General features: G+C 39.9%; 1 protein-coding gene across 1 annotated transcript; it reads right to left on the bottom strand.

Annotated features, from left to right (window-relative positions):
* Positions 1-885: 885 nt before the first annotated feature.
* On the bottom strand, positions 886-108,840 carry LOC113181967 (BMP-binding endothelial regulator protein). Its single transcript, XM_077796438.1, has 10 exons — positions 108,808-108,840; positions 101,085-101,184; positions 96,139-96,248; positions 93,266-93,406; positions 90,906-91,010; positions 87,118-87,163; positions 71,208-71,537; positions 64,586-64,922; positions 9,529-9,659; positions 886-1,115 (listed from the first exon to the last, which is right to left on the bottom strand). Exons 1-10 carry the CDS (start codon positions 108,838-108,840, stop codon positions 934-936), a joined length of 1,515 nt encoding a protein of 504 aa, XP_077652564.1. The 3' UTR covers positions 886-933.
* Between the last annotated feature and the right edge of the window lie 13,056 nt (positions 108,841-121,896).

The following is a 121,896-nucleotide window of genomic DNA, read 5'->3' as shown; positions in this document are numbered from 1 at the left end:
ATCCTTTAGAAATAGTTAAAGGCTTTCATTTTATACACAGAATAGTCACAAATGTTGATGGCCTACATCTACTCATTGAATTTGAGATTCAGAGAAATGGATGTTCTTCGCATGTTGCACAACAATTTCTCCAAATATCTCCTCATGCTCAAAAGAATTAACATGTCATCCAGATACCCCTTAATCTCTATGCATGACATATAAATGGTCACATCCATCACACACACATATATAATTAGAAGACTCAAGGAATATGCAAAGATGGCAAGAAATTACTTGAGTCTTTGGTTATGCCCTAGTGACAAATATTTATTTCCTGGCAACCAGCCAATTTTGGAAACAATATCAGACCATGACCCAATAAAGTCTAAAAGCCCATCCCTTGCTTTGCATGCACCATTAGGGCCTGTTACCAATCTCCTGCAATCTCCCTCCGGCACACAGTCCTTTCTTAGAAACATGAAATGCCCCCAGATAAATGTACTCTTCTCCAAAGAAACACATTTCTCACTCAATTATAAATCCTGACTCAAAGCTGAAATTAATGCAGGCAGGCAATCGATGGTTCTTAGAAAACATCCTTAAAAATGACAAATGTATGAGATGTTAAAGCCATCCAATAAGTCTTCATGCCGCCTTATTAAATTAAAAGCACCTGGTATATTTATACAATGTATCCAATGGCTTACAGATTAGGATCCTAGAAACAATACATGTCTTATAGCAAAAAATATACATATAATAATCCACCTATAGTTCATATAAATGATGAAATGTTTTTGAATATATCTATATATCTATATATATATATATACACATATATACTCTGTGTATTTGCAGAATCAGGCACACAAATACTGCAGTCCTTCATTGGCTCTACTACGTCAGTGTCAAGGACACCAGATTTCAAAGTCTTAAAGACTGGAACAGAGGTCACCGCTGAGGACAAAGAACTGGTTTGATGCACCTTCCCTTGTGGAGAACCAAGTTTGCTGGACAGTGGCAACCTGCCACACATGGCTTATTGCATGGACCAATCTCATTCCAGTTGTCACACGTTTTGAAACATCCGGGGCCACAGGTATCGTATACGGCACCATGCTTACACTGGGTGGCTGAAAAAGAGGAAACAAAAGTATAATTGAGAGAAATGGCCACGGTAACTCACCCATGCCTGAAACCATCCCTGCAGGTTGTCAATGCATACTCCTTTCCACCATCCAGGGTTAGGTTTACATATTAACAGGGGAACAGGAGCAGCTAATTGTCCTCAAACACTCTGGGAATCACTTGGACCTGTGAAAATGAACCCAAAGATCTACCTCCTGGGTCAATGAACTTCAAAATAAAAAATGATAATAGCAAAAGCTTTTAATTCCTAAGTACGACAAACTATGAATCTGTAAGGCTATACAAAATTTTATAGGGTTATTTAGTTATTGCAAATGCCATGAAAAATTAACCCCAAATAGTTTTTCCAGCTATTGAGCTGAGATTAATAAAAATGTTTTGTACGACTACATTGATATTCAAATCTATGGTATTACACAAGGGGGGAAAAGCCTACCAAAGATATTGAAAATGTGTGACACATTTTAATCAAAGTGATCATGTGTGGAATGAGTCAATTTCAGGCAAGCTTGAGCCAAAGTGGGATAATGCCAAATAGAGACAAATTGGATGTGTGACCGCAGCAAGGGCAGCAGCAGCTGGCTGACAGGGCTGGGGAATATAAAAATGTTGACAACGACAGAGACAAGTCATAGCAAATTTGCTATCTTTGTTAACTCAGAGCTGAAATAGTTTTAACAATATTCTGAGAGATTCTGAAAATTCATGAATAGATTTGTCAGAAAACAATAATGCAAACCTTTGGGAAGTTTTATAACATAGAGACTTTTCCACCTGAGTTAGTTCTATAGAGAATCCAAGGGCCTGCCCCTCATTCTCAACACTAGAAATTATGACACATGTAGGAACTTAGAGCAGGGACTCTCCATGAACACCAGTGGCAATCCAATCATCATTTGAAGTTGCTCCAAATAAAAGTAATACCAAGGATCAATTGTCATCAGCTTAAATGTCTCCATTGTTGTTTATGCAGTATGCAGAATAACGTCTGGCAAAGAATAATGAAACCATAAATAGAATTGATTTCCAAGCAAATGAGTCTTGGAAATTATATGTTTGGAGTTACCACAAAACATTGGTGCTTGAACATTTTTAATTAACAGCAAGTTAAAAAGACCCATAAAGTAAATTCTATGAAGGCTACTCAGATATCCATTAGACTACTTAAAACCAAATGAGAAAAGAGGCCTCCTGTCAAAAGAGTAATCAATGATCTCTCATGCATCTTTACTTATTATTAGAAAACTGAGCTGTACGTAACATAAAATTTTGAAAAACATTTGAATGGAACCAATTTGAAAATTGTTGACAGTATAGTTAATATTTTTCTCTCTGAAAAATATTAAACACATATTTATTTATCCGTACCACAATTGTTATCATTGTTATCTAAACTATCGACTCTCACTAAGCATTGGTTCTGAATGAAGCCTTTGTACAAAATGCTTTGTAAATAGAGATTAATGACATGGTCATCTGTCACAAACAGATACACAAACAGAGGGATGAGTTTTTAGTAGCTAATTACCAGTCAACTATATTGAAAGTTCAAATGTAGCCTTATTGATTCCTATGCCTAACTCATTCTCTCATTTTTTTGAGGTGTCTTTTTTCATGTCTCAAAAAGAAAACCAAAGAAAATTCTCTACCCATTTTCTCTGTTTTTTTTCTTCTTTATGCTAATCATTACCCAACAGTATCATGATTTCTTTTGTCTTCTGTATGAACTAGAATGTAAGCTTGCTCAGGGAGGAAATTTTGCTAGGTCTATCACTATATCTCTAGCACCTAGATAGCCTGAAGTACAAAGGCCAACAATAAATACTTGTTGAGTAAATGAATGAGTCATAAAATTGTCACAGCAGAGAGGGAATGAACACCTTCAATTTGTCCCTGTGGATCCACTCTCTGTCCTCTTTGTGCTCAGCACCCACACTGACCTCTGTGAATGACACTGTTTTCCCTACCACTATACACTGGTGAATTTAATGTGCTAAACTTGTTAAACTTGTTGTCCTATAAAAGTCCTCACATTCATGCTTCAGGCACTTCAAAGACTTATTCCTTTTTAGCATACACAAGGACAACTAATATTTCCAAAGTAGAAGTAGGTGCACCATGGAAGCCCCCACTGATTCCCATCATCATCTACCTCACACTCAACGAAGCACTTCCTCCACCCCAGAGCACCCACTCTCTTTTAGGGTTGGATTTAATTCAACTACAGGAACATCTATAATATACCCTCCTCCTGCCTCTTCTCCTTCTCCTGCCCCTCCCTGCTTGCCATTCAGATATTGTGTCATGTCTCCTCCAAGAACTTTGTCCTTCTGCTTGCACATTAATCTTTCCCCTTTTTGTTAAAAAAAAAAAAACAAACTATTCCTTCCTTTCTTCTTCCTTTCACCTCCAATCCTTATGGGAAAAAAAAATTTATAGTCATTTTGCCCTATTCTTCTGCAACTGATTAACAACATTGACAACATGTCTTCCTCACCCACCACTTTATTGAAGCAGTTCCCTCCAAAGTTTTTACCAATGACCACGTCTGCTGATACACTGACAGCTCTCATTCTCCAAAGATCTCTTTGCAAAATATTTGGTCTTTTTTCTCATTATTGTTTATGAAATTGAGTCCTCCTGGTTCTTCGCTGACTCCTTGAGAGCACCTTCTTTTTCTTAGCTTTTTCTGCCTGCCCTCAGACACTAAATGTTCAAATTACCTCCTTTTTCCCTCCTCCAGTTCAGTCTCTGACATCCCATCTGAAATCCCTGAAATCTATTATCATTAGCTCTAATTCTTTGCCCAATCAAACCATTTTTGTCTTAATTCGAATGTCACCTCCTTTGAGTAGCTTCCTGCCTCCCCTCCTTTGCATACCACAATACCTTTCACATTATAGTTATTCATTTATTTGTTCTAACCACTCAGATGCAATGCAGATATCTTTCTTAATCAATAATACTCATAAGAGTCCCCCGAGGATCTTTTAAAAGATATCTATGCCTCATCTCCACCCCTCAAGATTTTTGCTCTGAGTATGCATGGGGTCTAGGTGGTCATAGATTTAAAAGGTTCCAAGGGTCACTGTGATAAGCAGGCAGTTGAAGATAGTGAACCGCTAAGAGCTGGGTCCATATCTTCCATAACTCAAAGTTCTGGCACTGGACCAAGCATAGAAGAGCAGTGTAATGGAGACACATTGAATCATGAGTTTATCTTAATGGTGTCCAATCCATCACTCTGCTTCCCAGCATGGATTTCATTTGGCTGAACTCAAGTTCATTTTCCACTTTGCTGCTTCCTGAACCCCTTTCAGCTCACCTCACCCCAGATGCTTTTCTCCTGTTCAGATCTTGCTAGGATCCCTTCTATTGGGAAGACTTCTCAGCAGAATTTCTTCTTTCCCACTGAGTTTGTTCTTTCACCCTGACTCTCTGATGTCTTCTCTCTCTGACTCCTTGAATCTTCTGGCTCTACCACTTAACTTCTTCAATGACACCTTCTCTTTATAATATTGAGTACTGATACATCCTCACAGTCTACAGGTAGAAAATGAGCTGTAGAAAATGAAGAACTACTAGAGAAAAAGAAAAAGATCTTTCTCTTGGGCATTCTCCCTCCATATATAAACACCCATCTCCATTTCAATTTAAATTAGATCAATAGGCATCAAATGAGCATCTGCCAGATGCCGGGCATTCTCTTAAGCCTGGGTAAATCGAATGGGAAAAAGATGTATCTCTGACCTCCAGTTGAAGAAGGCTGGGCTTATAAATGAGTAGAAGAAACTAGCGTGGACAGTGGAAGGGTAAAGAGAGCGACATTAACCAACATTAAGAGATGGGTTGGGTTGGAGGAAGACTGCAGAGAACAGATCCCACTCAGGTCATGCAAGATGAGCAGAACCATGTCAGACAGTCAATGCAGAAGAGCTTCCCAGGCACAGAGAGCTGTAAGAATAAGGAGAAAGGACAAAGGACAGAGATGGCTGATTCAGGGAAGGAGGATCCCTGGATTGGTGGAAGGGAGGAAGCGCAGGATAAGAGGAGGGAGTGTTGGGAGATAAAGGCAGAGAAGTCAACAGTGTCCAGAGATCACAAATGACTCCACAAACCTTGGCAAAGGGAAGCCTTGGAAGGATTTAAGCTGAGGAGTGACACCATCATATTTGCCTTCAATTGGCACAATGTTTATATGAGTGAACAAAGTTAATACTAAGTTGAGACCCCATTGTGCCCTCAGTGAATTCACTTATTTCCCAAAGTCACATAACAGGCAAAAGATAAAATTTTTAAACACAAATGTGATTTGGTTCACACACATGACTTTTGAAAGTATTCACTTGGCTAAATTGTTTTTGTTTTTATTTTAAATCAGGAGCCTGCCAAAGTATTAGGGTTAGCAAGCATTTAATCTCCAGAGGACATTTCAACAGCTACATTAACACATAAAGACATTACATGCTGATCTTATCAGTATGTTAGATAAGCATAGCTCTGTGCCCTCTGGAATGAGCTGTCTCTATGTCCCCCTGCTGGGGGTGCTAAAGGTTACAGTATCCAACTTTATCCCCTTATTTTTACAGGAGGCATCCAGTCAGCCAAAAAAAAAAAAAAAAAAAAAAAAAGCTCAATGTATATAACTAGGGCAGAGTTGCTGCAGGGAAGAAGCTAGAATCATCTGGGGGTTGCAGAGATAAACAAAGAAGAAGAAACTGCTCATGAAGCCCAGACTATTCACCGTGCTGCAGAAAGACACAAAAACCTGCTTTCCTAGCACCTTTTCTATGTATAAAATGTATTACTGGGTGTGCAGTGATAATTAGCATCAGCTGTAGGCAATGGCAGAAATTCTGCTAAGGATAGTAATGTTAGACAAAAGGAGACAAGATCCTAACAAATTTACAGCTACAGAGGTACCAAGTAACACCTACCAGTGATAAGAAACAAGTGAACAAAAATTGAAAAGTTACTAAAGTTAATAAAGATCTAGGCAGCAAAAATTTAGATTAATTAGTTGGTGTAGGTATAAATACATAAATACATTTGTATTCATATTTTTCTACAAATATGAATACTGATGTATTTAATTATTTAAATATTTAATCATTCTTGCTTTTATGTTAGAATGATTAAATAATTTTAATGATTAAATGTTGAAGTTATGATGGAAATTGACCTGGGTTTGATTTCCAGCTTTCTTGATCTATTCAAAGCCATGATTTATTTATCAGTAAAATTGGAGTAATATAATGGTAACATATAGGTTATCATGGGCATGGAATTAAGATAAAATATCATATAACATGCTAGTAAACTCCTTGGGGGAGAGGGCGTACTTAGAAAATAATAAAGAGCAATATAAATCATTATTATTAAACTTTCATATACCCTCACTATAGTCCTTCACATTGCATTTTATTTGGTGATTCCAAGGCTAAATTAGAGTTCCCTTAGTCCTTCTTGACACAGTTAGTGGGTATATGCCATGTCAGAAGTGATGATGGTGTTAAAATCCAGGCTAGCCTTTAAAATGTCACTTTTTAATTCAGAGTTTCTTGCCTGGTTGGCAAGTTACTTGTTCAACTTTCGAGCTTTTTACTCTAGAAAATTTTTCTTGTCTGTCATAAGTAGCATTAAGTGCTTTCATGAGTCAGAGAACCTGGGACCTTAAAACAAGTAAACAGTATTCTTAGAGTCTTCAATATTCTAGATGGTTCTGAAACAAATCTACTGAGAGAGTCTCTGTAAATTTATTTTCCCAGGTATCCATCATCAATCTGTGGGATTCCATAATATGCATACATATGTGTGTGCACGTATGTGTGTGTGTGTGTAAAGTGTTGTCCTCCAACTGCACATTGATGGAGTTATACTTTACCCATATGGCTCCATTAAATTTGAGAGGTAAATGGAACCTTTGAGGGGCCATATTCCTTTTCCATTAAAAAAGCAATTTTAGCTCCAGAGAGTTAGTCCCTGAAATGAGGATGTTGACGTGAAATGTGTAGTCCTCAAATTCACCGTGTGCACTGAAATGATGCTAAGTGTAGCCCTGGGCCAGGAGGAGAAGGTTCATATATCCTGTATCTAACCCCAGTACCACCACAGCTAATAAAATAAATAGAATTCTGCTGAGCTCTACATTACATCAGGATGGATGGGTGGGTGCTTGACTCCATTTATCTTAGTCATCTTGTGGTAGATTCAAGGGAAAGAGGATTCAAAATAAAGGCAGCTAGGAGAATTCAAGATGGCAGGAAAGACCAATTCCTCACAAACATCCTCTTCACATACTGCACCCAGTGCTGATGCCAAAGGTCAGAGGTCAGCCATTTGCTTTGCCTTCCAGCAGCCTCAGCCATACCTTCATGTGAATTATTTTTTATCAAAGCAATAGTCCTCAGAGAGGAGCAGCACTAATAGAGAGAAACTTTTGCTGTGGAAGGTAAACTCTGATGTAAATTGAGCTTGGGTTGGCAGAAGTGACGGCAAAGCTGAAAGGGATGTCAGAGGGAGACCACAAGCTTTGGTACTTTTCAGAAGTCATGAACTAGTGGCAGCACCAAGGGGCAGCTGAGGAAATGTCAGGAACCACCACGCATCCATCCTCCTCCTCCTCCAAGTTAACACACAAGTGGACTCAGTGCTTTGAACTCTGACTGCAGGGCAGAAGCACCTGTGAAGTTTTAAAGTTCATAACATCAAATGAAGAGGCTATTTGGGTATGCAGCCCAGGCATTGGCTTCTGGTGTGTTTTTTTAAGTCCTCAGAGTGACTCCAATTCCAGCTAAGCTGAGACTTACTGGCCTAAGTGAATATGATGTCTAAGCACTGTAAACACAGCTCTGAGGTGATTCTTCTTTTAACCAGATAACCACCCCTACCTTCCACCAACGAGGAGATTCTGGAGCATGCAGAGGCATGAGTTGCCATCTTTTCTAAGATCTCGGTTAAGGCTATTAGGATTACTTGGTCATAGCACCTTCAAACAGAATTAGCAGCAGCTGCCAGTGACAGAGCATCTTCTGTGACTTGGACACTCATCAAGATGCTTCAAGTATCCATCACTAGTGCTTGACTTTTGACACAGTAGAATTATGGAAAATTTCAAAATATGTCTAGACTATCTCCCCTTCTGTCCTAGCTGGGCATTGCCACCATCTTAATTCAAGCTTCCGTCAGTTTTTTGTTGTTGTTGTTGTTGTTGTTGTTTTGTTTTAAACCAGGACTACTGCAACAGCCTCCTGCCTGGTCACCTGCTCTTAAGCTTGCCCCCCTCTATTATCTACACAGTAGCCAGGGTCATCTTTGAACAACACAAAAAGAGTTGCTAAAAATTCATCAGTGGCTTCCAATACTCTTAGAATAAAAGCTAGGCTGTTTTCCAAAACCTATAAAGCCCTGCACAATTCGGCTCCTGCTCCCAGCCCACCTCAATCTGTGCCCCTCTTTCCCTTGCCCACCAGGCTCCAGCCACACTGGCTTCCTTCCGGTTTGAGAAAGTGCTATTTTGTCTCTCTTCTTGCTGTCAAACATGGTTCTCTTGCATGGAAAGTTTGCCCTGACTCCCTTAGAGCCACTCTGAAACATCCCTGTACTGGGAAGTCTCCCCTCTTCATCTGACTCACCTTCTATCCCTCTCCACTTATTTTCTATAACACTATCCTGTTTGCTTTTCTCATTATACTCACTATAATTTGTAAATATTTACTTCAGTGTTATTGTTTTTGTCTGGTTCTGCCACAAGACAGCCAGCATCTCAATGACAGGGACTTCAACACTATTGTCATCAAAATACCCAGGGTGTCTAGCACAATGCCCAGTACTTACCAGTTTGCAACAAATATGTCTTGGATGAACAAAGGCATCCATTTTACACATATGAAATAAGCTAATTAAGTTGCCTGAGGACAAAGAGCTAATAACAACTATTATAGAAAACTGTCTCTTGGAGAGAAAGGAACATTCTTCTAGGGTGTGTATAACAATCTCTTTAAAAAAAATCATCATGTTTATCCTTAAGACCTTAAATAACTGCAAATTGTCCCAAATCTCCTTTGCATCACGCATAACCTAAGCTACAGTGATGACTACCCATGTGCTAAGTACGTCCAGCTGGTAGCTTGAGGTTGAGAGGATGTTGCAACAGTGGAAATCCTTAAATTGTTAAAATGTGCTTGTCACAAAGCATTTCTCTTAAGTGCTGGCTATCCTACCCAGTGGGAACCCCCTGCGTTTTATCAAGTAGCAATCCAGTTGGGCCACCAATGGGATTTCCTTTTGGCCAAGGGAGGATCTAGCCATTCATGTCAACATCTGCAAGAATTCTACATTGCCATCTTGGGCAGTGTAGTCAACTTCTGAAGAGTGGATCCCCCAGGGCTTTCTTACCTGCACAGTTCTGCTGAGGCTCCCAGTGGACTTTGATGCCTTCTCTCTGGCAGGCCCGCATATATGCCAGGAATGACTCACAGTAACAGTTTTTGTGCACTGGACATTCACACATGTCTGTCACACAGGACCTAGAGAAACAATGGAGAGAAAAGAATATTCAAAAATATCAACTCATCAAAAAACTGAAATGTGATTTGCAGAAAGGGTTGGAGAGATGGACAGGAAGACTTGATTGGCCATTAAAGGTTGTTACTTCTGCGTTGAATACCTAAAATATTTATTAAAAATTCTGAATGCTGCCTTAGTGCTGAGGACCTCTGAGTAATGTGATATTAAGTTTTCTTTCTTCTGGAGCAGGACTGATCTAACTTTCTGCAATGACATAAATGTTCTATGACCTCTACTGTCCAAAGAAGTGGTCACAATCCATATTTGGCTGTTCAGCACATTGTATTTGGCTAGTGCAACTGAGGAGTTTGATTTCTAATGTGATTTAATTTTAATTAACTTAGCCACATACACTTAGTGACTGCTCCATTGGAAAGGCATCTCTCAGCATAGAGTTACCATTCAATATGCTGTCCTTTTGTGTGGAACATGTGTGCCTACTTGAGTGTAGAAAGTGGTCAGCTAGCTCTGTATAGTAGTTGGCACAGCACCTGCTCCAAACAAGAATCAAACTGCAGAAACAGTATGCAAGGATCAATCATCCCAAGTGCACTTGCAAAATTATCACATCCTGACACTCAGAGCATAGACCTGGGAAGCAGGAACTAACAGAGACAAAACAGGAACAGTGCTTATTCCATTGCACTGACTGGAGAAACAGCATTTGGGGAAATAATGTTTGTCAAACCCAGTTCTTTCCTTGAAGATTTTACATATTTTAAAGACATGAAAGATGTGTTTCGTCCCAGAACTTAAAATTCTAAGATATTATTTTTTCACTTTTCAAGTTGATGATTTTTTTTACACAAAGCTAAGCCCAGAGTTTGTGACAAACTGGAAAAGTAGAGAGATCCATACTCTCTCTGCTGGCAGAAGGGTAAAATCTGTTGGCTCTTAGGTTGAACACATTGTTATGCCAAGCATTTTATACAGATTGCCTCCTTTACTCCATACAGCAGTAGGGGATGAGGCAGATATTGTTACTGTCTCACTTAACAGATAGGGAAACTGAAGGCCAGAGATGTTCAGAATCCTGCCCAAGGTCACGTGGCTAATGGCAGATCCAGTTTTGCAAAATCAGGAATAGAACTCAATTTTTTTTCTGGTCTTAAAACCCATATTTATAATAATTGCATTAAAGGAACTTTCTGGAGAACATTTTGACAATATTTATGAATAATCCAAAGAAAGTTTCTTATGATATGATGGAGATATTTTATACCTAAGAAAACAGTAAAGCATGTGGACAAAGACTTCAAATACAGAAATTTTCATTACTATGCAATTTAAGCTAAAAAGGAAAAAAGAAATAACTTAAATGCTCACAGTTGGGGCCCAGTTAGATAATTTAGGTGACTTGTATGATCAGATAACGCTATAGCTATCACAAAGATGTTTTGGAAATATTTGCCTAAAATATGAGGAAAACTTCAAGAGGAATTAATAGGGGGAAAAGCAGGACAACAAAAATTCAGCATTGTGTAATCACGGACAGAAAACAAAAATAACTGAAAACAGATAGGATCATGATGATCAACTCTGGGTGGTGGAATTGTAGCTCTATTTTCTATTTTCTATGAACAGCACATGTTGCTCTTCTTAAAAGATAAATAACACAATTTATTTTTAAGACAACAAAAAGGAACAAATAGAATATATTAATATATAAATCAAAATTTAGGAACTATAATGGGAAAATAAAGTTAAAGAGTGGGTGAAAATTATAAACATCTGTTTATAAGTTGCAGTTATTAAATAATGTCCAATTCATGGCCTCCTGATATACACTTCAATTCGTTTCACTCTGTGCTGTCCTCACACTTCATTCTTCTTTGGTGCTGTGAACTTGATATCCAGACATATGAAACAGATGATGGAATAATTATACATGCTTTTGCTGGTTACAAAGGAATTCATTAACAGAAAAATAAAAGCATCTTGAAAAGCACTTCAGATTTCAGGAAGGAAAAATATTGTTATTCAACTATTCAGTTTGTGTTTATCACACAATAATTCAGTATAAAGAAAATGTAATTTATGAAACATTGTAGCTAAATTTTTATGTGTTTGGGGAAGTATATTGTCCCTTAATCAGTATGCACCACTGTTATCAGTTTATATTCATTTTATAGAACAAGTAGCAAAAACTTCACTACGTTTAGTAATTAAAATTTGTAGCTTTGGTGTCTCTGCTTTCACAACATTGCTCTGTCCTGATTATGTTCGGCCAGCTGTGGAACTGGTCAGAGAAACAGCTCTCATTGCACCAGTGGGAAAGCACAGACCACATTACAGTCAAGACTGAGTTTTCCAGGAAGCTCTAGACCTAAAGGGCACCTGCCTACTCCTCGAATTTCCACCATAAAGGCATTGACAAAATTACAAAGAGGTCAGGCCTATGCAATTCCTTTAAAGCGTACTTTTCATCACAGGAGCTTTTATTGAGTGCATCTAGAAATGATTTCCTGATTTACCTGCCCTACTCCTGGCACCTTTCCTGGCAGCTGAGAGGTGCAGGAGGACTCCTCCTCTACATGGTCCACACAGCTGCTCAGTGCAGCCAGACGGCAAGAGGAGGCCAAGAGCAATTGCAGGTCCCAGTGAGATGGTGCCCTGCAGGCCTGCACTTTGTCACACATTGGCTATTGCCCTTCTCTATTGCTGTGTGTGTGTGGGTGTGTGTGTGTGTGTGGTGTTTCAAGGACCCCTAGAAGACATGTTTTAACCCTTTCCTCCACAGAACAGTAACAGTATCAGAACCAGGGTCAGTTCCCTCCCTGAAATCCAATAGATGACAATCCCTCTCCAGGGGAAACTTTGCCACTCATTTTCCCCCTTCAATCTACTACCACTGCTTCCTGCAACGTCCCCTGGCCACACACAGCTATTTAAGTTAAATTAATTCATTACAATTGAATAAAATTACAGATTCAGTTCCTCAGTCACACTAGCCTCACACCAAATGTTCACTGGCCACTGTGTTGGACAGTGTTGATTTAGAACATTTCTGTCATCACAGAAGACTCTCAGAGGTGCTGTTGGGTGTTCAGCTCCATCAGATTCAGGAAACCACTCCTGAACTCCAACAGGGATTCAGAGGTGTCCTGAGATCAGGATCAAGTTCACTCCTGCCTTCTGAACGGCCACCTAAGAGAACGTTCAAATGTCCCTAGCATCAAATCCAAGGTCCCTAGCAATCTAGACTTCAATAGACTTTTCTAACTCCATCCTTTTTTCCTCCATCCATTCATTCACCAAGTCTTAGGAAGTGTCTCAGCAACCCTCCAGCTTCCTTACACCTTGCTGGTCTTGCCTGAAATGTGCTTCTTTTACTTTTCCATGGGAAAATCTGAAGACTGTCCTTTCAGACTCAGTCCAAATTCCTCAGAGGAGCTCACCCACTGGCCCACAGAAGTATAGCCACTCTCCTATTGGGTCTCACGTCCCCCACACCCTGCACAGACCCTTTGTCCGCAATCACCTCTTTCTCTGTTGGCAGTGGGGACTGTGTCTGGCTCATCCAACCCAGAGTGCCTCAAACATGAACTCCAGGAAATATCTGGTGAATCATAAGAGTGGGTGAGCATGGCCTGATAATCTTTGGCAGCTCACAGGATTGGGGAGCTGCACATGGATATCTGAAGAGTATGAATTCTATCTCTGTCCCCACTCTCTGGCCACTGCCTAACATGGCCATGGCTGTGGGGGCTGCTGACCACAGAAACCCCTGAAATAAGCTTCTCCTGCAAGCATCTGTTCTACTGTCATTTCCCTTTTGAACTTTTTATACACTCTCCTATCTCCCAGTTTTGTTTTGTTTTTATGACTGCTAGAGAAAGGGATTTGATGAGAGAATTCTGCTTTAATGACACATTTCTAGAAAAGTACATGTTCAATATTGTACAAAATACCTATAGCTCTTCATGTTATTAAAAAAGGCAAGTCTCCAATACTGCTAAAATCAAAACATCAAACATGTTTCTGCTTCCTAGCAACAGCAAAGCCAAGTGGTTTTCCCTCTGCTCTCTCTGGCACAAGGGCCACTTCTGTCAAAAAGAAGCAAGTGCCTCTGCTTCCTAGACACAGCTTTGAAAGACAGCTGTGTTCACCATTGAGAACTCTCCACTCTGCTTCTGGGAGAACTGTAGGGCAAGCAAGGAGTGACAACAACCAGTCCCATGTGGGAGCCAGAAATCCAGAGCTCTGGCTTTCCCCTCTGCTGCCAGAAAGGGTCTTTGGCTGACTACACTGGCCAATCTGGAGGCCAGCTTCCCTGAGAACAACAATAGGATCAGGGCAGAACTGAGCAGCAGGAGGAAGAGAACTAGAAAAACCACCTTGTGGTCATACAGCTTTCCCATTCCACATATGCAAGAAGTTCACGGAAGCAAGTAAAGGCATCTCAGGTCTGTTGATGTCTGAGCAAATAAGGGAAAGGGCAGGCAGAAGAGATGGGCAACAGTCCAGGCTAAGCAGGTCAGCTCTTATGAGACTAAAGCTTCGCTTCTACTTTAACCCTTGAAATTCTGTCCTGACTCCCCTAATCTGAATTGTAGAGAAACTACTGGAGGCAGTAGACAAGGTCAGAAGGCCTATCCATGTCACATTATACCAACAACAACAACAAATCTCACCCAGGTAGCAACTACTTTGCACTCCTCAAGACTACACAGACATCTTCGTACATTCGCTTTTATGCCTCCATTGCAATAAATAAATAAATAAATAAATAATAACACTCTAATATGAAAAACAGGGCATCAGATTCAATAATGTGAACCCTGAGGTTGTTTTATTGAGCTGTTGATGAACAGGCAGGAGCAAGCCCTTAGAGCCAGCTTCTGCTGCTCTCTCCAGGTCCTTCCTATAATTTGGCACCATTGTGGTATTTGTCCATTGTGACTCAAATATTGGTGAGAATATTCTGGGTTCTATGGCTGCCTGGGGTTGCTAGGAAAGCACAGCAAGTTCAGGCTCCTCTATTCACTTGTTCATTTCATAAATTGATCTGAGGGACAGGGAAGGAGACTACTGGGATGGATGTCCACCTGTTCATCTGGCTACAGCAAGGAACTTATCCTCCACCCAGTCTCACCAAATTATTTTCTCTACCAAACCTAGACTTTTAGCTACTCCTAAGTGAAAAGAAGGGATTCTGGGAGAACTGTTTGCTCCAGGAAGTGAGAAAGGCACAGGAACTAATAGAGGTAGGCTCCACTGAGAAAGAGAGATTGTGCGGGTATTAAAAACCAAACTCCAAAGGACCAAGGCACTATCGGGACAGGAAGCCATCCAATGGAACACTGAGGACTAAGTACTCCATGGGGCAGCAGGGTGGCCAGACGGCTTCACAACAGGAGACACATGGGCTGGGTCGTAAGGCTCTGTGGAATTCTGCATGGTTAGAGAAAAAGGAAAAGGAAAGGCCAAAGGAAGGAGCCTGAGTAAAAACGCAGAGTTTCAAAATCACCAGATCTTAGATTTGATAGCCATGTGGTCAACATCTCAATATCAAAAAAAAACAAAAACAAAGCAAAGAAAACCTGACAGCTAGCAATGCAGTCTCTTCCCGAATACCTGGGAGGACAGGGGCATGTTTCTTTGTAGAGTAGCTTGATTCAAATCATCATCATCTCAATCTTCACTCTCAGGTCCGCTGGAGCCAGGAAGCATCAACCAATCACTGTGCTGCTGCCCTTGATGACCCTGCCCCTCGCGCGGTTATATCCCTGAGCACCCCTGTTCAACTTTGTACTGTCCCCTTCCTTCCCTGTAACCTGCTCCATTCACACCTTGACAAAGATGAAAATCCAACAAATAAATTAATAAGAAAAAATTTACCAAATTATTTAGATACATTTTATAGTGAACCCTCCAATTGCCTGCACTCTTACATACATTTCACTTCCTTATATGCATTGCCTGGTCATGCATAGTCAAACAATGTTACCAAATTTAGACTCCAGATACTATAAAATATTGACTTTTTAAATCTGCATAATACTCCTCAGGTGATGAATGGCATTACCTATACAGCAGAACCCTGGCAAGACATAGGAGTTTCAAAATTGGCCATTAGCATCTGACCTGCTTCTGAAGCTATGAATTATTTTTAGGTAACTAGGATACCCATGCCCAGAGTTAAGTTTTCTTGCATTTCAGAACATTTTTTTTGCAGAATTCTATTCCTCCATGCCTGAGGCTACATCTTAAAGGGCTAAAACCAGACACTATCCAGATTGAATATCTCTCATCCAAAATGCCTGGGATCAGAAGTGTTTTGGAGTGTAATTTTTTAAATATTTTTCAGATTTTGGAATATACATAATGAAATATTCTTGGGTATGTGACTCAAGTATAAACATGAAATTAATTTTTTCATATATGCCTTTTCCATATAGCTTGAAGGTAATTTTATAAAATATCTTTAGTGCTCCTGTGTTTTAACTGCAATCTGTCATGTGAGGTCAGATGTGAATTTTTTCATTTGTGGCATCATGTTGGCACACAAAATGTTTAGAATTTTTGAGCATTTAAAATTTTAGATTTTTTCAGATTAGGGATGTTCAACCTGTATGGCCAGTGATGCCGTCAGAAATAACCTTATTGAGAAGATAAAGTGCCTTTGGTTGGGTATGAAACACCGGCTCCACAGAGGAAAAACGGACTATGGTTGACAGACATTTGCCAAATTGTCGCTCTTCTTGAGATAACTGCTAATTATTTCAGTTTGGGCTGGATCTTGGCAGAGCCAGGCAGATCTTGAAAGACCATCTCACAAGGCAGCCAGAGAAGGAAGCCTGGTCATTACTCCCCTCTAGTGGCCAAGAGGTAGAGCGCCAAGTAACAGGAATCCTAAATCAGAAGACTCCTCACTTTTTTGGAGGCTGGATGATAAAAGAGAACATAAAAATGGCTGTTTGGCAGAAAAATCAATCACTTTTATCTTAAATTCATGTTTAATTCATCACTGTCACCCTCACTGTAAAGCAGTGGTAAGGCTAATGAACTAACCCCCTTGTGCTCCTGGTGCCTGCCAAGGGTCACCGTCTCTGAGGCTTGACTTCTGCAAAGGGTAGAGTGAGGGGCAGCATGAGAAGGAGAAGCTTAAACTCTCCATCTATTTTGGGGAAGTCTTATTTTACCTAGACACTGCATTGAGCTTTGTATATTTTAGTTTGTGAAAAGAATCTCAAATACAAAGAGTAACAAAACTCTTCACCCAGCAGAAGAGAGGCATTCTCTACCATGAGCAAGAGGAAAGCCCAACTGCTTTTTCTGTTCCCATACATTCACTCAACAGAGAACACTTCTGGCCTTGACATGTGTGGGGATTTCCCCCCAGCTCTCCAGGGGACACCAGCTAGATGTCCTCTAATCCACTTCAGTTCTGACACTATCTACCTAGAAGTAGACTCAAACCCACAGGTTTAGGGCTCAGTCCCAAGCACTTTCCCCCACTCCTGATGCCAATCATAAACCCTGAGTTGTTTTACCTGTACTCCTAACTGTGGCCATAAATCAGGTTTTCTAACACACCCTTCTTGGGTTCAATTAATTCGCTAGAGTAGCTTACAGAAATCAGGGGAGCACTTCACTTAGGGTCACCAGTCCATTATAAGGGATATGAGGAAGGATTAGATGGACAGCTAGGTGGAAGAGATACATAGAGCAAGATACTAGGGGAAGGGAGCCAGGCTCTATGCCCTCTCCAACAGTCCATCTTCCAGGAACCTCTACAAATTCAACCTGAAAGCTCTCAGAATTCTGTCCTTTCTGAGGTTTTTGGAGGGTCCATTAATTTAGACATGACAGATCACATCATTGGCAACTGGTGATCAACTCAACTCTCAGTTTCCCTCCTCCTCCCCTGGGGTCTTTGCAGTGAAGGACTGAGCCAGGCAACAGAAAAAAAGGTATCTTAGGCACAATAGTTAAGGGAGCATGACTCCTGAGTCCCTCTCACTGCAGGGCTGGCACTTGTGAACAAGCATCTCCTTAAACTTGGGGGCAGTAGCTGCCCATCTCTGGTTCTGGGTGACCATCTATTAGAAAGGACCATCTATCAGAAGAGTGTGCCAGGTAAGAAAGAAATTACCACCTCTGGGTTAAAGTCCAGCTGTGTAACCTTGAGAACATTATTTCACACTCTTTATCCTCCTTTCCTTGGCTAATCTTTCCCGTAGCTTTCTCAGAAAATGTAAATGAAGTCATATTGTGTCCCCCTAACACTACCAATCCCTAAAGAGAGAAATACATCCACAGTCAAAAATGGAAATGAAGGCTAGGGACCAGGTAAGGCAGAAACTTTCGAGAAAGAAAGAGACTCCCCACTTTTACCCCAGCTCAAGTTCAGGGTGGGAGGGGTGTGCAGTGGGACTTTGTCTTCTTTTTTCTCTCATTCTATGCTGTCATACTTACTCCCTCAATTCTCTGGGCCTCCAAGCACCAGTGGTTGTCTGTGAAATCTTGCCTTTGTGGCACAGCAGAGCCAACACAAGTCTGGCCCTGTTGGTGGAGGCTGCCTCCACGGACGGTGGAATAGGAGTGTGCAGTCACAAGCGGCTGTGGGGACATCTGTGAGACCGAAGGCATCCAGCATCTGAAGACACATCCCAGCCACACGCAGCCCTGCTACCAGCCTCTGCTTCAAAGGGCTGGTCCTTCCACGGGCCTTTTTCACATTAGGCACTGGCTGGCTGCCAAGTCCCACAAACGGGCAAAAGCACAAATCCTCCACTGCGTGCATTAATAAAAGGGCGGCAGCGGTGGCTGCCTGGGGGGAGGATGCGGTGGTGAACTTTTTCGGATGCCGGGGGCCTTTCATCAAGCATCCGCCGTGCTTTTTGACTCCAAAATAAACCAGGGTTCACATCCAGTTGCCGCACAAGGAAGTGCCTTTTCACAGCCTGTGTTCTGTGCAGACTGGGCTGCACAGGGTAACTCAGTCTGCTGGACCCATGCCAGGAGCTCTGCATCCTGAGAGACCCCACCCCACCCCGACTGTGGAAGCTGGCATGCCGCCGCTCTCAAATGCCACCAGACGCTCCCCAAAGCCAAATCATAAACACCACAGCTCCATGGCCTCCATGCCAGCTGTCCCACCCTGCTAGGATGGGAGCAACCTCTGATAATCACCAGAGAGGTTGAATGTGAGGCCTGTTTTGCATAAGCAACTTGGGAGAATAGTGCCTTTGAATCCCTAGAACACACACCCAAAGACATCAAGCAACTTTTTGTTAACATCACACTGTTAACAAGTAGCAAGATCAGCACTCAAAATTTGGTGGGGGTCTCTCCTCTACAAAACATTTCCACCTGGAATGTTCTTCCATTCCATTCTCATGGTTAAACCCTACTTCTTCAATATGAAGCTCAAGAGCTTTCTCAGGGGAGGCTTCTAAGATCCCCAACTAGTTGGAGTGGTTTTAAAACCTTCTTCTGGAGTGCTTACACAGCTCTTATGGCAGCCTGCAACTGTGTCCTTATGTGATTGATGGCTCCGAAGTGCTCAGGGCCCCAGGGCTCTGGGCCAGCTGTTTGGTTCACCAGTTTTCCCAGCCCTGGTGACGTGCCTGGTCTAGAATCGATACTTAACACATGTTTTTTGAATGCATTAATTTTAGAGCAGTTAAAGTGACTACTAAAATAAAAGCAAGAATCTAATGGTTAAAAAGCCTGAGAAAAGTCAAGGAGAATTGAGCAGCCCAAGGCTTCAACCACTACTAAGAGACCAGGGGAAGGAGGTCTAAAAACTGGTTTATACAACCAGGTGGTCAGCGGTGGCCTTTGCAGGAATCATTTCATAGAGGTTGGGGGTCACAAAAATCATCAGTGTGTTAAGGGTGGGAAAAAAGCAAGACATTGAGTAAAAACCATTTGTCAGTAGGTTGGCCATGAAGAGCAGAGAAATGAGGGGATAATTCAAAGATTTTGTGAAAGAAAACTTGAATGTGTTTTGCACCAAAAGAAAAACATCCAACAGAAGAAGTAGATTTTGAAGCTAACAAGATGATTAGGTAATTGGTAATGTCATATAGAAACCAGAAGAGGGTGGGGCGAAGGATGTAGGCAAAGATTGTCCTTCTAGTCACCTATAGTGGCCAGGGTCAAATTCCTGAGAAAAGGAAAACATCAAAATTCCTATGCTTATATAAGACATAGCAGAGGAAAGGGTAAAAAAAAATCAAGGTCAACTTCCAGATCAGCAGTTGGGGAAGGAAGAGCAAGGTCCCAATGAGAATAACTAGCAAAGAAGCAGACAGGAATGAATGAAATTTGCAAATGGTGTTTCCAGGTAAGGAAAGATTCCAGACAAGAAGCAAGACTAATGAATGCCTCTAGAGTCTAAGAATCCTCTCCACACTCCCCATCTCCTTCTCTTGCTCTTGGAAACTCAGGGCAGATGAAATGAAACAAAACTGAGCCAGAGTGTTAATCAGGAGAAATTTAGTGCTGGAGAAATTTTTTCTTAGCACCTATGGAGAAAATGATAATACAACAGATTCTATAGCCCCTAATTTTGTAATCTAAAAGTAGTAATGATATATATATTTTTTTCTCTAAAGCAGAGGACCTGAAATTTAGAAAATAGTTTTTGGGGAGAGCTATGGGTCACCTTTATAGATGTCTTATTTCTGAATATTTGAATGTTCCCACTATAGAGTGAAAGCCTTCGCTGCAATGATCATGGCAACACACCTTGGTTTAGTATGCACAGTGGGCTGGATGACTCTAAAACAGTCACAGAATTATAGAATCATAGTCTGAAAAGACCTTAGAGAACATCTATTCCTTGCAGGAATTCCTTTTATAACACTCCTGACAGATGGTCATACATCTGCATCGAGTCTGTGATAGGAGCTCAGTAGCTTTTTAGGAATCTCATTCCTGTGATAGACAATTCCAGCGTCTATCTCTCAGGAAGTTGTCTTATATATTAAATGAAAATGAGTTCTGTAACTTCCACCCATTTGTTCAGATTCTGCCTTCTGTTATATTGTGGAATCATCTTATTCTATTTCAGCTCCCATATGACATCCTCTTCATATATATTACATAAAATGAAAAGTGTTCTACTTAGAATTTAAACTTTTGGGGCACTTCCAGAAATGTTCCCATTATGTCATTTTTTACTTCCTGTGCTTTAATTTCCTTTATATCAAGCAGTTAAAGGATGTTCCAACTAAGCATAAACCTTCGTTTCCTTTTATTTATTCTTTCAACAAATCTTACTGAGCAAAGCATTGTGCTTGCCTCCAAGGAAGAGGCAACAATGAATAAGACAGGGTTCCTACTCCAAGTTCCACAACATGCTAACATAAATTATGACAGAAGGAGGAAAATGGCGAGTGTTATAAAAGGCAGTATTACCAAGGGAATTCAAGGAAATCTAGAGATTTTCTGGCAAGGGGTCAGGGAGGGAGGAAAAAGTTAGAAAAGATTTCAAGGACAAAGGTTCATTTCAAGTTTCATCTCAAAACAAAGAATAAGTTTTGCCCAGGCAAGGAGAAAGGAAAAACTCATACATTAGGTAAACATTTGAGGTGCTACATGTTGCTTCTGGGGATCTGCAATCATCAGGAAGGGAAAGATAAGTCCTGGAAAATCAACTGGAAAGGCGGGCTGTGTTCATATCATGGACTCCCTTGTAGGCTGAGCTAGGAAGCACAGACATTCTGTGGGAGATCAGGAGGAGCCACTGAGTATGTGAGCAAAACACACCTCAGGAAAGCCATGTGTTACATGGGTCAAAAAAGATGGAGCTGGGGGAGTAGATCAAGATTAAGCAGTTAATGACCAGATTACAAGATGGAAAAGATGCAACAGGAACCTAGATTTGGGAACACCAGCCGAAATCAAGAAGATACATAAAACACACAGGATAAGAGAAAGCATCTGTAGAGTTTACAAAAGGATCTCACATTGGGGTAAAAAGAAAGGATCAAATATGCCTCTGGAGATTTGAACATTGGTTTAAAGTCAACTAATAAATGGGAGGAATGCAGGAGGAGGAGCTGATAGGTAGGGAGGAGAGGAGCACAGAGGGCGAGTTGAATTTAAACACGAGATACTGCTAGTGGGACAGCCAGACAGGGTGAGGTGGTCGATCCTAGGCAACTAGTTCTTGAGGTTCAGGTGAGGAAAAAGTACCCCTGACTTGTATCACATGCCTATTTCTGTTGCACAAATAGTGTGGCTAATTTTTATTCTGTTTATTTTATTCATTCATTTATTCATTCATTCATTCGTACTGGAGATTTCACCCAAGGGCACTTAACCTCCTCAACCCCTTTTTTTTAAAAAAAATATATTTTATTTAGAAACAAGGTCTGGCTAAGTTGCTTAGAGTCTTGCTAAGTTGCTTAGAGTCTCGCTAAGTTGCTGAGACCGGCTTTGAACTCAAAATCCTCCTTCCTCAGCCTCCCGAGCTGCTGGGATTACAGTCATGCACCATCACTCCTGGCCAATGTGGCTGTTTTTGAACACAAATGTGACATCACTGACAACTGAACACAGAGTCACAAAGAGATTCTAACAATTGGCTTTACACAGCCAGTCAAGCCAATTCCAGCACAACACTACACCCAGGTAAAAAGGTTTAGCAGACATTTTGCAGAGGGGGGATGAGGTTGAGCCAAGAATGTTCTTTCCTTATCGTCCTGTAAACAAAATGTGGTTATTTGCAAGACAAAGTTAACACCACAACTACAGACATCCCTACATGCGATGAGTATCCCTAATGATGTGCTCCGAACTTCAGCCAAAAGCCACAAAGAAGTTCTCTCATTGTCTCTTATAAACATTCATAAAAACCATAAAAACAAATGCTGACAGCAACCAATGAGTTTATGCTGGTTTTATTTTTCTTAATGTCCTGGAATGATTCCTCCTTTAAGATTTATTATTGTTTTGCCTACCATAAAATGGTAACTAAGTGTTTTGCTAAATCAATTTAATGCTTGCTTTGTTTCACTGCTACCTTTGCAAGTACCTCTGGGCTGTCTTCTGTTTTATAATGGCTCATAATGATGCGGCTCAGTCAATCATAGGATGCAATTTGGTCTTTTCAAAAGAAAAAAAAAAACTTGAAGTTGCTTTCTATCTTTCCAGGTATATAAAATTCCAGCAACATCACTAGATAATGCTGGGGCAGTTAATGATGCTGTGAGGATGATAAGGGGTATTACGTGGGACAAGATTTAGAAAGTAAGAATAATGAATGGACCATACAATGTTAATAGTTGAAAGTCATGCACTGGGGAAGAAGATAGGAGGAAACAGAGAGAAAAAAAAATCATCAACAGTGAAAAGTTATAATTTCTCACCTGTGTATTTCCAACTATAGCATGGATATCATCATATGCCTTCCCAAGGACATAACAGTCCGTTAAATATTTTGGGGCATCTATTTATTATAATACTTCGAAGAACAATACCAACAACAACAACAACAAAAACCTCTTCAATCCCTACATAGCAGCCAAATGTACTTTTAAATGTATTATACATCATAACACTCCTCTAATCAAAGGTTTCCTGAAATATCTTATCACATTTAAAATACAATCTAACTAAGCTCTAATCATGTTCCTCAAGCTCCCGGATGATCTAAGCTCTTCCTACTTTATAAATTTCATCTCTATTTAGCAGACTCAGTCCACTACCTTTAAGCCAGGCTGGTCTTTCTGCTCTTCCTTAAACACGCCAAGCTCACTGCTACCTCTGCCTGGAACAATCTTCCAGAATACTGGGGAACGAGTGGCTCTCCTCTCAAACCAATACCTCCTCCTCACGTGTTTCATCCTTGAGTGCAAGTATGTTTCTCAAGTAATCCTTTGTCCCTACTCCATCATTCTCTCCCAAATCAGAAATTTACCTATTTAGTTGATTGATAGTTTAATTTTGGTCCCACTCTCCAACTTGAATGTGACCATTATGAAAAGCATTGTATCATTTCTTGCTGAATTTCCAGCACAAGCACATACAAAATGTTCAGTCAGCAAGTGTAGAATGGGGAATTCTCCCACTTCCACTTACTGGACACTTTTAAATGATCCCTGTTTTTCCTACCATCCTGTCCTTCATTATATCTAAATAAATCATCCTGACACATGATGGCATATTAAGCAATGCAATAGAGGGAATAATTCAAATACATGGTTTGGGGTTCTGCACAGGCAGGCAGGCCATTTTAAAGAAACACAACTAAGAGAGAATGTGCTATTTCTCCCTATTATGCTGGGACCAATTATAGAACCCCAGGAAGACCAGCAGTAGGGCACAGAAAATCTAGGGATGAGTTCCCTCCAATCTTTCATTCCTCCAACTAGCATTGACTGAGCACCTACTACAAGGATGCACCGTGCTGGGAACTCCCAGTGGTATAAAGATGAGAATTCAAAATCTCCACCTTCAAAGACTTAAAATAGAGAAACAGATGGAAAAAAATTTTCAATATGATTTTAATATGTTTTTCAAGATAAACAATATTATAATAGAGACATGAAAACAATACTGAGACAGTGGAGGGGGGATATCAACCAAGTTGGGGATGTGGACAGTGTATCCGAGAAAACTTCAATGAAGAGAGGACCAATAATCATCTTGCATCAGTTTGAAAGGCAAACAGGGAAAGGAAGGAATACAAGGGAGAATAGCATGCAGAAAGCCAGTAAACCCTGCAACAACAACACCCATTTAGGGAATTATAATTCATTTATGTGGCATGAGTGGCTGTATGTATATGGGTAGAGCCCATGGTTTTACCAACATAACAAAAAGAGCAAAGACAGGAGAACTATACATAGATATAAGGGCAAAAAATGCTATATAAATTTTATATAAAACATAATCAAGGGGCTGGGATGTAGCTCAGTTGGTAAAGTACTTGCCTCATATGCACAAAGCCCTGGGCTCAATCCCCAGCACCACAAAAAATAAAATAAAATAAAACAGAATGTAATAGTATAAAATAATGTATTAAACTAAGTAGTATTCATTTAAGGAGTGTAAGGTATATCTAAAGATATAATTTATCACATTAATAGACGAAACTATTATATGTTTATGTTGACAGGTGCAATACATTACATGCTACATTCAACATTAATTTTTATTTAACATTTCCTAAACATGGTGAAACCAAAACAAAGAATGTTTATTTAACATTATAAAGAGTCTGTCTCCATTCAGGGGCCAGAATTATTCTTAATGATGAAACAGTAGAGGCATGTCAGCAAATTCAAAACCAAAGAAAACTTCTTCTTGCTGCAATCAGTATTCTTAAAGTTACAACAAAACAAATAATAGGCTTAGATTTTAGGAAGCAAAGGACAGAATTTTACTTCTTACAAATGATATGTATTTAATTGAGAAACCTCAAAACTAAAAACGGTTGTAAAAACCGTTTTCCCAAGTACCAACAATAATTTCCTAGGAGACACCCTGTACAAAAAGACCCACAACACCAGCCAGTCAGTGTAACAAGAAATAGACTATAAATACAGAACTTGTAAAACAGTAAGCCAAAAGATGTACTCATGTGAATGGAAAGGTAGTTCCTGAGCTAATACAATAGTCTTTTTATTTTTGTATTTTTTTAAAAAAGGTTATATTGTGCAAGTATCAACAATGTGATAAGAATCAGAATAACAATGGAAGAAAATAATTTTAAAATATCACTTTGTACAGTACAGTTTGGGAAGAGGAGATGGAGCCCACACTAGTCCATCATGGAAAAGGATGTAACTCTTGGGGGCAAGCAGACGGAAGCAAAATAGCTGATAGTCTACACCAAGGCAATGATGATTGCTAATCAACCAAGGAAATGGACTTTAGATGTGTGGGAGCTTATGTCCACAAGATTCAGAAAGTGTTGAACATTACAGTTAAAAATTTGACAAATATTTACTGAGTACTTTCTTGAGTACTTTCTATGTGCCAGCACCAAATTAGACCGGGGGTACTATGGATAATTAAAAGAGAAGATTCATTAATTCAGTATCTTCCTAGGAAAAAGTAATGATTAAAAGATTTAGTTTCAACCCATGAGAAGTGGATTTAAGAACAAATAAACTAAAAATTCTAACATGGATCCTAATTAGTAGGGAATTATGAAAAATATCCTTTCAAGTGAAATACTAGGCCAGAGGAGACTCTGAATATATTTAATTACTGGATAAGAACAACATAGAATGGCAGGGAAAGGGAGCGATAGCAAACCTGTCCACAGATGTGGTTCAGAGCTGGACCCATGATCCAGGAGACGACAGAGTGACTTTGAGATGTGAAAGAGGTCCCAGCCCTCTCCTCCACTGTCTCTCAGCCCTAATTATACCTTATAATCACCCCAGAACTTTAGAGAACACTGATGCACATGCCACAACCTGCAGAGATTCTGATTTACATGGTCTAGGAATGGCTACAGCATCCAAAAATAACTCCCAGGTGACCAGAAAGTGCAGTACTGTCCTAGAACTCATCCCAGGCACTTATCCTTACCATAAGAAGCTCCTGGTTCATAGTCCAGATATTTCCTCCATTAGAGCAGAGCTAATAAGACCCTAATCTTAATGTCCACAGACTAAACACCAAGCCTCATATTCTCCACAAGAATCCTCGTAGTCAGCAAACTCACTTCTTCAGAACCAAAAACTAAGAGACTTTTAGGATCTTCTTAAGTCTAAATCTTCTTTTCTAACCTTAAAAGTGCTGAAAGCACATTACAATCAAATAATTTTCTTCCTACCTCTCTCATATAAATAAAATTTTGGGGTCAAAATGTAAGCTTACATTTAAAGATTATTACTTGATTTTAGAATTAAAATTGGGTCGGTATCAAGCTCTCATGATTTTTTAGTTCTATGCAACATTCTATTAAAATAATAAATGATATTAAATACCATCATATGAAAACTGATCTGAGAATTTCTATAATCTCTAAGAGTAATATTTTCTCACTACCCATTGCACAAGAATCAGGTAAAGGCGAGGTAAAAAGTTATTTCGGACCTTTCAAGAAAATCATTCCTGTATAAATATTTTAAACTCAGGAGGAAAATAAATTATTTGGTCATTGTTAAAGACATTTAGAAAAAAATAACTATAATATTTCCTCTCAAAGTCTTTTAATCACAATTGTCCTTCAACTCAAGAACACAGTAAAACCAAAATTCTCCAGAGAAATCTCAAAGGAGCAAAGGGCAGACAACAGAGCTCCAAGAGGTGTCATGTTAGCAATGGTTTCTCTCCAATAAAAGCAACCTCCATTTCTCTGGCTTTGCTCTGTGTGCAGGCAAACCCACTAACAGCTCAAAGTTCAACTGGCATCTGACCTCGGGACACCTAGTCTACTCAAAACTGACAGTCATGGCCTCACCTGGGCTTCCCCCAAACCAACTGCCTCACATCCTGTGTTTCACCTACCTCAAAGGATTTGACTGTGCACATAAGTTTGGAGAGCACCATTCTAATACTGGGTTACTGAAAATAAAAGCAGAAAAACCATTACCCACAGCTAGAAGGAAATGCCAACCATTGACTCTGTTCCAGATCTACTTAAGTAGAATCTCTAGGCAGTAAGGTTTGGGGCCCCAAGATTTGCATTTTGCCAAATTCTGAAGGGAATTTTTGTAAATAGCGAGGTTTAAGAGGCAATATTCTAAAACAGGTTTCTCTGCCCCACCCTATCCCACCTCCAAAGCACTGGCCTCAAAGAGTAAAAAGACCCAAAACCAAGGCATAAACAAATCCACCAGAGTTTCAAGGGAACTTCTATTTCATCATTATTTCACTTTATTTAAAAATTATTTCTGCATTTTATAATGGACAATGTACTGATACTAAAGTATATAATTACATGCATGTGTATAATATAAATGTATAATAAATACATATGTCCAAACAACTTCTACATAGATGAGCAAGCATTATTTAATTACATTTAGAGACTACTTACTAACTCCAGTGACTCACTCTGAAACCCAATAGTATGTTGAAATCGGCCTTGGGAGATGTCATAATCAATATGTTTCTAATAGTAGTTAAAGTTTTAAAAAATCATAATTTTCTTATTCACAAATTAAAATTAAAATCATATTCAAAATTACCACCATCATAGTATGACTCTTAGTCACTTACTTTCTGCCATGTTCATCCATTGACCATTTATCCATCCATCCATCTACCCATCTACCCACCTTCCATCATTCCCTGAAAATTATGTGATAATTATGAAATTGTATTCCAGGATCTGGTAATAAAACAGTGACCTAAGTAGACATGGTCCTGCCCTATGACACTCCTAAACCGTCAACAATCAATCAATTCATCACCAAGATGAGGTGAAGGTTGTGACTGGGAGAATAGATGGAGTTGGAAGGACTAGCAGTGGGAGAAATTTGTTCTAGAAGCTGGGGTAGACTCTGAAAAAGTGGAAAAAATGGCCCTAGACCATGGAGTGACTAAATGGAAGAGAAACCTGTAGCTTTAAGACAAGGAATAGCACATCTCCATCGCTCAGCTGTGCCATAGCCAGCACCATCTTGATCACCTGAGGATGAATGTCGGGTCTTCACTGCTTGGAATTTTCACAATAAAATGACATCTTGAAATCTTCCTAAATTGTTTACAGACTGAATGTTATAATTTGGATCTGGAGTGCCCCCCCCACCCCCACTTGCCTTGCACGTTGAAGGCTTGGTCGTTGACACCACAATGTTCAGAGGTGGGGTTTTCAGGAAATTATTGAATCATGAGACTCAAACTTCATCAGTGGATTAATCCATTCAATGATTCATAATTGAATGGACTACAGGAAGTAGTGGAAACTGTGGGAAGTGGGGCCTACTTGGAGGAAGTAGGTCACTATGGCATGCACTATACTGGAAGAGTTTAACTTATCTCTGATTCCTTACCCTCCACCTTCTCTCCCTCTTTCTCAATTTCACAATGGCTCTGACTCTAGCTCTCACTCTCTGCTTCCCAATCACCATAAAATGATCACCTTTCCTCTGCCATGCACTTCTGTCATGATATTCTGCCTTGCCTTACTACCAAAGCAATGTAGCCAGCCAACCATAGATAGAAATCTCTGAAATCGTGAGCCAAAAATCAATCTTTCCTGTTTTAAATTGTTTTTCTCAGGTATTTGGTCAAAGTGATGAACTTCTGACTAACACAGAAAAATTGATCCTGAGAAGTGGGGTCATTGCTATGACTATACCTGACTATGTAGTTCAGAAGCCTTTGGAGCTGGTTTTCAGGAGGGATTTGAAAAAGTGTGGAAAGGCACAATTGTGAAGCCTTAGAAACGTTGTAAGCAGAGCTTCATGGGCAATTCTGATGGGAGCACAGAAGATCAGAATGTTAGAAGAATGTGGCCAGGAAAATCCAGGCTCATGAAAATTCAGAAGGAAGGGAGAACTCTGTTGGGAATTTGGCTAGAGGCCATTCATGTGGCATTCTGGCAAGAACTTGTCTACATGTATTTGAGACTTGATATAAAGCTAAATTGATATAAATCTGGTAGAAGAAATTTCAAGACAGCACAACATTCAGACTGTGGCATGGGTATTCCTCATAACTTTTAGCCATATTTATGGTGAGAATAAGGAGGAAATAGAAGAGTGGAAAGGTTTGGGAAACTTGCAATTTGGCCAGAAAAGAAGCCCTTGAAAACTCAGAACTGTGGAAGATATGGTTGCTCGGGAGATTAGCCCCATTAAAAAGAAGTCACACTCTTTACACTGGGACAATTGAAAAAGTGCCTGAAGGGCATCTTAGGAATTAGTCACCCAGAGCTCAGCCCTCCCGAGTTCAAGAGTGAAAATTATAAACTCATTTGAAAGACTCACTTTGAGAAGAGAGAGATTCTGGGCACCCTGCTCTCAGAAGGCCACCAAGAAATCTTTTCCCCCAAGATTCATATCACTATTCTCAGCTGCCAAGACACTCAGAATCTACTGACGTCATGATCTAACAGGGGCCTAGATACTGCTCCCCACCCCAGGCAGCAGACTTTGGCATTGTCCACCTGGTGCTAGCTTTGCAGGCATGAAGAATGTAAGAGTTATGGGATCATGGAAGTTTCCACCTAGATTTCAAAGTAAGGGCTGGAAGGCCAGGCAGCATGTGGCAGGGTCAGAATCCCTGCAGGCAGCCCCTAGGAAGGCCACATGTGAAGCTGTGAAAGTGAATGGAGAAAGTGCAATGGAGACCCAGGAAGGCAGAGATGTCAGAAATGTGGAACACTTCCTGAGGAAAACCACAGACAGGTAGCAGAAGCCTTAGAAAGAGGCCATGTTGGCTGCAACTGGGAAGGCCACAGGGGAGGGGCTGCCCAAGCCTTTTGGAGCTCACATTCTGCCACCACATGCCCCAGAGACTGGAAATGGAGATACAGGATTTAATCATAGGTCTTGCTTTGGTCACATACCTCCTTTCTATGACCCTATTTCTTCCTTTTAGAACATGAGTAGGATTTCTCTGTGCCATTGTATGTTGAAAATATGTAACTTGCTTTTTTATCTTCATAGGGCATCAGAGCTAAAAGTGGCCTTGAGTCTTAGAGGGTATTTGGGACTTGGACTTTTGAGCACTGCTACAACCGTAAAAACTATGGGACCTCTTGGAGATGGATGGAATGCATTTTTTATTTTGAGATGGTCATGAGCCTTTGGGGTCCAAGGTGGAATATTATTGTTTGGACCTGGAATTCCCCAAAAGTTCAAATGTTGAAGACTTGGTTCTCAATGCAGCAATGCTCACAATAGAGCTTTCAGGAAATGATTTGATCATGAGAATTCTAATCTCACCAGTGGATTAACCCATTGATAGATTCATAATTAAACGAACTATTGAGAGAAAGGTGGTAGAAACTTTAGGAGGTGGGGTTTACTGGAGGAACTAGGTTTCCCTTGAAGTATGTCCTGAAAGGATATATCTTTTCCCCAACTGCTTTATCCTCCACCCCTCTGCTTCCCACCCACAATTATGTGGGCAGCTTTCCTCCACCATGCCTTTCCACCATCATGCTCTGCCTAGCCTCAAACCCAAAACAATGAAACCAACTGACTGTGGACTGAAGCCTCTTAAACCATGAGTCAAAATAAACCTTACCTCCTTTAAGTTGTTTTTATCAGGTATTTTTGTCACAGTAACAAAAAGCTGACTAATAAACAGCGTGGTTTATACTTTCAATCTCTCTTTTTTTCAGTTTTTTTTAATCAAAAGTTGGGGTTCTAATCTACTTTCCCAGGCATGTCTCCACTAAAGATGTCTGCAGAGGATTAAAAAAACAAATATTTCATGATATGTGTATCTCTAAAATCTCCATATTATCAATGCTGTAATAAAATTATTAATTTGTTTATATTTTCATAATATATTGTATTATTAATTTTTCCCATATTTTCATAGAAGATTTAGATGATTTCATAAAAGAGGCAGCTATAGTCCTCAAAGAGTTTACTATGTCACTCACTCACTCACTCACTCACTCACTCCTGAATGTGTGCTCATTGTCTTGATGTGCTCATCTACTACCAGAAGGACAGTGAGAGGACAGCGAGCAGGCAGACCAGCCCCAGTCCTCAGAGAGCTAAGGACCGGCCAGAGAAGAGCCATATAGTTAAGCACATAGCACATTAAGGGGTATGTGAAGAGCTACAAGGAATGGGGTAAAATGAACTGCCCATGAGTCCCAACCCTGAACTAAGAGCCCTAGGAAGGAGAACCAAACATGCTGTGGGAAGTCAAGAATGGAGTCTCTGAAGCTGGCCCTTGGAGGAGAAAATATCCCCCATTCTTTCAAAATGCAGTTGTCTCAGTGACAGATGGTTTGACTAGCATGTGTGAGCATATGTGAGGGGCTGGCATATGTGGCACCACATAAAAATAAATAAAATAAAGTCATTTTTGTCCATCTACAACAGCAAAAAATAAATAAACAAAAATAAAAATAAATGCAATTATCAGTGTTCTGTTATCTCTTTCCAGCTCTGTATTTTCCTTTCTATGGGAAGCCATTTAACTTACCATAGTATTTTGTAGGCAACCAACAGCAGTAACAGTTTTTTTCTGAAGATGGTAAAAGTCCTTGCCCTGACTTTCTTTGGGCCTGCACAATGCTTCAGATTTAAGGCACTATGCTGAGCTCGTTGTAGGTATTCAACAAACACGTGTATTACTTGATTGAAAACTAAAAGGAGGATGAAACATTTTTTCCCAAGACCTGTGTAAAACACACTGAACGGCAATCAGTCTTTAATGCAGAGTGCATTGAGTCAGTCAGTGATAAGGCTGGATTTGTATTGCAGACTTACACAAAAGGTCCACCTCTGAAAGCTGACTCTATAATTCTTTTTTGTTTAATATTCATAACCAAACTCTTAGGAATCAAGGAGAAGGGGACTAAGAATGCAAACAAAGAATAAACCTCGAGAGTGTAAGACTAAAAATCAAGTCACTTTTCAAGTATAAATAAACCTAGAAGAAAATGAAAGGAATTCAGTTTGAAATTATAAACATGGAAGAACTTTTAAACAACAAAAAATAAGAAAACCAAAATATTGAAACTAAAATATGAACTTCTAGCTGGCACGCAATTCAAACTTTGGTTCATGATGAAATATTTCAAACCGAAAAGAACAAAGATTAATATAACACACACTTATATACCCACCACTCAAATTTACAAATGTTAACATCTGGCTACATTTATTTTATGTTTTTAAAATAAATTCAATATAAGAGGTATAGTAGAAATCTCTTTTGTATCTTTCCATTTCTATTCCCATTATCCTTCTTTCCTCCCTCCACAGAGGCAAATGACTATCCTTTTTTGTAATAATTTTATTTTATTAACATAATAAAATTGATATTAAATAATTATTATATATCAGATAATTTACATCATAAAGTATGTAAATATAACTTACCTAAACAGAGACTACATGGAAGTATTATCTACAAATAAGTAATTCTTAACATAAAATTACATATTAAGTTATATAGGTTTATTACATATAACTGAATGTATGGATTGTATGTGATATTCTTTTATTTTTTTATTTTACCTAAATGATCCCTCTGTATATATCCTTGAACTTGATTTTTCTATGAAATATTGCATTGTCAAAATTTATGCTTGGTAATGCAGTTTAGCTGGTTATTCACTTTAACCAATGAATTTATATTTTTAAGATAGTCTCTAATTATGAACAATCATGAATTTTGAATTTAAGAGCTACTGTTCAAAATATTCTAGATATACATTTTTGCTTATGTTTTCTTGCTATCATTTTTAAGAATTTTAAAAGTCTAATGGCACTATATGTTACATCAATTGTTGGGATGTGTTGGGACTTTTTGGAGTCAAATCATAGTGAATGTTGATTTGCTTTAATAAATGTGTACTTTTTCTCTTGAAAATGCTTTTGCATATGTCTTTTAACACACATGATTCCAGTTATTCAAATTTTTAACATTCTTACCAATTTTTCAGCTTGAGCTGTTCATTGCTGACAGTACAGTAAAATATATACTTATAATGAGAAATTGTTAAATTCTCCATATCACATTGTGTATCGTTTGATACACAATGTGAAATCAATAGTATTCGGTATGGACATGTGCATGACTGATTTTTTTAGCAATATTGTTTCTAATATCACTTTTTACCTGTAATTTCATTTTGTTTATATATTATTGCTATAACAGTTTTCACTGCCTATTAGGACACATTCTTTCCATATCTTTACTTTCAGTTTTTCTGTGTCATTCTGTTAGGCATTCCTCTTTCAAACCACATTAACCATCTATAACTACTTTTTCAGAAATTCAGTTTCTAATTGGCAGCTTTTAACATATTAATAATTTTTCTGAGCAATGACCTATTAAATTTTCCTCTTCTATCTTTTTGTGTTTTCTGTGTATAATGGGTTTTCTTCTTTTTTGTTCTTCTTCCTGCCTTCTATTTCTTTTTGGAAAATAAAATGTGTCTATTATTTGACCTAGTAATCTTGTTAACAGTTGTTTGCCCTACAGAAATAAGAGATCAAGAAGCCTATGTACATGTAGATGTTCCATGAAGGAGTATCTATAATGTTGAACTAGAAACATGTCAACAACAGAGAAAAGGATTAAATATTTTATAATTACTAGAAATATTCTGCAGCTTATGTAACATAATGAGAAAATGCTTAACAATGTTCTTTAGGATAAAAAGCAGAAAACAAAATTCCACATACACCGCATATACCATGATTTCATCCACTTAAAAGTACGTTGGTATTTGGCTAGAAGATGTTCTGCCCATCTGGTTCCGTTGCTCATCATTGCCCTCCTCTGCCATGGGTGCTCTGTTTACCCTGGCATATGCAATTTGAGCATTTGACTCAGCCTGGGTCAATTATCCCTCACTGCCTTTCACTCTCAGAATTCCTAACCACTGATGCATGTACTCATCAAAAAAGTCTTCCTGAATTAACTGCTTTAATTCTCAGCATTCTCCAAGGAAACAGAACCAGTGTCATACATGCATATATGCTATTGTATGCACATGTGTGTGCGTGTTTGTTTGTGAAAGAGAGAGGGGTAAGGAGGCAAGGGGATTGGTTTCAAAGAATTTTCTCACAGGAATATGGAAACTGGCAATTCCAAAATCTGTAAGGTAGACCAGTGGTCTGGAGACCCAAGGAAGAGGTGATGTTGTAGTTCAAGAGGACAGCCTGCTGGCAGTACTCCTTCTTGTTCAAGGGAGGTCAGTCTTTCCTATTAAGACCTTCAACTAATCGAATGAGACCCACCCACCTTACAGAGGATAATCTGCTTTACTTAAAGTCTACTAATTTAAATGTTAATCTCATCTAAAATATATCTGCACGGACACACCTAGAATAATATTTGACCAAATACTTGAGAAGTGTTTCCTAGAAATTGAAAGAGAACATTAACCATCACACTTTGTTCACGCCATTCATTCATCCCCCCATCCAGGCAAAAAAAACTTTCACTGAATGCCAAATATATGCCAAACATTTCTGTCTTCCCACTCCCCCAAGATAATATTCCTTCCTCAAAGCAGAAAATCCCAGATCCACTGACCACCCTCCCACCTCCAGGAATTGGCTTTTGGAAAAGATCTTCTCCTTTAAGCAGGGAAGACCCTTATAAAAACAGAAGAAGAAAAATGCAAATATGAATAGAGAGTATGTAGAGAGGACAATTTCTTTTATATTACCTTCTGTGACTTTAGATTTTATTTTGTTTTGTTTTAATAAAGTGGAATAAATGAATTCAAGGCTTTGTTAAGAAAATGGAAATTGGAAAATGCATCACAAAGAAATGTATGCGAGGTAGGATTTTAGTTCTCAGGGATTTTCAGAGGTTTATGTTTAAGTCTTTAACACAAGAAATAAAAGTTCTGGAAAATGCTTCCTCATCCCCTCAGGAGGCCTGCACTTATTGCATTAGCAGAGTGTCTTTCTCACTGGCCTTACAGGCACCTCTTTGCTGCCAAATTGGCAGAACCCCTTCTATCCCAACCTTCTGTTTCTGGGTGAAAAATGATTTTTGAAGCAAGTTTGGCTTATGCTAAGCAAAGACTTTTCAGAAACAGCTTCCAAGGTATTCGATAGCAGATGAAAAAATGAAAAAAATATAATAGTAAACAAAGCAATAATAACACTTTTAAAAATCTTACTGCTAGTTATCATATAGGTTCTGGGATTGGGAGAATAATTGCATTATTATCCCTCTATAGAGAACTGTATATCGGAGTGATTATCAGGATAATAGCTTATCCCTGTTTCCTAATACATCTGACTTTTTGACCTAGAAGGAGCCTGAGACAAGAAATGGCTCCTTGATATGTCCTTCTGGAGAGCTGAGTTCAGTGCTTCTAACTCTAAACCCTTGAGACATCCTCATGCAACTGTGAACTTAGTACTTCTGATTCTGGTGGTCTTGTAAAAATGGCTGTGACCAATGGAAAGAGCACAGCTTTATATTTGGAATTATCTAAGATTCTGAGGTAACTTCCCATTGATGAATGTGGCCATCTGACCTTTGATATAACTGAAGTTCTGACATTGAACTCTAATATCAAGTTTGCTCCCAAACTTAAAGGTAGATGAGAGTCTGCTTGAAAAGGCATGGATTTGCATTGATTTTTAAAGAATCTTTCCAACATTCAATAATCGTTATCTATATACCAATAAGAATTCCCATTAAGAAAAAAATCATGACTTACATACCAATGTACTTTTGAAAATTTATTGATACATGATTGCTGGAACAAGATAACCTTGGGCTGGGGATGTGGCTCAAGTGGTAGCGCGCTCGCCTGGCATGCGTGCGGCCTGGGTTCGATCCTCAGCACCACATACAAACAAAGATGTTGTGTCTGCTGATAACTAAAAAATAAATATTAAAATTCTCTCTCTCTCTCTCTCTCTCTCTCTCTCTCTCTCTCTCAAAAAAATTCCCTTTTTTTTTAAAAAAAAGATAACCTTTATTGCTATTGTTTGTTGTTTATTATTGTTTAGATTTGATGAGAATCGTGAAAACAGATAAGCAGTTCAAAGAACGTGATGATAGTTGTTTGGAAAAATAAAAATAAGAAACCATTTAATTAAAAAACTTAATTTCTAGAGTCTCAAAATTCTCTCTTAATTTCCACCAAGTTTGCTATAACCAAAATAGTCAAATAATGGCAGGTATTGGCAAGAAGGTAGATAAATCAGAACATGCATATACTTCTGAGGACAAGATAACAGCCCCTTTGGGAAACATTTTGGAAGTTTTTTTGAATAATTAAACATTATAGTAAGCATTCAATCCAGCAAATCCAGTTCTTTGTATAAACCCTAAAGAACTTAAAACAAAGTATTCAAACAAATGTGTATATAGCTCTTCATATGCAAATATTGTATATGACTATTTACAATAGCCAAAAGTGGAGACAACTCATATGTCCATCATCTAATAATACATAAACAGGATAGGGTATAACTATGCAATGGAATATTATTTGACTAGTAAAAGAACTGAAATACTGATGCATGCTACAATATGGATGAACCTTGAAAACATCATGAGAGATGAAAGAAGCCATTCACAATAGACGACATATTATATGATTTCATTGATGTAAAATGTCTAGAATAGAGAACTCTATATAAGACAGAAAGTAGATTAGTGGTTGCTTATGGAGGGGTTCGAGTGTGATAACGGAGATGGGTAGCTGAAGCACATAGGGTGTCTTTTCAAGACAATAAATATGGTCTAAAATGAGTGGTGGCATTGGCTGCATGCATTTATAAATGTAATAAAAGATACTGAATTGTAATTTTAAATGGTGAATTACATGGGTGTGAATTATATCTCAATGATACTGTATTTTTTAAAAAAGGAAATAAACAATGCTGTGGCTATTATCTAAAAAGATTAATCACTTCTCTCCTACAACTATCATTCCATCTCTAAACACTTGCACTAGCTTAACTGCATTCTTGCTTCATTTTTCTGTTTCATTTTGGCACATATTTATGGTTCTTGGCTAGAATGTAAGCCTAAGAAAGACAGCACACATATCTCCTCCTTCTTGGTAACTCATGAAGCCCTGGTATAAGGTAATTTGAAAAGTAAACATTTTTGTGTTACTGAATTATTCATTTGTTCAAAATTAAGAATTATTTTATAACTTAGTAGTTGCTACTTGGATAATGTTTTGTTTTTGTTTTGTTTTGGTACTATAGATTGAACTCAGGGGCACTTGAGCACTGAGTAACATCCCCAACCTATTTGTATTTTATTTAGAGGCAGGGTCTCACTGAGTTGCTTAGCACCTCACTTGTGCCAAGGCTGGCTTTGAACTTGTGATCCTCCTGTCTCAGCCTCCTGAGCTGCTTGGATTACAGACATGCACTTCCATGCCTGGCTTGGATAATATCTTTAAAGGTAGTGAATGACCACCTTTCCCACTTAACATACTTCCTTAACTCCCTCACTGTGTATTGGATGATGATTTTAATTGTGACAATGGTCTATGAAACCTGGCCTGGACTTACCTCTCCAGCTTCATCTTACCCACCTGTCCGCTGCCCTCTCCTTTCATCTCCTGAAATGCATCCTATATTTTTCTACCACACGACCTTTGCAATGGAGTTCTGCTCTGCCATACCCTGGTTCGTGCCCACTTTTCTTTGGATGGTAGCTTAGGTTTCCCTTTCTGAGGATGCCTTCCTTGTGACCCAGGACCACATCAGGCTTATATTGTAGCAGCTCAAAACTCCTCCCAGTTTTCCTTATGATACTTTGCACCTGTCACAGTATGCAAAGATACTTACTCAGGTGATTCCCCGTAATGACTTTCTTCCCTATAAACAGGAAAATCAGTAAGAATACACAGCCTTCCCCTTTTATTTCCATATGCATCTCCAAAGCTTCGAAAGTTCTTGGGAATGAAGAGGTGCACAGAAAATACTTTTGAATGAATTAATGATTGGATTCTTAAGAATCAATAAAATCAAAGTGCTGAAGAACCTCAGTGCTATATGTGAGACTTTATAAATTAATAATACTTGTTTCAAATCTGGTTTGAAGAACAGAAATAGAAAGGGATAATGAGCATCCATAAATGACAAACTGGGGACATGGTTAGGGTCAAAGTAGAGTATTGTAGGCCCTTGGAGGGCTTAATTTGCTGCAGCACAATCTGGAAGTTAAGTCTCAGAGCCTTGGACTTGGTGGGAATGGAGGTGAGCTCCCAGAGATCCTGGAAAAAAGTGCAGATGTTGCTGCTTGTGGTAGAGATTACAAGAGGAAGAGGATGAAACACACCACATGAAGACAGCTGCCTAAAAATGGAAACCCAGGCTGGTTATACAGGAATCCTCTCCCCATAGATTAAAAACAGAAAGGCAATAAAAATGCCAATCGCGTCAATAAATGCTGTCAGTAAGAGAAGACGACACCCATACACATTCACAAAACAGCTGCACTTACAAAACCAGTATAAAAAGAATCTGAGGGGAAAAGGAGACATAATCCAGACTGCTATTCCAGCAGCAGGGGGCCTGGGCAAGAAGAAGGAAGCCACAGAGGAAATCAGGCTCCTCACCAAGCATGGGCCACTCAGGAAGACCCCTTATGATACCCATGACACAGCCTTCCTTGATAACTAGAGGACACTTATTGTTAGAAGCCCATGAAATAACCCCCACAAAGCTCTTAGGATGCTACCTGGCACATGGTGAAGTACTTAATAGATGTTAATTCTTAAAAAACAATTATTATTAAGTCCAAGGTTTTATATTTTATTATACAACTTATTCCAAAACCGCACAGACAACATTTGCTCCCATGTACTGAAAGCATTCTAAATGGTTTTTAAAAAAATGTAGGCTGACCAAAATAAATTCCAGATGGATTCAAGATTTAAAATAAAATAAATGAAACTATAAAAGTTCTTGAAAAGATTGATGTGTATTTTTATAAAATCCAGGGGCATATAAATCCCAAATAAGCATAAATGCAAAAAAAAAAAACCACAAAGAAAAAATAGATATATATGATTACCAAAATAAATAACACTTGCATATGATAATAAATGCTGTAATCAGAAAAACAAAGGAAAAAGGAAAAAAAGCAGCATATTGTAAAAGGCTAATATCTTCAATACTAAAATAAGTTTCTTAAATCAGCAAGAAAATGATGAAAGAACGAGAAATTGATTTTTTACCTTTTATTTTTTAAAAGAAGTTCTTTTTCTTTACTCTTAGGATTTTTAAAGTTTCATTGTTTGTTTTGATGAAAAAAAACTATGTTAACAATAACCGTTTGCTCACATATTACTGGTTAAAAATATAAAAATGGCAATTGGTTTGGCCTTTCTGGAGGTGTGTGTGTGTGTGTGTGTATTAAAATGTGCATGTAATTTGACCTAGAAACTCCATTTCTAAAAGTTTAGCTGCCAAATATGCCTGTTGTAATGATAGATAGATCATCATAAAGCATTAGACATATTCAACATTAGTGGGATGCTAAAATTAACTGTCACATCTATGTTTATATTAAGAGTTAATATTTGTAAATCACTTGGACACATAATAAGCCTTATATAAGTATTAGTGAAATAAAAACTAATGAAATACTGTATATGACATTAAAAATAATACTATAGAAGAATATTTACTAATACGTAAGAATTGAATAATATATTATTATACTGTATAAATAGCTCAAGCAGTATATACACTCTGATCAGATTATTATAAGATTAATGTATGTGTATAGATATGGACATGTATACCTCAGAATAATAAAAAATAGTGTCTAGGTGAGGTGTTTTTACTTTCTTTCATTGTCTATTATTTCCTAGATTTTCCCTGAAGCATTGAGAACATACACATAACACATTTTGGGTAATACTGAACTGGCATTTCAACTTGTTAAAAGGAAAAATTGTATAAATCTTATGAACTCCTCCAAAAGTTTAAAATGTGAAACTCATTTAAAAGTTTCTATAAATTCTATAAAACAATAGCTATGTCCATGTGCTAGTAACTATTCAGATGATACAAGTGTTTTGTTTTAGGTTCATTTCAGAATTGACAGTAATTCCCACAGACCATAATTTTTCTATGAATTCTTTTCTCCTCGGGGGTCCAAAAAGGTTCTTAGACTGTGAGATTCACCCAGATTACTAAGGAATTAGTTATCATCTTGTCATTCCAATGGGGATCCAAACCAAAGTCTTAAATCTAGATTTACTCCACCTTGTTATCCTCAAGTGAGATTTACTTTCCACAGACCACCCAACTGCCTTCAAATGACTGAAACATTCAGGCCATGGCCAATCAACAAAGACTTTACGACCCAACTGGATCAACAGCCAAATCCATTTGATTCATCAGGCAGACAAACCATACTCATGGAAAGACAGCAGGGAGGGGGACAGAAATTAAATGTTAACAATGACAGTTGATGCAAGGCAAAGGATAAGTAAAATGCTGGGTACAGCTCATGGGGACAAAACCCCAGTGAATAATCTAGAACCAAAAATTATACTACTGAGTCTCTGATTTCCCATTTGAAATTCTATGAATTCTATGAAACAGCAGGAAATTCCGTGAAGGCTTAAGAAAAAGTAATAAAAAGCTGTCTCTCTTCAATAATTTTTCCAACAAGTTGTTAACAGGACCATGTCCTTGAAAAGTAATTTAAGCATCAATCTTTCTTATGGAAATCCCAGCATTCGCTTGTGCTGCTTTGCTTTCAAAGCCAGTTCAGCTAGTAGACCTAAAAAGAAAACTACTGAACCAGGAGGACATTCTCTCTTGGAAATATTTAAAAAGCAAAAACATTTTTTTTATCTTTCCACAGAATTCGTAAAATTCTCTCCTATTCCTTAACCTGGAGGTCTACAAAAAAAAAATCTCACCCCACTAAGGTGGACATCAATTATTCCAGACCTCATTTTTCACACTTTTATCTGACTATTTAATGTGGGTGCATTTCTCTCTCAAATTATAAGTTTTGAAATTTAAAAAAAAGAATATGTTCTGGATTAAGAAGAATCATTTTGGGGTTTGGGGCCAGCACCTTTGGCTCCCATAGGAACCTCCCCAGATGCAGCTCATCTTGGATCTCCTTGCGACACCACTAAACCTTTTCACCAGAAATCCATTTGTACAGATTCTTCCAAACATCAAGGAACACACAATATATAAAGCCTGAAAGCACATACAACAGGGATGAGGAAAGTGACAAATACACTGCTCGTGTGATTCCAGACCAGCAGGCCAGCTGCTGTTCTCATCACTGCCTCCTTTCTGGAACCCTCCAGAGGCTCTGCAATCTGGCACCAACCCTCAATGCTAAACTAATCAAACAAGCAGGAAGCAAATGCTAACCTGTGCATCGACTTTCCTTCTCTCCTTCCCACCCCACACCTTCACTTCTGACAAATTCAGGCACTGAGCAGGTGAGAAGAGCAGGGCAGGTTCAAGGACAGACCGTGGAGAAGTCATTGGAACAGGATGGCTTGGCATGGATAGTTAGAGGTATTATATCTTTGTGCTTATAAAGCCAGGTGTCCTTTGCCTATGAGAAGAGGAAAGATGATAAAAATGCACATGCAGCACAGAGCCAACCAAGGCATGGCCAACAAAGTCCACTGCACCCAAGAGCCAATGGAAACCCTGACACATGGTTCAAATTCAGGTCGCCACTTCAAAATCTCATCAGGAGCATGATTTCATTTGAAAATGTTTTTGGAGCAGCCAAGGATTTTCCTTGGATGGCATTCCCCCTCCCCCACACCACACAGAGACTGTCAGCAAGATTCTACATAATGTTAAAAATCAGAAGCATAAGAAGGGAAGGAAATTTTGCAAGGGTGAAAAAGAAACTAGAGTGAGCAGAGAAGAAACTAACCCATTGGTACTGGTGAAACCCAATCAAGTTAAATTTTCAAAGAAACCTTTTCAAGGGCTAACATGCTTAGGATCGATTAGATTAAAGAAAATGAATTTCTAAAATGAGGTTGGCAGCAGGCATCTGGGTATTATTCTTAAAAAAAAAAAATACCGACAGAAATAGTCTGAAAAATAAATATCCCCCTTTTCCCCATTCTCCTAATCAAGATTTCTGTAAAAGTTTCTAGAGATACTCCCAAGGGAAATTTAGGAACAAGAAGTACCTACACATACTCTATATTTCACTCAACATATCATGACACTTCCCAGCTTAAGCCATTTTCCTAAAGGTACATATTAATGATGAAGCCAGAACTTGGGTCCAAATGGCTTGACAATTTTCCCTCCCTTTTAGACATTACACCAAACCTGAACACACTGGGAAAACAAATGTGTACAACCTCACAATGCTGAACACCAAAACTCATACATCACACAGCTTTTACCAGCTCAGGTCTGACATGACATGAAATGCAAAGGAGTCCCACTGGAGAAATAATCCTGCAACACAGAGATCTGCCCCAGGTTTATTGTTTAAGACCAGAACACAGAAGAGAGGAGAAAAACACCTGGGCCCAACTTAGTTTCATATTTCTAGTTTACTTCCGAAAAAAAAACCTAAATCTAAGTCCAAATTACATAACACTCCAAATGGCTTACTTAGCCATTTGCCTTTGTTCCAATTTAGTCTCTGGAGAATGTCAACTAGAGCTATGCTCCAAGGTTTGGCAGGAATTATAAAGTGGGGAGAATTAGCATTCTAATGTCCAGAGGATACAGTGACAAATTAGTTTGCAAATGCTGTTCAGTTAATAAGGTGATTCAAATTGGTTTCTCCCAATTGAGATTAAGATGCTTGCCTGTTAAGCTGCCACACCTCCTGCTCATGTATGCTAAAAAATCCCAAAGAATTCTATAAAGGAAAGATCTATGCTAATCACATTAACCTGTCTTGTATCAAACCAACTACTGAGAGTCTCCAATGCAAGGAAGCTCAGGCTAAGAGATAGGAAATATAAGTAGGATGTAAGCCTCCACTTTGTAGTACTTTTACCCTCGAGTTGAGGAAATAGGAAATAAACAAAAGAAGGGGGAATAAGCAAAAGAAAGGACAAAGAGCAACACAAGACCTATCAGATTAAGGAACACACAAACAATTACACATGCAGGTTAACAAGCAAATCAATGCAGTGGTTAGTCCGTACATTATTTCTTCTGTGGTTGGGATCTAGAATGCACCCCAAAGGTCTATGTGTTAATTGTTTGGTCCTCAGCTTGATATTATTGGGAAGCAGTAAAACTTTTAGAGGCACAGCCTACTGGGAGGTGTTAGGCCATTGGGGGCATTCCCTCAAAGGGAATTGTGAGACACCAGTCTCTGGTTTTTCTCTTCCCAGCTGCCAGGAGATAAGCAGTTTCCTCTGCCATGTGCTCCCACATAGTAACAGAAAGTTGGTCAACACAAGTTAAGAAAAAGCATGTGTCATGAAATCTGAAATGGAAATGACAAGATGGGTAGGATTTGGAGAGGTAAGAGAGAAGATTCCAGACAAAAGGCCTAAGGAACAATAGAACCTGGTACACTCATTGTCTGTCAGTCTGACTAGATCAGATGTTTGAGAAATAAAGTTTATTTGAAGAGGCAGGCATGGTAGAGATTAAAGTAAAGCTAAGAGATCAAAGTAAAGACTTTAAATTTGTCCTACAACTAAGGGTGGCCACTTAAGGTTTGGTGAGAGAACCAAAGAGTTTAACCAAGCAGAGAGGATTGGGGGAGAAGACAATGCTACTACAGTGTGAATGTGTTCCCTGAAGCTCATGTGCTGCAAGTTTAACACCTCAATGCAACCATTCTGGGAGCTCATAAAAGATGATGGTGTCATGAGGCCTCTGCCTTCATGAACACAATGATGTCCTTACCGTGGGAGTGAGTTAGTTATCCCAACAGTGGACTTGTATATAAAAGCAAACATATCTTGCTCCCTTAGCCTTCAGTACATCTTCCTTCTCTTCTGCCTTCCACCATGGGATGACACAACAAGTAGACACTTGCCAGATGCTGGTACCATGCTTTTAGACTTCTCTGCCTCCCAAACCATGAGTCAAAGAAACTTCCATTATTTATGAATTACTCAGCCTCAGCTATAGCAACAGAAAGACAAATTTAGGAAAAGAAGATATGTTAGGAGTCTATGGCTAGATTACAGGCTCAAGGAGTTGGTGGGAGATGGGGCTTGAGCCTTTCAAAGTATCCCAGGGAGTGAGGAAGGCAGAGAGAGGAGAGCAATACTGGCTGAGCCCTACATCCATGTTCCTCCATACTTTACCTCCATGGTCTCTTTGGGGTCTGTCAACCTCTCAGGGAACAACACTTATCAATCCCACTTTGCAGAAAATAAAAGTTCAGGGAAGTTACCCAGTCTTATATCCAGTCAATGTTAGGTATGCATAATTTCTTAGACCAATAGACTTTTTAATTGGTTGAAGAGGATAAAAGGCAAGATGGAGTCAGTTATGCCTATAAAGTTCCAAGCAGAAAAGGCTGAAGATCTTTCCTAGCAACAACATAAACCCAACAGGAATACATAGGAATATAGGATCAGCTTTCTAAGGTAGTTTTCCCTGTGAGAGTCTGGAGTTTTCCCCATAAGAATGACAGACAAGACCCCACTCTTGCATGAAATGAGCCCTGCCTGGCACCTAGTCTGTGGCACTTGTGCTCAGGCTACTTGGTAAGTGTTTTGCCAAGAACGGGAAGGACCATATGGAAGAGAGACTGTGAGGGCTGGGACACCAAAGGCCCAAATACCAACCCAGTTCTCATTAAGCACACATACTTTGGGAAAACAGGACTGCAATCTGGTTTTCTATTCCCCTAATTAAAGGTCAGCAATGATAATTAGCTCAATGCTCCTCCAGCTTAGGAACAATGGTGATGAAACAGTGTCTTCCATGCATATGAGAAATAGATAACCTACTCACTTCAAGGAAAAATAGACATTTAGAAAGGAAATCGCCACCTCTCTTAACTGGGAACATGAATTCCACGTGCTTCTGCACTTTAATTTTCTGACTCATAGTCTGTACATTTAGAAGGGGCTAGCTAGCTTCATCCTCAATGAGGAGTCTACCCATCAAAAGTTATTTCATTTGCCACTGGGAAAAATAACTAGGCTAGTGAGTCAAAGATCAAACTATTCTCGTGCTTGGTGAGCCCATACATCTCTGATTGGCCTTCCATTGCAAACTTCATTTCCAAGCAAAAATTTGATTCCCTTTGACAGGTCCTCAGATGCTTTTAGTTTTCTTCCAACATCATCTAGAGGGGAGGAAGAACAAAGCCCAAATTGAACCTGTCTTCTCAGACCTTTTCTTCAGAAAATCCAGCGCAGGACAAGCAGGCATGCATTATTCTAGTGGCATGCTCACAGACTGCTGCCAGCCTCTGCCGATGTACGAGAATGTGTCTGGAATTCCCGCAACATGATGGCCCTGACAGCTTCCATTGTACACAACATGTCTCAAATTGTAACTCATCTGTGAGATGAGACTCTCAGAGGACTGGCAGTTAGGAGAAACATGATTCTACCTAACTTGCTCACAAAGAGCTATGAACACCAGGCAACTGGTGTGCTCCTTTGCCTCCTCCTTCCTCCCACTGTAGGCTGGGTACCCGCCACCCTCACACAGTCCAAACGTGGCCAATTGACGCTGCATGAGAGATGTAATAACTCCTAATGAAGATAAGATCTTTGAACAAAAGAAAGCAAATAAAGGCTGCGTGTGTGTAGTAAGGGACATCTCTGGGAATCCACAGATCTTGAGAGTGTGCCTGTGTCAACCCTTCCCATTCCACGTCTAAACTAAAATGTGTTTCTAGACACCCCATACAGGTCTGTCAGGTTGGTGGCATCTCACATCCTTTCTTGCACCCAGTGAGTAGGTGAGGGGAAGACAAGTTCATCCCAGGAGGTCAGGGAATTGAGAATACGCAGGAGCAAAATGTGTCTGAGCTCATTTGGTGGCCTCCTTGATCACCACTGTTCACTGGAATTTCAACCCTAGAGGCATCTAGGTGTTCGGTTGTGTTAAATCATATTTCTATTTCTCAAAGATAGTTCTGGAAATTTCTACAGAAAGGAAAAGTGTCCCAAGCTTAGGAGTTGGCAATTCAGTTGTCCTAAAAGAAAAGAAACATTTGCATAAAAATTTTTAAAAGAAAGATTAAAAAGAAATTGCTTGACAAGTCCCAAGATTGAAATACCCCATAATTATCAGCATGCAGCCAAAGCTGAGACTCAGTTCAGCACAACTCCCTCACTATGTCTTTGTTGAACAGTCCCTCTGGCATAGACTGGGGCGTGTTTGGAGGGCGGGCAAGGGACATAAACATGAATGACAAATGGCTTCTCCCCTCAAGCGCTTCTCTCTCTTGAGGGAAGCTGTCGTGTAGAGGAATAATGGCAGTATACTCAAGGCCAAGTGGAATTAGTGCATAAAACAGAACAACCAGAGTGCGAGAGAGAGAAGGAGTGGGGGAGGGAGAACCCATTCATTTTAGCTGAGAAAAAAAAAAATGGTCCTTAGACTCGGCTGGAACAGGGAGATGCAGGGAAGGGAAGTCCCAGCAAATGACACACAACATAAACAAAGGCACATTCATTGGAAAGCATCTAGGAAATTCAGAGGTTTCTAGACAGAACAGAGAAGAATGTAGACCCCAAATGGGCAAATTGGAGAATATAAGCCATGGCCAGGGCCACGAGGCCGGGGAGGTCATGAATGCTCCTGAATGTGAATTTGCAGTTGCTGACTGCTGCTGAGCATGCGCAGCATGAACTGAGCCTTATGACTGCCCCCCACCATCACCACCACAGATTCAAGGTGAGCTTGGAGCCCTGGGGCGAGCTTGCCCTCCAGAAGGCCCCTTGGTTCTCCACATTCATATTTATTGAGAGAGTCAGTATTACAATTCATTCTCTTGAAGGTCCCCAAGAGGTCTCCCTTTCCAGCAGTCCTGCAGACCTGTAAATGTGTTCCCTGTTGCCACACTGGCATTTGGATTGGAACTACTTTTTTAATGTCTTCCTTTTCTTTGAAGAGAAACTGTGTTTTAAAAATTCAGTGTGTTTCTGAAACTTTTTCCCCTAACAGAATTCAAAGGTGTTCCCCTTACTCCTCTGCCTGAAGCAGGAGGAATAAAAGAAATGGCTGAACTTCAAGTTCATATGGTGATGAAACAGTGTCTTCCATGCATATGAGAACCATTCATTTTAAATATGCAGGAAAATAATCTTATGTTAGACTTAACTAGAAAGGAACCCAGACTAGGATTGAGAGGCACTGACTAAAGACATAAGAGTAACATATTCCTGTCTTTGTAAAATATGTAGCTTTAAAACATATGGTTACTGAAAACATGTGGGGCAGGGAGCAAAGATGCCAGGACCTCATAGATCCCTGGGCTGGCTCTTTACTAGTTGGACATTAATTGAATATAAGGGCACAGTTCACACTCTCTTCATCCATATTTATTTCATCCTATTTCAAATATCTCCCCCTGGCCATGTTGCTCTTGTATCTCTCATAGTAAAATCCGGCACCCTTACCACCATCTACAAAGCCTATATCTTCTCCTCACTACCCTCCTCCATCCTTCTGGACCAGACATGGTAGACTTTTGTCATTCCTCAAACTCTCCAAGTTTTTTTGCACTCTGCTTAAAAAGCATTTTTTTTTCTGTATTTGAGCCCATAAAATTCCTTCACTCCCTTCAGGTACCAGCTTGAATATTCCCTTCATGGATAGATCTTCCTGGCCACATTGTGTGAAACAGCTCCCTGACCCCAGTGTCATTCTAGGTGAAATCAGCTCATATAGGGTGTGTGTGTTTTCTTGCTGTCATTCATCCACACCACCCTACCAGGCCAGAGGAACACAAACTTTGTCTTGTGATCACTACTGTGTCCCCTGAGCCTAACAGAACACCTGGTACATATTAGCAGGAGTTGTAGTTAATTCAGAGCACAACTAGTAGAAGACAGGAAGGAGTGGAGAGGTCCATTCTCCCTTCTTCAGGCAAAAGTGCACCTAGAATTACCTTGAGAAGACCCCCATCCCCTGCTCTGTGTATGAGTGGTCATGATGAGCCTTGACTGGTCTAAACCAGTGGTTCTCAAAGAATGGTCCTCAGAACCACAGTATTGGCATCACCTGAGAACTTGTGAGAAATTCTCAGAACCCACCTGACACCTGCTGAATCAGAAACTCTGCATGTAGAACCAGCAATCCGGGCCTTCGCAGACCCTCCAGAGGAGTTTGATGCCCACTACAGTTTGAGAACCACATGTCTCCACAAAGAAACTCATTGTACCTCCCAACCATGGTGACTGATTTAAAGATGGCCACAAAACCCAGTCAGAACCAATGAGGAGATGAGACCCAATGGGGTCTGGGGAAGAGGACACTGGCCCCAGCCTGCATAATTTGTCTGAAGCTGTAATCATGCAGAACTGGCAGGAAGACTGAGAGCCTGGGTAGCACGAGAGCCAACCCAGAATAAACAGATGCAAGAACTGGAGGAGGTACCAACTCAGGGGACCCACTGAAACAAGGAATCAGAGCTTGTGATGTGAAATCCACTCTGGCTTTTTTTTGGGTATGTGAGTTTTATAACTTAATCCACTTTAATCTGGGTTATCATCATAAGCAACCAAAACAGAGACTTAATCAATACAAAGTAAGCAGAAGTACATGTAACAGTTAAACTTGAGAAATAAAGGATGCTATCAAATTACAAAGGAAAATGTTTGTGCCGCATGAATATATGGATTTCTGTTGCATCCTGTCCCAGGTGTGATTCTCTATCTGAGGAGCCATGAGCCTGGGACTGGTGAGGCAAAGACCTTTTACCCATTGCTGTGGGTGATGCTAAGACCAAGAATATGGAACAAAATGGGTGGTCAGATGACTGGTCATAGTTATGAAGAACTGAAGGATAGAAATCAGGAATCAGAGGGTGGGATGAATGGGTCCAAGAGGAGAGTGAAGGCCAGTACCTGAGAGGGCTGGTGCCTGGGGCTGCCCTTCACTGGCATGTCATGGCTCAATATCTGTGAAGAGCTTTGCAAAGCTCAAGCATGAAGCAAATACAAGCAACCTAATAACTTTTAAATATGAGCAATTTCACTGATTAGTGCATAATTCCCTTGCCTTGCCCAATTTCTGCATTGTCAATCATTTATTTTAAAAATTCTATTAAGAGACATGCCATCCAATGTAAGTAATGAAGAAATGTGAGTGGCAAATGGGTGACCAGCCCATGAAGGGATGAAAATATGTCTGCACAAGTGTGGTGGTATACCTTTGGCACCATGCAAGCATGCCCATCTGGTGTACATTAGAGTCAAATTCCAACTGTCTCACAGAACAGTTACCTGGACTCTTTTTCCCTGTTTGGAAAAAAAAATAGTGATGATTCTATTAAAATATAAAAATCCAAAGCTGTCAATGTGCTATCAAGACTTAAATGGGAGGTTTTGGACTAAACTATTCAACAGTACAGATGAAGCCAGAATGGAAATGGAGACGACCCAACCAGCACCACTCAAACATTAATGCATACACAAATCACCCAGGAACCTTGTCAAAACTGCAGATTCTGATTCAAAGATCTAGGTTGCGGACTGAGATTTTGCATGTCTAGCAAACTCCCACTGCTGATCCAACAGTGGCATTTTGTATCTAAATATCATGCTGGTGTAGTGACAAATGTGCATTAGAGAATGGATGCTGGGTGTGTGACTGTGGCTGGGCATGTATCTCTATGCATGAGGTATGAATAGCAACTGTGTCCTCATCATCCCAGATGCATTCTGAAAAAGAACATAGACCTGACTCCAAGAATACCATAGCAAGTAAAAACAAAACAAAAAACTGGAACAGTTGTTGGAACCTGAGGTCATTGCCCCAGATGGAACAGTCTCAATACAGTAGCCCCCTGGATCTACAGTGTTCCTTTACATGGTTTTAGTTCCCCTTATTCCAAGGTGGTACAAAAAGATGAAATGGAAAATTCCAGAAATAAAAATTCACGAGAAGTTCTTAACTGCACAGTTTCTGAGTAGTGTGACGAAATCCCATGCTGTCCACTCCATCCCACCCAAGACCACATCCACAGTGCACATACTGCTCACCCTTAGTCACTTACTAGCCATCTTGGTTATCAGACTGCTGCATTATTACAGTGATTGTGTACAAGCAACAGCCCCAAAATGCAAGAGAAGTGATGCAAAGGAGTCATCTGGGCATAAAACTTGGAAGGTCAGAAAAAGCTCATTCCATGTGCTATGGTACAGGACACACAGGAAAAAAAAAACATAAGAGTATACAGGATTCAGAAAGATCTGTGGTTTCAGTCATCTTCTGGGGATCTTGGAAGGTATTCCCTGCAGATAAGTAAGACTACTGTATTTTTGAGTCCCTTTGAGAGCAAAGAGAAAACTCAACTTTGAAGCTCCATAAGAGGGACTTATCTTGGGACTCAATGTGATTTGAGCCATAGCATGAATTAGTCATTGGCCAGGAGAGTCTACACAATGGATTGCATTAGAGAAGCTTAGGAAGCACGAGCTCTATCGGACAGTCACCACACACGTAGCACAGGTAGACTGCATCAGCATTTCAGAGGCTCATTAACATGGCACAACATACCCTGCTAAAGGCCCCTCCCTCCTGTCCCTTAAACTGGTTCACTCCAATCTAACCTTTTGATTTCAGCTCAAACATCATTTCCTCATAGGGGAGCTTTCCTGATCAATCTGCCTCTGCCTCACTCCACACTGTACATACTGGGTCTGATTTCCTTTAAAATGATCTTATATACCAAACTTTTCCTTTATGGCACATGCATACTACAGTGTATACACTTTTATTTGTGGGGATTGATTTGGGGGTTAATGTCTTCCTCACGCACTAGATTATTAACTTCACGAACACAGGAACCATGTCTATTTCGCTCACCACTAACACACAGCACAGCACCTGGAATTGAACAGGGCTCAAAACATAATTATTGAGGAGTAGAAGAAAGAGGGGGTGTAGGGGAGGGAGCAGGTTTTCTTATCCCAGTCTCCACTGACCCTGAGACAGAGAACCCCTTATTGTTATGTACCCAGGTATGGTCACTCTTCCAGGAAAATGAGTCTCAGCTTTCTTCAGAATCTTAAAATAGATGGTGGGCTCCCTAAAGTTAAGAATCACTAAGTCTGGGCTGGGGTGGTAGCTCAGTGGTAGAGCGCTCGCCTGGCATGTGTGAGGCCCTGGGTTCGATCCTCAACACCACATAAAAATAAATAAACAAAATAAAGGTATTGTGTACAACTTAAAACTAAATATTTTTTTAAAAAAAGAATCATTGTCACAGTATCACATCAATTGTAAACATTGTACTTAATATGTGAAATTTAAAAGTTACTTTCTTTCTGTAGAAATTTCTAAAGCATAAGAAATTTAAAAATTTTTAAGCAGTCTTTAAGGTGAAAAAACAGGACACAATTTTAAAATATACAGCATTAGAATTACAGATCCCAGTTCCATGGTAAGCTTTATCTTCCAGAGCTATGTCAGTCATTAGTGTGTATTACCTCTAGAATTAATAATGTGGAACAGAAAAAAAAAATGTGCAATTTGAGAAAGGCCATCATTTTCAAATCCATATTGTCTATTTGTCTTTAAAAGACCAATAGGATGAAATGAAATTTGTTTAATTTACATACATTTATTTAAAATTCAACCAACATAAACCACAGCACATTATTTGTAATGTCTGAACAGCAACTTTGGTTGGGAAAAACCTTCTAGAAAATACTTCACAAAATAAATAGTAGTATGTGAAATATTTGCAAAGTCTAAGCATTTTAGCTCAGTTTAGAAATTGGGAAAGCTAGCGTCAGAGATTGGTTCAAGAGGAACTATTATCAGATTATGGTGATACTGGTCAAAATCATAATCTCTGGGTCACCAAACATTTGGTTTCAATCCTGGCTTTGCTTCTTTTTTGCCTGGCTATTGGACAACATTATTAACACCTTTGAGCTGAGTTTCCTGATTCACATGAAGAAATCAATTTGTGTAGTACAGCACTTACCTGTCCCCTGGCACAGAGTGAACACTGGAAAACATGCACTCTTTCTTATTCCCTCATCTGTGACAGTTTGTCCATTCTTATTAACACCATAGAGTCTTATTAGACTTCCTCCAAATGCAGGCACTTAATACTCATTCAACTAATAATTGCTATTACTTCCTACTTCCAAGGGCAGTGGACCCACAGGCCTCCCTTTTGAGTTAACATCTGATCTCTTTTCTCCTGGAGTAAAATACCAACCTCAGACTTCCCACAGTCCAAGTTTTCTATCCAGGTCAATAAATCCTCACAGTGGCTACAAAACTTCAGGTCAGTATCTGCTTAATATCTTTCCTCCCTGGCTTTGATCACAAAGACAAAATGAAGACTCTAATTTCCTGGTTTCCTTTTCATATGGAAAAGCTTTCAGGGTTTCTAAAAGGTCTTCTGGCCCATGTGCATCTCAAGTGCATCCTACCTTCGTACTCACACATGGGCCATTTGCTAGGGAGGCAATGAAGAAACCAGCTCGTCCCCTCTCTTTAAACTCCTAATACTAGGTAAGATGGTAAAGATCATAAAGAACAGCTCTTTCATGTTAAAAGAATTATTAATTCCAGTATTGTCACCAGATTTCCCGATTTCCTTGCAAAGTATTTATTTCTCTACTCTTGGTGCCCATTGACCAAACTCTTTAAAAGCCTGACGCCCATAAAAAGGAAACAGAGTTTTACAGACACATCCTGTTGGCTGTTTTGGGTGCACAGGTCTGGGCTCCTAGCTTTGGGCCTCTCCCTCCTGCATATGGGGGAGGAGAGGGTCCCGACAGCTGAGCCTCTGTACAGGAATGCTGGGTTTCAACTCCGTCCATTAACAAAGCTGCATTGTATCCAGTGTTTTCCCCCCTTCTCTTGCAAGGTCCTGGGTAATTCATCTAAATGTAGCCCTTACTGTGGGAAGTATCTCCGTGACCAGGAAAACTGACTCTGGATTCTAATTCTCACTCACAAATGATCCAGCTAAGCAAGTCACTAGGAAGTACTAAGATTCCTTTTCTTTCTTTCTTTCTTTCTTTCTTTCTTTCTTTCTTTCTTTCTTTCTTTCTTTCCTTTCTTTCCTTTCTTTCCTTTCTTTCCTTTCTTTCTTTTTTCTTTCTTTCTAGACATAAAGAGGTTGACTCTGTGCCCTATAATTTAAACTACACACCAAGAAATTACCACTTTGGTCTAGGTAGACATATCCTTTGTTCCCCTCACTCATGAACTCACTCTAGATTCCACTTGGAGACAGATGATACAGGGACCAAAGAAAACTATGCCCCATCAGTCAAATAAACATCTTTGCAAAAACAAAGATTCAGAGAATTAAGTCCCTACAGGAACCTGGGTAGATTTTTCTAGTAATCCGTCCACCTGAGGCAATGGTTCTCAGGATAGGATGCGCACCACTGCCCAGGATTAGTTAGAAATGCGAATTTTCCAGGCTCATTTAGGCCCACTGAATCAGCTCTGTAGGTGATTCTGATTCTTGTGAAAGTTTGAGAACACATGGAATATGCAATAGATAATTTAAAAACTATTAAGAAATAGATGATAAATCAATACTCTTGAGCTTTACTGAACCACAGCTCAGTATGACCTGCTCTCAGGTAAGGGTGAAAGTTATGCCCCATTGTGTCTGATAAACTTGGGGGTGTAAATCCATAATGACTTAGCTTCTGCCTCTGATTTACTGTCCACAAACCTTGACATCAGTGGCACACCCCACAGAATTTCTTTTCTTTGGCTGTTGATTAATCATGCCACCTCCTCCAGGAAGCCATCCCCGTCACAGTACGGGTTGTCAGAGCACCCAGCACATCCTCCATCAGAAACCATCCCTCCCTGTCCACACTCCAGGTCCCTCATCTTTCTTATTCACTTGCCTGACTTGCTAGCTCCTGAAGCCTCAGGACTCCTTTATCTGATTCACTGCCCTGTCTCCAGCACCTTGAACAGCGCCTGTTGTAATGGTATAATCAATCAATCACAACAACAGAAGAGCCTATGCACATTCTTTTTCACAAGAGGTAATATATACCTACTGTAACTTATTACTGATTGATTGATTGCCTGTTAGACATGAATAATTGACCATTAACCTAGAAAAGAGGTCTGTGGATCCAATAATATAATTTTCTCAGCACTTTCTTTCCCAATAAAATTGCCAACCTCCAAGTCTATTTTTTTTCTTTTTTAAAGATATGCACACTTATGAATACTTGGTATTTAGCAGCACCACAGCCCATCTGTGTGTGCGAGTGATGTGGACAGTTCAGCATCTACATCCCTGCTGCTCCTCTGACTTACCAAATCAGAGGGGAGATGAGACTGAATCTTAGAGTTCCATGTAAACTGAGAACTGTGTTGGAGCATCCAGGAATGCAAACACCTCCCCTCAGCCCTGACTTTGGCATATGCCCCACAGAGACTAACTTTGGTCAACTTGACTGGGAAATGAAGAGAGTCCTGGTGGCCTTCAAACCCAGTCCAGATCTGAGCCCTGTCCTGGATCCCTGACATGGTCCCAGATAGCACAGGGTCCAGCATGCTTACTTTGAGAAGCATATGATGCTGCCAGAATACCAGCTGGTTTCACAAGACGCTGTGTCTGACCATGTGGTTTCACTGAGTCACGATGCTGGACTCATAACACATCAAAGTCCCAACCAATCTGTATGTGGCTTGATGGAAACCAGCCCACACAGGGCTGCCACTGAGGACACCCATCCCCAGGTGCTCCTGATTCTGAGGAGTCTGGCACCCCACTGGGCATCTTGACTTTCCAAAGGGCAAGCTGAAACCACAGGCTCAGATGTGTCTTCCTGACCATGTGGCCAGTGGCAATAGACTCCTTGTCACTGTGTCTGGGATATACAAGAGAAACCTCATCTAGTCTCATGAGAAGCTCTTGGGTAAAGATATTATCTCCACTTCACAATGAAAAAAATAATGGAAGCAGAGAGAGATTAGATCCCTTGCTCATGATCACTGTCACTTATTCCTTAACTGGTTCCAGGAAAGATTTAAGTTAGCTTGCAAAACTACATGCAGAATAAAATACAATGAAATCTAGTGAATGAAGAAAACAGGAAAGAGAAAAATGAAACCAGGCTTGAGATTAATTTTAAAATAAAACCCATGCCTTAAACTTGTATACACTTGATGAAATGGTTCACAAACTTGGCCCTGAGTTGTCTGATAACCACTGTGAACAGGAAAGGAGGACAGTCCAAGGACTAAAATTCCTAAGAACTTTTCTCCTAATAACCTTGGGTCTTCTTTGAGAAACTTTTAATAATAATTTTACAAACAACATTAGATAACATGACTTTCTCTGTCTAAACAAGAGAATAAAATAGGACAGAGAAAGCTATAACAAGAAGACTTAAGCCAATACAAAAAATCTAATACCAAATTGAGCTCAGAGCTTCTTCTTCATCAAGTGTCCACCAGGAAAGACTTGCCTACCTGCAGGTAATATTGCCTACCCCAATATTACCCTTGAGTTACTATGTAAAGGTTAAATGAAGCTCATGTCATTAATTTAAAAGAAAAAAAAAGGAAAAAGAAAACTGGCATCAAAAAGTTAAAATATGTCCAACATTCTTTTCCTATACCCTGTGTCCCAATAAAAACCAAATCAAGACACATGACTTTCTCATCTAGACTTCCACTCTGTAGAACACAGAGAGGACAAATATATTATTTTTTAAGTTCAAATTCATCTTTCAGAATTAATTATCCCTTTTGCACCTTCCCATCCAGCTCAAATAATTTATGAAAAGCACACTGTGGAAATTTTAATTAATTCCAAAGTGGTGTCTGGTTTTGTTTTGTTTTGTTTTAGGAAAAAGTATCAATTTCTACACAAGATAGGAAGAAGCTCTTCCAGATGGTCTAGAAATGACCATGTAAAATAAAAGAAAAACACTTCTTCAAGTGCTAGCACCAGATGGCACAGGTCACTCTGCAGGCAAGTTCCACACAAAGCAGGTTTATAATGCAGTGCAGTGAAATGATACTACTAATAAAACTAGCTTGACTGAGCATAGTCCTGTGCCAGGTCTGAATGAGTCCCTCACAGGGAGCACCTGTTGCAGTCCTCACCCCAAACCATCTGGCCACATGGGAGACGCTCCACCATTCCCCCCTGACACACAGGGCATCCGTCCTGGATGTCACATGTGAACTCACCTGCCCAACAGTAATGACATGTAAGTGGGGAAGCTCAGAAGATGACCTGGCCCACAGCCTGGTTGCAGAGCCTCCTTGACACCCCACCATACTCACTGGGTACCGTAGTGCATCTCACTTTCTAAAAGCACCAGCCATGGCAGCCTCCTTCCTGGACTTCAAACAGGCCTTGTCCTTTCCAGCATGGGGCCTACTTCCCACGCCCTCCATGGGCCTCCTCACCACCTCCTCTCATGGTTGGTGGGCCCCACTCACAGGAGAGTTCCCCAAAAAGGCTCTTCCTGTTTACCTAACTCAAAGTGGACAGACCCCGGTGACACCTATTATATTATTCTATTTCCTCCATTACACTTCCTGCCATTGGAAATGGCCTCATTTCTCATTATAGCTATGAGTTCTCTGAGGGAAGAGCTTTGTCTCCCTTGTTTAGTCCCCACTCACCACCCTCTCACCACAGTACCTGACACATAGCTGGTGCTTCATGGAAAGTTGTAGAAAGAAGCAATTTAATTAATATAGTTCTCGGAAGCTCATGACAGAAGCAGGACGTGTGAAAACCTGGGTGGACAATAACAAGATACAGAAGCAGCCATATGTGACAGCCCTGCCACATTCTCTAACAGAACCAGACCAGGTGTTTCTGTCAGGCTAGCTGCTCGGGCTCCTCAGGGGGCCTGGAATGAGTCCTTTCACCTCTTGGTGTCTTGATTAGAGCCACAGTGAAATGCGGAAATCATTACTCATGTCAGGCTCATTCTCTCAGAAGCAAAGGGCTTTACACCCATAAATAATGAAACAATAATGAAGTTACACACATACTGCCTCCTGCTTACTAAGAAGTAATCAAGGAGCTCCCTAAGCAGCCAAGAGAGATGCTACAAAATAATTAGTGTTTTACCTGCTACAATGACACTCATTCAAATCTCTGTTCAAAAGCCTCATCTAATTGCATCTCGGAAGGTAATTTTCTGAGGAGAAACGCCACAGGATTCTAGAATGTTTATGCTTAAAATAAACTCAAGCTAAAATTATACAATCAAATTGAAATCACATTTGACCTTGAGCTAGGAAGGTTATATGTGAAAAAATTAACCTTTCCCAAAGTCTTTGCCTTTGAGTACTGAGAGGTGATCCTTAGGCCCTTGGAATGTTTCACTTGACAGTGACTTTTTTTTTTTTTTTTTGGCCTGAACACTGTGATCACCAGCGTTTATCAGTGGGATTTAGGATGGAAGCTTTGGGCCATGCAATAACAGTTCCAACCTTCAAAGAAATTGGAGTCCAAAGGCATTACCCACTAGGCCTCTCATAAGGGCTGGAGACCATAGGTCAGCCACAAGGGCAGCATGTGACCAAGTCCTAACAGGAACTCGACTTGGGCTAGCTTCCTGGTTGGAAATACCCAGTGAAAATGGCCACACACTGTGGCTGAGAGGAGTTAACACCAGTCCAGGATGCCATGGGGAAAGAACAGAAAAGCTCTACATTTGGGTACTTCCAGGACCGTCTATCCTATGTGTCCCTTTATATTTTAATCTGAATCCTTTCCTATGTTAAATTGTCCCCATGAGTGTGATGCCTTTTGGTTTGTTCTAGGGACATTATTGCCCCTGAGGATGGTTAGATGGGGGTGGCCTTGTGTGGACTGGGCTCTCTCTGTCTCTAGCTGCCAGTTGATTCAATCTCTCCCCCTAGTTTAGCCTATCTTTTAAGACAGGGTGCAGTTTTCTTCATTTCTTCTTCTTTTAGGAATAGTATTTGTCTCTTCAATATGAAAAATTAAACATGACAAGATTGTCGATTTGGGTAAAATGACTTTCTAAGCATCTTCACATTTTTCTGAGTATTCACACGTTTTTTTCTACTTTGTCTCTAAGGAAACTGAACTAACCAGGATGGCCCCTTGGAGCTAAACTCCAGGCAGCTGATAAACAAGTTAAGACCTTTCTCTTGGTCAGTTTGGTGGATCCAACAGGGAAAACTCTACCCTGTGGCTGAGGCAGAGTTGAATGAAAGGTTGAAAGGAAACTATCTCAAGGCTTTGGGTCCGACCTGGCAAAACTAAATAAATAAATAAATTCAATGACAAGGAAGATGATGTGACTTCTCTGTGGGAATGCTGAGTAACACCAGAAAAAGAAGACCAGCTGGACTTGGCAAGATCACCTCTTCAGAGGAATAGCTGTTGTGCTGCCATGAGAGAAAGTTAATTTGAGGTATTAAGATTACCTGAGTAAAGCCAGGCAAAAATATCTCTGGGTCAAAATGATGATGATATCAAGGCCAAACACCAGCGGAGGATAGAACTGGAGCCAGAAAGTCCAAGTGGCTTACAAGTAAATTGTGACAGGCAGAGGCAGACACGGAGACTCAGAAGTACCACCTGGCCTGCCATGGGCTGACAGTATCGATTCATCCAGTGAGAAGTGTTTAGTTTTTGTAGCATTAAAGATGGCCCAGAGGCCCTGCTGACTCTGACCAGTCAACTCCCTGAAAAGACAGAGACCTGTGTACATTCCAATTATAAGTGCATAATTGAGCATGAAGTTGAAGACCTAAGGTCAGCCCAGAATGGGGACCAGCAAAAACCACAAGAAGAATCCTAGAGGATGCAGCTATGAGGCTGGCTGGGAAGAGCAGCTCTTCCAGGGGTAGTGTTGCATGAACTGTGAAGAGTAGAAAAAGAAAAGACATCCTCCATTTCTCAGGGAAACTAAAATCAATGCTGGAGAAAGGCAGTAACAATACAACAAAGGATATGTGCTAAGTAATGACAAACATGATCAGAGAAAGTAAGAAACTAAAGAAAGAGCATTCACAGAGGCCTGGAATAAAATTGGAATTGTATCTTCAGCTTAGATCAATGCAGAAAACAAGGACCATCAGGAAGACAGGAGAATGACCAACCCAGATGCAGAAACATATATTGTGTATTTAGATAGTCAAAGGAGTAGCTTAAGGTATAAGTTGAGAGTGAGAGAGAGAATTGAAAGAGAAAACGCTGGGCTGGGGTTGTGGCTTAGCAGTAGATTACTCTCCTAGGTACCTGTGAGGTCCTGGGTTCAATCCTAAGCATCACATAAAAATAAATAAATAAATAAAATAAAGGTATTATGTCCAGCTACAACTAAAAAATAAATATTAAAAAAAAAGAAAGAGAAAGCACTAACTAGTACAGAGGATATTTTGAACTTTAAAACTGAACTTCTAAGAGCTGAAGTCTGGTAGGTGGAACAACTGAGGTGTCTACTGCCACCTGGTGTCAGCATACCTTCATTACAGATTCAGGGTGACAACTCCTCTTAAAAGCTGAGTCAGCCAAAGGAAAAATAAAAAGTAAGACCCATAATGTCACATTTTAGAATAAACACTTCATTTGATTTAGAACTCTAGTTCTAGTGGAGGTTGGTCTCAACGAGGTAATTAAAAGAGTAAACAAATATGTTCCAACCATGTCCTTCTTTGAAGTCAACTGACTCGATTTTAATTAGAGAACAGCAGTAAGTTTTGATTCTCTCACACAGGCACAGAGAGTCTGCACTCCTTGCCTGGATCTTCTCCTCTTGCTTTACAATAAATGATTAGCTTCCTTCATAGGGAACACAAAGTGGGTTATTCAGGAAGGCTGTGATCTTCCCCTGGAAGAAAGCCACTGGCAGTCCCAGGATCCCAGTATATCCAACACCGTTGTGCTGTCCCTGTTCCAATGTTCTCCTCTGCTACCTCCTGTCTCCTACCTCCCTGTACCTCAGCAGGAAAGGACACATCTGTGAATCCTCTGGCGTCACTTCAATTCCTTACAGCTGTAAAAACCACTGCATGGAAAGAAAAGAACATTTCCTAGACTGGGAATCCCCAGACACTTTCCCAAACCCAACAAGTGAACAGAACTGTTGCTCTGGTGAATTACAACCCATTAAGGAGAGTGCGGGAGGACAGCAGGGCGGAGAGGCCGGCAGTCTGAACGTCTGGGCTTCACCACACTCCGCTTTCACTGTCCTGACTTTTCTGCAATGTGGTCCTGCCCTGACTTAAGAGTCCTGCTTTACTGGCAGGGTATACTCAGTTGGAACTGTGTCATCTGAGATGTGCATCTGAGTTAGGCGGAAAGCCCAAAGCTGGTGCTTTGCAAACACAAGGAATAGAAGGCCCTCCAGGTCCCAGCCTTGGCCCACACAGCACCAGCCACCTCCCAGTCTCTGTGCCTTGGGCCTAAGGCAGAAGCAGGCAGATGGGTTTGATATTGGCTCCTGAGGATCTCAATCCCTTTTGGACTCCTCAGTTGGCAACTAGGACACAAAGGAGAAGCAGTATGAGACTCAGGGAGGGAAAGGAAAATGAGAAATGAGAAAAGAGACAGGAACACCATCAACACTTTCTCCTCAGAGGAGCATGCAAGTAAATCATATATCATCCAAATGACTTCACATTAATATAGCCATAGTATACTACTCCTGTAGCCAGCAGGAATTTCCCATAGCACACCAATAAAGAAGAATGAAAACAAAATTGCTAAAGGGGATTATTTAATTGAAGGAAAAGATGACTAGCAAAGCTGAGACTTAAAACATGCTACCAACAAAGTCAGCATTTTTATGTGATTCATTACTAAATTATTTTGCGCCCCCACAGAATCAATGGGTTAATTAAAGGAAATTATTCTGATTACAAATAACTTGGTCATGTCATGTTTTTATACCAAATTAGTCAAGAGGGGTCAAACCGATATGCAAATTTTAAAAATCAGCAAATCTTAAAAAGTTCCTGAAAAAAAAAAAAAAAAGCTATTGACTCACCTGTAACCATTTCTTATTCACTGACAAATGGTAGTTTTTCAAGTATTTAGACAATGGCCAGTTTTCTATTTAAAAATGTTGAATTGTATAAAAGACCAAAATAAGAGTTACAAACTCCAGACATTTCAAAAGTGAACTCTAACTCAGAGGAATCTGAATTATGATTTTGATTCTATAAAAAAAAAGTGTGATATTTGTAATAGAATTTGCCTAGTGGAATGTGTCATCTTATTAAGGAAACCCCAAATCGGTAATATTTGTACACAGAAATACCCTCCTTACTGCCTCCCTTCTCTCTGTTGCAAACATAAGCTCTTGAAAAGTTGTATGAATATGTGTAACTACTTTATTCTTTGTCCTTAAAGAAAAATATAGACATTTCTTTGAAGGATGGGGGTGGATAAAAGGAATCAAATTCCAAGATTACCTATGTATATGTCTGTTCATAATATCAAGATAATATTCTTTAGTCCTGTAAAGACTGAGAAAAAATATATCTCAGCCATGGTACTGAGTATATTTTCACATTCCTTTTAGAAATTTCATCAATGAGCAAAAATGTACATGTCTGTGATGTCATGTTTTTTCTTTGGATCAGAGTCATACAGAGCATCAGGGTCACACAGATCAGTTGTCCATGATGAAAGTGGGAGAGGTCAACAAGCAGAAATGTAAGTGGCTGTGGGGAAGGGTTTGAATTTGTCCTTGGAAGACAGGAGTGCAGGACAATGGCACCCAAGCACCAACAGCCCACTGTCCATGGACTCTAGCCATCAAAGAAACAGTCCTACCATGTAGTCACTGTCACACAGATGCTATAGATAAAAGATCTGGAACTCAGCTGAGCCTCAGGGGCACACAAATTGAAAGCAGCAGACTCGGAATTGGGTCCAGTCTGGTTTAACCAGGGGCTCCTTCTCAATTCATTGCCTCATAAAAAGTCACCCTAGAATCCCAGATATTTGATCCTCCTGGAGTTCCCTTGAGAAGAGAATCACCTTTCTATACAGCACCCTGTTTGTTTTCTTCTCCTGCTGTATAAGTGTCTGGAAGAAAGGAGAAAATTCCAGGGTCTGCCCATCATGAGCCACCTCACTTCAAAATGCTTGAGAAAGCATTGTTTTATTGGAGACTGAGATCAGCAGCAGGGTATATGGGAGACAGAACTGCCCTGCAGTCTAGTTCTCCCTTCCTGAGTGCCTCTGTCCTTCCCAGGAAAGGGTGGCAGGCTTTCGGGGACACTCTGCTGCTACACAGTGCCACCGATGAGCACAGCACAAGCCCACATCCCAACCTCTGAGCCTACATGTACTAAATTCCAAGAGCTTGCTCAGGAGCTTCGCAAACTGAGCATCAAGCCCCTAACTCGTATGAGCAATTTCCACTGTGTATCTGTAGTTTCTGTGGCACCTTTAAAGGGCAGAAGTGATGGCCATCTTCTCTGCTCATGCATGTCAAAGTTATCGCTTCTCACAACTTTTGCCAAGACATTCACCATATTCTTGCTGTAGTCCAAGGATCATAGCACTAATTAAATCACCAAATGCCAAAGCAATAGAAATTTGGAAAAAGGGACTAATCTCTGCAGGCCTGCACTCCAACTTTTGTTTCATGACAATCTTCTGAAATGGGATAAAAACCCAATGGTAGATAACGGAAGCTCTGGGAGAAGCAAAACCTTTCCATTCTATTTTAAACAGAGAAGAATCCAATCCAAATCTTTGAGTGTAATGGAAGAGCTTCCAGAAGAGGCTTTCTTCTTGTTTGTTATTTAAGCACTACCGGACACAGCAGTGAGGTATTAGGGAGCGCTCAATATGTATGGTCTCTTTGCTGAGCACGTGTTGGCCATCCCACTCAATCTGAGTGGCAACCCTTCAAGGCAGCTTCCTTTGTTATCCCCACTTCACAGATAGGCTAACTGAGGTTTGTAGAGCTCGGGTAATTTTCAAGGTTGTACAACCTGTCTGAGTTTCAAGCTCTGGGAAACCACATAACTCTAATTGCTGTACTCTACAGCTTCCTATCAGATCTTCAAGGGAAGATGTTTAATTCTAAATGAAGCCGGGTTTCTCCAAGCAGTTAACTCACTTAGTCTCCCATTCAGATCCTTCGATTTCAGTAGAAAAGGGATGTGGCCCATGTAGAGAGGGAATGCAAGGAGGAGAAAGAAGGGAACCCGGAGAACTCAAATTATAGCAGGAAAATGTCTTGAAAGAGCTAAATGTATGACTTGGAGCCAAATGGTTTGGCAGATGCAGCCATGTTCGTGGATGTGTGATGACAGGGATAGTCTTTTTTCCACCCCACTTTAAGCTGCCTTTATAGAGCTTTATCTTTTATGTCCAAAGATCAAATTAAAAAATATCACATTTAATGAGAGCTAGGGGAAATAAACTGGTGGCAATTAAAGAGTAAAAATAACCTCTCTGTGGTTGCAGACCACAGGAGTTTCCTAATTTTAAGAGGCACAGGCAAATCACTTAAACAAGGCCTTTTGGGCTGTGTTCGGCTCATGTTTCCTGCCCCACCCATCGTGGTTACAGTTATAGGCAGCCATAGCCCTTGAACCTGTGGAATTGTGCAGTAAATGGAAGTACAACCAGGCCAAACTCAGCAACTCACGAACGCAATCTTGTGGCACGGAAGTCAAATTCAAGATGTCTTTGTAGCCAGTTGCATTGTGTAGGAGGTAGCTAAACAGAGTCAAAAGAGGTCATGGAACTGACTATTGGTGAGAGCCCTTCCTTCCTCCAACCTCAAGCTCCTTATTTTCCCTGTGCACATTTGGTCTGGACGAGGCCATGAGACTGACCTGAACTCTTTCTCAGACCTAGAATAACAGAGTTCATGCACACCCCCAAAGCTGGCCAGAGTGATTTGATATCCCATCTGAGGAAATCATCTCTGCCCTATATCACTGTGGTTTAGGCCAGAACTTGGGAAACCCTCCATAATCTTAGGGTCAAGCTAACACCCTGGAAAAGCCCTGGGGTGTCATCAGCTTTTCTGTAAACCTGTAGACACACAAAACTACAGAGTGGCCTAGAAGTTCACCCTAGAATACTTCCTAGAATTTCCCAAATGGAACATCATGTGAAGCTGACTCAAGACAAGATCGGCTACTGAACAGAAAGAATTGGAGAGGCCTTGTTTTGCATAGCAGGAGATTTGACAAACTCTATTCCAAGATCAAGTCTATCCTAGATCCGTAACCCCACCCCATTCCCAGAACATTGTACTTACCTATAGAAAGTAGCATAGTCCACTGTTGAGTGGCAGGTCTGAAACTCCCAAGATTTGAGCTTCTGGCATTCCCGATGGGCTCGGAGCTTTACTTTCACCGTCCCTTGACACAGCTCAGGAACTGGTTTCCTCTGGGGTCTGTTGCAGAACTCGTTGGACTCCACCCTCCAAGATTCAGCAAAGTCATCCACATCAAATTTGAAGTTTCCATCTCCACCAATTAAGTCATCACGTTTGTGTCCATTGTAGTTGCCACACAGGCCACACAATTTGCCCTTGAGATGAGGGGCAGCCATGACCTCTACAAAACTGTCTCCATCCCAGGATATTTCCAAACCTAGAGGAGAAGGAGGGGAGAAGGGAGTTCAACCACTCCTGAATCTCCCAATAATTTCCATGTGTCCATAGCTTTACTTGGTACATACAGCCATCGTCTTCTAACAAGGAACACTTTAAGTCTATCAAATTCTTGGTTATATTTTGATCTGACCACATTAAATATTGTATGAATTACATAAATCACTTATTTGTTGGGATTGAGATTTTTAAATTTAATGAAGTTTGCTCTTAAAATATCCATGTACCCCTGGTTTGACCACCCTACTCTGAGGTTTATATTTTTGTCTTCTCCTAAAGTAATTATATTACTCTAAATTGTGCTTCCTGTATCCAATGACTATAGTGTGGAAACAGAAAGAAACAAAGACTATAATTCTTTATGTTATTTTTGTTTCTTTATCCAAAAATTCCCCCATGTAAGTATTTACTCCAAATATCACAGGAAAATTTCCAAGTTGTTTATTATAATCAGGATATTAAAGCAATAAATAGATAGCTTCTGAATACATCCTCCTCAAGGGATGATACTTAGATTAGTGCAAACATGTGCTCCTTCATTATTTTATGTTTATTCCTGAGACATGAGCTGCTGACCCATGTTTCCTGGGGTTTGTTGGGAAATCTTTACACCATTCATCTCTCTGCGGCCTCCAATGCAAGAACTCTAATGAGTTTCAACATTTGAGGCAGCACTAGAGGTTACCAGGCCATGGACAAAAGTTCCTCTTGTGCATCCATCATCAGGCCAGTACTTCCTTGTTCATCAAGAAAACTGTCTTCACTCCAGGAGGCAGATGACCAAAGACCCTTCTGGGTTTGCTGAACTAATTATCTAAAATGTTGGAGGGTTTGTCTAAAAACATGCATACTGGCCCAATAGTTCCCAGAGCCACTCTAGCCAAAGATTACCCTGAATGGGGGCATTTTCTATCTCATGTAGGACAGCCAGCTTATGTCACACAGCAGAGCTAAGTTTAAATAAGAAGAAACACTCTCAACTCCATTCTGATGTTTTGAGTGGAGACACTGGTCTTTGTGAAAAACCTTTTAAGGTTCAACCCAAAGTAAATGACTATTTTTCCTAGTTTTCCTTCCTTTTGTGTGTGTTGTCAACTTTTCTTAACTGTTCTCATGATGATCCCCTGGCAGTGCCTGAGCCCTCCTGTGGATGACAGCACTATTTACCAGGGAATGCCCGAGAGTCACTCATGGCATGGGCTCTTGGGAACATCTACAACAGGTCAATGTGCATTTCTACACTGAGACTTCCCCTTAGTCACTGTCACTGTCTCCCAAGAGTGGCAACTACAAAGGAAATGTCTTTTTTACAGAAAACTCTCTGCTGATTTTTTAAAATTTTACCCTCTTGGGTTCCTGACAAAACTAGTCTTTTATTTTGCCTGTTATGAGCCTCTGGAAAGAGAAAATTGTCTTTTCTCCTCAAAGGCTTTGTCTTTTATTCTAAAAGATCAAGATTAAGCTGATGAGCAAATGTTCAGAAGTTGGGGGATGAGGTGGTGAGGGGACAGGAGAAAGAGGGGAAGAGAGGGAAAAGGAGGGTGAAGAAAGAGAGACTGAGAATGGCTCTAGTTGGTATGTGAAATTGGCATATGGCAAAAATATTAGAGTAACGGAAGTGAGCTCAGGAAGAAACACTCAGAGGTAAGACTCTTCAGCTAAGTCTGAACACAGTCTGAGAAGAGAAATGGTGGCCCAAAAAGCTTTCCAGTGAGAAGCCCACACAACCATCACAGGACAGTTACTTCAGGGAGAATTATTGGTAAAATAAACTAGTGGTCTAAAGCTGGGCTTCTTGAGCAATAAACAGAACGGCCCATAAGGAAATCACTGTGTGGGTAAGTGGAAGGAACAGAAGCATTCTTACTCCAAGGTGAATGACAGAGAAGATTTCTTGGTTAGAAGAAAGAGGCTGGATTCAGAAGAGCAATTAAATAGATCTGGAAAAAGGAGGAAAAAGGCGGCCACAGGGTGTGTTTTCCTGGGAGTAGCATAATGAAGAGAAGACACTAAGGGGGCCAGGTAAGGAGAGAAGGGACACACTGCTAAGACATCCACACCCTGGGCTGACCTCCCAACATGGATCTCTGTGAGAAAGTGGTGTCAATTCTGACAACCACAACTTTCGCATAAAACAATTTCTCTTTCTTTACACTCCATTAACTAACACATTATCTGGCACACAGTACATACTTAATAAGTGAATAAATTACCCTTGTAATGGTGATGCATTGAATCTGCAAAACCAAAGAAATTGTAAGTTTCATGCTAGTTAAGACACTAAAATAACCATTTTGAAAGAAGGCAAACAAACTATAAAATGATTTGTAATACACTCTCCAAGGTATAGAAGAAACTTGACCTCCCAAGCTTGTAGCCGGGCAGCTACTCAGCAAGAGACATGAGGGGAGAAAATCAATTCCAAACAAAGTCTAACTTCTAGAGCATGATTCCAAAGACTTTTCCATGTTGCAAAATTTTCCAAACTACAAATCTCTTTCCTAGACAGCAGGCAAATACTATTCTTCCAAGTGCCACAAATAGTTGAGAATTTTACACCCAAAGGAACTCCAATATCATTACTGACAATGATATAGTAAGTTTGAGATTTTGGGCAACTGAGTTCATTGGAATTCAACTCACAGTGAACAAATCAATCACTGTGTTCTTTCTTCACAGTGGACTGGTGGTCCACACATGCTTGGAAAGTTGTAGACCCACTGCGTTTTAGGTAAACACTCCTCAAAACCCATGACAACTCATTCATAAAAACATGGCTTCCAAAGTAAGAGAATAATTTGTTATTCACTCTCTTTTTCAATCTTCTTGTTGTTATTATTTTAAGAAGATTTTTACAGAACAATGCTAGGCTTCACACTGGGGAGAAATGACTTATTTGACATGGGATGACTTTGACTATCTCTGTATCACTTACATATGTGTCCACGTGAGTCCTTTTGCCCTCTGAGAGTAAAATCCACACAAAGTTGATTGCAGTCATGAAAGGCAAAAATACTAATAAGTTGTAATTGAAGGAATGTATTTTAACTAAGGATCTTATGAGAGGAAACCATCATGGAAGTGTTTGCGGGGCTGTGGGTAGTCCTTTCTGCAGCTGGGTTGAGTTGGCCAATTCTCTGCATGGGAAATTGGGTAGAAATAACTGGCAGAGTCAGAAGACTAAAGCTGAAGCACATGTCCCATCTGGGGATGTGAGCAGCAGCTACATTCCTTCCACTTTAGGAATGACCTTCCTATTTCCCCTTCTCTGAGTAACTGCTTTACCAACTGACTCCTCACCCTCAAGAAGAGTAGACAAGGCCACAAGCTGGGTTTGTTGTTTGTGCGGTTATTCTTTCCTTTGGGGGATGTTTATTTGCTTTGATTTGCTTATTGATGCTTTTGCTGCTGTCCACTCCAAGGGGAGAAGAGATGCAAAATCTATAGACATTTCACAGTAGTGTGTGAAAATGGATGTTTTGGGGTTTTTTTCCCGCTCAGATTTTATACCAATGGGATAGGAATAGAATACATTCTTTCACTTCAAAAACTATAGAGAAATACCAAGAATAAAATAAAAAGCTGCTTTCCAGTGTGTTAAAGATTTCAGGCGGAGCTGATATACCTCTTCTAGGTAGAGATGATGTAGTACAGAGTTGGCAGAAAGGAAATACATTTTTAAATTATTTGCTAAGTGTCGAGAGTTGGGGCAGGGTGTGTGGTGGAGGTGGATAATGCTTAACCCACCAAGCCTTGTCACAGCCCACTTGTTAGCCTAATTCCACCCAATCTCCATGGCCACCTGTGCTACTCTGATGGATGTAGCATCATGAAGTGCTGAGTCCATAAATCAGAGAGGCAAAAGACAGGCCTCTCCATCTCCCTTCCCCCAGCTGCAGGCCTGATTTAAGCTCCTATTTTGAAGACAGTACCCTTTGATCACATGATTTTATGAAATAAAACAAAAATCTGGTGGAATAATACCCTAAGGAAATACTGTGATATTTTAAATAGATGATCAATAGTTGATAAAAAGGAAATGTCCCTAAGGGGTAGTTGAAACTAAGATAGTCAGACCTGGGTGCACACACTACAGTCTAGAAATCAAGTTGTGCCATTGAAAGGATAAGTTTAGTGCCCAGAGGAATGCAGCTCTTTCCTAGGAAACAGGCTCGTGCAATTTGTGCGCTACAGAAAATCGTTCATCTGGAGTGTTAGGCATGCCATAAAAATGACTTACATCGTGGAAACATAGATGGAAAAATAAATTGTAAGACTGAGTTCAAGGCCTAGAATAGTTGAATTTACTAATTGAATTATGGTATTTATGGCCTATTATTATTTTCTTAGCAGTCTCATCCTTTTGCTCATTTTTATGACATGGAATCCTTACCAAGAGTACACTTATTCCATCACATTTTGCCAGCTGAGCATGGAACAGATTTGAACCTCCTAGGCTGTTAGTCATCTTCAAGTACCCAGGATTTCTTTGATAACTGGGCTGTGGCTGACTAATAATTCCCATATCAGTAGACTTCACTGTGTTTGGGCTGACTTGAAAATGAAAGACAAGGTGTTTCTAATTAGTGCTATGTAATAATGGGTCATCTTGTACATGCTTTATAGGGAGCCGAAAAGTGTTTGTCTCCTTTAAAGAAATTAACTGGGGCCTATATTTGCAGAGCAGCATGTCTTTTGGATACAAGAACAGGTGTATGGATTTTTCTGAGCAAGACTAATGTCTTTAAAGTTGAATCAGTAGACCTCTTCACATCTGCAAAGTAAAGAATGGGAATTTTTCCATTTTACTGAATGCTCCAATACATAAATACTTAGAGTTGTCTCACTGAAATTATGATATATTCACTAACTCAAAGCTCCATGGACTTTTCTTGGCTTCTTGCCTTTGTTCAGCTAAGCTGGCATGCCATAGGTTCAAATCAATTTGTCAAAATATATTCTGGCCTTAACTGAAACAATTATCAGGGTCCTATAGGTATGGCAGACATAGTTTCTATGGACCCTCAAAAATGCCTATTCTATCAAATGGTTCCCTTTCGAATCTACATTGTCCAAAAATACTAGAACTCACTCAGTTGATGCCTTTACACTGTTAAATGCTCTCTAATGCAAAAGCAAAAGTTCGCTGATTTCCTTGAAGTTTCATGCTTAAAGAAATAAGAGTGCACAGGAGAATACGCAACCCAACATCCAACTAACTAACAACATGTGTTAACCAAAGGTGGAAACCATACACAATGTCATGAAATGTGCAAATAAGCTGAATTCATTCTCTAGGGCTGAAAATCAGGAACCTAATTCCTCTTCTAAAATGTTTTTCTTAGGTAGCACCTGACAAAGACTTGAGCCTCAGAGATCACTAGCAGCCATGAACAGTGGCCTAGTGGGAACAGATCTGCTCATGGAGTAGAAATGCAATCCAGTGGGCATAAGGCAACAGAGGATGCTAAGAGAGGACCTCAATCACCAGCTTCATGTGCCCAAGCCCCAACTGAGGGTGAACTTTCGAAGCAAGCCTCCTAAGTATTCTCTAACAGAAGACAATGGTTTGGGCCATCAATTCATTGAGTAGCCTTCCCTAGGGGATGGGACTGCTGTTCATATGGGGTTCTAGTCACCCCCCACTCCCATCTGCACACTTACACGTAGCAGCCTCTTTTTCCTTAACATAGGATGACCCAGCGGGATGAAGGCACCCGGCATCCTGTGTATATAGCAAAAGTATGCAAGAATCAGCTCTTCTGATGTGGACATTTTATGTTTCTTTTAAACATCACTGACACTAAGCTGTTTGCTTTTGAGGATTCCCGCCCTACTTCTTGGACAGAGGCTAACAAGGAAACCTTCTTTCTCACAGATGTGAAACTGTTATGCATAACCCGCTGAGCTAGGAGAGACGCTGACAATTCCAAGCCCAACATTAACAGCCTAAAATAGCCACAACACTTGAGAGAGGTTATTTGATGAGTACAACGGCTATTTTTAGAATGAGGATGGAAAGGGTTCTGGATGTCAGAAAATTGCAAGACTGGCGTTCAATTGCAAGGATCCACGTGGTACAAACATCCTGGGTCATTCTGTGGCATCTTGGGGATGTGCCTTTTCCCTGGGCAGGGAGGAGGCAGGTGAGGTCAGAACACTTTTCTGCCTCTGGGTTCCCCTCCTGCAGGAGGAGCGCTCTAACCAGGGTCTGCTGCCGCTGGCGATGGTAAGGTAAGTAAGAAGGAGGCCACAGAAGCCCCACCTGCTCTGGTGGTCACTTTCAAGAGGTAGCCGTCCAGGTCGATGTGGAAGTGCGGTGCGTGGCAAGGGAGCGCGATGCGCGAGCCGTTCCAGCGCACGGTGAGGTGCTGCTGAAGGCTGATGGTGCTCTCACCCAGCACCAGCTCCACCGACTTGGTCCAGGAGAAGGAGCGGGTCCTGCGGGCATCGTTCTTCACCAGCACCTGAAAGGGCGAGGCAGGGGAGGAGCAGTCTTTTGTCAAAACGTACTGACAGGTCCCCTGAAAGTTAAATGTCCGTCCGTCAAAAGTGTTGTAGTGGGGATCTCCGAATACCGTGCAAACACCAGGCTCTGCGGATGAGTGAAAGATAAAAGCAGGGTCACAACCAAGCGAAGGATTCAGAGAAATCAGGGGTTCCTGCAATAAACATGAAAGGGGCATCTGCCGGGTAAAGGAGGCCATAACAGAGATGTGCTAAGGGAAATCAACTTTAAAAAAAAAAATGGGTTGTTATAAAAAGTTTGACTCATTTTTTACTTCTGGTGCTTTTATATTTAAAAGTTATTTATAACATCTCTGAAATTTTAAGGCATCTCCATTTGTAACCTCCATGTGCTTCTTTAGATAAGGGAAACTAAACTCAGGCCATTAAGAGCTAGCCTTACTTCATAACTGACATAAACAAGGGCAAATTAAGTGCATAACTAAAAATGGCAACTAGCAAATGACACTACTAAAACATTAGTATTAGTTCCACTTAACCAACTGGAAAAATTCAGAAGCATGATATACTAAATGTTACCCATAGTTCTAAAGATAATTACGATATTCAACTCTCACATATTTGCTAAGAAAAAAAAAAAACAGAATTGCCAAATAGATGAATGTCTACAAGTGTCATGAAACAAGTTACTGATCAATATTTGCAGATTTGTTTGGTAAGTTTTCTAGAAATACAAGATTCTTATATTTTTACCAAATAAAAAAATCTAAAGTTGGAAAAAATATAAATCAGAGAGCCCATCATTTAGTACATTTAAGAAATTCCAATGAATTCATCACCCTGAAATATCTTTAATTCAAATATTTATGAGACCAAGGTAAAGTTTTATACTTTGGAGCATCTCAAAAGTTATATAACAGAAAATTAAATATTGTTCCTTTTTTAAAACAAAACTTGGCATTGGTTTGTTCTCTGTGTAAAGATATTTTATCTGTTTCCAAAGAGGCATGAACAACCAGGAAATGAGGAATTTATTTAGAGAAATTAGTCCAAATGATGAAAGAACTATAATAAAAAGAGCAATTTCCAGTCAACATCCAAATAATAATCATGTCAAGAATAAAACACCAGGTCAAGAACTTGAGAATGTCCTACAAACAACTGCCCTAAATATCTCCAGGAAGGACTGAGCCCAGACAGACCACGGATATGCCGACTGGTCTGATAGGACCAATGGGATCCAATGCAAACATTTGCTTTTAATTTTAAGGTGTTTGGAGAGTAATGTTTTATGTTATGGTACATTATGTCATTTCAGATGTCAATTTCATGTGACTCCACACAAATCATATATATTTGACATTTGCTAAGTTAATTATTCTAATTGGTGTTCCTTGTCAATATTTGACGTTGATTCACGAGAGAGAGAGAGAGTGTGTTTAGGGTATGTAGGAGAGTTTCAGTGAACAAATACGCTGATGAATATATAAAAGGCACTACCCAGAGGGGAACTGTAGAAGTGGGTGGGTTCAGCAGTCATATTTGAATTCATCCTCCATTTCTGATCCTTTCTTATTTTTCTCTTGGCCATTTTTTCCTGCAGCCCCAATTTTACTCTGCTTATTGCTTCACATCATATGAGCCCCCCCACCTTCCTAATTCCATATATCCTCTACTAGTATCTCCCATCTAACCTCTGCCTGGTGCATTTTCCAGTCATTCTCAGTGGGATTACTCCTGGAATTCTCCTAACACATATCTCCCTTGCATTCTGATAAAAAAAAAAAAAAAAAACTCTCCCTGTCATCAAAATGTTAACTTTTGGGATTGGGCAAGGCGGTTCTTTGAAGTGCCTCAAGTGATATCAGGAGAATGATGGTTCCAGTTTAATGCGGCTATGAGCCACAAAAGGAATGTGTCTTAACCTGATTACCAAATTCAAGAGAAGGTTTTTTTTCAGGTTCTTAACTCTACCTATTCAGCAAGGAAGTCCAGAACCAATCAAGGCTTCTGAGCTTGGAACAGATGGACCTCAGCTTGCAAAAGCCAAAGCACAACGTGCTGAAGGAGCTAAAATTGCACTCCCAAGGGTGTTCTCTCTGCTCTGTGCAGAAAGGAAATGCCCACAGCTGCTGTCCATGTCCTGCTGTGATGGCCTACACAAGGATGTTCCTACAAGGAACAACCAAGTACCACTTCTCTTGATATCCTAACTGCAACTACATCAAAATTATCATTAATGAAAACATTTGCCAAGCTAACATGTACCAAGAATTCACTACATACCCTAGCATTCTTCTACATACCTATAATGATGGATACATCATCAGAAACTATATTTAGATTGTCTCCTAACATTCAATATATGGCTAAGCACTTTGTAGTACATCATAAAATGAACTATAAAAAAGTTTGTGAATTATGTTCATGACTGAGGAAATGCTTATAGCATAAAGTGGAAAATAGGAAACAAAAGTCTATGCTAATATGTTCTATGATTTTTTTTCTTTTTCTTTTTGAGATAGGGGTCTTGCTACGTTGCACAGAGTGGCCTTGAATTCTCAATCCTCCTGCCTCAGTCACCCAGCTAGCTGGGATTACAGACTTATGGCACAGCACCCAGTTCTTTTGAGGATAATAACTATCTTCAAATAAATATATCCACACACCAAAATTACAAACAGTGGCTATTTCTTGATAGCAGAATTATGATTGACATTTGCTTTTTTTTTTTCTTTCTTCTGTGGTTTTTCTGGTTTTATTTTGTTTTATTTCTGGTTTTATTTAGGTAGTCAAACTCTAGACTCTACTAATTTATTTACTCATGTAGATAAGACCAATTGCATAACAAAACAAATCCTCAAAGAAGCAAAAGAAACTGTCCCAAGTTGCCCTGGGGAAGCCCGGAGCATGCTCCTAGCTGAGAAAGAGGCAATGGGGTAGGTCCAGAGAGACCCTGGGTAAGGGAAATCATGTGTGAATTTGACCCTTAAGAGAGAGATTTTTCAAGAGTCCCTCCTTGTGGAAGAGAAGGATTTGGAAATCTGAGTGATTTCTGCATGTAACAGCAACACAGAAGAGGCCAGCAAAATTTCATGACTGTGGGGATGCTTGAGAATTATGTGTTGCATTTGGGGACATTTGTATCACGAGCTAAAATAATTTTGAAACTTTGGCCCCTTTCCCTGGCACCTCAAGCTCTCCATGCCAGATCCTGCTGGAGCAGCACACACGTGTGCTGGAGAACGTCTGAAAGTGAGAATCTCAGGATTACAGAAATCTGCCTCACTGAAAAGGAAAAGGGCCAGAGAATACTTAGGGAATAAAAATGAACAGTGAATTCTCAGATTTTTTTTTCCAGCAGACCCAGTGAAAAGAGCTGCAGTCCAATGTGTCCAGATGTCCAGTCACACTCTACTGGAAATTTTGGCCAATAGTTAGGGAGAGAGAGAAAGAAGCAGCTTAAACAGACTATCCTCAAACTTGCCTTATTTGAATGAGCCTAAGTCAGAGGAAGGGGAGAAAAACACCAGTGTCTCCTTGTGTCTCCTGAAGGCAAATCATGAGCTCTCATTTTTGTTTTGGTTTGTTTCCCACATATTGGTTTGGTTTGTCTATATACAAACACATAGGTATAGGGGAAATGAAGATCAGAAATGTAGAAACCCAAATATTAAAAGTGCATTTATTTTTCTCCTAGGTAATGGAATGATGTTGGGACATCTTTTCCTCTTTTATGTTTATGTATATTTAGATTATTATTTACATTTACATTCCATTGTTTACAATGACGATGTATCCTTTTGGAATAAGAATATTCACTTTAAAAAGTTAAAACTCATGGATGAAGCTGTATCACTTTGATGTTCTATACTTTAATAAGACTGCTGCCTCCAGAATATAGTTCCAATGCTTTTCTCTCAACTGTATCAGGTACATTTGTCTCTTCCATGGATGTGTGTCTTCCAATGAAATGCCTTTCCTCTGAGAGCAGTGATTGTTCTCAAATCATCCATCAAAAAAATTAGGGAGAAATTATAAAACCCTTTGTTATAAAGACTAAGAGAAACTGAGCAGACTGTAGCCACCCCTCCCCCAACACACACACACACAAAAGAGAAACAGAAAAGCCTGAGGAAGGGGAAAAAAATAGCATTCATTTTTCAGCCACCAGAAAATAATCACCATTTACAATTTTGTGTGTGTGTGTGTGTGTTAACATATTTAAGTAAATCCTGTACATAATATTTTATTTCCTATTTTTCACTTAACATGTCATTAGATTTCCAGTCATTAAATGTGTTTTGCTTTGGAAACACAGATGGGAACTTCCACCCTCAGTCCATTACTCCTGCAAAGAGGACTGTGTCCTCAGCCCCTGGTATCATGCCACTACATACATCAGTCCACCTCCAGAGTGTTCTTCTAACCATGAGGAAGCCTATGAAATAAACAAGACTTTAAACTTTCCTCAGCACACACTGCAGAAAGACAGGGAACTGGGCCCCAGAAGACTAGGTCACTGTGCTGGGCAGGACTCCTAGAAACCCCAGAAGGACAAGAGTCATTGCGATGCCAAGTCTGGGTTAGAAAGCAAGGAAGTCTGGGACCAGGGACACTGCCTGTGACATGGACCTTTCTTCTCCTTGCTGAGCTTTCCCCTGAATGGTGATGGAAAAAGTAGAAAGAGGCTGGACCTGAAGTTCTCCATGCAGGAGCTCTGGCCCTTCTTTGGGGTGTCACCAACAGCTGTTGGCCCACAAGGTGCTGAAGTTCCAACAGATGCTCCATTAGGTGGCACCTGGATGCCGATAAGACTTATATTCTTAGATTCGTAAATCTAGAACTTCATTTAAATTTTTGCAGGGAGGGTACTGGGGATTGGACTCAGAGGCATTTGACCACTGAGTCACATTCCCAGCTCTACTTTGTATTTTACTTAGAGACAGAGTCTGACTGATTTGCTAAGCACCTCTCTTTGGCTGAGGCTGACTTTGAACTCACCATCCTCCTGTCTTAGCCTCCTGAGCTGCTGGGATTATAGGTGTGCACCACCGGCCAACCGCCCCCCACCCCCGCAGCTTCATCTAATTTTACTGTGTGTTTGGGGGCTGGGGACAGGGAAAGGAATGGTAGTTCTCTTTCCACCCATCCATAATCTGCCAGAAATAGTAACTGGTCTGCATATGAAATGCTGATTCTTCAAAAAGTCACATAGGTATTTCATTTAGTATATAAATTTGTTTTCACATATTTCCATAACCCCATATACTCACCAACTCTAAACAAAAGAGCAAACAAAGGAAACAATCCCTAACCTCAAAGGTCTAAATTAAAATAAATCCAGATTCAAAGCCTGAAGTGCCAGCACCTCCCCCAGTGGAGCCCAGTGCTTCCTACCTCTCACCTCAGCCCAGTGGGCCTGTGCCCTCCCAGCACTTCCTCACAGTTCACACAAACACAAGTCCTTCGGCCCTCAGCTCCAACACCAGATCCCCCATAGCCACATCCCTGATGCCTCAGTCAAGGTCATCGCCTTCCTCTAAATTCCCAAAGCAAAACTGATCGATAGCTGAGATATTCTGGGATGGTTAATTTCTAATAGTGTATTTGAAGTTATACTATGTTTTTTTTCATTTGGGAGTCCAAAATAAAGTCACCAAACCCAGCATCTGCCTATGATAGATCACTTTCCACTCTTGCTTATATTTATAATGTATTCCTAACTCCTCAGTCAGACCTTGAACTCCTTCCATGTAAATTTTGTATATACTTCCACATAGGAGGATATATATTTGTTTATATATAAAATAAAAATGCCTGTGGTACTACATATCAGGTCTCAATAAATGTCTGTTGAATTAATGCATTAATTCATAATTAATTTTAGTGAAAAAATAAATCGCCTACACTGAATTTATTAAAATACACACACGTAAGGTGACCAACAGAAATTTGCTTAATCAATTAATTGAATACTTTATGAATGCTTTCAGAACAAAGAGATTATTAGAAAAACATATGAAAATTGGGAAATATTATGCAAAGCTACATCTGGTGCCGAGAGAGTGTACTAAGAAATTCAAATCCATGAATTCAAATACATGGGCAGCAATATCATTCCCCTCTCTGTAAATGTGACTTTTTTTTCCTGATGAACAGAGAAAACCTACCTCACTAAAATGTATTGTAAGAATCAAAAAGCAGGAAGATAAATTATTTCTAATTTGTAAAATGGCAAGTGTGATAGGCAGAGTAATGGTTCCCCAAAGATATCCACATCCTAATGCCCAGAACCGATGGATGTATAATGTAAATGGCAAGACAAAATGAAGTCTAAAGATGGAATCAAGGCTGCCCATTAGCTGACCTTTATCAGGGAGCTTATCCTGGATGATCTGAGAGGGATGAAAGCAATCACAAGGATCCATAGAGAAAGAGGAAGGCAGGAACATAAGTGTCACAGTGATACAGTATAAAACCTATTCCACGCTAGCTTTGATGATGGAGGATGGGGCCAGGAGCCAAAGAAAATGGGAAGCCTATACAAATTGGAAAAAGAAGGAACACAGTCCTGCCAAACGCCTTGTTTTAACTTTTTGAGACTCTTTCTGACTTCTGACCTCTAGAACATGTAAGATAATAACTGTGTGTTGTTTCAGCCATCAAGTTTGTGTTAATTTTTTACAGAAGCCACTGGGGACCTTAGCAATAGCTATGGCATCTAGTGTAAAGCAATGGGTCTATGCCAGGTACCATGCCGGGGCGCTTTCTGCATTTTCAGTACCTCCTTTCATCCTCTCTATATCTCTGCACACTATATATTATTACCTTAATTTCTCAGTCATGAGTTTAGGAAGGGTGCTTTATGGCCCATTATCACTCAGCCAACCCAGTCTCTCTGGCCCAAGACTGGTACCTTCCCCACTGTGACTTGATGCTTCCACACAATCTATGCCCCAGCATCCTCTGCAGTTGTTGTTGTTAACAAGTTGGAAGTCCCAGAGCTCTTTGAGAATCTGAAGAAATGTTTAGACATTCATTCCACCAAATGCACATGAGTGTATCCCCTCAAGTGAAGAGATTTATAGACACTCTGTCCCAAGGCTGATCTGTGACCCCTGAGGAGTCCATGATTTTCAAATTAAGAATATGTATCTAGCAGTTAATTATAAACTATTATACAGTGCTCCTATCTCTTCTTTCCAACTATAAACCCTAAGGTCAGGGCGAGTTTCAGCCTTTTATCCGTGAGCTCCAAGAGCACCTTCTAGAATGCTAAAATCTCAGCAAGTATTAATATAAACTTGTTATGGAAGATGTATTTTTCCACCCTCATCATCCAAGTTCTGACCTTAAATTCTCCTTTTATCCCCAGTACTGGGGATAGAACCCAGGGGAGCTTCATCACTGAACTACGTCCCCAGTCCCCTTTTCATTTTTTGAGACTGGCTAGCTTCAAATTTGTGATCCTTCGGCCTCAGCCTCCTGAGTTACTGGGGATTGCAGGTATATGCCACCATGCTTAGCTTAAAATTTCTTTCTCTTTGCACCAGAACTTTGTATTTATCAATTAAGAAAGCTGTGTAACTGAGCTAGAGTTGGATTTCACATCTCTAAATTAAACTGGCTTACAGAATTAAATCCCCCCTTGAGCACTGCCAACATTGAGTTTATTGTTTTAAAGATAGTCTTTTGTTTGAATCCTGGTCTTGCCATGTACTGACTGTTAAATCATGTACCGACTCCCTGCATACCTCAGTTTGTTCATGGATAACATGTATTCAAGGACAATCACCTTGCAGGTAGAAGCCCATTATTAGTTTTATTATGAAAAATATATTTTAAGTGTTATGCAAATCCAGCAAATAGATATCTATGGCTGGGTAAGGTAAGGTTGAATAAGACTATAATAGACACATTGAAGATGTAATGTGAGTTGAACTAGTCTATAAAGATATATTAAGTATCAATTAGGAGCTAAAATGAAGTTAGCCTTCTAAACCAAAAGAAGAATGTAAGTCACAGACATAGAAAGGAAGAGAGTTTGTACAAGAGCAAGAGGAGACCAGTCTGACCAGAGTTGGGAGTTGTAGACCTTTAGTGTATGTCAGGTACTCATGCTGTCTAAATAAGTTGGCCTGAGATTTATGGCCAGCCTGAGAAGTTTAAATATATTCCAAAGAACCACCATTTCTTAACGTGTTTCCTATGAAACATCAATCCTGCCTGTTGCACTGCCAAAATAAGTATAAATTTTAAAAGCTCTGCAGCTCAAATTAGTTTGGGAGGCACTTTCTACTCCATCACCCTCCTAAAAGTTTATCATGCCCACTGGCATGGAAAGGGCCCTGAGGATTCTGCAGCAAGGACCCATATTTAAGTTTACTTGACCCAGCATTTCCCTAATGTATTTAATCATAGGACCTTGTTTTGAAAATATTACTCAAAACTATCCCTCAGCTCTAGTGTTTTATAAAACAAACGTTGGGAAAACTGCAACAGAAAAGGAAGATGGAGGAGGCTCTTGTGAAAGCCAAGTTTGGGTTCTGACAGTGGGATGCGAAAAGAGCTGAAGGAGAATAGACGGCAATAGGATGAGGGTCTGGCTGTCGTGGGAATGAGAAAGAAATTATTTATTAGGAAAACAACAGAAAGAGACAATCAGCTAGACTTGATGACTGATTACCAACATGGGAAAGAAATGCCAGAAGTATGAGAAATAACATTAAGGCTCAAAACCTGTGCAGCTGGGATCGTGTGGATGCCAGAATTCAGTCAATAAATAGGGGTTGGAAACAGCCATTAACCCCTCCATCCAAATTTCCAACTCAGACTTTGGTGACTCAAAGGTAGCAACTGTAATAAAATTCAAATGCAGTACTTTTCTAGAAGAACATGTTCCTCCAAAAGATTAGAAGTTGAGATCTACCATATTAGCATCTTATGAAGAAGAGATAAATGTTAAGGACCTCTAAGTTTGGATAAATTTGAAACCCAGAATGAGGAAAGAACTGTGGAAGAGGGACTGTGAAGGTGGAGCTTTTCATTTACACAAGATGAGATGAATGAAGAAGAGATCTGTGTACTAACGTGAGATCTGAAGGGTAGAGCAGAGGAGGGGAACAGTGATTGAGGGCAGAGGGTCCTAACAGAGAAAGGGACAGTGGTAGGAGAAAGAAGGAAAGCATGCATAAATACGAATTTCATAGCAAAGAGAAATAGTGCAGCCAATGAGTCAGGTCTCCATACTCTCAGCATAGGGGAGAACATACGATTTGTAACCCCAGAGACTGAAGTGACTTCATAAATGCAGATGTTTTTAAAGGTAAGCAAATACAACAGCTTTCAAAGAGAAGTCTCCACTCCTGAATATAAAGAAGGAAATTGGAAAAATCCAATGTATATTTTGAAGCAAACCTCCCAAATGAGTAAAAATACAGTTAAGAGAGAACACAGAATAGAACACTGAGAAGTCTGAGTTTTGGCATCTCAAAGAAGGAGTTAGCTGAACTCATGCTTTTAATTTATCTGACTTTCCTATCCTTCATTTGTTAAAGTTGAGATTGCACAGCTATGAGAAGGCCATGAGATTCAAATGAGATCAAATGGAAAAACCCGCACAAAGTTTAGATATGTAGCAGATGCTAAATAAATACTAACTACTGGTGAGGCTACCCTTGCTACAATTATTGCTGTCATTGTTGTTGGATGATGATGAAGACAATGATGATGATGGTAATAGTCATTGTTAACTATATGGTTTGGATATGAGGTGTCTCCCAAATGCTCCTGTGTTAATGCTGGAATATTTGGAGGTGGAATGATTGGATTATGATAGCTGCAAATCTAATTAGTTCATCCTAGTTTGAATGGACTAAATAGAAGGTAACTAAGCTAGAGGCGGAGGGTGACATGGCTGAGGAGGTGGATCACTGGGGATGTGCCCTAGAAGGGTTCATCTTCTGAACCCCTTCTCATCTGCTCTCTCTGCTTCCTGGCTGCCATGAGCAGGGCAGGTTTCCACTACCACATCCTTCTGCCATGATGTTCTGCTTCACCTCAGGCCCAAAGCCACAGAGTTGGCCCACCACAGACTAAACCTCTGAAACTGTGAGCCCAAAATAAACTTTTCCTTCTCTAAATTGTTCTTGTTGGGGTTTTTGTTCACTGCACTGATATGGTAACACTCTAACAGAATATTAACATATTGAGTATTTACCCAGTACTAACTCCTACTAGTACCAGAAAACTACCTATAATTTTACAAGGTGCTAAAACTCTGTAAATGGTATTATCTAGTACACCCTGAAGAAAGTGACACTAGGTGGTGGGTAAAAGATGATCCACTGAAGTTCTGAGTCTCCTCCCTCAACTCTGTCCCCATTTACAGCAAGAAAATCTGAAGGGAAAGTATCCTTAAGAGCAGTACATCGCCATATAACACAGAAAACAAACTGATTTCCTTATACTCCCCAGTGTTGTTTCACCCAGTGTGGGATCTCCTGGTCGCTGCGTGTGGCACGGTCGGGTTTCATTTGCCACCTCTGTCTGCCACTGGCCTCAGGAGAAGTATCAAACCCCAACTCCAGATGCACAAGCAGAAACTTCAGTGGCCACTTAGCTTAACACCTCCTTGGCAGGGCTAAAGTCAACACCACAAATTCTTATTCTACAAGCATCTTGAGCTCTGGTTTCAAATTTCCTTGCTTTCCTGAGTTAAGGACAGACTCTCGGGGTTAAGGGACCTGGAGTTGCTTACAGACTCTGAGGCCAGAAACCTTGCTCAAACACAGAATCACTAATTTGCAGAACCTCTTGTCAGTGGAGATTTCTCATAAAACAGGCCCCAAGGTCATTGTTTAATTATGCTTTTTTTCCAGGGGAATAAATGAAATTGTTGTTCTATTCCCCCTCCTACATCTACCCTATTTAATTGAGGATACCTGCAGGCATCCCAGGGGCTTAAGTAAGACCTGCCAAAACTAGCTGGGACCCGTTCCACCTCTGCCATGGGTGCAGGCAGCAGGCATGGGGTCCTTGCCAGTGAGCTCACACAGATGCACCAAGTTGCGCACAGCTGGAAACTAACCCTTGGGGGGTTTAAAAAGTCACCTGGCAACTGTGAGACTCCTTGCACCCTGAGTTGCTGAAATTTGATATTTCCTGTTACTTGTGGGACGTGCAGTTGAGGTTATTTCATTAAATGCACATCTGGGCTCAGCATACCCTACCAGCTTCAGTGTTATGTAATCTGTGAACTTTGGTTTTAGGTAGCTCTAAGTACAGCTGAAGCAATCTCAGAGACCTGGGGTGGCCATCCACTTCTGGGCTGCCTTTGGTTGCCCCTGGTTTTATAAATGATTAAGAGATTAAATTCTCTCATATAATCAAAATACCTCTCTCTCTCTCTCTCTCTCTCTCTCTCTCTCTCTCTCTCTCCACACACACACACACACACACACACACACACACACACACACAACTCTCTTATCAGTGAAAACTTTCACACTAAGTGTTATTTCCAAGTCTGAAAACCTACATTCTGCCAACAAAGAACTTATCAGATTCAGATCCCTGTGGGGTGGTTAGGTCAAGATTCCACAATAAAAGAACATTTCCATAAACCAAAAGCTACACTCACACAACAAAAGTGGCCCTCCTGGCACCTAATTCATGGTCACGTGACACTCAGTCGAGGCAAAGCCAAGTCGCTTCAGGCAATAGCCTCATACCTTGGCAGAGACCATACTTGCCGAAAGCTTTATAAAGTTTGTTTAGCTCACTTCACATATTTTATTTTAAATAAATCATCCAAACTAAATTTAATTCTTTTCTGTTGGAAAGGGAGAAAGAGAGTAGGCCCCAAGTTATTAAAAGACAGAGATGCTTTTCATACTTTCTTCAGGTCTGATTTTAAGAGGATTTTTTTTCCCCCAATGTTGAGAAAATCCTCATTGACCCTCCAGAACAACCCTAAAAAGACTGTCCTATTATGGAGACTACCACAGTTTTGTGCCCCTCTTATTGGGCCCTACCCACAGAATTGCAAATTAACATCATCACTGACTACTGCAGAGAGGGGCCTATTGAAATGTGTTTCCATTTACTTCAAGTTTCCTCTTTGCTACTCCTTTCAGAGATCTGACAAGGCTTCCAAACACTCCCAAGACTAAGAAGAACCCAGGCAGAAATCAATTCTGTGAGAGTTTAGAAACACAGTGCAATGCCACCTCTACTAGAAATGATGGAGCCTTCATTTAACCACTAAAGATTATCAAAAAAAATGTTAGAGTATTTGAGCTCTGTAACCAATCTATTTCAGTTTTGTGTGTATGTATAGATTGTTGCCTCCTCTCAAAAAAAAAGATTAAAGAAATGCAGAGGCATATTTACTAATAATTCAAAACACTTAAAAGTGGATAAATACAATGAAGTCAGAAGTAAGCTTATTATTCAAAAACTGCATGTCATTAGGTGGGCCACACATTTGTTTCTAACTTCCTAGCCATGAAAGCAAAGACAACCACTTTTAATCAATCAAGTTTTAATTATTTATCATAGGGCTAGGGAATTAAAATACAAAAACATACAAATAACTCAGAGGCTTTTGTTCTTTCTTTTTTGTTAATGTTGTTTTGGTTTGGTTTGGGTTTGGGTACTGAGGATTGAAATCAGGGGCATTTAACCACTGAGCCATATCCCTAGCCCCTTTTTAAAATTTTTATTTTATTTTATTTTTTTAGTTTCTAAGACAGAGTCTCACTAAGTTGCTTAAGGCCTTGCTAAGCTGCCTAGGTTGGCCTGGAACTTGTGATCCTCCTTCTTTAACCTCCCAACTCACTGAGATTAGAGGTATGAGCCACTGCACCTGGCTGGTCTTTCAATTTTTACATCAGAAAAAGGGTACTTTACTCTCCTGCTGTATCTAATCAACAAACAAAGAGTAAATCATTGCCACTAACCTCAGGGGGATTTATTTTTCATTCACCCACACCCTTTCCACTGTTTGGAGTGTCTGCTGTTCTCAACCAGGGCAATTTTGTCCCAAGAACACAGTTTGAATTGTCACAAACTTGGGGAGGTGGTTACTACTAGCATGCTGTTGGTAGAGTTCAGAAATGTGACTGTTCAAAAGAATTGTCTGTCCAAACTGCCAGTAAGACTGAGATTGAAATCCTGGAGAAGAGTGTGTGTGTGTGTGTGTGTGTGTGTGTGTGTGTGTGTGTGTGTACATGCACTTGCAAGAGAGAATTTGTGTTTTAATAAAATATAAATCATTATCCTGGTTATAGAAAACTTTGGCCTTAATTTATAGTTTCAGCTTCGGTTTCTCTACTGTAGAAATCCATATCTCAGAAGAGATTTCATAATTGACAGAGGAGGAAAAATATTAGTCCTCAGGTTTGTTCCGGATCCTAAGTATAATGATAGAGGAATTTCAAAGTAGGAGGTCTTTAACCCATACATAAAGGACAGCAGACTAAGTCTACCTGAATATGTTAGGAAAAGTTGGGCATTGCTTAAAAAACTGGAAGCCATCCCATCTCTTAACTGAATCTGCACAAATGAGCCTCGCCAAATAGAATGTGTTTTACAGCAATGATGGAAGAAGTGCTGGAGTTCAAGTGAGAGTAAACAGATGGAAAGATCACCAAAGGAAATTGAGAAATAGCCATCTGATGATATAATTTAGATTTGGACAGAGAACTGCATGCCTGGGCTCTTCCAGCTCTGGCCTGCTAGATGCAGGTGCAGCCAGTGGCCTCCCAGTGCCCCTCCAGCTGGGTGGCTTTCTCCCTTGCCAGTTGCCTCTCTTAGTGATGGAAGGTATGGGCTCATTTACATGTGTCATGCCACACACGATGTAATAGGACAGGTCACAGACTCAGTTCTATTTGATCAGGCCCATGTTTCTATTCTTCTTCTTTTCTTTTTTTCTAAGTCACCAGTCTTCTAGATATGGAAAGGCCAGCTCATAATGGAGAGAATAATAATGAAACTTAGCTTTGCTCTCAACTATCTCAATAGTCAGTGATCCTTGCAACAGAAAGTCAGGAAATTTAAGATTTGGGCTATTTCCATAGGAGGTCACCATGTGTTCTTGTGAAGCTGATAAGCAGTGATCTTGCCTAGCAGCCACATAATGGCAAGTAGAAAGTGACTGTGCTCAGGCACATTGAAAGGGTGAATTAGAAAATATTAGGAGTCCTGATGAGATCTTTCTGCTTCAATTAGGAGACAGTTTATAGGGAAATGCAAACCCAACTTTGGGCCTGAATACAGAGGAAATCTTCATCAACATAGGCTTAAGACTGCTCATCCAGAAAGAATTAAACTAAAGGCAGCCTGTGAGCCATGTGTTAGCAGTTTTTTTTTTCCTTGGGGGGGGGGGAGGTGATTAAATCTAATAGTTTATACACATGCTTTTAAATCAACTGATGTGTTAATCAAAGTGAATTATTCTTCCTGCATTAATTTCTGAACTCTAAAAGTCATATTTCATTGTCCTCCTTAGAGTTATTTTATGTACTTCATTATCTTCAAAGGGAGGCTCTTTTATTAAATCTATAATTTATTTTGTGTTAATTCAACCAGCACTTTTATCCAGCACATAATTGTTTTATAGCTATTTCTAAAAATAGTAATATACATAGTAGATATATAATAAATAACAATTATATATAATATTAATGTATGCATATATATATATATATATAAAGACTCTGCCTATCTATTGTCCAAAGGCACTAGCCAATCAAAAAAAAAATTTACTCTTAGCAATGTAAACACTGATATTTAGATAAATGGAAGAAACAAACTGGTTCCCATGTGAAAACTGGTTTCAACTGCCATGAACGTTCACTTCTCTAAGTCTAACTGGCTCATTAAATACTTTCTAATAGATTTTTTGGCTTTGTTAATCTTGCTTATCATATATCAGAACTAATTTGACAAGGCATTGCTAATCCCCCTCTTTCAATGAAATACTTCCAAAAGCTATCTCAAAATCACATGAATTTGAGGAGGACTAAAATGGCAATTTGCTAATAGATGTAGGCATATATCTACATGTGGGGCCAACATGACACCTGTTGCTATGCTCTGTCCCTGTGATCAGTAGTGCTGTCTCCAGCAGCTTTCGGAATAGGCCATGTTTAGATAGAACCTTCAAGAACTCAGTTAAATATAACAACTGCAAACCCATTGTCAGCCTGATGACCTCTTGTAATCTCTTTGCCAACAGCAACTGTGTGTGCAGCCAGGTGAAATGGTGAAGAGGTGGGGGTAAGGGTGAGGGAAGAGCAAGTGCAGCTGTTTGGTTTTATACTGAGAGAAGGAAAATCCTTCCTAGATTATGTATGTTTGGTTTTACTGGATATCATTATCTTAGCCGCTGTGACTGCAAATGCTATTAGCAGTTAAAATGTGCATTAAGTTATCTGGTGTTTTTTAAAACCTCATCAGATAATTTATCTTCTTGATTTCTCATAGCAACAAATTCTGATGGAAATATCCACATTTGTCTCAATTGTGCTTCTGTGAGAGTATTACAATTAATTTAAAGTGTCTGTAGGGAGAGAGGATAATCCCATCCTCTACCTACAGAATTAAAATGTGCAGAAAACTCACACCACTATTTTTCTTGTTGTATCATAAAACGTCAAACAAATATTAATAGCATATTTTCAAAAAGATGAACTTACTTTCAGTGCAAATAGGACAGCATCCTTTTCTGTTGAGAATTTTACCCTAATCAGGAAAAAAACAAACAAAAGGTCAGTGCTAAGAAACAGGGTCTGCTGAGGACAAATCTCTTTTTTAAATCTAATACCAGATAAACCAAAGAAATCAGTCCAAGCTGTATTTGAACTCGATACCCAGATGGTGATGATGCTGGTGAAAATGAAGTTTCAAGTATCAAATTTTAAGACCCGGCAAAATCATTCAGGAAGCCTTCCTGTTTTTATCCTCCAAGAAATATGAGACCTGAAGGACTCACTGGTGTGATTTTTCTCACATGGAGGCAAGATGGAGACAGTCTGGGCTCAACATTTACACTGATATCCAAATTAACTCCTCTGGGGACCAAGTACATACACATCAAAATGAGAATTGTCTGTCAATCCATCAGACCATCCATGGCCTTCTGTCTTCACTTAGTAGAGGAGCCCAAACAATAACTAATCCAAGCTTACAACTCATTGGTCCTATGGATACCGGTGCGCCACTGATCAAATTCAGTCAGATTTCTTCTTTCCAACTTAAGTCATTGTTATGCAAAGTCAATGAAGCTGAGAGTTCTGAAATGCTGAGTAACTTTCCATTATCTTTCTGGAAATATAGTGCAATATTCTACATTGCCTGTCTTTTCATTTTTTTAATGCATGACATTTAAAGGAGGAAATATATCAGAGAATGGCATTGCCTTATCTCTGACTCAGTAGTTAATCACAGAGAAAAAGAAATACAGAAGAGATTGACATTTAGAGAGAATTTGCGATATAACCAACACCATACTAGATATTTTATTTATGTTACCTAACATCAAGTTAGTTATAAGGATTTAAGGAGATAATACCTGTAACACACTGTTTGATGAATATTAGAGATCTTTATAATCATTATTATTAAGATGTACAAGAATCTTGTGAACTGTTTCTCTTTTCATAGATGAAAAAAATTGATGTTATGAAACACAGTGGTAGAATACAAAACTAAGCCTAATTTTGGTAACCCTAAAGCTCATATTCTTTCCATTGCAGATATTTACCCTCTGTAGTTCTCAATATTTATGAAAATTTAACATTTATCAGGTATTTGCTGTATACTGGACTGGGTGCTATCCATTCCTCATACTTTATTTCATTTAAATTTCAGGAAACCACTCCAAATGCAAATGACTTTATCCCCTGTTCACAGGGAACCAAGGAAATAGAGGCTACACAAAGGCTGCCCAAGGTGCGTCACATAGACACAAAGCTCATACCCTACTCATTCACTACTGGCCATTTGCATCAAGAGTAGCTTTAGGTATTTTAAAGATAAATTACATTTATTTTTTAAAAAATTTATTAAATTTATTAAAGAACCAGAACTAGGTCTCACTCATTTTTGTTTTTTACATTAACTAGACCTAAAATGGTACATTAAAGGCTATGATTACTTTGAATGAAACTTCAAATTCAGCCCCATTCTACCATCCCATCAGTTGGAGGCATCACAACAAATTCTCGCTGTCCAAAGTTGTGTTATCCATCACCATTTGGCATGGAGTTCTCCTTTAATTTTTCATGACCAAAAGCAATTGAAGACAAAGCCAAATGAGGTCAGCCCAGGCTCACAGAATGGTGTCCCCAAGATGGAGTCAGGTGCTGGATCCCAATGGAGAAGAGCTGTTTAAAGTCAAGTTCCTCACCAAATGTGACTTGACTCTCAACAGCTACATCTTTGCAGGACCTGCCACCTCCCTTCTTCAGAAAATGCAAGTAGCAGTGGTCATGTCATTAAATCAGTGGAAAATAAGTCAAGTAAAGCTACGAAATCAGAAAGCCTGGACTATATGGAATGAGCTATGAAACTGGACACACTGTAGCCTCATCTTTGAGAAGGGTCTAGTTGCCACCTCAGAGGAGTGGTCTTGGGAGTTAAATGAGACTATTCCTGTGACTACAGAATAGGTCTCAATACATATCACTGGTGCTGAGTATCGTGACCCTCCAACTGAAACCTTGCAGCCTTTGATACTCCTTTGCCCTTGCGGAGTTGCCAGCAAGGGCAGACAAGGAATTCAACCATAAAATCCTTCTTCAACAAGATACACGTAATACTGGAAAAAGACATGTGTGGCAGCCAAGAAGGATGGAGCAGGCAATACAGAAGCTTTCTTTTTTTTTTTTTTTTAATTTCCCCAGGCGACATAGAGGAAAAGTAGGTTTTTAAAAGGATCTCCATGGTAGATATAAGCTCTCTTCTGAAGACCTCGAGCTGGCTTCTGAGAAGGGAAATTGTGAACCAGAGGACCCGCTGGAAAGATGCCCAGGAGCAGAAAGGGGGTCCCTGGGGTGGGAGCCTGGTCAGGAGCACAAATGAGGACATGGAGGGGGTGGGGCTGGAGAAAGGGTTTCACTTGGAGGATTGAATGTGCCCAACCCTGAATGTGGTCCACAAAGAAGGAACGCTAAAGAGACATTGGTGACATAAAGAGCATTGACCTCCCTGCTGCAAGAGGACAATGAAAACCATCAACCCTGACACAAGTGGCAGAACTCAAGTGAAGCTGGAAAACTCCACTGCGGCCTGCTGAGGCGAGTTACTTGAGCCACCAGCTTGGCATCGCATACTGTTTTTGTCTTGTACAATAAGGAAGCCCATTATTACTAACATGTGCTGCAAGAGTTCATTAGCAATGAGGGTTCCCCAAGGACTGGCATAAATGATGTGATCCCATTTTTCCTAATGAATATTTATAAGCAGACCATGTTCAAGTCTACTTATTGTATCTCTCTTTCTCTCTCTCCTTTTTTTTTTTCTTTTATGGGAGGTTTTCAATTTTATGTCTAAGGCTTTTTAAAGCAAGACTAATTAGGTTTTTTTTTTTTCCTTTTTCTCTCCCTCCTTCATTCAGTTGTGCAATGGCAACAGCTGTTGTTTTTTTGTGCCTCATTTGGCACTCAAGTAAAAACAGCAACTTTTTGTTTATAATAATAACAGATGTGAATAAAATTAAAAGTTGTCTATAACAGAGAAGAGAGGACATGGCCTGAATATATGGATATGTTTTTTTTTTTTTTCATTCCCTGGAAGGTATTGAATAGGTTTGACATTTTCCCAAATGCATAAAACCCTGAAAGGTTTTAAGTAGCTGAGGTGAATTTAATGAAGCTCATGCTTTAGAAGATAATGGTTGCTTTATTCAACACACTGGACTATGGGTTTTTGAAAAGAGATATTTCCATAAGGATGCTATTCCATCTGGGGCTAGGATGGGGGTTAGGGTTAGAGAGAGAAAACCTCAGCAAAGGGGCCTGGGCTGCTGCTAGACAGGAGAAGCCCTTTGGGGAATGATTAATAAAAAAAAATTTTTAAAAACTCATATTCCTTTGGCTATGAGCAGAAAGCTGTGATTTGAGAAGGGAGAGAAGGAAAGAAAAGGCAAAGATGGTTATGATGTTAAACAAAAAACCCAGCAAAAGAAAACAAGGGGACAAATTCAACCAGAGTAGAAGTTGTTTTCATAAAGAACTGGGAGAAGACACTAAGAAGTAGGAGAGCCCAGGTAAGAGCCAGACAAGTGGCATTTTCATGTAAGGCTAGACTATGAGTGGAAACTGCAAAAAAGGAGGCTTTATAAGTAGCATCTGAATGTTGGGGAACGTGAACACTTTGGGAGATCAGAGTCTGTGTTCAGAAGATGGCATGAGATCGTGCCACACACGGGGCAATTCCCAAGACACTAAGGTAAAGAGAAAGCCAACCTGCATTCCAAACATACCTGTGGGCAGCTGCTGATGGGAATGCACTGCTTCTTGCGGCACTCGGTCTTGCCTTTCACACAAGCACAGATGGTGCAGTTGACAGAGGACCACATCTCTCCATCCTGCACAACAGAGCACAGCATTCTGTTATCAGCTGAAGGCTGCAGGAGCTAAGCCAATGGGATGAGATTTCTCCAAGCAGGAATGCATGTCTTTGTCTTACCCTGAGTCAGGAATGCCATCCCTGGACTAAGTGACTCTGTGGTATCTGTCTATTTTTAAACAATTTAAGATGAAGATTAGGGTCAAAATACATGTCATGCATGACTAAAAAGGACAAATTAAAAAAACAAAAAAAAGTTAAAAAATAAAAAAGATAAAGATTAGGGGGATTTCAGGATGCACACATTACGTGTGTGAATGGTGTGTGTGTGTGTGTGTGTGTGTGTGTGTGTGTGTGTACTCCCTCCTAGATATAAAAAGAACTCTGATATGTCTAAGTATGCATCTGGCACTTGCTCCTCATGTATTGTGTAGTTTTAAACCCAGGAGACAACAAAGTATGAATTTTTGTACATGATGTGATTTTTTAAAAAAATCTAATTTTCCTCTTTTTGATAGGATTGAAATGTGTAAGTTATCCCAGGCACCAGCAGTTGATTGAGATGTCTGCAGGGGTTGCTTTATACCCAGGTTTACCATGGTTCCAGACCACAGTGATCATGAAAAGAATGGAAGTTAATTCAAATGACCTCCAGTGCCTACTGATACCTGATCAATGAGCCATCTGAAAAAGCAGAGCCTAGACAAAAGACTCCAAGATCCAAGCATAGCTTGACCTTGCCTGGCTGGTATTTTCCAGCCAAAAAGTCGGGTAGCACTTTGGAACATTCCTAGACTAAACCCTTGCTCACAAAAGGAGCTACTAGAGGAAATTCTTCAGTTCATTGAATTTTATAATATTCAGTTTCCAAATGCCCAGTCAGAGCAGAACAGGTAGATATGTGTATCCATGCTTGTGGGTTTAAAAAAAACAGACTACAGAGTTAGGCCTAATGGGGGGAAAAACAAATAAGGATTCCTTCCTGGGCTTGTAGATCCAGAAAAACAAATTCAGATCTTTGGTGATGCCTCCTCTTCTTCCTCTTCCTCACTTTTTAAAGCTATATTAAGGACTGCCTACCTTCTGGTACCTTTCAGATGAAAAGGGCTTGACTGACTCTGTCTTAGAGAACACCTCTAACTTCTTTAAGTATACATTTCCAGAATGTGGGGTCCCTGTAAATTATTTCAGGCCCCAGTCATTTCAAAAAAAACCTTTTTACAAAATGACTTGAAAGAATTTTGCACAAAACACCATCATGATGGTGAATTTATTTTATCTTGGTGTTCTGGAGGCCAAGGGAGACTGTGTGAAGAGGACAATGAGTGATTCTGACAATCTGTATAAATATGACACACCTGCATGCCCCTTTGCTGGGTGTGACACATCATGTCTTCTTGTAGTTTCCATGAGAACTAAGACCTCTCCATCCAACCAGGTCAGTGTAGTAGAAGTCTGGCTCAGTGCAACATGCCTGAGGAGCTTCTACAACTGACTTGACTCTGGGGCTCTCAATTTTCATGCATACCACGAAGTGACATCTTTGAGTACAGCTATGCCTTCTATCCTTGAAGAAAACAGACTAGATGGGAATTCCTTGGAACAAACCAACAAGGTCATTGTACAGCTTTTCACTTGTGGCCATCACAAAGTAACATCAAGCACACCTGAGGGGGTATCAAATGGCCAACAGACATCCCTCTGAGTTCAGCTGACTTTGCTCAACTATAGTGCTAGTCACCTACCCCATCAGTGTCCTCACCTAAATATCTTACAGATGAGAAAACTTCTCTTTGTAAAAGAGTATTTTTGAAACACTTCTAAAAGCACCAGACTGAAGATCCATCAGGGTGTGGACTAGGGTCATCATCTTAACAAGGGGCCCTGAGTATACCCAGCTGAATGAGATGCTCCCAGACATTTGTACACCCCAAGGACACCATCCATGGGACATGTTCCCCTCAGCCCCAATCACTGGCTGATCACCTTTGCATAGGCAATAATGCACTATGAGTTTGAAATATTCCAGTAAAAATGAAGCCAAAGGCAAATATTTTTTGAACAGTTGATCCTCTTCTACTATGTACTCTTGATTCTAAGTGGATATATGTGTATGCATGAGAGTGCAATAGAAATGAATGCACTGTATATACACAGATGTATGTATATGTATAAAACAAATTATAGAATAATTCAATATGCATGATATCTGAAGCTTTTTAATAGCCAAGATAGTACAGTAGTTCCCATAAAGTTGGCACATGACATACACACCCGGAAAATCTTGTTTCCAAACTTGCACACTTTGACATCCTCTGGGGGCACTCGAAGAAGGCACTCTTCACAGCAGGCCTCCTTGGCTTTGTCACAGCTACCAGGGGGAGAGCACTTCTTCTTACATACCACTGTAGAGTCCTGGGGGCCCAAAGGCAAATTAGAAATTACAAATGACTTTTACCTCTACCAAGCATCCTCCTTGGCCTTCCTTTAACAACCCACAACTAACTCCTCTAAAACTTATTCTGTAGGTACCATTTTTAATGTGTTGCAATAAATCTTTAATTCACTTCAAAATGTTACCTGTTGATTAATATCTGACCTGGACTATGAGGGAGCTGTGGAGCATTTGGCACATACTCCTAACTTCCAATGGTTTGCACCTGTGCTCAAGAAACTGATTTACTCCAGCCAGTATGTGGCAAGAAAGCTCTGTTCACCAAGAGCCAGCCAGCTTCCTCCTTGCCTTCTTCTTCTTTCACATTCTGCATTAACAGAGTTTTCTTGAGTCTATTCCTTGGCTTTAGGTCACCATTTAGCATTGAACATAAAAACAGACATCTTTGATCAAAGAGTAAAAATTCAGAGCCAACATACCACCTCAAGATGAAAGTGCTCACATGTGTTCTATGTTCATGAAGAAACTGAATAAATAATTCCAAAACTGGACCTGGGTTCTAGAGCTCTACTGTAAAAGACATGACCTTGACCAGGCCATTTAGCCTCTGGAGGATACTGACTTATATCTATAACCCAAAAGAACATGGTTTGATTTTTTTAAAAATAAAAATGCTATTCTATTGATTACTTCTTAGGCTGACTGTACATATAAAAGCAAAATGACACATAGGCATTATTAGAAGCCAACTTATAAATTGAAAAAAATTAATTTTTTGTCAAATCACATGTCTTGATTTCTAGTTTGAACAAGAGGGCATTCACCAGCTCTCAGATCCTGCATAGATCACTATGAATATCCCAACAGTGTGTGTGTGTGTGTGTGTGTGTGTGTGTGTGTGTGTGTGTGGTGTCACCCACTGTACTATGTGCCTAGCACTGATTAAGCAATAAGAATACAAAAATGAATGAATGTATTTCTGTCCTCAAGAGGCCCAGAATATAAAAGGGTAGTTAATCTTGTAAACAAATTAGTTGTAATAAAATGTGCCAGACAGAAAGTGTAAAAGTGTAGAGATATAAGGGAACGCTTCTCCGGAAGAGATGATATCTGAGATGATCTATCGTGGGTGAAGAGTGTACTAATCAGATTTAAAGAATGTGAGGGCCCGCGGGTAGAGAGATCATCAGATTGTAAGGCACGGAGATCTGAAACCATACTAAATTCAAATAATTATGAAACAGTTTTCTGCACCTGCCCTGGAAATCTGAGAAGCACTGGATGAAGAAGATGCTGGAGAGGGATTCTCTAAGCTGACAGAAAATAATACCAGTTACCCACAATGATCACAGTCTGATTCTTCAAGCATCCACACACTCAAGGTAACTGTGAATTACTACTCTGATAAGCCAGGCTCTTAAAGAAGTATTAATTACAGTTCTTAATGTGTATTGGGATATATTATCTTTTACCTCTCACAGAATCCATGAGACCCAAAGTGCTGTTCCGGGGACAAACCCAATGGAAGGAGCTGCCAGACATTTAGCATAGGAAAATGCAAATCATAGGAGAAGGAAGGTACCTCAGGGAAATATTCTCAGGCTTGGGGTTTTCTTTATAATCCTTGTCAGAGAACAGAGAGTGCAGCCCTTACCCAGCCACCCCACTGAAGTGGTGCATGCTACCTAACAAAGCCTGTCTCAAGTAATCAAGAAATCCATTGGATTAGACAAAGGGGAATGAAGGGAAGGAAGGGAGAGGCAAATAGGAAGAACAGTAGAATTAATCGGACATAACTTTCCTGTCCTTGTATTTTAATACACAACCAGGGTAACTCTGCATGTAACACCTCAAGAATAGGATCCTAATTAGAATAAGTTATACTCCATGTCTGTATAATGTGCCAAAATGCATTCAACTGTCATGTATATCTAAAAAGAAAAAATTGATTAAAAGAACTTCTAAACTCTAATCCTACCTATTGACTCATACCAACATTTAGCAAAGCTCCTTTTTTCCATCTCTAGCTCTTTAGCTATTAAAAATAAAACAACAGCAGCCCTCACCACCAAAATATATTATTCAAACTTGTGTCACACAGATGTATGTGTTAACTAACTAATGAATGATCCTAAAGCCCTCCATGATAAATATTTCTCTTCTTGGTTTCAAATAAAATACACTGCAAAAGAACAGGTTATGAGTATGTGATGTGTGTCCCTTTGGAATTCTGAAGCTGTGGAATTCTTTCTTTACTTTGAATTAGACTTCCAGTTGCCTTTTGAGAAAAGTGAGCAGAGGCTTAAGTAAGACATGGTACAATGAACAACACATGAATACTCTTTCCAAACTGCCAGGTTCATCTCTGTGGTGAACTGTAAATGTATGCTTTTTTTTCTCTTGAATGTGATTAAAGCCATTTTCATTGGCAGGTATGTTGCAGAATTAATTTTGGATAATTAGAGCCAGAGAACACTGCCACGTGTGTCTGTCTGACTTTAGAGAATCCTCAGGATAGCTCTTCAAAGTGTGGCTCTCACCACCAAGAGCTAACTTGTTGATCCTCAGAAGATGACAGTGACTTTAAAGTGGGACCTCTGTATGAACTTCCCTGTGACCTCGAGCATAATTCTACTTCTAAAATGGCACCAGTAATGCCCCACCCCCTATCAATAAAGCTCCATGGCCTTGGCTTTGACACCGAAAACCCAAATGTCTATCCATATGCCGCAGCCCCTCCCAACAGTCTTACCTTACAGGTGCATGCTGTACAGTTGTCATACAGAAAAGAGGATCCATTGTCATAAACATCACTGCGAAAGAGGCAGCTCCCAAAAGGAAGGTCGAACACTTTTCTCTGACCTGGAGGGAAGCAAGAGCACAGGGTAAGGAAGCCAGAAGCCAGCGATGTCTTATTTTGTCATCAACAATTAGATCACAGGACTGTTAAACACTCTCATAAGACCAGGTAAAACCGGTGCCCAAAAATAGAGACGTAGGTCAGATGTGCCCAGGAGATCCCCCGGAATCATTTATTTAAAGAGTCATTGTTTAAAAGTCTGATTCCACAATGAACCTGGCAAGTCTGACAAATCATTATTACATGTTCTTCATCGAGAACCAAGATGTCTTAGATATAAGCTTCCCTCATTGGGCTGACAGTCCACTAGGAAGCAGAACACACAAAATATTATTTCATTCCAACAACATGGTAAGTTCTAGAAGGAAGCCAACATGGGGACTGTGGGAAAAGGGAGCTCACATAAGACTTCTTGGAGGATGCGATGCCTGAGCTACTTCTTAAAGAACAAGTAAAACTATCCCCCCAAGTAGATATTAGCAGGAGGGTAGACAGATGTGGACACAGTCAAGATATCTCAAGGACTAGAACTAGCAAAAATAACTAAAGAAATAGCACCTGTTAGGGTCTAAACATTCATGTCCCCCCCAAAACTCAAATCTTGAAACCCAAGCACAATGTGCTGGTATCCAGAGGTGGGGCTTTTGAGAGATGATGAGGTCATGAATGGCATTAGTACCCTTATAAAAGAAGCCTAAGGAGGACCCCTTACCCTTTCTACCGTGTGAGGACACACCAAAAGGCATCAATTATGAGCCAAAAATTGGGCCCTTACCAGACACACAATCTGTGGGCTCCTTGATCTTGGACTTCCCAGCCTGCAGAACTGTGGTAAAAATATTTCTGCTGCTTGAAAGCTACCCAGCTGGTGGGAGGTTACTGTAGCAGTCTGAACAGATTATCACAGACTCTCAGTTAAGAAAGGACACAAAGGCATAAAAGGCAAATCTTAATCAAAAGGTGCACAGAGGCAGGACTCAACCTCCACAGGCCAAGTGTCCCAACCTTCACGGGCACAGTGTCTCTGCAGAATTACTTCGGTTTCTCCCTGATATGAAGATTGGACTGACAGTGAAAAGGACCCCAAAAGCAATCCCAAATAAGGAGTAAAATCCAATTCCTCCTTTCTTTCAACATTTGAGTATCTATTCCCTAAAGCACATCAAGATGATCGCCAAAATGTTACTTTAATTTAAGACTAAGAAACCAACAATTCGCATTCACTCATCAAATTTAAATTCACAGTCCTCTTTCCTCTTTATTAAAAAAATTGATTAGTAGCAATCTCTATCAGCCAGTCCAATAAAATGCTGAAAATGCATACATAAATACATACTAAGTACTATTCTCAGAATCAGTTTTGTTGAAAATACCATTAGTGGGAGTTTAAAATTTAAAAAAAAAAAAAAAAAGCCAGCTTGTTATGAGAGTCAACCCAAAGGCCAAGATGCTAAAGTATAATGCAGAACAGCTAAATAATTAGTTTGGTTCTCACTATGAGAAGTAAATGTGTTAGCCTTCAAAAGATGACTAGTGCATTATAATTCAGGTCCCCACATATGGACTCCCTTATGACCTTGAGTGTAATTTCTCCTGTCCTCACTAACATCACTAATAAAATGGCATCAACAACACCACTGTGTCATATTACCACTTCCATCTGCAGTGCTCATACTAAAGTATACAATGAAAACTCTTTCACAGTTAGACAAAATTTAGTATAATCATTGCATTGCCAATATTCCAATTAACACAGGCATACTTAATGTGCACACAGAAGTCACGAGTCCCTTGAACTTCCTGAGAACTTTTACATTAAATGAGAGGGTTGCCTTCAAAATACAAAATTCATCTTTTTCTTAAATATTCCTCCAGAGAACTCCTCCAGAGTTAGCCAAAAAAAAAAAAAAAAAAAAAAAGTCAGAAAGCTATGTATGGATGGATTTGGCCCATCCCATTATAATTCCTTCTGTCAAAACACACCTTAATTTTAGGAAATTATAAAAAATATCCCTGGAAAGTTTTATATTTGTGTTTAGTGCACAAAGGATGATAAAATGTAAGCATTATTCTCTTTTTAAACTATCCACCAGATATATTTCTGTCCATTAAGAAGTAAAAATAGATCTGCTTCAGTTGAAGAATTTTTAAAATTTTAATCACGAGACTTGTCTTTTGCCTATCTTTTCTCTATGTGTGCTTCAGGTATTTTGTAAGTAACCGCAAATCCTCTTTAGCAAAAGGCAAAAGACTAGATACAATGCTTTGTGAAGAAGCTTTCATCTCTACCAATCAAAATGCATCTTTTTCATGGATGAGGTCCATGTTCCCTCCCCAGAGGTCCACTATCTCTTAGATCGAGTGGCCCTTCCTCTTTTCCCACAGACTGCTGGTTGCACTATCTACTGTGCTCAATATTGTTGAACAGGTGGACAGATGGCTGGATGAATGAGTGAATGGATCTATTGATGGGTCAATCTGTCAACTGATTACACAAACACATTCTTCAATGTTTCCATCCTCCTGAACAAACAAAACCAATGGCTTAAATTATTCCTCACTAAAATATAAATTTAACCTCTAACTATGAATATAAAGCTCTTAGCACAGTGCCTGGCACTCATTAATATACCCAATAAATGGCAGTGTTAACAATTATTATTATTAATGGTGATCTAATTCAAATATATGGGTTGGGTCACCCTGAGATGAGCACTAGGTGCTACTCTGTATATGCTGATCTCTGACAAGACCACTCATTAAAACTGAGAAAAATCAAGGAAAAGAATGTTGTTATGCAAGAGGTAGAGATATATCATGTGCAGAAATCCTGGTCAGGGGAAAATATAAGAGCAAATCAATACCCAACCAGTCAAATAATTAGACGAAGATTTCAACATTTACAAAGCATCCTCCTGTTTACTTTTTTCCTTCTGTCTTTTGTTGTGTGTATATGTTTCAGTTCACCATCAAAGAACACGAAATCTTACCTTAATCCCAAATTCATCACGGCCCAACTTAAGATAAAACATTCCAGGGAGTGGTTCTGTGTCTCCTTGGACAGCCTGATTTAAGCCATTGCCACATCATTCCACTGTGGTTTAGCCTAACCAAAAAAGCTCTCATTTGAGGGAATTGTGATTTTTCAAGTTTCCCAAAACTCACTGTTCCTTTTGTAGTCCATCTTAAAACCACAAATGATCAGAAAAGTCTGCATTCAATACAACAGCCATTGCTCATGTGGGAAACTTCTAAGTTGACTTAGCATGCCCAAAGAATCAGCTTCAAAGCCTTAATCAAGCCTACTTATCTTTGAGGCCTGCCTGGTCCAAATACCACTTCCTTTGTGATGGTTTTTCTGCTTAGCTCGAACAGTACTTCTGCCATGACCCTCAGCCAGGTGACTTCTATCACACTGAACTAGCTAATTTAACTCCAGGAGCACAAATATACATTGGCAACCCAGAAGGAACACATGCATATGGAAATGCCTGTTATTGGGTGTGTCTAAACAGTTCTTTTTGTTCTTCTAATCATTTCATATTTACTCCAAAAGTGTTTACGCACGTATCAGACAAGTAAATGTTGTTAGATAAAATTACAGTGGAATCCCTCAAAAGGAGAAAACTATCTTGGTTTAATAAAAGACCTCCATTTGCCAATTTGATTATAAAAAGAGAATAGACTTTGGGGTATGGCTCTAATAATCTGTGAATGATAGAAATCATCAGGAGACTTTGGAGTTGGAGAAAGCAAATTATGAAAGAAAGAAGACTCAAGGAGAGGATGTGAATGGTAACTAACAAGAGACTGGGGCCCAAATAGAAAAGACAATCAGTGAAATTTTCCCAAAATCAAAATAATTAAGACCTTTTTAGAACAAGGGGACTTAATATTTCATTTCATGGTGTGCTCATGATTCTTTATGGATTATTCTTTGAATAATCACCCTTGTTGGATTCAAACCTCAAAAAAATATGTTAAACAATCTTTGATTCAATGGCATCATAAGATGTGAGAAAACTGGGGATGGGGGCGGGGGTCTCTGAAAGAAAAAATGGTATAAAAAATTTCTAAAAAAGAAACGGAAGTGAGATCAAGAGGAACATCAGGAACATGAACACAAACCCAGAGGTGATTAGGGACAAACTTAGCCCCCCCCCCCCAAGGATCCCTAGAGATTCTAAAGGAATACTTCCTTCTCTGTCCAATAAAATTGATAACAGCTCCCACATGACACACAGGAGTTCTATTTTTAGAAACTATATTTCACAGCTTCTTGGAAAGATTAAATGAGGAAAAAGCACATAAAATGTCCCTCGTATGTTGCCTAGATTGGTACACACCAAATGCTCAATAAGAAAGTGCTTGAACTTTCTCCTTTTTGCTATTATTCATTTTTCTCTTCCAAATCTCTAATTTTCTGGCACGCTATCCTCCCCTGAGCTTTGGCTTCTGCAGACAACACCAGTCTACATTCTTCCATACATTTACTTCAAATGTTCTTAAAGTATGTTCCTACCAATAATCATAAGGCCCAATTAAAGAGGGCTTCTTCAGTACTGTTCTCACCACATGGGACAATGTCCCAGGTGGTCTGGTGTACTGGGTTCCAGATATAAGGAAAGATAAGAGCAGCCTCTTTGGCAGCCTCAGATGAGAGCCAACCCCTGTTTACACCTTCTACTCAGGAGATTAGAAGGAGCCATTGACTCTAACAAACCATGAACAAGACAACTTCAGAACCCCAATAACCCCAAATAGCAATCTGTATCAATACTCAGTCGAAACTCTGGAAAAAATTTGCATTGTTTTTTGACCTGAAAATAGTCACTCACCCAAACATTTGGGGCAGCACTGTCCTGGGGGTGTGTGACTAAGGTGCTGGGGACAAGAGAGAATGGGACAGACTTCTCTCACGCACTGTGTCCTGCCTCCCTAAGAAAAGAGAAAGAGAAAAAAAAAGCACATTTAGAAAAGTCAGTGCATATAGATTGTACAACCAAGATATCTGGAGCAAGCCTAAGGCCCTTCCCTATTATTGGGTACCTGGGGTGACTGCTCAGGTCCATATAATTCCTCCCAAGCATCCTTTTTATCTTCTCCATAGGCTTTATGAACTATAGATACAAAAAGACTGCCTCCCAAGAGATGATTTCAAATGGCATCACCTCCCCCAGCCCCACCCACTACCACCTTTCTTCATTTTTTCCCTTCTCAAGACCAGCTTCTGGTGGGTCTAACAAACAAACCATCTCAGTTTTCCTAGAATTGGAGACTTTCAGTCTTAAAACCAGGAAAATTTCATGCAAACCAAGGTGAGTGGGCCACCCTAAAGGTCAGTACCCTTCTTACCACTCATTCCCCTGCAAGCAAAGGAACCCTCTGTATTTATTGAGCCTTTTCCTCCTCTTTCTGACTCCCAACTTTCTGCAGTTCCTGCAGACATCTTCCTGCAGGAAGACCTCACTGTCTGCCACAGCTTGAAGGTGTCACCAGGATGGCCCACTGAGGGTCCAACTAGAAGATGTGGCCAATCTGCTGAAAATTGATGGCTCTGAACATTGTTTAGTAGAACCATCTCCCTGGATTCCAGCTAATCAAGTCTGTTTCCATTAACTGATGGTAAGGTTATGATGATTAATATTGGATGAATGGAAAGAGCCTTAGAGGCCCATGAAAGAACTTTTCGAACCTTTGAATATTTTTTCCTACTTTCTCATTCTCATTGTTGACCCTTTCTGTTTCTCAGACCCTTTACTTCTGACAGCCCTTCCTTATCCTTGGCTTCCCTGCTTTCTCTGCCCAGAAGTATCTCTTCTCTCTCTGGAATGCAAGATGCATCCTTATGCCCTTCTTGTCCTTTAGAGGAGAACATGCTTTCCAGCCTTAGCAAATTTTAACTGTTTATTCAGAAAGCTGGGGCAGAGAAAAAAAATACTTTCCAGTTAATTTATATATAACAAACCTGCAAGGCTGATTGACACCTATTCCTTGCAATACGAATTACTATGAACTTCATTTATAAGTTTTCTTTTTTTAAGAAAATATGAAAATTTGGTAAACAAATTACAGGACTAATAGAATTTCAGTGGATTGGCTTGTCCAGGATTTGAGCTAGAAATCAAACTAGTGGACTTTCAGGTGTCCATTGTCATGAGTAGATAATTTATATCTCGGGGGACCTCAGGAAAAGAAGAACTTGAGGCTCAAAGAGCCTTAGGTCCATCAAGGGAACGACCCAACGTTAGACATTTCCTCACCCCTTCTGCATGAGTAGCAGGCATTAGCTTTGGCCTTGGGGATCCTATTCATTTTCATCCTGGCAAACTGCTGTCACCTCTGTTTCCGCTTTTGCTATTTTAATTACTAGTTTATTTTTTGGTGGTGAGGAATAAAAAAGAGAGGGCATGTTATATGTCTTTTTAAATATGTGTTATTTTGAAACCTCTTTAATGTTGGATTCTTCCCCAAACCAATAGAGAACATGTGAAAATACCACAAAAAGCTCATCTGTTGTTTTTACATTATTTCCCGATCAGCAAGAAGTCATTAAAAGTCTCCCCCAAATCCCAAGTTATTCTGAGATTTCTCACTCAACCCTACATGATCCTAAAGTTAAGGGCCTGTCATCAGACTTCAGAGGTGGGTGACCTGAATCAGGGCAAGCCCCTGAGATGGGCTCAAACTTATACATAAAACACAAAAGTCATATCCAGAGGGAGGACAGGATGGTGCTGCCCTTCACTTTTAATTTCAAAGAAATTCATCTGCAAGCAACTTCCTAAATCCTGAAGCTTCCAGCAACACAAGCTTGCCTGTGTGCTGGTTTCTCTTAGGTGTACAGAGAACACTTTCTTTTCACCCATGTATTCTGTTCTTGTTGGATCAGCATCTATTTTTCAAGCATATTTTAAAATTAAAATTTGAAAAACATTGCATAATTGCAAAAGAGTGAACTTATCCAACACTTTGGAAAGCTGGCAAAAGAACATGTGTACTCCAGTAATTCTCCTTACCATGAGGTCAAAGAGAGCAAATTTTGCATACATAATACAACTGCAGTTTGTGTTTCCCAAGAGTCGTTAAAGTAACTTGAACTCCAATATGGGTTTGCTGGTTTAGTCAAGTTTTATTTTGTTTGGGTTGCAGTATTGTGGCACAGCCCAAGTCCCGAGGCAGCATTCCAATTAATGCCTCCAAAGAAAGTGCAAGCCCTTCCTAGGAACACAGTCACAGCTTACAACCTGCCTCTATGATTTCAACTCAGCAGGGACTCTGGTTAAAGGACAGTCTGTGGCTATGCTGTGAACCCAGAGGGTTAAAATAACAGGAGTAAACATTTCTGGTTCTAAAAATGAACAAATTCCTACTGTAACCACACTAACTCAGGCTCTGTGAGATTGTCACAAGAGCTCTCTGATTGGCTTGTCTGACTCCACTCTCTTCCAGTAATCCCTCCTGGAATGTTCCATATGTCCAGGACTCTTTTCCAATATCTTCCCACCATTCCATTATCTTGTCAAATATTTCTTGTCAAATTTTTCTTTCTAATATGTTGGGAATATAGCAATGAAGATAATACACAGAAATCATTCGCCTTAAAGGAGCTTCCATTACCAGTGAGCACACCCCCTATTCCTGCTTAGCTTCAGACTCACAACTGCCTTCAGGATAAGGTTCAACCTGCTCAGGCTAAAAAGTCAATGTAGTGGGGTGTACTAGTTGGTGTATGCACACCAAAATCTACTTCCTTTTTCTCTCACAGAGCTATACTACATTTCCCACACTCCCTTGCAGGTAAGTGTGACCCTATGACTGAGTTCTGATCAATGGGAGGTAGAGGGTACTAATATAACACACCCACAAGCCTACCCAATAGAAATTCTTCACACACAATCCTCCATGCTCTCATTTATTCTCTTAAGAGTTGACCTACTGAATGGAATAAAGAAAAGGCCTAGTTCCCTGGGTCACCCCATCGATATCTACCCTCAAGATCCCTGTAATGAACTGAAATAAACAAGAAATAAATTGGTTTTTGGTACTGCACAATAGACCTTTATTACATCATAAGTGTACTTTGTCAAGACACCCAATAATCTCTCCAATCTGCCTCCATCACAACTCCAACATAAAGTGAAGGTTCCAGAGTTATCTTATTTCTTTATTGCCCTCCCACCTTCCATCTTCTTTATACACACCTTTTTCCCCTCTGACCTCCATCACTGACCCCTATAAAAATTCTGCTTCATTCAAAGTCAATATCAAGAACCATTCCACCTGTGAAGTTTTCCTGAGCCCTTCATTTTCCTGGAACCTCCGTCGCTTTTCCGTATCACCTCCCTTCTCCTCTATGCCCCTGTATATTGGACACATAACATAATTTTCGGTACACACATAAATGCTTAATCCTACAAGATGAAATTAGTTTTACCTCCCAGCTACACTGTCTTGAAGGCAAGAACCAGTCCTATCTGCCTCATTATCCTTCAGGAGTGTGAAAGTTTAAAGAACACCTCAATAAAAACTTAGTGAATCAAAAGTGGAGCTATCACACACAATGAGCTCCAGAATCCGGTGTCTTCCAGACCTCTTTATAGAATGCTAAGGACATGGCTCTGGAGAGTCTGCAACCCAGATTTATCTTTGTATCTCCTTAGGGTTTGCACAGTCTCACCTTGCATTGTGCACATTTCAAGTACTACTAAATGTTGTGGATGCTGAGATGCCCAAAGCAACATTCAACTTCAAAATGTAAAACTGGTACAAGTCTGACCAACATAATTAAAAAATCTAACATTTTATTAAATGTTCAAACATTGCATGATGGTTAAAATGCATAGAGACAAACTACTCTATTCTTATCTGGTTGTCAAGTAAAAGAATGTGCTAGAAACTTTCATAATATTTGAGTGTTCTGATTTTCACTATTTTGCTTTTCCTTAGAAAGGCAAGTTTGTTCTCGAGCGAAGGTCATTTATTATAATTGCACATCCAAGTACTTCTCTTGACAGTAGCTGTTTTTAAAACAAAAGTCTGAAATCTATCTCCGGCGTATTTTCTGTGCTCTTATTTTGTTTTAGCTGATTCAGTCAAGTACACAATTGCTTTGTGTCAAAGTTTACCCTAGAGCAGCAATTTTGCTGCATAATAAAATCTGTCTTCCTAAATAGTGTGATGAGTGCAAGATGCTAAAACCACAGCCATGTGCATGTGGAATGCTTCTCCAACCCCTGAGGACCCGCTGAGAATGAGGGCTGGAAACCGTCCTGTAGCATGAGACATGGCACTGATCCCTTGATCAGGATGCACAGCCTGGCTCCTAACAGGAGGCTGGGAGCAGAGTTGCTAAACAGTTACCAAAAAACTCTCTAGAATGTGGTGGAGCTGATTCATTGCTAAACAATGCTACAGGCTACCACATTCTAGAGAGATGTTTTCTTATGCCCAGTTGTTTTAAAAGAATAGAGTTCTTCGTTTATTCTGAGAAGATGGTAGGAAGAAGGGAGAGAGAGCCTGGAGGGGCTATGTAGGAAAGAAATACATCTCAAGTGGGAAGGATTCCTGAGTGGCCCCTTATTCTTATATTACCACAACCAGAGGTTCAAAGCCGACTTGTGAGCAGAGCAACCACTCCGAATTAAAAATTGGGTCCAAAGAGAGTCACAAAAAGAAGTAGATATCCTTAGCCATTCTTCTTTTTGGCCTAGAACTTTATTTCACTAAACTTTCAGAGCATGACACTTATTTCCAGTCTTGTTACTTGGATTTTCCCATTCTTGAGCAGCACAGAACAGAAAAAAAAAAAAAAAAAAAAAAAAAAAAAAAAACCTGCCAATCAAAGTGGGAAGTGAAGGAGGCCATTGAGCTGCTGATCTGAGGGAGCAGAAGTAGAGTGGCCAAGGGGACAGAAGACTCCCTAGGAACAGGAAGTGGATGTCAAGCCCAGGTTGTTGGAGGCCCTAGATACTTTTGTCATTTTAACAAGTCTCCCAAAGACCCTGTGTGCTGCCTATCCTCACCCCTAGAGTAGAAGCTGAGGCACTAAACCTTAAGAAACTTGCTCAGAAAACATGCCTCTCAAAAATTAAGTGGCAGGGTCAAAATGCAGATTCAGTCCTAACATCAAAGTGGAGTCCTTTCCATCAGTTATGGCCTCCCAATGGCTGCACAGTTTCTTAGGTGATAATAATATGAAGTATTATCAACTTGATGGTCAGAACTTCTTCCCTTTTGAGCCATTTATTATATCTTCCCATAGATTCTGGTTACAGCATTGTATCTGCTTCTTAGATGCAAATGTTTAGATACAATGTAGTATCTACATTTTGTTACTTACTGAGATAAAAATTCAAATCATGCATTCACTTTATTTGCCCCCGGGGCTTTTTACTTGTCTCATTTTCTCTCTCACCCCCTTATTTTCTGTTCTTCCCTCTGAAATAAGATATTCCTAATGTAGAAATCTGAAAGTTGGAGGCTTCTCTCTGGGAGCCATTAAAGGTGATTATCATCCATCCCCATACCTAACTGATAACCCACCAACAAGGCCCTTTATCTCTTCTGCAATTCAATTGAAAGACTTTGCTTTTGAATCCACAAATAAGGATGTACCATGCTCATGCCTGAAAACCTGTAATGGCTCCTCATTGCCATCAGGATTCCCAATCTAGCCTGGGTCAGAATAACTCATGGAGTTCTTGGAAAAGGATACATATGCACATATACCTGTGTGTGAATACCCACACATATATTTTTGTGTATATATATTATATGTAAAACATATATATATATCAACTCTCTATATATAATATATAGAAAGATGAGAAAAAAGAGGAACAAATAAGTGCTACACACATACACAGCCAAGTACTGCTTAACAAGGAGGACACATTGTGAGAAATAAATTATTCAGCAACATCCTTGTTGTTTGAACATCACTGAGTGTACTTAGACAAACTAAGATGGCTCCAATATCACTAGGAAATACATGCAGACCACCACGGTTGACCAAAATGTATTTATGATATACATAACAACATGCAATGACAGTGGGATATATTTGTGAATGCATATACCACTGTGGTGTAAGAATTTATGTGTAGGTATCAGATTTACCCATTAGATCAGTATTTCTCAAATTTCAAATAACTGACATTTGGGATCTGCTCATTTCTTGCTGAGGGGACTGTCCTATGCACTGCAAGATGTATAGCAGCGTCCCTGATCCCTACCTGCTATGTACCAGTAGCATCCTTCATGCCCTGGTTGTAACAACCAAACATGCTTTCAGACATTGCCACATGTATCCTGGGGATTTGATTTCACTCCTAGGTGAGAAGAGTACTAGACTAGTGTTTCCTCAAACCATCAACTAGGAGCATGCCTTTCTTTCTTTTTTTTTTTTTTTAAAGAGAGAGAGAGAGAGAATCATATATATATATATATATATATATATATATATATATATATATATATATTTAGTTAGTTTTCGGTGGACACACCATCTTTGTTTGTATGTGGTACTGAGGATCGAACCCAGGCCGCACGCATGCCAGGCGAGCGCGCTACCACTTGAGCCACATCCCCAGCCCAGGAGCATGCATTTCTAACGTCTTTCAAATGTCCATGAGGATGCTGTCCAAGGCATTCTACTTTGCAAAATGTCTCATTAGCAGGAGCTCCCAGCAAGCAGGACTGAGGTTTGTGTATAATGTTAGTCCCCACAGCAGTCAGCACACAGCATAGCTCCCAACATGTTCTTGAGACATGTGTTTTGAAGAATGAAGCCCATTTTCCATGGAGAGCACTTCCCACTGAGGGAAGAACCAGGCCCAGTCCACCTCACTGGTGGCTGCAGGCATCTTTTCTTGGGGCTTGGGAAGGTAGGAGGTCAGGGAGAAGCAGGATGAACTGGAGCTGTGAATAACGCAGAGTAGTAGAATTGTGCATTGAGACCACCGCAGGCTTTATAATCTGTGCAGATCCTGGAAGCTTTCTGCCCTGAGAACCTGCATGTTATGGCTACATATGGGTTTCTGTTTCCAAGTGATAAAATAAAACTCAACTGTAATTTTACACACAGATAGCCAAATATGTCAGCAAAGCTCCACCAGCATGCCCATGTTGTCCCATAAAAATCTCAAACAAACAACAACCGCTGAGAGGGACCCACTGGACCGACAAAAACAAAAACTCTTTTGTACACTTCATTACCTAGTCAGAGACCATGAGCCAGTGCTCCATCTCAAGAATCAAAGCCTGAAACAAATTGCTTTGACTTTTCCCATCAACCCCTGTTTCTAAGTCTAATTGTAGTGTTGTTTATATTGTTTTAGTTTCCTGTTGCTGCTCTAAAAAAAATTACCATGAAAACTTAGTAAACTACTGTTTAAAACAGCATGCATTTATCAGCTTACAGTTCTAGAGATCAGAAGTCTGAATTTCACTTCACTGAGCAAAAAATCAAGTTGTGGGAAGAACTATGTTCCTCATGGAGGCTGTGGGGGAGAATACATTTCCCTGCCTTTTGCAGATTCTAGAAGTAGTCTCGCTTACTTGGCTCATGGCCCCTTCATCCCTATAAGCCATTGGTGTAGCATCTTCAAATCTCCCTTGGGTCTGGTCACCTGATGTCACTTCATCTCCTTCTCTGACTAATGCTCTTGACTCCCTTTGATGAGGACTCTTGAAAGAAGGTTAACTCATATTATCCAGGATGATATCTGCACATCTGCAGAATGTTTATTTATTTATTTATTTTTGGTACCAGGGATTGAACCCAAAGGCACTTACCCACTAAGCCACACCTCCAGCCCTTTTTTATTTTCATTTTGAGATGGGGTCTCACTAGGTTGGTTACAGCCTTGCTAAATTGCTGAGGCTGGCTTTGAACCCACCATCCTCCTGCCTCAGCCTCCTGAGCCATTGAGATCACAGTGTACACCACCATGCCTGGCTACAGAATAGCTTTCACTGTGGAAAGTCACATTCACAGGTCATAAGGATTAGGACATGGACATCTTGGGATTAAGGGGTGTATTAGTCTGCCTACCACAGTTAAGAAATGATATTTGATTCCTCTGTGTAGTCCCAGGTGTGATTCTCTCAGGATGAATGCCACTATAACACACTAAAATAGTCTCCCCCTCACCGAAGAAGCTAATGATTGAAATGTTTTCGAGACAGGAAGATAGCCAAGAATCTCAGTGCAAATCCTGAAAAAAAATTCAAGCCCACTCCTTAGTTGTCCTTCCTCCTATTAGAACTTGAACTTCAAGCCAGACAATCTGACTGTCTCATTTTATACACTCTCTTCTTATTGTCACAGGCAAATCATAAGTGCTGATGGACAGCGTCAAGAGTAAATTTTTTCAGACTGAATAAAGCAGGAAAACTGTCCTGGTAACCCACAGGCCTCTTTGAAGGCACTATGCCAGTCCTTCTGGTCAGTACTTACCCCTTAAATTGAAGCTCCCACTAAGCTGTAGGACTTGGCCAGTCTCACTTTGGCCCTGGCAGCGAGTCCTCAAGGGACCTCAATGTTCTCGCATGATCAGGCAGATGGCTCCCAAAGAGTTTGACCATGTTCATCATATTCCAAGACTCTTGCCAAAACTGTAGGAAAATGCCTGTCCTGGTCTCAGCGGGTGGATTGTATGGCACATACTTTGTGCCCTGCGCCTGCTGAGACCACAGCCAGAAGCTGTCTTTCAACAACTTCCCAAGCCAGCTATGGAGACAGCGCTGGACCTCTAGTGCATACTGGGGCAAAGCCAAGGCCATAATTTTATGAAATAAATATGAGATTAAAAAATAAATAGGTGATAGACATGTCGTTACTTTTTATTCTGTTGGTCTTATTTTCTAAATGTTGTTTAAGTATTACATTTAACTAAGTTTCATTTTTAAAGGTAAAAGTCCTTTCATCTTCCCCTTTGAACTCTCAATCATACCTCCTCCCTGTCACTTGGCTGAATGGCACGGGGCTTTGTTTATATTTTTGTTTTGTAAATGAAAATTTAGAAATGTATCCCCTTCTTGCAACCTGAGCTTTCCATCCCAGATATGACTGAGTTCCTGTTTGAGGTGCATTCCAACTGGCTGTGGTTTTCCACATATAATTCACTCCCCTCTTGGTCAATTTTAGAAGCAGGAAGATAAGACCACCCCATGGGACCAAGCTCAGATGAGATTGCTGAATAAATACCCTGGGAACCAAAGGGTGAAGAGAAGCCCTGGGATCCGAATCGATTTGCCAGCCCTGGTTTGTTTGGTGTGTGGAAGCAAGTGCCGAGGGACAGCTGGAACATAAGGGATCCACCCTGAGGAAGGTGACACCCCTTCTGGCCCATTAAGCAGAGGTGGGAGCTTGCTGATAAGGGCCCTGAGAGTCTGCCCTGCCATGCCAGCCAGCATGGGTGTTCCCTCTCCAAAACAATCAATATAAACAAACCAGTAAATCCACAAGAGAGCACCCTCCTGATATTTCAGATTCCCAGAGACCTTGCAGACCACCCTGGTAGTATGTTTCTTAATGCCACCCAGCCACCCAGCAAAAAAAAAAAAAAAAAAAAAAGGAGAAAGACAGAGAGAGAAAAAGAGCAAAAGGAAAAAAATAAAAAGAGCCCTTTTCCTTTTTTTGTCATTTTTATCAAAGTTCAACCTTTCATCATCGTGTAAGTAGTCAGGGCTGTTACAAGTCTGCTGCTGACACATCAAACGCTCGATCTACAGCCTGGCCTGCTTCCAGGGAGATGAAAAGAACAATCATTCAGAACTCACACCTCCTATGAGTTATGAGCCACTCCTGAAAGGAAGGAAATAACACCACCATGCAGGAGGAGGGATGTCTTCATGTTCCCCAGGCTGTCTAAGCCACAGCACCCAGCAAGCTGCTGTGCACTAAGCAAGATGCCACATGAAGGCCTCCGACGGGTCCAAAGTGTCTAGAAATACTGGGCAGCAAAGACAGAAACACAAGCATCAGCAGCCAACTGACCTTTAAGTTTGACCACCTAAAATAGTTCATTAGTACTTACTGCATTTTTACATATTGTTTTATTTCATCCCCATAATGTTTCTTATAAGTGCATCGCTTGTCCCCCAAACAAGGTGGAACATTCCCTGAGTACAGAGGTCATATTACTGTTCTGTCTTCCACAGTGGTGGCTCCACAGAGAGACCATAGTAACATCTAAAGTATTTGGTTTCTGACCAAACACCTACTTGTTGGGTTGCCAGTTAAAGCTGAAAGTAACTCAAAAAAATGTGCGTGCTCCAGTGAGGTTTCCTAAGTTACAAAAACATTGGTTGTCTTGAAATGAATTGCTCTTAACTAAGATATATCTAGACCCCCCTCATTATTTTGAGTAAATTATACTTTGAGGGTTTCCTAAGTATAGTAAGTCTGAATACACTACTGAAAAATAAGATTACATTTAAACTTCATCTGAATTTTTGCAGGGCCACTGACTAGTCACAGCATTTTGGCTTTCATTCACCCATTAAACAGACATTTGAGTTTTTCTGCATCAGCCATCATGGCTTTTAAATAAAAAGTACCAAAATGTCTATTTAGTATGTATGATTATGTCAGTCTCTCTTTTGTATCAGGTGAAAATTTCCCAAAATTCTAACAAAAATCTAAAATGCAAGTACAATGTCACGGAGCTCTACAATAAACACTCTGGCCTCCATGATTATGTCAGTCTCTCTTTTGTATCAGGTGAAAATTTCCCAAAATTCTAACAAAAATCTAAAATGCAAGTACAATGTCACGGAGCTCTACAATAAACACTCTGGCCTCCATGATTATGTCAGTCTCTCTTTTGTATCAGGTGAAAATTTCCCAAAATTCTAACAAAAATCTAAAATGCAAGTACAATGTCACGGAGCTCTACAATAAACACTCTGGCCTCCATCAAGGAATACAGGCCAGAGAGACTAGAAGTTTCTGGCACTATTCATTCAAACTAGCAGCACCTCTGGGTATTGGTCTTGTCAACCAATTTTAAGTTTGTGTTTTGAGATAATCAGGCTGCGACCCAATCTTGGCAAGCTCTCTGGATGATTCTAAATGAGGCCAGATATGATCAAAGGAAAAGAAGTACACAGTTTGTTGGAAACAGCTGTGGTGGGGGGTCCCAGCTTGGGCCAAAGAGTGTTCTGACATGTCTGGGCAAGTCCAAGGAGGGGAGAGGTGCTTGTTGGTTTTTCCTGAGAGAAAATCCACCCTACGGGAAGAAGAGATGAAACATGACAGAATCACCTAGTGACTGAGCCTAGTTTCAGAAAGAAATTATCACAGATGGAACACATCTGTCACTCAAATCATGCCATTTCCAGTATCATGCTTGCCTGGATCTCTGGTCCTGGATGAGAAAGAATGTTGAAAGAAAAACTCAAAAGAACTGTGTCACTAAGGCCTTTGTGGTACAAGCTCTACAGATCTGGGATTCCTATGACTGAGAAGACCCAACCAAAAGGAAAGTGATATTGGTCTTTGCTTCCTCAACAGAGACCTCTCATTACTTTGTTACTTGAGGCCATCAGAATGTTAGTGACAGTATGCAATCAATGACGGGCAAGTTGTGGCCATGCCAGGCTAAGAACAAAAGGTCCTAGGAAACTGGTAGTAATGCTGAGCAAGGAAACAATGACAGACAGAGGTGGCGGAAAATGAACTCTTTCCCAGCCCAGGAAAAGTGACAGCTCCTCTATCAAGAATTCTGACTTTTGAGGAAGACGCCATCTTCCTACAGAAGGATGGTTGATATCAATGAAGTTCAGCATGTACTAATATAAAACAGTATATATCCACAAGGCACAGGCAGATTCTCAGACAATGGACTCATACATTAGCCAGGTGGGAAGAAAAAGTGCCTGACCTGTTGTAGAAACAATGAGCTATATTACATCAAGCTCCTCTTGGAATAATATTAAGCCAGATTCAGAAGGATCATCTTGAACATTGACCAGAAACTGCTTAGGAGAGTCCAGAAGGAAGTGGATGCTTCACTAAAACTGCTGCTGGCTAAAAAGGTTGCTTATAGCCAGGCATGAGATTTGAGTGGACAATAGTTTCATAACTGTGACAACATGTTTGACAACTCTAACGGTCTTTTTTCAAGATGGAGAACTGTAGGACTGGACAAGTTAAATTTTTAACTTCATTAAAAAGTATGGTAAGAAAGTTCTACATGAACAACACAATTAGTACCTTATTTCAGGAAATTATACAGAATGGAAAATCATTCTGGACAATTTTTAAGACCATAGCTAGAAGGACAGAAGTTCAGGACTACTCTAAAAAGGACAATCTCCATGGTTCCTATGAAGGCAATGGAAGAAGACTGGAAACCAGCCTTTGGAGTTGGGAATGTTTCTACCTTTGAGTAGAAATCAGAGGATGTCCAATTCACTCAAAGAACAGTCAAGATTTCAGTGATTAATGGGCCAGAGAAGTCCTTCAGAACACGCCTGGGGCTCTTTTCAAATATAACATTGAAGGGGAAGATTCTTGGGGCAAATGTCCAGGACTAATTCAGAAATATCCACCAAGCCACTATGCAAGACTAACATGAGGATGATGGTGACCTGATACTTTAAAAACAGGTAGATGAAGTGTAAGTTTACATATATGGCTGCACACCCAGCCCTTTGACCAAGAAATCCAGAAAAAGTCACTTCTTAAATTGGTCAATGTTATTAGAGGGGGATTCAATAATCATTACTATGTTTAGTTATCAAGTTCAGAGAACTTACATAAACAAGTAATTCAATGTACATAATTAGCTCATGGTCAGGACATATGGTAAAATTCCAAATTAATTTGATCTTAACCATATGCAATAGCTAATAGTGAGCATTCACCATGCTTCAGGCCCTGGGTTAAAAGTTTTACTTCTATCTCATCTTCGCATAAACTCAATGAGACAGTATACCTTTTTTCCCAATTCACAGATGAATAAATTAAAATTTAGAAAGTGTCAAGTCACTCTGGTTCAAAGTAGTAAGGGATACAACCTGGGGTCTGGAGGAAGTCTCAACTTCATGGGCTCATTTCTTTGAACCATGTAGGTTTCCAGTTTTCCTTCTTAATTTAGAATCTAGAACTGTTTCCTGCCTATATTGAATTTAAGGCACAGGTCTGCTCATGTCAAGAGGAATTAAGATTTCATAAATATTTTTAAATTCTTATTTTCCCTCAAGCTACTGATTCATCACCTACTATCTGGAATTTCACATTTCTGGATACTTTTACTTCTACAAATCTAATAATACAGCAAATTTGGAGTTTTTGAGAGAATTCTGACACAAATATGAAATACCTAGTGCATGAAGTGAATGTCCTCTTCACAAAGATTCACATCTTTTTGCCCATAACACTGGACCACACACAAGACTTTCTTCAGATCACAGATTTGTTCAACCAGCCTTTGGAGTTGTGAATGTTTGAGAATAGAATCGTTTAAAAATTTTGCTGTGAACAATTTTAGCGCAAACACTGCTCCTTTCATTTCCATGTTTTAAGAAAGCTTCTGCTTTTTCAAGTAAAAGCCTTTAGACCCTCTGAGAAATATTGATTTTGAACCCTTATCCCCTTGTGGTTGCCCGTTTTCCCACCTTGGCATATGTTATTACTGATGTAGTGAGAGGAACCATTTTTCCAGCAGGACTGATTCAAGAGAATGAACCACTTGTGATTCCAAAGAAAGAGAGTACCAAGGAGGATTTGGGGAAGATGGAACAAAACTTGAGCCTAGGGCTGGGATCATGGATCAGTGTAGAACACTTGGCCTGCATGCATGAGGCACTGAGTTTGTTCTCCAGCACCACTTAAAAATAAACAAATAAATAAAGGTATTGTGTCCATCTACAACTAAAAAATACTTAAAAAAATAAAAATAAAAATCTTGAGTCTGGACAAGTTAAAAGGCTCAGTAGATCATACCCTTTGTCCTAGCCTAACCAAAATACCTTCTTAAAACAAAAACACAAAATAATCATTGCACAGTAATGTGCAATTATACACAATGAAGAATATAATATAAATGTAACTGTATTTTTCATCTTAACAGTTTCTGGAGGGGAGATGGAGACCTTTTGTTTTGGAGTTTCATCCATAGTCCAGGAGCACACCTTATCAGATAGCTATTTATAACAAAACAGTAATATATAGTTTCAATTGTGCATTATAGTATAATGTATAATATAATCCTAAACACTAAAGGCCAAAGCCACTAAAATCTACACTTGTGAATATGCAGAACTTTCTTCAGATCACAAGTATGTTAACCAATCAGAACTAAGACTAATATGATCATTAACGAATGAATGAATGAGTGACCTTGGGCAATTCATTTTAATCTGAGTCTTGGTTATTTTATCTCAAACAAGGCTGCTATGAAATTTATGAATGTAAATCTGCTTAAATGGTTCCAAGCAGTGCTTGATCTATAAGAATTCTGGCCACTACCTTCAGGCTAGCCAGTCAAAGTGGGTTTCACTGGCCAAGAGAACAAGGCTGTGAAAGGTACAGGGCTGTGGTGACTTTCCCTCTGCATTAGTTGGAGAACGTTTGTGTTTTCCTTGGCACCAAGAACACATGGGGTAGTCTTTAGGGTGCACAGTAGTGTATACATTGCCCATGTATTTGCATAAAGTTTCAAAGCACTTTCTTGACATATACAGTATGACAGCTGCTGTCACAATATATTTATATAAGTTCTACACAGGTTTTATAAAATAAACTTGCTAGTGTTTGTTTTCCTAAGGAGGTGTTTGTTTGGGGGGTGGGGATAATCATTTCATCTCACTATAGAAAGTAACACATCCTGACACGCTCCCTTTACCCAGGCCACAAATAGACTTGTGTTACCTATTAATATGTGAGGCAACCCCACAGGTATAGTAAGTCACTGTATTACCATTTTCTTTAAAATGCTTTTTCTGTTAAAAGAAGAAAAATCACTTTGAGGGGTACAGTATCCACCATGCACTTGAGGCCCAGATGAAATAGATGGTGATGACCATTAGCACACAATATCCTTCCAGCTAATCGTGATATCCCCAGCCTGGATGCCCATTTTCCCACATGAAGGACTTAGCCAGACATGAAAGACAATGACAATTCCTTTTCAACATATGCCAACATTCACCTCAGTCTTCTTTTAGAGACATTAGAAGCTCAGAGAAATCACACCTTTCCATCAAAAATATCAGTGAATTTTACAACAATGATCTCCTACAGCATTTTACAACATAAAAGTTGATGGGGGTTCCATGACAAGACATCTACAAAGAAATGGATGTGGTTGGGGTAAATAAAGTTAAATACATTTCTTTGTTGCATGACTGTTTTTAATCTGTTAATGGATATAGATATCCAATTGGAAAAATACAGGATATGGTGTTTCCCAAACCTAACTGAACACAGAAACTTTATCATGGCACATGAATATACTCTGCCACAATATAATAGGGAACACAATTTGAAAAATGCTGATTGACTTCAATTTACTTCTGTAGGTCAATCCTAAGGATCTATAGCTATAGAGTTCCTTCCTAATTGGGGCAATTCTTGGTGAAAATTTTTGTTAAACAAGTTTTTTATTTTCTTGAGTAATCAACTAACTGAGCAATCAGTTCTATTCCCTAAAGCCTTTCTACCCATCCACAAACACTATTTAAATTCAATTTTAAATTATATTTTTCTAGATTCCAATTATGTTTTCTAAATGAGATTTTCATAATATTTGTTCTGTTTATTGTTGATTTGTTTGTTGATTGTTTCTTTGTTGGTTTTTTGTTGTTGTTTTGTAGGATACTGTCAATTCAAGCTATGTCAGAGACTTTTACATCTTACTATAGAAAAAAGACTTCTAGGCTTCAACACAATCCTTTTACAATTCTATAAACCAGGTCACCCAACCAATGCCTGACATTTCTGGAATATTTATAAATCATACTATGAGAACTCTACCTCCCACATCCTCTGAAAACATAGCTGGCTACAAATTCCCCAGGCAGATTATGTGGGATATGTGGTTTCCATGCCTTTAAAGGGGGTATTTGTAGGATATGCCAAGGAATATTTCAACCTTGTCTTTCTCCTGAGTGTTTTTAGCCTAGCAAACTAGCCCCTCAATCCCTGATTTCTAGAAAGAGAGACCTCAAAATAGTGACATGCTGTAGATAAGTAATCCCTCATAGGATCCCCAGTAGGTGGTAATGGCGGAAACAAAGATCCAAGGAAAAGGTTTGTTTACTCCATGTAGCTCCCACTGGGTGGGACTCACAGGACCACCAGTGAGGCTGAGACTGGGCTATTTCAGGTCATAGGAGCAGAGTAAACAGCATAAAACCAGGCAGGAGCTTTGGGGATCAGGCAAGGACACAAAGCTAAGAGCAACAAGGACCAGCTCCATTCTCTGTGCCTCTTTCCAACTTGGTGCTTTAAAGAGGCAGGGATGATGGAGCATGAGTTCATACCCATTTCTAGCCACTGATCCCCCTGATACTGAAATTTAAATTATATTTAGAAAATATGAGAAGTTTGAGGCACCTCCCCCATTCATCTATTGTTGTTTTTAATTTATGACCTTCAAATTTGGCTCAAAATGTATAAATAATTTTATATGTGTAGTCAAGGTCTATATCCATTGTTACCACCGTATCCTAGTACCTAGCATAATGTCTTTTTCTAACAACAACAACCAAAAAAAAAAAAACCCACAAATTTTCACTGATAGACTGCAGTACCACTGGGCATTTTTATGTTCTGCAGTTGAAATTCTAGTGAGCACTTTTTATGAGTTTCCATAATTCACGTTTTATTGCCCATGTAATATTCCATGATGATGGTATTTTTCATGATGAACTCATAGTGACTTTTCCAAATGCTAATTCTGTCTTTAGATAAGCATGGATTCAATATTAATTTAGATAAGAATTAGCCTCATCAATCTGGCTAACAGCCATCTCCTCAGCCTGACTATCCTTCTCTCCACAGAGTTTGCCAGTGGGAAACACAATGACAGTTTCTTTTCTTACACACAAGCTCCTCTCCTCCACTTCAGGTGGGTGGAGTCCACGGCTGGAGCCTCCTTCCAGGTGGGCAATGTTTATTTCGCAGAGAATCAAGACTGAGGGTCAGCAAAGATCTCATGGGCATTTCTGACAGGTACATGGAAACCAAAGGAAAGTACCAATGCTAAGAAAACCAGTCATGGTTCCCTCATCTGTGACATGCTCTGTGGAAATCATAGCTAAAACCAGTAGTTTTCAAACATTTTCATCTCAGAATCATTTTATACTTTTACAAATCATTGAAACTGCCAAAGGTGTTGATATGGGTTACATCTGTTGATATTACTATACTAGAAATTAAAAATTTTTAGAAATACATTCACTTTAAAATATCAAAAACTCATTATATATTAATCTAAATAATCCATTTTATGAAAAATAGCTATCTTTTCCAAAATAAAAATGTGAGAAAAGTGTCAATATTTTACATTTTGCAAATCTCTGTAATGTCTGTCTTAATTGAAGACATTGGGTTCTTCCATTTGCTTCTTTCAGTTTACTGTATTGTGTTGTTTGGGGTGTAGTGTAGGAAGAAAATCTACCCTTACACGGTTGTGTGATTACAAAATGAAGGATATGAATAGCCATTTCAATTGTGGATACTCTTCTTTGATATGATGCCAAAATTTTCAACACTCTTAAAAGTTGGTTGTAATATGGAGTACAAAACTACATCAATGAACTATCCTCCTACATTAAAATTCATTGCTCTATCTAACATTTTGAGTGGATATTCTATCCAAGCCTGAGGTTTTTGTAACACTATGCATGGGTCATTTGAAAAGTGTTAATTTAGGTAGCTCATCATTAAATATGAAAAAAATGCATTTATTAGTACCATCTCTTCAGAAAAGCCTTCATTAGAAAGCTGTCAAGTTCACCGTGCAGAGAATTTTCCACAATTTAAGTTTTCACTTGACAGTTTATAACTTATCCCTAGTCATAAATTCTACTACTTGCTTTCCTTGAAGTGGCATGCTCATTTATTTTTTTTAATTTTTGAAAAGATATCTGACAAATACCCAGTTCTGTGTAACTATTATGTGTCTGTCAAGTCATTCTTTCTGGTAAAATGTAATCCCATGAAAATAGTGATGAAGCTAGTTCACAATTCAAATAAACACAAATGCATTTCCCCACCCCCCAGATAGCAACAGGACTTCAACATGCAGCAGAACTTTTTTTTTTTAATGCCCCACGTAAAAACAATGTAGAGTCAAGGGTAAGATTTAATAAAAGCTAATAATTTTTAGCGTCACTGAGAACATTTTATGTGAAAATGACCCCCTTTTTCTTTCTCTTTCTTTTGCTACTGAGAATTCACAGTGTTGGATCACACACTTTAATGTCACTGTTTGACCTGTGCCCAGGTTCTAGCACTTTTATTCACCCTCTGAGCAAAAGTAAATAGCAAAACAGGCAAATAGTGTCTTAGTATTACGATAAAAATAGTTTCAACCTCACAGATCTCCTGAAATGGTTTTGGGGACTCCCAGGGGTCTGGGGACCACACTTTGAGAACCACCGATTTAAATGCTTTGACTTTTACATTCTTGAGGTCTACCTCCATGAAGTAATTCTCATAACTATGATAAACAAACCCAAGTACAGCAGCACATTTGGGTCATAGAAATGAACTCTATGGTCCCACAGAAACACTGTACATCATCACTTCAATCGGCAAGTTCACTTAGCAGACTGCAATGCCATATGGGCTATGCAGTAAAAAAAAAGGGGGGGGGGTCATCAACAGCCACCCACAACGCCAGCCAGATATGGGCAATCAAAGCCAGAAAACACCAGTTTTGTTCCAGTCAAACTGTCAAGAATCCACATTACTCATTGACACTCATATTTTCAGGTATTCAGTAGGAAAAAAAAAAAAAAAGAAAGAAAAAAAGCAAACAAGTCTGTTGTTTGGGTAAAAAAACGAAAAGTGGGCCTAAAAGGCAAGATTGAGAAAGAACAGATGCTTACATCTCTAGAGTTTGTACTTTTTCTCTAAAAACACATCTGTCATCAACTTCGACTTAGAAGACCAACAAAGCACTTTCATAAATAAACACAGTGGCCATTTTCATTTTAGTAACTGAATTCTTGTAATCAATCTGATGGCCCCAAGGAGTCAACTATTCCTTCTCCAATATGCTCCAGGCAGGATGTTCTCATAAGATGGTCATTGTCATAAGTAAATTGGGACCTAAAAGAATCAGACCTGGTATGCTGAAGTCAACAACATGGCCTTTCCAGTTGTTACTTAGAAGTTTTATCCAAAGAAGCAAATGAGAAGTTTCCATATTTCCCTTGTTCCAAAACCCATGCAATCCTTACACTAAGTTGATCCATGACAGAGAAATAATCCAACAGAGAACTCACAGTTCATGGCAGATAAACATCTATGTTGTCTATAAAATTATCCTTTTGCCTCATTATCCTGACTCTCTCTTGATCCTGTTTCCTCACCACCCATCCAAATCTCTCTACCCAGAGCTATAGCCCCTACCCAGTTCCCAGACTGATCAGGGCAGAAGAAAGGACTCAACCCTTCTACCCTCTTCTCAACTCCCCAGAGAGGCTTCATACTGAAGCACCCTTCCTATTTGCCGGAGTGTCAAATCCAAAGTAGGGGGTCCAAGATTGTTTCTGAAACTCCACGAGCATTCTTGAATTTTTATCCAAAGACCTCCTGATAATGGGTATCAGCTTTCAGATCAGCTCATCACTCCTCTCTCTGCCTTCCAAAGCTCTCTGCAGCTGGACAAAATAATTAATAAATGCTGGTTCAGTTTCTAAACAAATGTGAAAGACTGACAAGCAGATTTAAAATATCCTGGCATCTCTATCTCCAGTGCTTTTCCTTTTAGGCACTAGAAACACACCAACACACTTGTGTGTCCCTTGCTACTCCCCAAATCTTGTTCATGGACAAACAAGCCTGGAACCTGAAATGAGCACTAGATGCTAATGGAGCCTCCCCATCTGTTCTCTCCCAGACTGACTCATGTTTTCAGGCTGTATTTCTACCTCAGTCCCTTCTTCAATCACTGAGCATATATTATGCCTAGTATCCAGACTTAGGGTTGCTTCTCTCTCTGTCTCTGAACTGTAGGCTGAAGGGCACATCCTCCTTCTTGCCAGTATAACTTCTTAAAGAGGATGCATAAGCTCCTGCATGTATAAGCACCACGCACTCCTGATTCCCGGAAGTAGGCTCTGCCCTCCTGGGATCCTCAGCTTCATCTTGGGCCCCAAGCTCCAGCCATTTGCCTGGGCTGTGGAGATCTTACTCCTGTGTGCCTGCCCCGACATCTGGGTGAACCTCAACTTTTTGAACCTACCAACAACTTCCTCTCCAACAGCTGTACTTCCCAGACAAATATAAACATATTTAGAAATCTAAGGAAGCAATTCAGAACAATTTTTAGAAATTATAAGTCACTTGATTCAAAGGTCAAATTAAAATTTATGCTTTCCTTAGCAAACTCTCTTGGGGAGGGCACATTTACTATGTTTAGGGAGAAGCAAATGCTCATTTATAAACATCAATTAAATAAT

The sequence above is a fragment of the Urocitellus parryii genome, chromosome 3 (genome assembly GCF_045843805.1).
Source record: "Urocitellus parryii isolate mUroPar1 chromosome 3, mUroPar1.hap1, whole genome shotgun sequence".
Lineage (NCBI taxonomy): Eukaryota > Metazoa > Chordata > Mammalia > Rodentia > Sciuridae > Urocitellus > Urocitellus parryii.
The sequence above is the reverse complement of the archived record's forward strand: the minus strand, read 5'-3'. Positions and strand labels throughout refer to the sequence as shown.

Coding starts and splice junctions, on each gene's coding strand:
- LOC113181967 (XM_077796438.1), bottom strand. CDS start 108,840: ATGGCTTATAGGGATGAAGGGGCCATGAGCCAA. Junction 101,185..108,807: donor ATGAAGGGGCCATGAGCCAA/GTAAGCGAGACT, acceptor CTCTTTTCTTAG/GGAGGCAGGACACAGTGCGT. Junction 96,249..101,084: donor GTGCTGCCCCAAATGTTTGG/GTGAGTGACTAT, acceptor GCTTCCCTCCAG/GTCAGAGAAAAGTGTTCGAC.